Raw genomic sequence first — 144,179 nt, 5'->3', positions numbered from 1 at the left:
AATGGCCAATCATGTAAAAAAGGGGATGGGTGCCCATGGGATTTTAAGGCATGTATATAAAGTTCAAAAAGTGAATGAGAGCTCATTCTTTGGTGTGTGACAACAAGAGACTCTTCTTCTTCTCTTCTCTTTGCTTGCTTGTGTATGCTTGAGAGAGGGAGTGTGAGAGTGTGAGGGAGTGAGTGTGGGAGTGTGTGAGGGTGAGGGATCAAGGAGGTGAAGCCCTCCACCATCTCCTCTATTCTTCTTCTCTTCTCTTCTCTTCTCTTCTCTTCTATTCTCTTCTCTTGTCTCACATGTGGCTATGGAGGATGGAGCTTGGAGGTGAAGGCTTGAGGATGCTTGAGCTTGCATCAAGAATCATGGAGCTACTGGTGTGCTTTAGGGAGGAGGAAACTCATTCGAGCATCCAAGTAAGCTCACTATACCCCGGTAGGATCGAAGATGCATCGGCTAGGTGAGAGATATCCATACCTGCTCGCTTGAAATGCTTGAACGATAAGCGGTCCATGGGTCTTGGCGGTGGAGCGTGAGCTCCCTTCTACACCATAAAATGTAATAACCATTCTTGTCTCTCTTCCAACAATTGGATGATGGCTCAACAAGAGGATTAAACAAAGAGAGAGACCAAGAATTGAGTGCCTCTTATTGATTGATGAGGGTTGGGTGCTCCGATTTCAAAATTCCATAGCTCCCCTAGCTCACATAGACTCCCATGAAATCCATGGCTTCAATGCTTGAGCTTATCAATGAGTAATCCTTCAATTTGGAATGTAATCAATTTCCTTAAGGCTTTAGAAATAAGAAATTGTAAGGTTTCTATAATGAATTCTCCAAATCCAATCTTATAGTGTTCAAGAGACCTTCAATGCAACCATGCTTGCAAAATCTTCATAAATCCATACTATAGATAAGATTCTTGACCTCTAAAAGGCAAAAGCACTCTATCTTGAAGCACTTTTAGTGAAGAATTAATGGTCCTTAATATCCATGCATGACCATAGAGTATTAGAGCTCAAGAAGTAGAACATTTGATCAAATCTTGGTTTGAATGAAGAGAAGGAAGCTTGTAAATGATTCCTAGAGGCTATAAATTTGATTTAGAATCTTCATTCACTAACATTTAAGCGATTTCTTACTATTGTACATTGTCCACCATAGCTAGGGTTTGCAAGCTTCAAAAAAAAGAGGAATAATAGTCTTTAAGAATATGAATGACTTCCTTAGCATGTATCCAAGGTGCAAACTGACATAGAACAAGCATTGATGCCTTCAAATGCTCAAAATCTTGAGGAAGATGAAGACCTTTGTTGTTGCCTTGGTATTATAGCTCAATGGAGCAACCTCTTGCCACTCAAAGGAACCAAATTGTCATAGCCTAAAAATCGACGCAAATCACATTGAAGGGGCTAGAGTCCATATGGCTTCAGGCTAAGGATTTTAGCCTTTTGTAACTCTAATAATCCTACTTTACCCCAAAGTATCTCTATAATGGCAAAAACTTGACTATAGCTTGTTATTTTTGGCTATTGTTTGGCAAAATCTCTCCCAGATCTTTGTCAAAGCTCCAAGATTAGCCTATGCTTCATGTAAAAAGTCTACAAATACCTACCATGTGGCTTTTGTACTTGCTGCCTTAGATTATATGTGTGGAAATTTAGAAAATCAAATGGATCAAGAGCATATACTCTAATACCACTTGTAAAGAAGTGAGACAAGAGAGAGAAATATGAAAGATATGACTACAAAAGAGAGAGAAGATGAGTGCAGAGGAGAGAGAAAGTCTATTTGAGGAGAGAGAAAGATTGGAAATAGAGAGAATGAAGCCATGGAAGCTGAAAGAAAGGAGATTTAAGATGAAGAGACTTTTGTATTACCTAAATGGTGAAAAATAAAAGTCCCTTACATCTTATATACTAACCAATCTAGCTAGTATTTCCCCACATTATTATTTCTAGTCTCTTACAAAGTAGGTTAATGATGTACTTTTTTCCTAGCTCCTATTTTCTTCAACCTTGAATTTTGTTTTCAAATCAATAATATCCATTCAAAAATTGAGGAATAGTAGTTTAAATTAGCAAGCTTGAAATATGGGAGGATCTACCTTTGTGGGGTGTACTACATGTTCCTCCCCCATCGTTGCTTGCATGTAGTAGGGCAACTATTTGACCCATTGTGGGAAACCCAAGAGACAAGTAAGCTGCTCTACAAAGTTGGGAATTATGTCAATGTAGAGCCTACCTCATATAATATGAGCAAATAAAGCAACATGTTTATTATGTAAATGTTGTTTCCAAAGCTATGACATCTCATCTTCAAGAGATTAGCATTGTACAAATACAAATATAGGAAGTAAGTAGGTTCATGAAGCCAAGGTCTCACTCTCTATGGACTTTTTATGAAATTATGCCTTGATTATGCTACATCTAGCCTATTCATGGTTTTCATGGGAAAGTTATGATCAAAATATGAAATTTCAAGATGGGTTTCTAGCGCATTCTAAGATAGATGCTATCTGATATAATACCAATTCATTGAAAAAGGATATTGTCAAGTGTTCGTGGGTTGTACTAAGGAGAAAGAATGGATTGCTTGTACTTGGTGGGTCTTTGCAATAAGACATCCTTTAGAATCATGTCAAATTAATTAAACAATAAAATTATAAGAGAAAAGGGAGACTAAGAGAAACTAGTGTTATTATATTTGACCAAGTTTACATGTCAACAATAGTCGTAAGAGAATATTCCACCATAACAAAGTGGCTTCACTAATGCAAACCAATTTAAAGCCTTCAAAGATAACTACGATAATATTTCTTTTGAGAAGTTGGCAAGAAAAGGCTAAGCAGTTTTCAATGTATATGCTCCTCTACAAGGATTAGATCCTCATAGTTGATTCTCGAATGAAAAGATTGGAAATCATATCTTAGAATGTCGTGGGATTTGGAGTCAACCCCAATAAGTTTGCTATTTGTGATCTCATTAAAAAATGAAATTTCCAAGTCCTCACTTTATAAGAATTTAAATGTGGATAAGGGATTGTGAGGTATTCTTAGATTCATCTAAGGGGCTCAAAGGTACCACTCCCCTTTGTAAGTGGTACGTGAACCCTATTCTCATTGCATGTAGTAGTGATTGCAATAAGTTTATTGTCGTGAGGATTATCATTCAGGTTTTGATTTGGCCTTAATATCTAATTAAGCACAAAATCATTCCCAAGAAAGGAGGAAAGTGTGGGAGATCTTTTCTTAGCTTTGATGTTAGTCTTTCCCTTTGTCTTAAGTGATTGAAACATGATGGGAGCTTCTACTAATAGATCACATTGATCGAAAATCAAATCCTATGATGAGGTTCAAGTGTGGGAGAAGTTCCTTCTAATGCATGATCAAGCTAATGCTTTGGAATTAGGCCAAAGTGGATATCTAAAATAATTCTCCTAGAGAAGTAAGCATTCAAATTAGTCATGGAGGGTGTCAAGGCCTTATAGGATCTACTATTTGAGTGGTGCATGGTGGCTCAATCCATCTTCTTCTTTCAGCATATGTAGAGATATCTCTTTGTTTGATCATTTCCTAGTTTGGGCCTCTATAAGTATTGTGTTGCTTGATAATCAATGTAAATCTATGCCACCACCATACAAACTCACTACTTTGTTTCTAAAGAGTGGCAAGTTTAAGGAGCTTATTAGTGAAGTCTAGAGTAAGGATTATAGCAGTCTTAATTTTGTGGATAGATGGGATATTCGTATCAAAGAAACTATGGTTGTGGCTAAAGAGTTTGTTAGAAAAAATGTAGTTGCTAAATATCTAAGGATCCTTCTATCTTGGCTACTAGGGATAGCTTGTTCAACATTTTGTATGTGTTCCTTCATGATCAAATTACTCATGCTACTCCTACTTCAACTAAGATGTTCCTTTAAATATGAGAAGAAGTAAAGCTTGAAGGTGTTGAAGTTCAAGCTAGAGCTCGATGGCTCCAAGTCAAGGATCACCCATCTACTTTCTTCTTCAACTCTTTGAAGATTAAGAGGCTTTGAGACCTTATAGTGGAAATCATAGATCTTCTGATGACAAGAAAATTTTTGAGGTCTTCTATACCTAATTATCTAGTATTGTTGGTAGATGAGGGTTACTATGTAAGAGATGAGCACCAACTTGCCCCAATTCTTAAAATCATCTCTCCAAATAAAGCCTTGATTCTCACTCATTCTCATGAGGACAAAGAAGGTGCTCTCGAAATGAAGGAAGGCAAGCCACTTGATAGCAATAATTTGCCTATCAAGTATTTAAGGACCTTTTGGGAATAATATAAGCACAATTGATATACTTTACTTAATGAAGTCAACAAGGGAGGCTGTCTTTCCAATGAAGTGGAAAACTTGTAATGATTGGAGGCCTATTACACTTTTAAGTCCCTCCTATATGGTTTTTTCTATAAAAGTAACATTCATGAAGAAATTCTCAACTTGATCCTACCCTTGGATTATGCCTTTGGATGAGATAAAGATTTTGTGATGGTTAATCTTGATTTGAACAAGACCTATGACATAGTGAGATGGGATTTTATCATCTCACTTTGGAGAATATGAGATTTGAGGTTATTTTCTAGGGAATAGTGAAGGAACTTGGCACTTGCTATCTACAATGATTTTTCATGCCATTCTTCATAATCCACATATTTTGGTGGCCCCTAAAGGCATGAAATCTCTACCCCTACCTAATGATTCCTTCTTCCAAATATTTTCCTATAACAATGCAAGGATTATTGAGGGTTCTATTAGTGTTAAAGTCTTTGAATTCTATTATATATTTTCTAATGTCTTAGGGTTTAAAATTAGAAGAGATAAAACTGAGGTGTTGAGGCCATCAAATCAAGTCCTTGAAAAATTTGAATCAAGGGATATTGGGCTTGATAAGGTAATCAAATACCTTGGCTACCTTGTTGGGGTAGGGATCAACCTAAAAGTAGAGAGAGAGAGAGAGAGAGAGAGAGAGAGAGAGAGAGAGAGAGAGAGAGAGAGAGAGAGAGAGAGAGAGAGAGAGAGAGAGAGAGAGAGAGAGAGAGAAGGAGGAGGGAGAGGGAGAGGGAGAGGGAGAGAGAGAGGTTGCAATCCCAAGTTTCTAGCACAAGTAAAGTACTTATTATTAATGGAGTATCATGTTAAAATCCACTCTCCTTTCTAATAAAATTTTTTGTATTAAAGCATATTCTCCAATATTACATTGTTTTTTGGTGATGGTTTTTCCATTTCCAATTCCTCATGGAAACAAATTGAGAAAATGTTTAGAATATTTATCTCCCATAATGAGCCGCATCATAGTTGGCACTTTGTGTCATGGTCTCAAGTTCTTACTAAACAAAGCATTGGGTGGCTTGGGAATTAAATCTCTTTTGGAGAGAGCTTAGTTCATGGTTACAAAATTTGTAAAATTTGAGCTAGCCTTGGGATACATTGATGAGATTCTAGATGTTTTTGGCTTGATCAGAAAGAGAGTCTACCTTGGTTGGGATTGGTATCACAAGCTTCTCTTACTAATGAGAAAATTAGAATCATTGCATCAGGTTCAATCAAGGGTTGAGACCTAGAGGAAATTTCTGGTCCAGATTGTGTGGTAGTCTACTAATAAAGGAGATACCTCATTAAACATATATATTTGGTCTACGCTTTATTATAGTAGAGTTCCAAAAAGGCAATAAATCTTCACCTTGAGATCTTACATGTCTTGTATAATCAAATTCAATGTACCCCATGACTTCTATATCTTGGCCACCATAACATATGCACGCATCTACAATGCCCTTAAGGTACCCCATGATACCCTTCATAGCATCCCAATGTTGTACCATGTGTAGCTATATAGCATGCCACAATTCCCATTATAAATACTATGTCAAGTTTAGTGGCTATCATGGCATGAATCAAACTATCCATTGCAAATGCATAAGTGATCTTGGTCGTCTCATTCTTCTACCCATCAGATTGTGGATAAGCGACCTAACTAACCTTCACATGAGAAGTAAAGAACATCCAATACATCCTACATATGAAACTGATCAAGGACCTTTTGGATATCCTCCTTCTATGACAAGCAAAGGATCCCCTTCTTAGAGGGATCATGTGTGATGCACATCCCAAGAATATAAGAGGCATGTCCCATGTCCTTCATCTCAAAGCTCTTCTTTAGCTAACTTTTCAAGGTATCCAACTCATCATGAGTACTCCTAGAAGCAACTAGCATATCATCCACATAGAGTACCAAAATCATAAGGTTGGAATCACATGCTATCTTTGTGTATAAACACAAATCCATATCACTACGAATATATCCTTGTGACTACATAAAAGCATCAAACTTGTGGTACCATTCCCTAGGTGCATGCTTAAGGCCATAAAGTATCTTTCTCAACCTATACACCAAGTGTTCCTTGCCTTATTTCTCAAAGCCCTCAAGCTACTACATATAGATCTCATTGTGCAAGTCCCCATGTAAGAAAGCTAGCTTGATATCCATCTAATAGAGATCCATATCAAGTTGTGTAACCAAAGCCAAAACCAAGTATAGAGTAGTCATATTGACAATAGGAGAGAAAACTTCATTGAAGTCAATACCATGCTCCTACTTAAAACCCTTAGCAATCGATCTACCCTTATACATTGGCTTGGGGTATCCAAGGGTACTCTTCAACTAATACACCCACTTGCATAGTAAATCACATTTTCTACGAGTCAAAGGAATCAAATCTCACGTATGAATTTTCAGTAGTGAGTCGTACTCTAACTACATGGCCCTCTCCTAAGAGTGACTATCACCTCTACAAATGGCCTCATCATAGGTAAGGGGCTCACTAACATCTATCACCATAACATAATCCATAGAGGGTATAAACCAAACAAAATAGGCTATGGGACCTATACCTCCTGTCTAATATCATGGTCTTTGGCCACTAGAGCATCAATATCTATTGCAAGCTATCTAATTGGCTATACAATAACAAGAGGCTCCTCCTAAAATATCACTCCATGTACCTCAATGACTAGCTCAAAGCTACTTATACATTTTCTCCTCATGGAAAACAACATCATGGTTGCAAAGGACCTTCCGAGCAGCCTACAGATCCCATAGGCAATAGCCCATCTCATACGCATTCCCATAACTAGAAATATGCATTTCACGAACTTAGGATTCACCTTATTGCACTTATCCTTGGGAACATGGCAAAAATCCTTACTATCAAAGATAAGAAAATGAGCATATGTTGGAGGTTTTCTAGACCATGCCTCCTCTTCAATGTGATAGGTCAAGAGCAGTGAATGAGGATCGATTAATCAAATGTATGATAGTAGTAAGTACCTCAACCAAAATTATTGCAATAAGCTTGCCTAGCTCAGCATACTACAAACTCGCTCTTGAATCATCCTATTCATATGCTCAACGATACCATTCTAGGGTGGGATGTATGGGGCGATCAACTAATGCTCTCGAGGAGTCCACCTTATAGAACATATAAGACACCACATGAGTTCAAAAGAAATGGTATTATATTTAGTAAAATTTACAAGATTATATTTATAAAAATTATTTTTGAATTATGATTGTAAAAAATCCATAAGTTTAGTAAAGTAAAAGGGGTCATTTTAAGGCCTTATAACATGTTAAGAAATTGTATTTTTTAATATCCTTTAAATGCATGCTATATAGATAATTTATTATAGGTAGATCCCTTGAGCAATGATTAATACCCCTCTCATCACAAAACTATTCAAAGGCTTTAGATACATACTCAACCCCATTGTCAATTTGTAGGCATTTCAATCTAAGAAGAAGAAGAAGAAGAAGAAGAAGAAGAAGAAGAAGAAGAAGAAGATTTTATTTTATTTTATTTTATTTTATTTTATTTTATTTTATTTTATTTTATTTTATTTTATTTTATTTTATTTTATTTTATTTTATTTTATTTTATTTTATTTTATTTTATTTTATTTTATTTTATTTTATTTTATTTTATTTTATTTTATTTTATTTTATTTTATTTTATTTTATTTTATTTTATTTTATTTTATTTTATTTTATTTTATTTTATTTTATTTTATTTTAACCCAAATGATAGGATGTTGTAATAAGCTAGTGTCATATGTCAAAAGAAAGAACAAGAACAACCAACACTGAAGGTTATACACAACTACAGTGTCTCACTAACCATACATAGGTTAGGCATAAACATCATGCACATAGAAGGTTTCAGGGTAAAGAACACAGAGCTGACAAATCCATAACTCACTAAGCAAATATCAATACATAATCCAAGATCATATAACTATCACTAACAACACATTGGCAAACATAAGTACTAGGTCCAAAGTAAGTGATCAAATCAGTCCACTATAGGATAACTGCATCCAATCAAGAGAGCATCTACATGAAGTACATATTCCTCCATGGTCTCAGTATTGAATGCCAAATGAGCAATGCAAGCTCAAAACATCAAGTACATGACATTCGAGTATCCAAGATATATGAAGCATGAGTGAAGAGCATAAAACCCAATAGATTCTTCAACCACATACCTACATAAGCCACTAAAGTAACCAAGGTATATAACCACGACTAAGATCAATGCAAGAGAGCCCAAATATCAACTTAAAAGTGTACCATAGCATACCAAAAAGTGTAAATAACAACAAAAGTAGCAATACATCCACTAAGTATCCCATAAAGCATCAATAAGTCAAGAGCATAAAACCCAATAGATTCTTCAACCCTGTAACTACATAAGCCACTAAACTAACCAAGGTATATAATCACAACCAAGCTCAATGCAAGAGAGCCCATATCTCAACTTACAAGTATGCCATAGCATGTCAAAAAGTGTGCCTAACAATAGAAGTAGCGGGGCATCCACTGAGTATCCCATAAAGCATTAATAAGTTAAGAGCATAAAACCCAATAGATTCTTCAACCTCATAATTGCATAAGCCATAAAGTAACCAAGGTATATAACCACAACCAAGATCAATGCAAGAGAGCCCAAATCTCAACTCAAAAGTATGCCATAGCATATAAAAAATTGTACATAACAACAGAAGTAGCGGTATATCCACTGAGTATCCCATAAAGCATCAATGCGCATTAAGCATAAGCTTTTCACTGATAAATCCTTACTGCCTTTTATTATAATACTGAAATGATACTAAAATATGACCTATCTCAAGTTCAAATCCATCCCAAAAGCATAACCATACCATCTGAGCACCAAAATAGTATGCCCAAAGCATCAAACATGCAATATGGAATTTAGCATTTACTATCCAAACCAAAACTATTCTATTCTCTATGAAACAGAGAACAAAAAACTACACAAAATCAACTTTGTGAGTACCAAGATCTATAGCTCTTATCTGAAAATCCCATAATTGGTTGAAAAAGCAACTAGCTTTTTGCATGCCATCCTAATCTAGAAGCTTTTTCTAACTTTTTTAGATTTTTATAATAAACAATATCAAAAATATGCTAAAATTATCCAAAAATCTATTTTCGGATAATCCATGCAACTCACACTAGTCCTAATGGCTCAAATCACATTGACTCTCTAGATCAATAAAGAAGTTGAATGACGATGCATTCCATACTTTTTTACACTATGTCCTCATAACATCACGGCAATGTCCTGCCATTACCCATGGAGGATCAACCTGAAGGTTCCTAATTGACCTAACAGTCACCTATCAACAACTAGCTCACATCCGGAGGTGTCCTTCAACAGGCTTCTTGTCCAAAAGGAGCGGCTACCATTACCCTTGGTTCATGGAGTACAACACTTTTTTCTAATAGCAGACTCAGGATCTATGAAATCCCTCACAACGCTCTGGCACAGCCACCGTACCTTTCCCCTAAGATAATTCACAGTTTGGGCTTTAAGACCAAACCCTAGGTAAGTCAGCGAATTGGCCCTTCCTAGCGTTTGATTTTTGGGAAACCTCTCGGCTAACCGAAACCACCCTGCCGCCATAGGACTGGATTCATCGGGAATCCATCCACCCACTTCCCTCTATGGAAGTTTTAAGTTATCTAATTACCTACCACATTATGTGAAACATATAAAAACAACTTCATTAATTAAAATCCTTTCATGCACAATTGTTCGTTTATGTAATTTAGTCACGGATATATAATCAGAATAAAACAATTTCATTTATTCCATAATGTGTATTCTCTCGCCCATATAGGAGAAATTTACAATTTCATGTGTTACCTCATTTGACACATATGCATGTCACCAAGATCAAATCCACCTATAACTAGCGTTTATAGGTGTTTCAAGTAGAACTCGGGCCATACAAGCGACCAAGTAGTTCTTAGGTGCGAAAAAAGGATTTACTAGCTAGAGCCCCCCTAGCACCCTATCCACCTCCTACTTAATATGATCCCTGTTGGGAGACCTCTCACCATCAGAACTGGTCCATGCTTTCATGGCGGTAAAAACATCCTCTCTTGGTATGGAGATTCAACACCTATTCTTGGGGGAGGTATAGGGCTCCTCAATTCTTATATGTTCCAATTCTTAATTCAATCAAGATCTAATCTAGAAGATCACAAACAAGATTGATGCCCGCAAGCAATTATGACTTCAATCAATTAGGCAGCTTTCAAGTGATGCTTAATTCTAGTAGCAATCAATACTTGAGTTTCACATAATGAAATCTTCCCCTTGGAGTTTAACTAGGGGTATCTAGATTTTTGGGGTCTCTAACTTTCCAGTTCTTGTAACCAAGTTTCTTGCCCTTAAGTTAGTATTTCTTAAGAGACTTATCTTATTTCTATTGAATTTGGATAGAACTTTTTTAGAAAAACCAATGGTATCGCGGTTGGTAAAGGGTTGTTATCCGTGCCCATGACTCCATTAGTGACTCCCGTGCTCCCAACTCCAACTATTGCTTCCATGGTAGTAGGGTCATTCAGGATTTCTGCTTTTGAATTATTTTTATTCGGGGCCATGATGGAAATATGATTCATACAAGAAGAAGAAGAACGGCAGTAGTACAGGTTGGCAAGGGTGTAAGACTCTCTATGATGATGATGGATATTACGGGATTCAATGATGTAGGTCTCACAGATGATTCTTCTTGCCTCGTGGAGAGAAATACTTCACTCTCTAGTAGACGGAATAGAGTCGAGAGTAGAGGTATGATAGAATAGGATAGAGTTCTTCGGTGTCTTCTCTTCTTGGATGAGAGTAGAAGAGGATGAGAGACTTTGAGCATATCTCCTTCATTGGGTTGAACAGAATGATGTCTCTTCGTCTCATGGAATAGAGTCTTCTCCTTCTCGATTAGCGTCTTGTCCCATCAAGATTGCTCTTATCGCTCCCTCTAGTAATCCCCAAGCCCTCAATTTATAGTTTTGCAAGGGGGTAGAAGAGATGAGGTTGCTTTTTTAGTGATTTTGGATGATATCATTGATGACAAAGAGAGAACACTTTCTTTTAGCACTTAGCTTTAAAGCTTATGTTTTTTTTTTGTCACTATTTTCATTTTTTTTCTACCCTACAACTTGTTTGGATCATAATCTCATCGTATGAACTCCAAATATAGTTGTTCGGGTACTCAAAACAATCAAAACGCATTTAATCGACCAGCAAGCTTTAGTAGAATTATGAAAATCCATCAAAAATAGGTGAAAATGACAATTTTCGTAAATCTCATTACTTTTATCTTAGACAACTTATTTTTTTCAAAATAAGTCATAGTATATATTTGGATCCATCTAAAGTGGGAATTAAGTCATCTAAACATGATACTAGAGATTTCTAACTATTCTAGTAAACTAGTCCTACTACCTATAAATACTGTAGAGATTTTGCAATTTTTTCATATGTGGACGCACCTTAAAATAAACTAAGTAATGGGGACGTTACACTCGGAAAGGGCCTAGACCTTGGAATTTTGTTTTCTCCTTGTGCCCTCTATTGGAGTAGAGCAACACAAGGTCAGACTTTTCAAAATCTCGTTGTTTGATTTGTTTATCAAACCAAGCCATTCTTTATGTTTCTTTGTAGATAAGAGTGTGTGTCACTAGTAATGGGGTTTTATGACAATCGTTCTAATTATGTTATATGGTCCATCCAAGATTTCTTGCCTTCCTATCTCTCTTACACTACCACTCTCAAGCTTGGGACAAAGAATTTGATCGGCATAATTGCATTGATCCCATAAGTTGATGTAAAGGGGGTTTGGCAATATTCTAGGCTATGTGATAGACCCAAAGCACTACCAACAGCTTGTTGTCCCAATCACTTTGAGAGGTGGAGACGATTTTGGTTAGGACATTAAGTAAGACTTTGTTTGTAGCTTCAACTTGACCATTTTCTTGAGGGTAATATAAGGAGAATTTTCAATGTATAATCATGAATGTGGAAAAGAAGTGTAAAATCATTTCATTAATGAAGTGCGTACCTTGATCGCTCATGATCTCAATGGAGCAACCAAACCCTAAGATCACTTACTACATGGCCTAACCGATAGAATTGAGCTAATAGTGTTGTGTTTTAATTATGAGTTAGCAAAATCATGTCTTTTCAATTGGTCTCTCAGGTATTCCATTTTTCAACACCTCAATAATGTCGTTAGCGAAGTGGGGGATGAGTTAGCTTTAAAGAGATCTTATGTTTTAGATGCATTGAACAAATGTGCATTTGGCAGGTCATCTATGATGCCATTGTCTACTGGCTTTCCATTATGTATTCAAGATAAATGGTTAGCCATGTAATGCTACTTTCCCTTTTGCACCATGACTGAGAAGTCAAATTCAAGTAGAAGTAGCAACCATTAGGCTATGCGATTGCTAGCACATGGGTTATTAATAAGATACAGTAGAGTCTGGTTGTCTATGAAAAAGGTAAAGGGCATTGCTAGCAAATAATGCCAAAACTTCATTATGGAAAACACCATCGCTAATCCTTCTCTGTCAGTGGTGGTGGAGTGGTACATCTCGATGTTCGTGAGTTAGAGACTAGCAAAGCTCACTAGATAATCTATTTTCTGTTCCCCAAGTTGGTACAACACTACTCCCATGGCAAACTTTGAGGCATCAAAATGCACATGGAAGGTTATGTTACAATCTGTGGCCTATAAAATTGTTGCTATGGTTATAGACTTTTCAACATTTCATAGGCATGTTGGCACTCCTCAATCTAGTTGAAAACAATCAATAACTCATATAGAGGTGGAGCAATCAAGGTGTACTTTAGCACAAATCATTTGTAATACCTTGTGTAGCCAAGGAAGCATTGAACTCCCTTGTAGTTTGTCAGCGGTGGCAATTCGATAATGACATTTTCTTTTAAAAAGTTTGTTGCAATCATATTCCTTTGAGACCAGATGCCCTAGTATGCATCCATGTTTCACCCAGGATTAACACTTCAACGGGTTCAAAAAAAGATTGTATTTCCTACACTATTCAAATACAACTCGTAGTTTCTTGAGGTGATTTATCCAGTAGTTGTGCACACAGAAGTCATCTACAAACACTTTCAACCATTATGGAGAATGTCTTTGAAAATTATGCACATTAGTTATTGGAAAGTGGTTGGTGCATTGGTAAGGCCAAAGGGCATTACGATGTATGCAAACACACCCCATTTTGTAGAAAAGCTATTTTGTGCCTATCGTTTGGATGAACTTGTACCTAATTGTATCCTAAAAATCCATTCAGGAAGTTGTAGACTTCCTATCCTATAACTATTTTCAACATGTGCTCGTCGGAATAAGGCAATAGATAGTTGTCTGCTTTCATGGCTACATTGACTTTCTTGTGATTTATGCACACTATAATTTTTTGGTTCTTCTTCAACACAATGACAATGGGCAAAACCTAGTCTGTGTGCTCAATTTCATAGATAAACCTAGCATTTAGGAGCTTATCAATTTCCTCTTTTTAACATCATTGGTGTGCTTTGGGTTCATAATGTATAGGTGTTGCTTAATTGACAGTGCATCAAGCACCATGGAAATGTTATGGGTTACAATACTAGGATCTATTCCCTTGAGCTCCTCGAGTGACCAAGCTAACAAATCTTTGAACTCTTGGAAGAGATGCATAACATTAGTCTCCTCATCCTCAAGGAGGTCATTGGCAATGAAGACATGTCTAGATTTATCGTCCTTAGTGGCTAAGTTAATCTCTTTGACTCTCACCAAAACCCTTAATAAGTTTGCTAGCTTGTCCTTGATGTTTGCCTCCCATCAATACCATTATCCGATCTCCTTTTTAGTGAATCACTTAGGGAAGTCATGTAGCTTTTTATGTTTTTCAACATTTGTGTCTATTGTCTTTTTTCTCATATCCTTCTTTAACCTTTTGCATCATAGGTGGACTAGAAGATCCCTCTTGGCACGTCGGGTTTGAGGTAAAGAATGGATTTTTGGGTCATTATCTGAGCTAACCTCTAAATTGAAGTTAAAATCACGGCCTTTGCTAGATGAGGGTGTTTCCACCAATGAGATCACAACTCAAAAGTAGTTCCAACTTCATACAATCTTGCTGAATTGACTTGGTTAAGGCTTGCTTGTGCATAATCTGGTACTTCCAAGTATTCCAACCAAGTCTGGTTATAATCCATCTTGACTACTCTATCAACAAGTAGCACGTGCATTTCCCTAGGTTCGGAATGCACAATGATTTTCTCAATTGCATGCCCGTCAGTGTCATAGTCTATGGTTTTGAGTTCAATGAGTTCAATGGTAGAGGCCTCTTTTTTTAATTCACAATCTGTATCTATGTGCTTTTTGTCTTTTGCATTAGAGTACTTATCATCCATAAACTACTTCTTTTCACCAACCCTCATCTCTTTCGAGGAGAGCCCACTTATACAATAGATTCAAGACATGGACTTTGGTCCACTTCTAATGTTGAGCTTCCAAAAGCTCTTCGGAGAAGTTTTAGATTTGCCCCAAGTTCATCATGCAGCTTCTCTTTCAAGAAGTCAAGGATCTTCATTAAGTCCAACTTGCTTATGGGCACATGGTAGGACATGCCAAGAGCTGTCTTGGTATGTGGTGCCATCATGCAAATTGGAATTGAAGTTGGTGTTTGGCCTAAGTCATTCCTCTTTTCTCCTTGCTTATCCACACTGTTGGTTATATCAAGTTGTTTGATTGTAATCATCATTATTGTCTAAGGAGGGAAAATTGATGGTGGCAAGGATATACATCTAATCTCCCTCATCATCAGGATAGAGGATGTATTTTGTGAGTGAACCATAGTTTGGTGTGGATTGCCTTTAGTAAATAAGGTGGAGATGGTATCAAGGTTAATGGGTGAGGTCTTCTAAGTATCCATCTCAATCCTAATAGCTTCCATGCAATTTTTGAAGAACATTAAGATGTCACCCTAGTCCTTGATCACTCGAGTGCTTCTCATCCAGGGTCAACCTAGTAGAATGTCATAGTTGAATCCCTTCATGACAATAAAGTTCACTGATATTTTGATGCCTAAAATTTTTATAGGCTAGTCTTTCAACACACCAAATGTTCTAGCCTTTGTTCCATTGGCTAATGTAACAATAAATCGCATAGTTTCTATAGGTGGATTGTCCCAAGCTTACAATACCGCATGGCTAAGGATGCTAACCCCCATTCTTGTGTCTAAAATTCTCTTTTTGGTGGAGTCTCCCAATGCAACAAGAAGAAGTACTACATACATCTTATTCATTCCTAGAAGGAGTTTACTTGCAAGCTCCCTATTGTCATATTTAGAGTCAAACTAGGTACGTGTGTGTCACTGGTGTTACCTTGTGTGAGTGGTATTATCGATTGCTTTGATTCATCAATCCACTTTTTTAATGCATTCCAAAGTGAAGGGCTTTGCTTTAGTATCAATCCTAATGGTAGGAACACCAATGTTGAGGTTAAAGTAGCTAGCGAGCTAGCATCTGGTCTCTCATGCACGCATTTGTCAATGTCTTGTTGCCTATGGTCATTTTATGATTAAGGTTGAGATGTGGTCCTGCTTGCATGGAGAGGAGTTTGTGTTGGGGTTGTGATTTGTCTCTACTCATATGTAGGTAGGAGGAGCAGGTGGACTCATTATTGACAGGTCATCCAACCCTTCATCCTTGATGGGGGCTTAGCATCCTAGAGGCATGCTTGAGTCGCTTTTACCTAACTTCTCAATTTATCAATAGCATCCAATTATAGCTTGAGATCTGGGTATTGCCTCACTTTAGCATTCCCACTTGCATTCATTTTGGGAGCTAAAGTATTGGCTTCAATGTTAGGAACTTGTTCCCCTTTCATCAAGGTTGTGGGGCACTATTGATCTTAAGGGTTAGTTTTGCTTCGATTCTCTTTTTCCTTTTTCTTTCGATAATTTTTTGCATGTAAACAAGGCATTCAAGTTGCCAGACCTGGGATTGCAATGCCAACATGTTTAGATTGAGCTCTAGTCATGACATTTAATGGGATCGGTGTGGCCTCATCATCAAGTGCTCCGATACTGAAGATGTTAACCCTCAAACGAACAAAGGTGGAAAATCCCAAAAAGCTAAAGCAGAAGACAAAGACAAAGGCCAAGGAAAAGAGGAACGGAAGACAAAGACGCACAAGGAGAAGAGTCTTAAATAAGGGAGAAAGGCGCACAAGGAAAAACGCAAGTCAAAACTTTTGTAAAAGAGCGCAAGTGCATCATGGTTTAATTCAAGGAGCGCCGGGCTCTCACCCGTGCAATTTGTAAATGTAGATGGGCGGTGGAAAGGAAGCTAAGAAGATAGAAGGACAACGGGAAAAAGGGCCTAGGCTATGGTGGCCGACCATGTAAAAAAAGGGGAAAAGGGGATGACCACCCAAAAGGGATTTAGGGTTTTGTATATAAAGTTGAAAAGTGAATGAGAAGCTCATTCTTGTGTGTGGCCAAAAGTAGCTCTCCTCTTCTTCTTCTTCTTGCTTGCTTGAGCTTGTGCTTGAGAGAGGGAGTGTGAGAGTGTGAGGGAGTGAGTGTGTGAGGGTGAGGGACCGTGGGGTGGAGAAGCTCTCCATCTTCTCCTCTCTTCTTCTCTTCTCTTCTCTTCTCTTGTCTTGCTCACGGCAATGGAGCTTGGAGCGGGAGGATCGAGCTTGCTTGAAGCTTGCACTTGGATCGTGGAGCTATCGGAGTGCGCAGGAGAGGAGGTAACTCGAACGGCATGGAGGTAAGCTCACTACACCCGTAGATATGGATGGCGCGTCGGTTATGTGAGAGGTAGCCATTAGTGCTCGGCTTGGAACGCTTGAAACAATAAACGGTCCGTGGGTCTTAACGGTTGAGTAAAAGCTCCCACATTTTGGTTCCGTTGCTGGGACCAACGGATTCAAGCCTTGAGTGCTTGCGCGCTTCGAATCGAGCATCGAAGTAAGGGCTTTCCTTGAACCGGTTCTTGAGATAGGTAGGAAGGGGGAGGGTTGAAGATGGTATTCGATCTCCTTGTCAAGTAGGTTTTTTGCTTCCTTGAGATTTATGTTGTGGAATGAAGTAGTGTAGGTATTTACTTTGTGATTTGGGTGCATTAGGGTAGGAAAAAACAAAGAAAAATAAGAAAAACAAGCATCAGGGTTTCTGCTGTCATAACAAGGCATGAGGGTTTGATTCGTTTGCTGATTTGCATTTTGGAGTTTTTTGGCTATCCCAGGTATATAGATCTCTTCCCCATCACTCCAACATCATTCCTGTGGAATCTTGTAGCTTACAATAAGCAATATCTTAAGATTTTGGACGATTTCATGCTCAAAAGTGCGTTCGGGTTGGCGGAATCGGACACCCGATTCAGTGTATGAGTCTCAGAATCGGACGTTCGAACAACCGTCCGATCGGACCAACCCGTCCGATTTTGGGACTCGGACCAACCTGTCCGATCGGACGCCTCATCCGATCGAGGAAATCGGACCCACCCCTTTCCAAATCGTAGAATCAGACTTGACCAAAATTGGACCACTGGGCCGATCGGACCAACCCAAAATTGGACGTCCGATTCTGATAATCGAATTCCTGAAAATCGGACATATGAGAATCGGACAAAAAACTGTCAAAATCGGACAGGTATCTAGAACACACATTTTGATGCATCTAAACCCCGAAATTGACCCCAAAGGCTACGTAGAGCTAAAGGCACATCACAGATTCGTCACTGGGCTGAAACTTAGAGCAAGTGGTTCAAAATTTGGCTATAAATGGTCCTCCAAATTGCACATGGTGTTTACCGTAACGGCCCTGCGGGCCGGGGGGACTACCCCCCCCCCCCCCCCCGGACCCCCGCAGAGGGGGCTCTGCCCCCTCCACACCTCCCCCAAGTAGGTTGGAGAGAAAACGCGCACCGTGACAAGTCCTCCAAATTGGACCCTAGTGAAGTAATGGCTCTACATGAGCATGGATTCTCACTGGCAAAAGAGCAGCCAAAAGCCCATACCCGAACAGAGAGAAACAGAGACCCTAGAACATCAATGGGCCAATTTAGCCATCAAGGGCAAAAATGCCACACCACGAGAACACAAAGACATTGTGTTCATACCATGTCTAGTCAGAGCGAAATGCAACATCAGCAAGCTACAAATGCCAAGATGACTAGACATGACACTCTTGATGAGAGATGTGCCTTGAGCAACACTACACAAATGACCCAAGACATCGGTGGAGAATCCACGTCTCGTTATGCAAGTGGGGACTCAAGTTCATCTGTTAAAAGGCTTAAATTTACAAGCCAGGACCTGGAAGATGAAGACATAGTACCACCTGCTTATCTTAGGGTCAAACTCACCGCAAAAAGAGAGCATACTATTGATGCTTTGATTGATGAAGGAGCAGATTTTAACATCTTGACCTATGAATCATGGACCCTACTAGGCCAACCGGAGCTAACACCGACTAATACAACTCTTAGCCCTTATGGGGGACCTCCACAAGCACTCATAGGGAAGTGCAATGTCCTTGCAACAATTGAAACTGAAAGCTTGCCTATCCTATTTCATGTTCCTCCAAATAGTGCTAGCTGCGGGAAAGAAACCCTCCTAGGAAGACCCTTCAAAAGGGCGACCAAGTGTAAGGCAGACTATGTAGCACAGAGGATACACCTGACACTACCGGGTGTGAGGATAGTCACAACCTTTAGCAAGGGTGACCTCATCAAACCTCGAGGGAAAGGCAAGCAAGGTGCTGACATAACAGTCAAGCTTGCTGACGAGAGAAATGACTTTTTGGAAGAGTTAATACAAGCACAGGTCGAACAACGAGAACCAGTGAGTGAGGCCATGCCTGAAACAAGAAGGTCAAGAGACAATGCCAAGGACGGGCTTTGGACTTACAAATATCGTAGAAGACCCCAAAAGAAGCCCAAGCCTTATAGACACAGGCAACAATGGAGGGTCAGCACAATGTCGCGATGGATATCCAAAGCGTTGCTACGTGCTCAAGGGTACTACGCAGGTAACCGATGGATTTGGGTACCAAATCCCTTGCTAAACCGCCTCTATCAGTTGAAGGCCAGAGTGCATCAAAAGCAATGAAGCATAGGAGGAAATCTAAGAGAAACTCTAGGTCTCGAGGCAAGAAACCAAACATGATTGTTCGAAGGAAAGAGCCTCAGCCTAGCATGCTAAATAGACAGATGTCATATGTAGCCATCAAGCATGCACCAAAATCATTAGTGCCCAAAGAGCCTTTGATTTCCCAAGGGGAGAACAAGCATCATAGGCACAACATTGCTCAAGGCAAGGCCGATCGCTCAACAAAGCAAATGGCACAATCGTCTAATAGCCTCGAGCAAATCATTCAGCCAGTGCCAAGTCCACCTAAGAGTCCCAGATCTCCTACATCCTCTTTTTCCAAACGGACACAGGAAGCACAACACCGGTTGTCAAGGGAAACTACTCAATTCCAATCTCTATCTCCATCGAGGCTTCCAAATATCCAAGAGGGGGGACATGACACTAGCCACAGCCCTCGACCCAAGGATATGCTTGTGCAACCCAATGTGACCAGATCAACTCATGCTCGATCTACACAGATGAGTGCTCAAAGGGCAACAAAAAAACACGGCCACTTCCAATCGACCTAGGGACTTGGCACCGCAATCCATCAAGGATAGCCAGCCCACTAAACTAGCTATTACTACTTCCAATCAGGGATCACAGCAGTCGCAGCCCTTAGCTGTGACAATGCCCCTTGTGGAACGTGTCCTTAGTAGTTTACCTGTGGGGGAGGTGTCGCAACCAAATCCCTCGACAATTCCAGCACTTTCAAAGTGCCTAAAGCCTAGGCTGGAGGAGTTAAACACAAGGGAGTTGGCTGAAGAGCTAGACTCTCCGAAAAAGGAGGTAGTTGTGCTCTCACAACCTAGCGAGGCTATTCAGCAGGCCACGGCCATGTCCCATAAGGACACACTAGAGAAAGAGAATGCTGAGGCCCAACCAAGCACATCAACGGTTGATCTAGTCCAGGGTCCTGAGTCATTGAGCGATGCACCTTCACTGACCAGGAAAAAGAGGAAAAAACAACGAAGACAACAACAATCACAGGTGGTTGTGGACCCCAAGAGCATTGAGACCAAGAGCGATGGAGAGTTGGGGAATAAAGCATCAAGTCCATCTACCAATGAACCCATTGATGTCTCTCCTGATAGCAATGAAACCTCTGTCACATCTGTGTGCTCTGAAAAATCAAAACAGCCGTTGCCATCAACAGTTGCTTTCAACACTCAATCCACCGACAATAGAACTCACATCGATCAATCAAGAGTGGATACAATGTCGTCACAATAGGGTGACAAATCTATACCAGTCACATCCAAGAAGAACCATGACAAAATAGCAGCAAAACCTCAGGAAAAACGCACAATCCCTGAGAGCATAAGCAATCCTAGCGTTGACCAATCTTGCTCATCTAGGCCTTAACCCCCAGCTATGCTAAAGCCTAGACAAATTCCTAGAACCTTGCATGAGATGGCAACCGAGTAAGCCCTCGTTGAACATAGAAGTGTCGCAGAATTCTTAGCTGAGTTGGATGCTAAGCTCAAGGTGTTCACACAAGTCTACGTCCTTGCGGATGTGGGCACAATCCCCAAGGAGCAACTTGGAGATTACTTGCCCTTCCCTCTATCCTGGGAGGAGCAAGAACATCTTAACGAGCACTACGATAGGCTTCTGCATGAACGCATGCGACTCATCTCTGACGAGGAAGCCGATGAACTGCGCTTAACTGTCACATTCAATGAAGTGCTCTACAGCCCGAATCTTGTGGACATAGAGCAACTAAAGCGACTAACAAAGGGCCGAAGTCAATTTGAACAGCGTTGGTGTGAGAACCGCGTTGCAATGGCCGAACTAGGGGCTCGGATCATGACAGTCTCTGAGGAGCGATTGGCCAAATGGCGGTCTCAAAGAGACCCAACCTATGTAGCACCAACTTCCCTTCGAGTGCTAACTGGCATTTGGGGTACAGACTTAGCTGCAACTAGCCTAGAGAGCCCTTTGATTGATAAGGTTCTCACTGAGGAGGAGTTACACATTGCCAGTAGATTTGGACAAGGTTCCATGCTGCTCGATGTGGCAAAATATCTATCGGTATTAAGTAAGCTGCCACGAGTGCTAAATGCATGCACCACGCTCCAGTACAACCCCGAGTTCTACAATTGGTTCTTATCCTCATGAAGTGACATGGATTCATAAATATGTATATAAATAAACACTGATTTTTGTGTCACCATGTATAAACAATATCAACACACACAAGCAATGATAGTCAAGTGGCGCAGGGAGAAGAGTTGGGTCTGATAGGCTAAGCTTCTCAAGTCCTCCTCTCATCACGCATTTAAAAGCCGGGTGACCATCCCCACCTCCAAGTGAAGGGCATGCAACCCACATTACCGCCATAGGAAGCCTTGACCAACGACTCTGATGGTGTAGATAGGGTGTAGTCCCTTTCTATACACCTTCTTCCCTTTCTTGTCTATCCTTTCGAGGGGGAGCCCTGCCTAAATCCATGACCGCCAGCTGACGTAACTCAGCGTGAACCAAGATCTGCTAATGGCAGGAGGCTAAATATACATCACGGGGGCCATCCCTCCACAACAACGCTGCATGCCCCACCCCTCCCCTTCTCGTCCTATGCGCTTGATAACCTGCACTATAATCCCTTACATATGAAGGGACTTATCATGTGGCAAATCCTAATCCTTGATTCGCATCTTACAGGCCCCCTGCGAGGAAAACATGGAGAACCAAGGGCAGCTAGCTTGCAAGGACGCTCTCCGCAGCCACCAGGAACATGCAGCACACGCCCCTCCGTCGATGCGCTACGTGTCCACTCTTAAAAGGTACGCCAAGAAACACGGCCCCAAGCGACACCGCCCTGGACGAAGGCTGAAGAATCCGCGGGCCAAGGGAGCAGAAGCTCAAAGAGGCGCACACAATGTGGCAACACTAGTGGCACAAACCCCCAACGTACGCTCGAACACCAGATGCTCAGGGTAGCTCGGGATAGGGCAGAATTTAATGAATTGTTTAAAGACATTCTGGAAACAGTAGCGGCCCGGGACTACACCATTCATGTCCCGACCGACATGTTCCCTGCCCAGCCTCACGGGAGCCCCGCACTAGCACCACCCCGATCGCCTAGTCAACCGGACTCACCCCGCCTCGTACCTATCGACTAAATCCCTATGATGTACAAGTAGCTCAACAAGTCAGCATGCTAGAACATTTTGTTTTTTGATGAGTAAAGGGGCAAGGTCCCCACTTGTACACTTTCCCGTTACTTCTCGTTAATGCATGCGACCTTAACAAGCAATGAAATAGGCATCCTAATAGACATCATAGAATTCTGAGAAATTATGTCCTATCATGATTGCAATTGTTTGATGCCCTTAACACAAGCGAGCATATACTCTCACGAAGTGACAAGTGGATGCAGGATAATACAGGTCCTTGTGCAAAAGTGTTAAATGCCCGATCACCGCAAGACCATTGACCCCACAAAGAGCCGCGACAAAGCCACGCTGCCGAAAGCAAAAATCACCCTTGCCGACCACCCACATCGCATGGTCCAACACACATTCATGGGCCACGCTCCCTTTCTGGGTCAAGCTCTATAGTTGGCTCACGGCAATCGTTACCTCAATTGTGCCAACATCGCGTGTGTCGCAAGGAGGTTTGCAATATCTCAAGTGTATCTCCCAATCTCAACAACTGCTTCTCTAACAATGAGGCTAGGGCACAATCATCACTGTAATATCCATTTCTTGAGCCTTCGAGCTTGACATTTTCCAACCCACTGAAAGGCTGATAGCCTCAACATATTGCAATGGTTGTACTCAGGCAAGTCACAAAAAAAGGGGAAAAAAAAAAGAAAAGAAAAGAGGAGAAAGAAAGAAAGAAAGAAAAAAGCACAAGAAAAAGCAACAAAAATGAAAACAAAAAATAAAGAAAAAAAAGAGAGAAAAAAAGGAAAAAAAAACAAAGAAAAGAAACGAACGAAAAGAACCACCCACAATCACAGCACAACACCTAGGGGTCCTCAAATTAGGTACGTCCAGTGACCTTGATCGACTGGCTTCGTCCCTAGTCCCCTAGCCCTTTAGCATCACCCACAATTGTTCAGGGCACATCAAGGGCAGGACGTACCTAGGGAGCTTGTCTCGCCTATGGTTAGACTTGTCACCCTGACCCACTTGCACAATTCCCTCTTGCACTTTGACTTAATACCATTGCAATCAATTGTGGTAAGCACCGCACGATTGGCCATGAAATGTACACCGTCCTCATCAAGCAAGTCCAATAGCTTCCAGCTATCGAAAGTGCGGTGTCCCTGTATTCAATTATGCTCCGTCGTGCAGTCACAATGCAAAGGATGTCTCATATACCTTCACGTAAACTTCTTCTCAACATGGACAACTTTGCTACATCAACACATTGTTACGAGAAACTAGCCCGCGGTCTTCTAACTATGTAATATCTAAATATGCACGAGCACTCATATACTATCTGCACCGAAGTATATACACAGTTTGGGTCCTCAAGTGCAGGATAATACTCTCAGCTTGCTTAGAGTTTGACCTGTCTCCCAAACTAATCAAACTATGTCTTGTGCACAATAGAGAAGACTAGCACTACCCTTACGGAGAGACCACATGAGAGGTTTTCAATTGCAAGTGTTGAAGACTCCAACGAAAGTGTCGTTCGCTCTTCATCAACACCCAACTCTGAATGCTTACCCCTTACCATCCGACAAGCCCGCAAAGAATCGTCATGTGCAGAATCCCCAACAAACCAACACTTGTGCTGGCCATCAATGCAATCCCCAACCCAGAATAGCCCTACCACCAACTCCAACAACCTTCCATCAGCCACCTTGGCAACCAACAAGCCCCCAGGACCTTCTACCACACTACCACTAACACTCCTCCACGGACACCACAGGTGTCCTTGTCACCCACGTCTTCGGTGCATGCTACAGCCTACTACCTATGACGGTGAGTGCCATGGGACTGGCACTCGTCTAGGAGGGGGGTAATGTTAACCCTCAAACGAACAAAGGTGGAAAATCCCGAAAAGCTAAAGCAGAAGACAAAGACAAAGGCCAAGGAAAAGAGGAACGGAAGACAAAGACGCACAAGGAGAAGAGTCTTAAATAAGGGAGAAATGCGCACAAGGAAAAGCGCAAGTCAAAACTTTTGTAAAAGAGCGCAAGTGCATCATCGTTTAATTCAAGGAGCGCCGGGCTCTCACCCGTGCAATTTGTAAATGTAGATGGGCAGTGGAAAGGAAGCTAAGAAGATAGAAGGACAACGGGAAAAATGGCCTAGGCTATGGTGGCCGACCATATAAAAAAAGGGGAAAAGGGGATGACCGCCCAAAAGGGATTTAGGGTTTTGTATATAAAGTTGAAAAGTGAATGAGAAGCTCATTCTTGTGTGTGGCCAAAAGTAGCTCTCCTCTTCTTCTTCTTCTTCTTCTTCTTCTTCTTCTTGCTTGAGCTTGTGCTTGAGAGAGGGAGTGTGAGAGTATGAGGGAGTGAGTGTGTGAGAGTGAGGGACCGTGGGGTGGAGAAGCTCTCCATCTTCTCTTCTCTTCTTCTCTTCTCTTCTCTTCTCTTGTCTTGCTCGCGGCAATGGAGCTTGGAGCTTGGAGCGGGAGGATCGAGCTTGCTTGAAGCTTGCACTTGGATTGTGGAGCTATCGGAGTGCGCGGGAGAGGAGGTAACTTGAATGGCACGGAGGTAAGCTCACTACACCCGTAGATATGGATGGCGCGTCGATTATGTAAGAGGTAGCCATTAGTGCTCGGCTTGGAACGCTTGAAACAATAAGCGGTCGGTGGGTCTTGGCGGTTGAGTGAAAGCTCCCACAGAAGAGCTCAAGTGGCACAAATGGTATGATTGCCGAGCTAGTGGAGAGTTTCTACCTCAGGCAATCAATGTACATGTGTGTGGCAATGCACTTTGCACACCTCAAATCCACCTTCTCTTTGTTTGCATGTTCCTTTTTGGGCATCTAGATGATATGTGCCCGAGGTGGCCACCTGTCCACAATAAGTCAACAATTCTTGTTGTGGATTTCCTCCCATGCCTCACCCCCATCCCCTACCTAAGGCCATGATCAAAACTAGTCAAAAATCCACCAAGCTAGGATATCCTTCTTTGTCATAATACAGAGATTTACATATAGTTCCTCTTTGGTTGGTTCCTCCAAGAAGTGTACTGGTGCATCACTTGGTGGTGACTATGGGTCCAAATGGACTTGGTATTTTGGAACCCTAGGAACTATGGGCCATTGGTTGGTTGTTGGGTGTAGGGAGTGCAAGTGGTGCTCCCTCTTCCATAGTCAAACTACCTATTTGATGGGTAATATGGCAATGGATAAGGTTGAGGATATGGAAGTCTTCTTAATAAGTGACAATGCGAGGCCTCATGACCCATTCTTCTACAATTTGTGTAGGTACGTGACCGAGGACCCGCACACTTTGACTGAAGATGATTGTCACCATAGTGGATGCATTAGACATGCGGTCTTATGGATTGTCCCAAGACATCCTAAATTCTTGCCATCTCCAATTTAAGTCATGCTACTTCATTTGAGATATATGTGCTCTATCCTTTGTCTTGGATTTCTATGAGAGGTTTCTCACTACATATTGTGGATCTCTCACTATGGATAGTAAGGCTGACAGCAAGTTGCGTAGCTTTGGTACTCCTCTCTTTTAGAAAGTCATCCACATGATTTGCCTTTTTGAAAACCCTAGCCACTAGTGTGTCTCTTTACAAACACGAGTTGCTTACTAGTGCCTTGTAGAGTTATCCATCCTTTATCTAGTTGATGAATACAAGGGACATTACCTTTTGAGTGGGTCATTTCACTATGGAAATCCTTTTGTAGAGACACAGAAGATGAGTAATATAATCATGAATTTCCTCTTTGTCTTTTTGACTGACATTCATCGACTTAACAATTAGATTATCTACATATCCTACTTCAAAGAATCTCTTAATAAAGAGGACCTTCAGGATATCAAAATTATTGCATTTGGTGTCATTGAGACTGATGAACCAAGTACACCCTTTTTCTCCTGGGCATAACTCAAAGGCTAGAGCATGTTGGGGTGCATCCTAGACATTGTTGGCCTCATAAACTTGCTCAAATTTTTCCACAAATCTACGTGGGTCATCTCTTGCGTTGTATTTCTCAATTTGTTTTGTGAGGATTAGGATTTTAGTCTAGCTTCTAGTATTGGGTGCAATTTGTGATTCGGCTAGGATTGAGGTAGCTAGTATAGTGGTATTTTACTCATCGACTAAATTGTCTAGCAGTCTCTTGGTTAGGAGTGAGGTCTACTTTGAGTGCTCATTCTATGTCAACATTAACCCTTGGTTCTATGCACCCAGTGAATGCTAAGATGCATTGCATTTGGTTAAGCTCGACCTCTTTCCTTTTCCTATCAACTCGTAGCGCTTGCATGAGTCTTGTGACTTGTTGCAACAAGTCCCTCCCTATCCTTCTTTCTTCTTCTATTTTAGTCATGATTTCATGTGCTAGTCCACTTATGTGCACTACCCATGCCTTTTGCTGATATTGTGCTAGGAGCTATTGGATTTCGATTGAAAACTCTTGAGGTCAATCCCTAGGTCACTAGCATTCGATCATAATGCTAACATGGTCACTTTTGTTCTTATGAAACTAAGATTTTGATTATACTAAGGAGGTTCAGTAGAGCAACAAATAATTCTATGAAAAAAACACTTCATCTAGGTGCTTGTCCCCTGAGGATTCACTCGACTTATGTACTTCATGGGTTTGTTTTGTCACCTTTTTCCCCTTGGCTCAAATATTGTTGTGGTTCAATTCTCCTGTGAGCTTTGAGTTCTATTTTCTTGTTTGGTTTCTGGTGATTGGTTGATTCTCTCCCCCCCCCTTTGGATGACTTAACACATATACATGCTTCTTATCCCAATAGAGGCAATCTCCTTCTTGCCAAATGTAATTAACCATGGATAATGCACAAACATGCTTGCAATTCTTTCTCAAGCACAATGAATGAATTCAATACAATTTTTAATCATGTCATGGATTTTCAATAAATTTTTGTGCAACTGCATCGTTATTCAAAGCTTACCATAAGAACCACAACAAGACACTTTGAAACTAATGTTGATTTTACAAATTAAACTTTTTGAGTCTATTTTCAATCTTGAGGTTATGGTTTCCTTGAGGTTTGGATGCTAGTTTTGCACCCTCGATGATTGTCCTTATGGCTTGTCTCCCTTGACTATCAGTCCTAATTCTCACAGCTGTTCAACAATGATTGAGTATCTTTTTGGTCGAGTGGGCTTTCAAGAGTTTCCAAGTGGAGCATGGTCTACTCTCTTGGCTTATGTTTATGGGTTTCAACTACACTCTACAATCCCTCTTGCCCTTTCAATTGGGAAACGACTCCCTTAGTGTCCCAAAACTAGATAGTTAAAGGCATTGCAATATGGTTGAGAATAGTTTTAGGAATGTAGCTGTGACTAGGGTCTTGTGATGTATGGCAACTCATAAGCCTTTAAATTATGCCATCTATGATGCTCTAGTTCACCATGATTTAAGAATCCTTCTAGGCATCCTATGGTCCAATGTGAGGTAACTTTCTACAACCTAGGCTAGTGTCATACACTTAAACCTCCTATGCATTGTGAGAGTCCACACATAAATGCATCCTAAGAATTAGCTAGGTAATTTGAGGTGCTCCTATCGGTTGTGTCTATGGTTGTGCCTAGGTGTGTGTACTTAGAGTGGTGCTCATGCAAGTGTAATACAAGGACGAGGGAAATTGTGTGGTTAGTGCAACAACGTCTCACTAGAGTGATGGTGTAGTAATGCTAGCACATGTGATGGTGAAATCTAGGTTTAGTGGGGCGAATGTGAATGGAGGAGAGTGAGGCTTATGTTTAGTGCATGCACCTAATAAATGATCTCGAGAAGTTTAACCTAATGCTAGAGTTCCTTTGCATGATCTTAGGTTTAAATGAAAGCTACTGCAAGTGTGGGAGTCTATGCTTTTGAGTACAACTAAGTGAGGATGGTTGAACGATGTGAGCTTGCTTTGATCTCAAACAACACGGTTTCCTTCGCACAAGGAAACTTCTCCTACTAGCATTCAAAATTAGTTTCACTCTTCCCTAGGTGAAAATGATCTCCCTTGCATGATATCGAGATTCTACACATTTGCCAATAGGTGATTAGGTCTTTTAGAGTCTTAGTATGGTTCAATGAGTCATTTGGCAACTTGACATCAGGATTCAATCCTTGCATGCTTCTTGGGCTAAGGTATGTGTATATGTTTAGGATGTGGAGGGTTTTGTTAGTGCTTTTAAATGTTTACTAAGGGCGTGTTACCATGTGTGTGGAAGTGCTTGCTTTAGAACCTATATGAATTAACGCTAGTGTGTATGTGTGATGGAGTATTTTGATTCATATTGTGTCACCACAAGGTGGTTGGGTCCCTAAGTATCTAGTGACTCGTGCTATGCATGCATTATGATAGTGTTCTAAGCTCAACCATCCAACTGCAAAAACCTAAGTGATAAGGGTCCTAGAGTGCCTAAGTGATGTGAGTCTTAGACTAGGAGTGCTAGTTGCTAGAGTTGCGAATTGTGATGGCAATTGGGTGTAGCAAGTGCCTTAACTTTGGATGTGATTCTATGTGCAAGTGATTGCACGAGTAGGTATCAATTGTTTCCATGGTCTAACATGCAACCTAATGTTCTTGGTGGTTACAAAGTGTCAAGATAGGTGAATGTAGGTGAATGGCTATCCTACTAGTGACTATACGATTCCGTGTGGATGACGCTATGTGTAGATATTGTAGTGTGTGTGTGTGTGTGTGTGTGTGCGTGTGTGTTAGTGGTGGGGTGTTTTATAGTGCAAGATGTAGCATTCTACAAGGCATAGTGTGCATGTGTTATCATCAGTCCCCCCTAGGGTTTGTAGTGAAGCAAGGATGTGTGAGGTGGTGTGAAAGTGATACAATGCTCCACCTATGTGTAATGAGCTATGTGGGCATGTGAGATTGGGGTGTTACGAGGTATGCGAGGTGTTGTATATAGGGTATTCCTAGGTAAAGTGGACTAGTGCTTGTGTGCAAAGTGGTGAATCAATGCACCAAGATGTACTAGTGCACAAATGAAATGCAAACTAAGCTATGTGCAATTGCAATGCATGCTCTAGTGGGTGAAGTGTGCCAGGTGTAGATACAATGAGGTGAAAGTCCTCCGTGTGTGTGTGTGTGTGTGTGTGTGTGTGTGTGTGTGTGTGTGTGTGTGTGTGTGTGTGTGTGTGTGTGTGTGTGTGTGTGTGTGTGTGTGTGTGTGTGTGTGTGTGTGTGTGTGTGCGTGCGTGCGTGCGTGCGTGCGTGCGTGCATGCAAGCATGCGTGCACACGCACATGTTGGTTACCCCATATGCTAACATGCTCTAGTGCATGTGGGTAGTGAGAGCTTAACTTTTCGGGGGACTTTGTGAGGGGCTTGTGTTGACACACCATGAGCAAGGTGGTTGATAGGCTACTTGTATCAAGATTATCTTGATTTTGAGGCAGTACTTAGATGGACTCAAGGTGAGGTGCCTAGTGTATTTTGTCAAGTTAACAACCAGCAAGACAAGTGGGTTGGTTGGGTGGGGTGTGGCCTATATTCATGTCATTTTTCGAGTAAACTTTGGTTGTTTTCCTTTGTGGTGGTCCCAACTTAAGACTCTCGGGTCCTTTCAGGTCATGCAAGTCAAATAGCGTGTGTGAGGCATCCTTCTAGGTTTGTGAATGATGTGTACCTGGTAGGTGGGCGAGCATGGAGAGACCTTAATTAGGCCACAAACAGCCAGTGATTGGCATCGAGGGTTACTATGCCATGTTGCAGTTGAGTTGGCTAATGGAGGACTTAATAGGCCATGTAGGTTGATAGGATGCACAAAAGTTGAGTTGAGGTGTATGCTTAAGCTCGAGGCCTTAATAGGGCGTGTTCGAACAATGCCTTGGAGACTCACGATAGGCCATGTAGCATTTGGATAGTTGATTGTCGTAATTTGTTTTCACACAGCTAATTTGGCCAATGGCTTGCAAAAATGGCAGCTCAATGGTGGCATGCGAGATTCATGAATAAGGTCCACAAATTTGAGAGGCCTCATGGCCTATGGATTTGAGATAGGCATTTTCGGGTCTCAATCATCATCAACACGGGTGCCATTTGATTTTGGACTCAAGGTCTTTTTGGCCTATTTAACCACAACTCCATAATTGTCCAATAGATGTAAGGCCTATTGGCCAAGATGTGATAGTTGAGAGGGAAAACACTCTGACAAGACAAAGTCCTTGAATTCTCTTAGGTATTGGAATGTAAATACTTGGACAAGTGTGAAAAGAACACTTCAATTCATGGTTTTGCAACTTATACCTATGTTCAAGTCGAAAGGTAAGGCCTATCAATCTCTGTTCTTTTGACTCCTTTGCTCTCTTACTTTGGCAAGATTCTAGTTATGGCCTCTCCTTCTTCTTTTCTTTCAATTATGTTCCTTCTATTGCAATCCCTTTAGATACCTCTCAAGCACAAATGGCAAACACAAAAGTGTATGGCAAAAGCAAAAGCACCAAGCATGTATACAAATTTAAAAAACCTGAAAGGAATAACCAACTGTAGATTTCTCAAGTCCCCCTGCTTGGAACCCCCTTGCTTCTTGTTTTCTATGATGAGATAGAGACTAAGAGTTATGTATGTATGTATGTATGTATGTATGTATGTATGTATGTATGTATGTATGTATGTATGTATGTATGTATGTATGTATGTATGTATATATATATATATATATATATATATATATATATATATATATGAACCTTCATACCTTAGCTTCTATGGCTTCTACCTTCACATACAAATCTAAAGTTGCCTACAATCTATAACAAATCACTCATGCAACGGTGTTCACAAGTCTAATCTCACAAAAGCAAATCGATAGCCTCTTGACTTGCCATCATAGACTAGTCTGTGTAGCATTTCCGAGTATGGGCTCCTATTCCACCACTCAGCATAGAGCACACATGCCTAGTTACTCGAATCTGTTGGTTTCGGCAACAATTAAGCCAAAATGACGTCGCTCTCGTGAGCTAGACCATTGGGCTTAGAGATTGCTTATTGTTTCAAATGTTTTCGAGAAATGTGGCTATGGCTATCTCTCACCTAGTTATTGCAACTCTCCAAATGGATATAGCAAACTCATAAATTTATCTTCTTGTTGTAGTCTATCTATGGAAGACTTCTCAATGACTCTAGAATCCTTGTAACATGTTGCAAGCAAGCTCCACCTCCTTTGCCTCAATTGTTGCACAAACCCCATGAATAAGATGAAGAATGAGTAGTAGAAGAAGAAGGAGAAGAAGAAGAGGAAGCAATAGCTTCTCCAACGAGTCCCTCACTCTACCTCACACTCTCCCTCCCTCAAGCAAGAAGCAAGAATAGATCTCACAAGATTGCACACCACAAGAATGAGCTTATCTATTCACTTTCTAGTTTTTATACATGGCCTCAAATATTGGCCACCCTCCTTTTGCATTTGTCTAGATTGGCCTTGTCTCACTAGTATATACAATATACATTATCTGATCGGTTTGTCGACTAGTTTGACAAAGAGTAATTGATGCAATTTGCATGGTCAATGCTCTTATACAAAAATAATTCCAAGTAGTTTTCTAATTTCAAAAACTACAAGCTATTTTTCTGTTCCTCTTTTTTCCACTTTTCTTGCACTATTGTAATTTACCATTTTTTCTTATGTCTTCTCTTGCATGTTCCTTGGTTGCGCCTTCATAGATGGGATTAACATTCTACTTGTGCTTTCACTATTGCTCCATCTTTCATCAACTAGAAGATGGAAGACTTTGTAAAACCTTGCTTTGTTTTGCATAAATGAATGGAACATAGTGATTCTACCCATCAATGGAAGATATTGATTTAAGCTACCAAGATACAAGTGGTTGTTGTAGGGAGTGACATTTGGTAGCATTGATGAACAATCATAATGTCCACAAGAGACACATAATGAATGACTCGTCGTTGTCGCTATCATTTATCTTCCAAGTGGCAAGGTTTTAACACCAAAAATCAAGTTTGCACTCAACAACAAGTATCAATGTTAGCAATGTTTGTAGCATGTAAATCAATGTGTGAGGTTTTGTAGAGAGTTGAGTGTCAACATCCATAGTTTCAACACTTAGTGAAAGCAAACACTTGGGCACAATATTCTTGAATTTGTTGTTGGAGAAAAATGCTTTCAGCTTGAGAGAGAGAGAGAGAGAGAGAGAGAGAGAGAGAGAGAGAGAGAGAGAGAGAGAGAGAGAGAGAGAGGTGCGAATGCTGGTTAAAATCTTTTGGCACTGCATTTGTCATGTGGGTGACAAAGAGAGAAAGAGTGGTGCCTAGGGAATCGGCATGAACCCATTATTGCTACAAATGTTGATTTGCCCTTTATTACTTGTGCATGACTATGAGTTTTGACTAGGTACCTAGATCACAACTTCACTTTGGACTTACATGTGGCATGGCTTTTAGAAACTCTAAACTTCAATGCCTCTATATGTATTCTATATATTATTTAGAGCTTTGCCTTGGGGATCTCGAATTGACTAGAAGGCTCCTAAGCCTTTAAGGAGAAGAAGTTTGATATTTGAGAAATAAAGATGGCTTTTTCTTGAAGGGTGAATGGAGGTTATATTTATGTTCTCTCTCTCTCTCTCTCTCTCTCTCTCAATTCGACACACTTACACATTGCCTATCTTTTAATTGAACACATATACTCTCTTCATCTCTTTCACTTGTTTAATCGAGTATAGGATATGATCATGGAGGGGAAAATGCGAGTCTTTGAAAAATTATATGTGGCTCTCTCTCTCCCCTTTCCTAGAGAGCAATATATACATATATATTTTAAATTAGACATTTGAAATTATATGATATTTAGTGGTTGAACATCTCCATGAAATGTGTACATACTCTAAAAACATCTATAAATATACATACACTATAAAAAAAGAGTATAATTTCTTTTTGATTGAATATGTGGAATGAGATAGTAATTTAAATGGTTGAACATGTTCATGCAACTCTAAAACCATACATAAATGCACATAGACTATAAAAACACATGTACATACGTATACACATGTATGTGCACATATATATGTGTGTGTATGTGTAAATATATATACATACATGTACGCATATATACATACATGCTTATATAATTGTTAATATATATGAGAGCACACACACACATGTGTGTGTGTGTGTGTGTGTGTGTGTGTGTGTGTAGAGAGAGAGAGAGAGAGAGAGAGAGAGAGAGAGAGAGAGAGAGAGAGAGAGAGAGAGAGAGAGAGAGAGAGAGAGAGAGAGAGAGAGAGAGAGAGAGAGGAGGAGGAGGAGGAGGAGGATATTAACATCTACAAAAGGCCAAACCAGCCTATGAGACCAAAATGATATATCTAAAAAGTCAACATGGAAAATTTTGTCTCAAAATAGTTATTATCTAATGCTATGACTAACTAAACAGAAAACAATAAACAATACATAGCTAATGAGTACAAAATGATGTCTAAACCAAATACAATGTGAAACTACTCAAGAGACACTCTTATCCCAATATATCTCTCATGTGTCTATCTAGCATAGAGAGGTTGAAGTAGCAAGGTATGGTCCCTCAATGATGGTGTAGTATCCTTTGTATTTGTAGATGAAGCCTTCTACAAATACAAAGGATACTACACCATCATTGAGAGGTATGAAGCCTTTTACGAGGGCATGGTCCAATTGGGCGTAGGCAATGGGCTTTGCATTTAGAGCACAAAGGAGAGAGAATGGATACACACTTATTAAAATGCACTTACAAACATGCACACATGCATATCCACACATAAACAGAAACTTGCAATGTATACACACATGTATGTACACATACACGAATGAGTACACAACATGCATACATATGAGATAAATAAAGATGAGAGATGAGAAAAAAAAGAAAAAAAAAAAATGAGAGCAAGAGAGAGGACACATGTTTGCAAGACCCCATAAATAGACACACACATACATATGTACACATATACATATATGTATACACATATATATGCACGTGTGTACATGCGCACATATACACATACACAACACATAGGAAAAACAAGAAGAAGGTAAAAGAAAAATGAACACACACACACACACACACTCTCTCTCTCTCTCCCCTCCCTATATCATATTGTTATTCTAATTAAATATCATAATGTAAATTATATTTAAGCTATAATTAATATCCCTTGAGATATCGTATTGTTATTATAGTTGAATATTATTATGTTAATTATACTTGATCTATAATTAATCCATATATTAAGTATCGAATATAAATATAATCAATGTATTATTCATATTAGTTATAATTATAACATACATATTAATTATAGTTAATAAAATATTAATACAATTAATTACTTATTAATAATTAGTATTAAATATTATTATGATTATATATATATAATATTTAAATAATAATAATAATGATATCTATGATATAATTGTACACTAGTTTAATGATATACGTGTTATGCATTATGTATATTTGTTATATATAGCTATACTCTATAATATCAAATAATGAATTTTGATTTTAACTAATCATTATTATGTATAATTATCCTTTATATATTATTTATGTTAATGATAATTGTAATATGTGTATTATAATTATTAATACCTTAATATACTTGATTGCATATATAATAATTAATATGTATAATGATGCAGTGCTATAGTCGATTAAATATTTAATATTAATACATCAATTAATTATTAACAATAGAGGTATAATTGTATTTTCAGCTAAGATATTATATATTATTATGTATATGTTATTAATTATTATGAGAGAGAGAGAGAGAGAAGAAGAAGAAGAAGAAGAAGAAGAAAAAGGAGGAGAATAAAAAAATACGAATATAGTTTATGGGTTGTTAAATATATGTAATGTTATAGGCTCAATGTGCGAGGATAACATGCATGCCATGATAGACTCAATGCAAATAGAAATCGCCATATAATAATAAGTGCCACATCCTCATATATTTTATTTTCATGCATTTAAGAAATTGTGAAAGCTTTTAAAATTTGAATTATGTTGGCCACATCAAACTTCCCATGAACTCTCTTGCTCTGCCCAAGTGCAAAGGAGTAAGCGCGAAATACATACTTGCCATTATAAATATATGAAGCTCCAAGGACTCGTTTGTATGACGATTTTTCCTGGTCCTCGTTAGAGGGAGAGGGATGTTGATACAGCATCTGCCTCTTCTCGCCACCAAACGGATCGTGCTTGCATCCGCCTCCCCTCGCAGGTCCGAGCTGTTGCGTAGCCTTGTAAGTCTTCCTGCTCGTCCTCGTCCTCGTCCTCGTCCTCCTCCTTCGGCTCCTCTCTCCCTTCATCACCCGTCAATGCTATCATTTATCTTTTATCATTTATTTGAACTATGGAGCTTGCATTTTCCCGGGAATGTACGTCACCACAGGGTTCTAATCTGTCGTTCAGAAATTCTGTATTTTCAACCATCAGCTTACCGGATGATGGACTATATAAGCAAACTGTCCAGACGTACAGATGATGAACGAAGGATTTGTATGTGTTGCTGTGGTAGAAACTCTTGCGAAGCTTGTTGATTCTGGATTACGACACTGTCAGATGGATTGCGTAAGCAAATTCGTCCAGGCATTCCAGATGATGGATTATGTAAGCAAAAATGTCCAGACTTTCAGATGATGAAGGAAAGGTTTGAATTTGTTGTTGTGGTAGAAGCTCTGGTTAAGCCTGATAATTCTATATCACAACATCATCATACGTAAGCAAGAGGAGGAACAACGAGGATTAACAGGATAATGGATATGCAAGCAAAGCATCTGGTGAAGGGAATGACGACCATTAGAATGGATCCTTGAATGCTTGATTGATTGCCAATGGATGAACAATTGAATGATTGAATTCCAGCTCATGAGTTTTAAGTTTGGAACTTGAAGGACTTGAAAGCAAAGGGATGTACATTATATACCCAAATGGGTTGAAAACCCACCATGAAGTACCAAGGTAAAACCGTTACAGAATCGGGACCAAGGGTTACATATGGAAAGGGAAAATTCTACACCAACCCTTTTGACACTAAATGAAAGTGACATGGGCTTAGGTGGAAGGGTTAATGACCAGCTTGAGGTCCCATCGAGCAAATGGGGGACTATTTCGATGAATGGTATTGCTAGCAGTTGTTTTTTAAAAGAAGAAGAATGTCCATATTCAATGAACCCTAGGTAAAAGATACAATAAGAGCCATGTATAGGGCTTTAGAATAACATCTAAACGTTGAAGAAAGTCTAATACAAGGGCTGAATGAAGAGCTAGTTTGGCGGTTTAAAATGCCAAAGCACGTGTGACTTAAGGTGGAAGAATGTGCCGGAAACCCAATTACATAGAAAAGCATCTTTCCTCCTCATGCGCTCTAAATTACCCTATAGTCTCTCCTATCTCCCCCCCCTAAGAACGTGAGCTATCTTTATCCAGATCCTTGAGAGAGTCTTTGTAGTGGAGATAGCATGGTCGCATCTTGCAGTCTTGATGAACGTGCTCACATGCTGTGCAGAGATGAGGAATGATAGATTGCCTTGAATATCCTCATAATCATAGATTGGGGCTCAGTCAATGACCTGGGCCATTGAACTCCAACCGACTATCATTGACTTTGTTCTGTTGCGAAATGCTAACTTAAGAGCTCTCCTCCATACCTTTTGGGCTGTGTGGGGTAAAAAAAATGGTATGGCAAGCATAGAAAGCGCAAAGTGTACGACAACAAGTAGAACACCAATTGTGATAATATGGATGATACAATTAGGGGGACCTCGACCCTACATGTCTCAAGGACTAGGGCAAAGGTGACTGAGGATGATGTTGGAGCATGTCATACTTGTGACAGATGCTGAAATGCAGCAGCAGTCCACCAGTGGCTTTGACAGAGTTGGTGAATACGGCAGCAATAAGACACAAATCCAGCAGCAGATAATGCAGGTTGGGCTGTGTCAAAGATGATGTCAGCGCTTCAGGCAGTGCCAAGAGGTTGTATGACAGCAGGGCAGCCTGCAGATGCTGGAAACACAGCTGTAAAGATACCACTTGCTGTAAAACAGTATCCAAGCAGCAGAATGCAGGTGCGTCTCTGTTGATGATAGGTTGTGGGCCTGTGTGATTTTCTGGTCAGCAAAAATGCAGCCGAAAAAGTGCTCCCATACTGGCCAACTGCTCTGATGATGTCACCAAGCTGTTTGCAATCTCTAGAAGAGCTTGTAGCGGCTGGGATAGGTCATGGCAGCAGTACATTTATGTGGCAGCAGACAGACAGATACTCTAGTGATGGTGATGTCCTCCAGATGGGCAGCAGGCTGGGACCACCGACAGCTCCGGATGGTGTGTAGTGTGAGGGAAGAGGGCTGATTGTTAAAGAACGAGGGATGAAGGAAGCAATGAACAGCAGATTCTATTTATAGAGGGTTTTCGTGCATTTGTCCCACAATTAAAACATAATGCCATTTATTTTTGGTAACTAGCATTGAATGCATTTTAGGACTATTTTAAGGAGAATTACTTAGCGATTAATGCATACTAACTATGTATTCTTGCAAACTGTAATACTAGTGGCTCAACACCCCCCTCAAGCCCAAAAGCGATTGTGCCCAAGACAATGAGTAAGCCATGACTCACGTCTTCAACTTCTTCTATACCTGAAAGGTTCCACCCCAAAGAAACCAAGGTATCAGACCAAGGGTGCCTCGGTGGGCTGCCCAAAAGGCCTATCACGATCGTAGAGGTGATGGATATCTTCTTTCAAGCAGCCCAGTTTAATGGGTCCTAATGTTTTTTCTCCTTTTCCTTTTATGGCTCTAAATGAATAGTAAGACTTAAGATTTTTACATGCTCCATAAGAAGAATCATTGCAAGGTAAGGATGGGTTTACAAAGTGTAGAAGAAGTAATGATGAGGTAATGCTGCAGTAGTAAACATCATAGTGGATTGCCATAATGATGATGTGTTGTGCATGTGGTGGATGCAAGTCAATCACTCTGATGAGATGAAAGGGAGAGATGCTTACATAGTGCAAGGAGCATGGGTGGTAGTTTGCTTTCATAGGCTTTCCGCCCCATCCAAAGCGCTCCATTTCATGTTAATACAATTCCAATGCATGAGTGATGCAAGGGTAAATAAAAAATGTTATGCTCAAACAAATTGCTTTGCACATTGTAGTGTTACCACTTGAGCATTGCCTTGATAGGGGAAGTGCTCACTTGTCCAAGTGCCCTTTTACAAGTATGATAATCAAGACCCAAATGGAAAATGATATAGATGCATGAAGATATCAAGATCTTGTAAGCACCTAGAGAAGAATATTGGCTCCTCTCACCACCAAATAGTGAAAAGAGAGGTATCTCCTCTCTCCCCATCACGTGATATGAAAGAAGTATCTAATAAAGATGAGCAAAGTACATATCCGGCTAAAAACCCATAAAAAGAATGGCCTATAGGGTAGCCTTATGGAAAGTTGTAACTCAGCATGGAGGGGGAAGCCTCTATGCTATTGTGAAATTGTATACTCAACCAAAGAGGAGAAACGGATATAGGAGTATGATACTATTTAAGTCTTTGGAGTCCATTTCGATGAAAATGGTAGCTCTTTAGTTAGTTTCAAATTGGAACACAAGTAATAAGTACCACGTGAGACCATGTGTCATGGAGGCATGAAATTTTAATGTTGTGCTTGGTATTTTGTTTTAGATATTAATGAAATGCACATATGAGGTGCACATGTGATGTGAAAGTCAGTTAAGTTACAATGATGGGCTAAGGACCTCGAGATGTGTTGGGTATAAAGCCCCTTTGGGTGTAAACTCCCATTTAGCCTGTGTGTATAAACTTATGGGTGTGAACACACCCTTTATTTGTACCCTAACATATAAATATATTTTTTATTCTTTGTGTACCGTGCAGTACATTGGTACACTCTTACTCGATTCTCTCAGCTCTGAACTCTATCATTGCTCATTCTAGTCTAGCATTTTGTCAGCACTTCAGCTCAACAAACTGGTATCAGAGCTGTTGGTTATAGCGTTTGAGCTTCCCAAGAGTGTCATAGGTCGTGGGACAAGATCTAGTCGACAGACAACACTCGACACGTGTGGCAGATTAGGGTAGTGTGCAGCAGGTCGAGTTGAGGAAGAAGCGACCAGCACAGGTCGCACATGTTGAGCTGAAGAAGCGACCAGCACAGGTCGAGCTGAAGAAAAAGGCGACCTATGGGCAAGGGTACCACCAGGCATCAGGCGCACTAGTGGGTGACCAGGTTTGACACACGCGATATGGGTTGGCAGTCGATGGGGTTAGGTAGAGGCATTGACGTCACGTGTCAAGTCAACGTGAGCACATGGGTGATGACCAGCAGATAAATCTTTATTTTTGGTTGTGAAGTGGCTTATTTTAAGCCTTGGTTTGTGTGTGCAAGCACGGTCTTTAGACCAGTGCATCCTTATGCCTGAAAATTTGGGGGTTTTTCCAAATCTGATGCTGGTAATATATAACAAGATAATCTGATCAGAAATTTGCAGAAATTGCACATTGGTTCCAAAAATGTTGGGCCTTTTCTCATATCAATGAAATTTTGCTTAGCAGAGTCAAATTTGTTGACATTGGTGCAAAATTGACTTGAGATTTTTTGGGGCTTTTGCAAGATTTTGGCAAACTTTGCCAATTTTGCCCGTTTTATGGTCTCAGGTTTATGTATTAATGTAGATTTGTTAGTAAAATTTTGGGGCGCTGAAATTTGAGAATTTTAGTAAAAATGATGTCTGAAATGTACATTGGAAACATTGCTGATGCAATCTTGGTGCTGTAAGTAGTGAGATTCATCTCCCACTTGTGAAATATTGAAGAAATTGCAAAGAATCTTGGTTTCTTTTGAGTATCAGAAGTACTTGGTCACATATTTATGCAGTACATATGTTGGACAGCTCCCATTGAGGTGATGTATTGCTGAACAATCATTTTTGCAGCAGTCTTATTGATCATTTGCAGATCTGGGATCATTGCAGATGTACTCTTGTGATATTGTTGAAGTGGGAGTCACCTAGTAGTGATGTATGCTTTGAGTATGCGCTGAAATTTCAGTTATACTGCTGAAAGTCATCAGTTCTATTGCTGTACATGTACTTGGACTAAACCTTGCTCTCATTGACTGAAAATTTGGGCTGATATTAACTGAATATTCAGCTCATTGTTTATTATTATAAATTGCAGTATTGTTCTTTGGGTACACTGTTGAAAAATGATTGTAAATGCTTCAATCAGCAGTGACACTAAATCCCTTCTTGAAATCAAGAGATTTGATGGCATTGGTTTTGACTTGTGGAAGGATAGGATGCAAGGCATTTTGTTTCTCAAGGATTGTGATGATGCTCTTTTGGAAGTTAGGCCTGCAACTATGACAAATGAGGATTGGGCTAGACTCAACAAAAAGGCCATTGCATACATTAAGATGGTTGTATCTGATGATGTACTTACGGACATTAAGTGTCTTGATACAGCTCATGCCATATGAAAAAAGTTGATGGACACTTATGAAAATACAACTCCAGTAAATCAAGTGCATCTCATGTGCAAGCTTGTAAACATGGAGTTGGATGAGTTTAAGCTAGCATCGGAGCATTTGAGTGCTTTCACAGGGATTTTGAGCTAGTTGCAAAACTTTAGTCCTTCAATGATAAATTGAAGGTCATTTTCTTGTAGACGACTTTGCTTGATAGGTGGGAGTCTTTGGCTGTCTCGTTGAGCAATAACCGTGCTTTAACCTTTGATGGTGTTAGAGGCTCTATTCTCAATGAGGAGGTTAGAAGAAAGTTCAGTGGAGAAAGCAGTGGTTTAGCTTATCATCTTAGAGGTAGATCAGAAAAGAGGGGTAAAGCAAGAAATAAAGGCAAAAGTAGGAGTAAAAGCAAGGGCAAACAATAGGATGTCACCTGCTATCAATGTGGACGTAAAGGGCATAAAAAGCCCAATTGTCGCTACTACAAGAAAGAGCAAGAAAGAAAGAAACATCAAGGAAAGAAAAAGAAGGATGATAAGAAAGATGATGACAACTCTCCCTCAAAAGAAGTTGCAAAGGCACATGTTGCATCTAGTATGGTCATTGAAGAGCTCTTTGACACTGGAGAGATACTTGTTGCAACCTCATGTAATGATGCAGATATTATGGCAGCAGCAGGTGATATGCACATTACTAAAAAGGAGGTGATTGATGACTTACTTTCAGCTCATGATGGGCTGTCTCAATCATGGATAGTGGATAGCGGTGTCTCTTTTCATGTCACTCCCACTTTGGAGTCATTTTTTGAATACACTTCAAGTTGCCTTGGCAAGGTTTAGTTGGGCAACAATTATGCATGTGAAATAGGGGTGTTGGTACCATTCACTTGGCCCTTGAAAATGGCCAAGAGCTGATTTTGCATGATTTCAGATATGTATACGGCATAAAGAAAAGTCTACTATCAGTTGGACAACTTGATGCAAGAGGATATTTTACTACCTTTGGTGTTGGATATTGGAGAGTCCACAAGGGCTCTATGCTGAAGTTCATTTATAGATGGAACTTTGGCACAAAAGATTTGGTCATATGAGCCAGGAAGGTCTTTAGGTTCTCTCCTCTTCAAGGAGCTTTGATGTAAAAGGCTCTGGTCTTGACTTTTATAGTGATTGCATATATGGGAAAAATGTGAAGTCTCCTTATTACTCTGGTGTTGTTAAGAAGTCGAATGCTCTTGACTTAGTACATTCAAATATACGCACTATGCCTGATAATTCACATGGGGATAAATGGTACTTTGTCACTTTTATTGATGATTTCAATAGAAAGTCATGGGTGTATGTATTAAAGAGTAAAAAGGATGTGTTGGATGCTTTTAAAAAGTTTCACGCTTTTGTTACCACATAGAAAGGGCTTAAGTTAAAAGCTATAAGAACAAATAATGGGGGCGAGTATATTTCTAATGAGTTTAAAAGTTTTTGTGAGATGCATGGCATTAAGAGGGAGTTAATAGCCCCTTACAATTCCACTGTCGGAGGGGTTGTTGTCGAAGGTTGAATCCACCGGGGATTAGAGATAGAAGGAAGTAGAGATAGGAGATGGAAGAGAAGAAAGAGAATAGACAAGAGGTAAACACAACAAAGACAAAGCACAATGAATTGAATCAATATGTATTGAAAGAATTTGGAATCCTTGTACTACTCAGAAGCAATCTCCAGGCATTAGATCTCCTGGAGCTTCTTCGTAGAACAAAACGTGCATCAAAATTACAGCTCCTTCTCTGCTGCTCGGATTCCAAATTTGATGGCTCTGTTGGCTCCGAAAGGGGTTAAAACACTAGGACGCCTGGTCACGGATCTCCCAGATCACTCCTTTTTTCTCTTCCGGTTCAAACTGCAGTTTTCAGCCTGTTTACAGCCATCGCGACACGTGCGATTTCACCAATTTGTCTTTCTTATGAAAATCCCATAACTAGCTGAAAAAGCAACTTGCTTTTTGCATGCCATCCTAATTTAGAAGCTTTTTTAACTTTTTCGGATTTTTACCAATAAATAATATCAATAATAGGCTAAAATTATCCAAAAATCTAGTATTTTTGGATAATCCATGTAACTCACATTAATACTAATGACTCAGATCACATTGACTCTCTTGATTAATAAGAAGCCGGATGGTGATGCATTCCATGCTTTTTCACACTGTGTTCGTATAGCATCACGATCTGCTGCCCGCCCACTGTTGCACGCGTTGTCCGTTGGACTTGTCCGTCGGCTGCCTACTGTGGCGTGGTTGTCGCCTGGTTGCCTGGTGTTCGTTAGTGTTGCAGTCGCACGCTTGGTCCACGCTTGCTATAGTGGCCTGCTGTTGCAGTCGACTGTTGCTCCTGCTACCCACTTCATGCATGTTACGTTTGTTGGAGAAGCTCGTCAGCTGGTTGCCAGTCTGCCACTCTCTCCTCGCTAGAGCTTGGCCCCGTCGCTTGTGATTGGCAACACGATGCTTGCAACTCACGCGTGTGACTCTCTTGCTCGCCTTTGAGTTGTCTCGTCACCATGCTGGTCTTTTGCCTCAGCCTGATGATCGTCTGCAGCACCTTACACTCTGATATCAGTTTGTAGGGACCGATTAGGCATGGAGATCGAGACAGACTGTCCTATGCGCAGTGAGAGCCAGAGAGAGTGAGAGAGAGAGCAGAGTAGAGAGTGAACACATTTTCAGGTACAATGACGAGTGTGTACCTTTAGGTTTTTAGATAGATATATATGTGTAAGTACAAGTGCTAAGGGTGTGTTCACACGTGAGCACATTTAAAAGGCACTATGTCTTTATTCCCAACAGCTCTAATGCACTTTTCTTTATATCCAGTAAGTGCAAAGGAAACTAATTTAATAAACAATTAATATACAAAATAATAGAAAGGATACAAATTCTTTTTTGTTATGTTATGACAAGTTTGACCTATAAACATGGGTGTTGTTAATAAATATATGCTTGGTCATATTGGATGCATAAAAGGTTATGTGAGGTGTTGGATAGGTGGGTGGTATAAATAGATTAGCGGGTGGCTTGGTGCTACATGTGGCAATGAAGCGTGTGATGTGTTGACTCTAGGTGTTTGCTCCAAAACTTGTGTGGCACATGATCAGTGTGAGATGTATGTGTTGACTCTTGAGACAACAATAGCAAAAGGAAGAGACTCATGAGCATCAATGTGACTTGATCTTCCTTGAAGGTCAATCGTGCTATCTCAAGATCCAAAAGTAGCATTTGAAGCAATTTGGGATGTTTTCCCCTAAGGTAGCACCTCATAAGAAGAGACCTTTCCACATGATTAAGAAGTTAGTGATGTGACTTATGAGTTGAATCTATTTTCTAAGTGGGAAATGTATCCAAATTTTCACGTGAGTTATCTTGCGGAGTATCATGGGCCTATTCTTACTGCAGCCCCAAATTAGAAGGTGCCGAAGTTAATGGATGGTGACAGGCTTCATGAATTGTTGGTGCTAGAACAAGAGTTGCTTCATAAATAAAGAAGGGTGTGTGGTGGAAGGGGCTTCAATTATCTTGCTTAAGTTTAAAGGTTAAGTGATGCATGAGTGTAGTTGGATGAATCTCAAATTGTTGATGATTTTGACCTTTGTTTTGGATCTCCTAGGAGGCCACATGATTAGGGATAGCCACAGTTCTAAAAGGGCAGAATGTAATGCACTTGGATAGTGCATGTTCTGATGATCATGAGTAGGGCAGGATGACATGGTAGGAGAACCACATGGCTGGCAATTCCATGACAGGCTGCAGCAGCATGATAGTGTGAGCAACAAGATTGTGTGCAAGCTAGTCGTGATGTCAATGGTTTGTTGATATCAGGCTGTTTGTTTATGTTGTTTTAGTGGGGCATTTAGGTGATGGGGCAAGCTTAAAGTTGAAGTTAGTGTTAGAAAAAAGAAAAAAAGAAATATTAATGTGTTGGATTGCTCAATTGGAAAGCCTATTAATGGCAATTAGAAAATGGGCTGCAAGGCATCACGAGATTAAGATCAACAAAAAAAATATTCTCTAGTGATTGTGTGGAGCTACGAATCAGTGAAGAAAAGTCTACCTAGTGAGCAGAGTGTTTTTGATTGAAGCAAGTCTCTTGTAGGAATTATTTGATGAAAAAGATGAATGACTAGCATGGCTAGTTGTTGGTTTTGACCAATGTGCTTGTCCTTCACTTGATTCTCACCTTTTCCATGATCGTGGGTAGAAAGGCTTGTTCAATTACCATGGTAGCATTGCGGTTGGGACAAGTTTGTTCTTCCTGCAACAAAAGAGATACAAGTTAGCTGAAGGTACAGGTAACTTGGTTGCCCATAGTTACCAACTGCATAGTGGTAGCACAACCTTGATATGACTCGTGTAGGCCATTAAGAGTGATGGAAACAAGCTGATTTTTTGGGACCATTCCATCAATATTTAACAATTGCTTGATAAGATCTTTAAGACTCGTAAGATAAGCATTCGTATTTATGTCTTTTTCCATGTGAATGTCTTCTAGTTGCTTGCCTATGGGTATGAATCAGCAATAAATGATAATTTCCAAATTAAGAGAGAGGAAATAAATTGCAAAATATGGTGAATCACTGATTGAAGAGTCGTTAACCGCTTTAATGGAGTCAAATAAAATGAAATTAATAGTTTTCTCTTGCTGTTTTCTTGTTGAGAAGAGAGAAAAATATATGGAAAATAATACTTTTGTGAAATAAAATATTACCTGAACAAGGCAACGGTTAGCAATTAGAGATCAATGGTTGAGGATACTCTGGCATGTGAATAGCAATAGAAATAAATAATATTCACCCAATAAATGTACCCAAAATAATGCAATTTGTCTTCATTCTTGATGGAAATCAACATGAACAGTCCTATAAAGGATGTCTTCGATGCAAGCAACCGTAGAAGAAGATTTGAGGCAAAAGCCCCAAATTTTGGCAGCCCAAAAGTGAAGAAGCACAAAGACAATGTTAGGAGGGGTGGTTTGGATGTTGAGGAAGTGAAATTGGGGGAAAACCCCAGATTTTTTGACAAATTGAAGATGCAATTGCAGAAATTATGAAGAATTGGTACCCAAATGTTGCCCAATTAATGCCGAATGTCGTACTTGGAGCTAAATTGAACCTTGATTTTGATGAATTGGCCCGAATTTCAGAAAATCCCCAAATTTACCAACGAGATTTGGGTGGAATTGAGCTCAAACTGCGAAATGCCCCAAATTTTATTGGGAAATTGAAGAGGAAAATGGATAATTTTTGTGAAACTTTTACCCGGATGATGTTGAATGTCGTCAAAAGATGCCAAATGTTGCCCTTGAGGATGAATTGGTTTTGATGAAGAATGCTGAATTCTTGAAAAGCCCCAAAATTTTTGGGGAAATTTGGGTGAAATTTGTTCAATTTGATGAAAAGCCCCAAATTTGGGCGTGTTCAAGGTGAAATTCTGCAATTTTGAGAGAGTAGGAAGGATTCTTGAGAATTGCCAACTTTGTTGACAAATTCTAGGTTGAATTTGAAGGATTGATTGAAAAACCCCAAATTTTGACAAATTTGTGCTTGTCAAGGTGCGTGTAGGTGAACAAAGGTCTTGATAAGGGCTGAGAATTGAAACAAATAATTATATCCCTTTTTTAAAACGAAATTCAATGTGTTGGCAAACACAAGATATGGCACCAAGTTGAAAGGGTGTCAGCTAATGCGTTGGTTGTGGCAAGTGTGATGAGACAGTGTGTAAGCTGTTTGTGAAGACATAGTGACCAACTCATCAAGAACTTATAGGCCATGCTGGCGTGAAAGCGGCGATGAATGTGTGCAGGGCAGACAGATCAAGATGACAAGTCAAGGCAGTAGAAAGTGGCGGTTGGCACTTCATCAATGATGACAGGTGGTTGTAGCACACAATAGGTAGGATGCCTGACAGAGTCACATGGCATAGGGCAGGTGGGATGGTGTTTGGGCACACGAGGTGGATGATGTGTGCTGCTAACATGTTAGAGGGTGACATGACATAACTTGGCTGCAAGAAGCAAGGCAAGCTTGTGACAGGGCGCTCAAGTTAAGGCAGCAACAGGTTGTGGCTCTCCTTCAGAAATGTTGGCAGCTAGGAAGTGAGTGCTCAGCAGGGACAATGCAGTGTTTTTGTACAGGGCACTGATTTGAAATGCTAGAGTTGGAGCATGTTTGTGCACAGGTCGCATGTGGCATGTTAGTTGAGGCACGTTGCAGAATTCTTTTGAAACGATGGAATGGTGGCAACGGTGGTGGCATGGTGACATGTGATTGTAGACAGCCATTGGTTGGGGTGATGAAAGTTGGTGCGATGGCAATGGCTTTGTGTGGCAGCCAATTGAGGTGTGGTGCTCAATGGCAATAGCTATGAAGAAGATGATTGCGAGTGATGACGATGGAGGTAATACCATTGTTGGCCTAGGTGCGAATTAATTGTGCAATTAATTGATGGAGAATGAAAGATAATGCTTGAATTAATCGATGCACAATAACTCTATCACGAAATGAGAGGTGGTGTATTAATGAATAAGAAAGAGTACAATGCCCAAGGCGATCAAAATGAATAATGCCACACTTGTGTGCTAGTGATGCACTAAGTGCCTTTTCATAATAAAAGCTAACCCTAAATGGCTTAACCGTTGTAGGAAACCCTAATTGAAACCCCAATCCTAGTTTCACTTAGTGTGTAGGACACAAGGGGCAACACTTGCATTTAATGGTAGCTGAAATGCCTAGAGAGCCCGAATCATGGATCAAAGGGCATCAATGCGTAGCCTATGAGATGGCCTACATGTAGATGCAAATCAAGGTCGGAGTATTGAAAAGTAACAGTTGGATGATAAGATTGTTGGCTAGAATTTGGCTTTCAAGGCATCTTCCTAAGTCAAGAAGTGTAATTGAATTTGTTTTGCAAAAGTGTTTGCGGTCAATAGCTCTTAGAAAGGAGGAAAATTGCAGTGATATCACCTGAGATGCCCTTGATTAGAGGAGAGAAGTCCATATTAACTCTTATTTTGGTGTGATGTTTTTTTTTTTTGGGGGGGGGGGGGTAGTGTTCATTTGTTTTTAGATTTTCTATGAGTTATCTAGTTCCTTCTTTGCTAGATTTTATGGATCTTTGGTAATTATGGTTTTAGGCCACTATACTCTCAATACATGCTGCCTTTCTTTCTTGAGTTTAGTATGAGACTCAGTGCAGTCTGGACTGCTAGAGGTCACCCTTTTAGACATGGTTTTCTTTGTCTTGTTTTCATCTATCTCCACTTTTTGTAGTTTGTAATTTATTGTGATGTTTCCCTATATTGAAAATTGTGCTCTTTTAAAGGGGTCTGGAAATGCTTGATCAATTTAGTCTGTAGTACATACCTTGGTACAGCTATGGCCACAAAATCAAAACACCACAAAAGAGGGAACAAGCTCACTTGTACAATGAAAAAAGAAAGTACAGTGGTTTTGCGAAAAAGTGTTATGTACTGTGTGTATACTGGTATCAATTCTTGGTGCATGTTTGATTTTAGTAAATATGGCTGCAATGTATTCAAGGGGTGCTAAATCCTTTATGCTCTTGCAAGGGTACATGCCTTCATTGTTGTGAAGTGGGCTGTTAACCTTAAATTGACATTTTGCAGCGCTTTCTATAAAATCTGAATTGATCAGTTTTTTAATTTCTTTAACTTACATATCTTTGGGCAGGGACTGAATGTAGAAGTGATCCCATCGACATTTGATGAAAACCTTGAAAAGTCCTCCTTTCCATCAGCAGGGGGTAAGCAAATTGAATTTAGCTGCAGCAGTTCTTACAAAATATTTAGAACCTCCATTAACATGTCTAGCTGATTGTGCTCTCTTGTTCCCTTGTGCAGATTATGCTGCAGAAACTGCTTTGCATAAAGCGATTGAAGTCTCTCAGCAGATCCACAGGGTAAATAGAATAGTTGCTGCATCTACAGGATGGAAAGAAGAAAAAATCTACACTAGCTTATCTTCAATAGTAGCATGAAATTTGAGATATGAAAGTTCCATCAGGATAGGCTTTCACTGGAGATTGATAATCGGCCTTTCACTTCTAGTTTTTCAAGTCATTTTTGGAAGTAATCTGCAGCTCTTGGAATGGCTGTTTAGTAGTTGGCAGTTTTGCATGAAAGGTAGCTGGAACATATAGCTAGCAAATTCTGCGTGAATTATCCATATTAGCCTTTCAACTAAATAGATAGAAATGAGATTCATGAACTTTGAGAAACTGATAGGATGGTATCATTGCTGAAGGACAATGATAGTATATTGGAATGAAAACAGAAAAGCCCATGCCTGTCTGTGGCAGATGCACAAACATGAGTGTGCACAGAGTTTTTCAACATTGTTCATTGGTTCGTCAGTGTGCAAAGAAGATTGTCCTTACAGCATTGGTTATTCACAAAAATGTCAACATTGGTGGAAAAACACATCCACATGATAAATTTTTCACATCACGAACTTGGCAACTATCACACAGTGATTGTTGCAATGAGCATCTCAAGAAAGTGTTGGCATTACAAGGTTGGGTTCCAAGGATTGTGTGGTTCCCTTCTTTCAATATCGTCCAGAGCACCCATATATAGTCCAATTGATGATCTTGGATATTATTATGTGGGAAAAACCTTGAATGGAGTGAAAACCGACCATGAAGTACAAAGATTAAAGAAGTCCAAATGCATGTTACTTTTGATGGAAATTGAGATGCAAAGGAGTCAACATCATGAGAAAGATGAACATGATGAGAGAGAAGGTAGAAGTGAGAAAAGTGGAAGTGATACTGAATGCACTGTATAGGTGGAAGGCTTTAAAGAGGCTGAAAAATAGGAAATGGTCCTTCCTAGACGGCTTGTTGACTTGTGGAAAAGGAACTCAGGTCGGCCTTGCAACAGGAGACAGGACCAAGGCCAAAAATGTGCATGGATGTAAAGCTATAGAAAATCAAAGATCCTCTCAGCAGCATATTAAGGAACATGAACCAGAATGAGCTAGTAGGCTACGCACATGTACAAATGAATTAAGGGGGAAAAAGAAAAGGTTTGCTCTCAAGATAAAGGAAATCATGTTGGTTCAACTTGTATAGTAAATCCCAAAGGCCGCAAAGAGATAAAGCCCTGGTGAAAATGGACGCTACAATGTTTGAGTAAATATGCTCTTAATCCAAATGTTGCTACTTTGATCTGCTTACAAGGACTACGCTAATGGACCTTTGCTAAGCCAAAGCAATTGCACTTTGATTGTCAAAGTAGATGACCATGCCCTAATTGTTGAAGAAGTTGAAGCAGATACAAAGAGATCCAAAGTAGCATCATGGTAGCCTTTTATGTCCTTGACTTAGCGAATACCAATGATCTTGGGTTGATGGAAGTAGGGGCCTCCTGGATTTCTCAAGGAAGGCCTTGCTCATCATGTATGTCTTAATCGACAAGCAGATATTCACCATTGTTGAGGGCAAGAAGGGATGATTACAGCTGGTGAGTCGGGTTTCATTCATGTCTTTCAAAGGGTTCAAGTAGTAGGCAGGTAGCATGGTAGTTCGAAGTATGAGCTTGACCATGGCATACCTGTCTATTCCCACATTTATATCAAAAAACAAGGGGTGGAGTCCGCCTTTCTCAACTGCTTTCTTTTGACTCAGCAACAACATCAAGAGATTTAGATAGTTATAGATTGTCACAAAGGCTAGATTTGGGCAATTCTGAAACATGTCTATAAACTTCTTGAATGAAGGCACCAGGTGCCTCTCTTGAAACTTGAGATAGCCTCAGGTTGACTGGCTTTCAGGTTGAATATCAGGAGAAAGTGGTACCTTCCATGTGTGTTGGGGTTGTAGTCAACACTATGCCTTCGTGGGTATGATAAATGAATGGGATCTCCTCTTTCCTTAGGCAATGCTCCATAGAAGGCCATCCATGCCTCATTGCTCTCTTCCAAGATAATCTCTCTCCAAGCTGGCTGTGACTCGAAGCCAAGTACTAGTCTGTTGGGAACAAAGGTTCACTATGCCTTTTACAGTGTTGGAGTGTGAAGGCACCCTTACAGTCTTGTACTTTATATATTATCAAAACCTAAAAAGTGGTACACTCATCTTTGTATCGAACATCAAGTGTGTTGTGCTCACACTCCTCCCAACTGCTCCCTACTCTCTGTGCAATATCTAACGCACTCACCCTCAGCTCACTCAGTCCTGATTCATGTCAAAGCTAGTGACGGCGTCAGGCTGCGGGACAGGTGAGCATCTCCACACTGGCACATAGACTTGTGTTGTCGCACGAGTTGCAGGTGGGCAGGAGTTGTAGGTGTCGTAGGCGGGTAGGTGCTGCAGGAGTCACAGACGGGCTCGATGAGTAGCAGGTGGCAGTGTGCAAACGCCGCAGGGCACATGATAGGTCGACGGGAGGTCAGGTAGTTGACAACACATAGCTAGGTGGACGGGACCGGCACTGCCACCGGCGACTAGGACTAGTGCGCCACGAGACCTGCATGCGGTGACCAGTCCATGGTGGCCAGGCGATAGATGGGACAGCAGTCAAATTTTTTTTAATTCTGAAATTTCTGTTTTCTCTCCCTTCTCTACTAGTGTTCAACACAGAGGCACAAAGTGAAATTTTGCCCAAGAAAATTGGGGCTTTTCTCTGATTTGGGGATTTCAGTGCGGGACAAGAAAATCCGACTCAGAAATTGCACATTTGGTGCACATCTGCGTGAGAAATTTTGGGATTCTTACATTTTAGTGAAATTTCTTCAATTTCACTAAAATTTGTGCACTCTGAACCTAAAAAATTTGGGGCTTTTGCAAAATCCCTTCAATTTGTGCAACAAATGTTTGGTACATGCACTTGGGTACATCTATTGATGCAATCTGGACGGATTACCCTTTAAAATTTTGGGGCTTTTGATCAAAATTGTCAAATTTGTGCCTGGGAATGCCTTTAGAGTAGAAATTGTAGTGAAAATTTAGGGATTTCACATGTAACTGGTGGCTTGGTCCCTAAATGTGTCAGTAATTGCTTGAGAAGTACAGTCTTGTGGAAAAAATGTGGAGTGCCATCATTGTGGCAAAAAAGGGCACTACAGACGGGATTGTTTTCAATTGAAGAAAGAGAAGGGAAAAAACAAAAACACTGAAGCCAACAAGGACAGCTAGCTTGCAAAGAAGAGCAATGTGAAAATAGAAGAGGTTAATGTAGTCACTCATGATACTGATAGTGATGGTGATGTACTTCTTGCTTCTTCTTTGAGTGCACATGCATTGATTACAGATTTTGAGGATGATATGCACACTTGGATACTTGATTCAGGTGCGTCCTTTCACGTCACACCACATTATGAGTGGTTCTTTGATTACAATGTTGGTTTACGTGGTGTTGTCCACTTGGGATATAACTATGCATATAAAATTGCAGACATTGGCAGTGTGAAACTGGAATTTCAGCATGGCTCCGTGTTTGTTTTGCCTAATGTAAGACATGTATCTCAGCTTAAGAAGAGCTTGATAAGCACAAGGCAACTAGATGATGAAGGCTATCTCACCACCTTTAGGGATAGCAAATGGAAAATTTGTAAGGGCTCTTGTATTGTTGCCAAGGGGTCCAAAAGTGATACCTTGTATCCTTTGCATGTATCTAGTATGTGTGACCATGTAGTCGCCATAACTGAGTAGCCAAGTGTTTCTTTGTGGCATAGCCAGTTGGGATACATGAGTCAATCTGGAATGAAAGTGCTCTCTCATTTGGGTTATTTACCGTCTTTGAGGTATGCTGATTTTGAACAATGCGATCATTATATTTATGGTAAATATGCTCAAACGTCACACAAAAAATCTCTTTCTCTAAAGCCTTCACTCTTAGAGTTGGTACATTCAGATGTATGTCAAATGCCAGGATTATCTTTAGGAGGGAAGACGTATTTTATTACCTTTGTTGATGATGCTACACGCAAAGTATGGGTTTATCCAATCCGTCACAAAGACGAGGCCTTGGATAAATTTAAAAAATTCATGGCACTTGCTGAAAATTAGACCAACAAGACATTAAAATGCCTTCGCTGTGATAATGGTGGGGAATATGTATCCAAAGCCTTTTAGGACTTTTGTGACAGCAAAGGGATTAAAAGGGAGCTTATTGCCCCTCATAATCTATCCCAAAATGTTGTGCAGAGCGTATGAACAGGACCATTCAAGACAAGGTCCGTACAATGTTGTCACATGTTGCTTTACCCCATGGATTTTGGGCAGAGGTTGTTATGATAGCCGTACACTTGATTAATGGGTCACCAAACAGGTCTTTAGGGGAGGGGAGTTCCTCAAGAAGAGTGGTCGGGCAAGCCACCTTCGTATTCTTACTTGAGAGTGCTTAGCTGCGAGACATTTATGCACATTCGCAAGGAAGAACGCAAAAAACTTGAGCCAAAGTTCTGTAAACGTATTTTCCTAGGATATGGTGATGAAGGTGAGATGGGGTATCGATTATGGGATCCTGAGAAAAGAAAAATAGTATGTAACAATGATGTTATCTTTTGGGAAGATCGCGTGCACAAACAACCCGAAAGAAGAGATGAGGTCAAAAGGGTTGTATTCCGAGAGGATGTATCAATAGGTCAACAAAGAATGCCCTTTAGATAGCAGCAAATACCAGCTGTAAATGTCCTTGAAAATGCAGGGAATGATGCTGAAAATGATCAGCAGGATCTTGTCCATGATTTTCCACAAATTTAGCAAAAACATATACCATATACCTTTGGAACAATGTGAACCACCTGTACATCATGTTGAACCTGCAGAATAGCAAGCTGTTAATGGAGATTTGTAGGCTGAATAGCTAGTGTTGGGAATAAAGGCCCTCATGTCTTTTAAATGTGCTCGGGTGTGAACACACCCTTAGCACTTGTACTTTCATATATATATATATATATATATATATATATATATATATATATATATATATATATATATATATATATATATATATATATATCTAAAAACCTAAAGAGATACACTCGTCATTGTATCCACAAATCGTGTTCACTCTCATGACTTCTCTACACTCTCTCTCACTCTCTCTCTGCTGCTAGCAAGCACTGCGTGTCTCGATCTTCGCGCTTTCTGCCACTATAAACTGGTATCAGAGCGGCAAGGAGTGCACGCTTCTCGGGACGAAGCAGATGGCAGGTGTTGCAGGAGTCCCAAGTGGACTCAATGAGCAATAGTCGACAGGTGCAAGGGAGTCGTAGGTAGGTTGAGGCAGTCGACAGTCGATATGTACAAAGGGCAGTTGACTAGTTTAGGCGTGGACAGTCAACGATCAGTCGAGTAGGGGAGTAGGCGTGCAACAGCACGTAGCAAGGTGTTGACCAGCGTGGCGACTTCTTCATGGCTGCACTAACGAACGTCGACAGGAGTCACGCGTGACGGGGCTAGATACAAAAGTGCTACGTGACAGAGCAATGGTGCTGCGATTGATGGGCAACGAATGTTGACAACGACAGCCAAGCGTCAAACGGGCGCGCGACGGACAAGACCAGCAGGGCGTTGACAGTCATGATGGGTCAACGGACCCGTAATCCAAAAACGTTATTTTCTTCAAAATATTTTTTTTTGAAGCTCCTCCCTCTAACCAAGGTTCATGCGCGCAAGCACAAAAGGTTAGATTTGTGCAATCTTGGCCCAAAAATTTGGGGCTTCTTCAGACTAAGTGCTGTTCATGCAAAATTGAGGCATCTGCGTCAGAAATTGCAGACATTATGCACATTTGAATTGGGGATTTTGCCAAAATTATTGAAATTTTACCCATACGAGTGAAATTTCTCAACATTGGACCCATAAAGTTTGGGGCTTTTACGGTATCGGTGAAATTTTCTTTAGTTGAGTAAGATTGGCTGATATTGGTGCACATTTGGACATGAGAAATTTGGGGCTTTTGCAAAATTTTGCCCATTTTATGCTCTTCGAAACATGTATTAATGCAATCGGGATAGATCAGTCAGTGAAATTTGGGGGTTTTGCTGAAATTGCTCTATTTTGGCAAAATTGGCCTGTTCTATGTATGACAGAGACAATGCAGATGTGTGGTTGATGCTTTGAGCACAAAAATTTTGGGGCTTTTGACAGTGTGTGTCAAATTTTATGCTCGTGGGTACATGTACAACAGAAATTGCAGCTAAAATTTGGGATTTCTCATGTAATGTGATGTATTTGCCCTTGGAACAGCTGTAATTAATTGTGGAATGCTGTAGCACATGGTTTGGTGCTTTTGAAAATTTACTTACAGATCTGAAATTTCTACTTCTACGTGGTCATTTATTGCTGGTTGGTACGTGTTTGTACCTTGGTCACTTGTGTGACAGTTTGGGCCTGCATTCGCTCAATTTCTGGTCACATTTGGGCTGAAAGTCATGGCTGGGAGTAGTGACAGCAATAATCTTATGCACATAAAGAAGCTTGAAGGGGCACATAACTTTGCAGTCTTGCAAAAAGTGCTACAATATCTTGTTGCAGAAGAAGTAGGCAAAGCCGATTAAGACCATAGGGGCAAAGCCCGTAGATATGGAATAGGAAGATTGGGATGAGTTAAATGAGCTTGTACGCTCAACCATCGAGCTATCGATTTTTGATGCCTTGCTGTTTAACATTGAAGGTTTGGATTCTGCATATGCTATTTGGACTCAACTGGAAGAATTGTATGCACAAAAGAGTGCTGCAAGCAAAGTGTATTGGCTGAAAAAGCTTATGGATTTGTGTATGAAAGAGGGTACATCATGTCTACTCACTTGAGTGAGTTTAACTCCATTTTCAGCCAGCTGGTTGCCTTGAAGTTCTTGATTGATGAAGAATTTAAGGTTATGTTCTTGCTTTGCACTCTTTCAGAGAGTTGGGATACATTCAGGACTGCTATGAGCAATTATAATGCAATCCTTTTGTATGTTGATGTAGAGAGTGCTCTACTCATGGAACAAATGAATCGGCAAAACAATGCATCTAGTAAGTCTCCCAGTGCTTTGCATACTAGGGGCATATCACAGCAAAAAGGCAAATCTGATAGCAAGGGATGCAGTAAATCATGTGGCAAAGATGTTGAATGCCATCATTGTGGCAAGAAAGGTCACTCTAGACGTGACTGCTACAAATGGAAGAAAGAGAAAGGAAAGGGTAAGAAGACAGATGATTGCAAGGAAGAGAAGAAAGAGAGTCAGCCTAAGAAGAGCAGTGTCAAAATTGAAGAGGTGAATGTAGTCACTCATGACAGTGACAGTGGGAATGACGTACTCTTGGTCTCTTCACACTTTGGTGCACATGCTTTTCTTGGAGATACAGATGATGACATGCATACTTGGATTCTCGATTCAGGTGCTTGCTTTCATGTCACCCCTCATCGTGAGTGGTTCTCTGCCTATACAAGGGGTCAACATGGTGTTGTTCATCTTGGGGACAACTATGCATGTGACATTACAGGTATTAGCAGTGTGCAGTTGCAGTTTCAACAGGGTTTTGTCTTCACACTTTAGCATGTATGGCATGTACCTCAACTCAAGAAGAGCTTGATTAGCACAAGGTAGCTAGATGACGATGGATTTCATACCACCTTTGTTGATGGGAAGTGGAAGATCTATAAGGGATCTAGAGTGATTTCTAGAGGTTGTAAAAGTGATACCTTGTATCCTCTCCATGTATCTAGTGTGAGTGATCATGTTGTTGCCGAGACCGAGTAGCCAAGTGTTTCTTTGTGGCATGGCCGGTTGGGACATATAAGTCAAATTGGAATGAAAGTGCTCTCTCGTTTGGGTTACTTGCCTAGTCTTCATTATGTTGATTTTGAGCATTGTGATCATTGTGTTTATGCTAAACATGCACGAACGTCTCATAAAAAGTCTATTTTGCTGAAATCTTCTTCTCTAGAGTTAGTACATTCCCAATGTATGTCAGATGCTAGGATTATCTTTAGGGGAGAAGAAATATTTTGTCATCTTTGTCGATGATGTTACATGGAAGATATGGGTTTACCCTATTTGTAGCAATGATGAAGTGCTTGACAAGTTTAAAAAATTATTGACGTTGATTGAAAATCAGACTGATAAGACACTCAACTATCTTTGCTCTGACAATGGTGGGGAATATGTGTCCAAGGCCTTTCAGGCATTTTGTGACAGCAAAGGGATAAAAAGGAAGCTCATTGCCCCTCATAATCTACCCTAAAATGGTGTTGCAGAGTGTATGAATCGGACCATACAGGATAAGGTCCATACAATGCTGTCTCATGCTGCATTACCCCATGGTTTTCGGATAGAGGCTGTTATGACAGTCGTACACTTGATTAATCGGTCACTAAACAGGTCTTGGGGGGGGGGGGGAGAGAGAGAGAGAGAGTTCCCCAAGAAGCGTGGTTGGGCAAGCTACCTTTATATGCTCACCTGAAGGTGTGTGGCTGCGAGGCTTTTGTGCACATTCATAAAGAAAAACATAGCAAACTTGAGCCAAAGTCCTGTAAATGCATTTTCCTAGGATATGGTGATGAGGGTGAAATGGGTTATAGATTATGGGATCCTGAGAAAAGGAAAGTAGTACGCAGCAATGATGTTATTTTCCGGGAAGATCGCATGCATAAACAACTTGAAAAGACTGAGGAGGTCCGTAGGGTTGTATTCCGGAAGGAAATACCTTTTGGACAGCAAAATGTGCGGGCTATACAACAGCAAAAACGTGCTGTAAATGAACTTGTAATTACAGAAAATAATGTTGGAAATGATCAACTAGCTATTGCCCATGATAATGAGCCACTACATGTGCAGGAACAGCCAGGACAACAAGCTGTTAATGTTGATTTGCAGGCTGAAATGCCAGGAAAGCAAGCTGAAAATGCTCAATAGCCAGCAAACAATGATCATTGGGTTAGGAGATCGTCTAGGGCTACTGGACAACTTGATAGATTCATTCTTGGTGCAAACAATGTGGCTGATTATGTCATGTTGACAGACTGTGGTGAACCATCTCACTTTAAGGAAGCAATGTATAGACAAGACATCAAGAAATGGTATAAAGCCATGTTGTCAAAAATGGAATCTCTTGGATAAAATGGCACTTTGGACTTGGTACAGTTGCCTAAAGGATAGAAAACACTTCCATGCAAATGGGTTTACAAGATGGTCACTTTTGGTTCCTCACCAAAGTACAAAGCAAGAATGGTTGTGAACGGGTATAAGCAGAAACATGGAATTAAATTTGATAATCTCTCCTGTAGTCAAGATGACTACATTGAGAACCATTTTGGGCTTGGTTGCAGCTGAAGATATGGAGCTCTTACATATGGATATAAAGATTGCATTCTTACATGGTGATCTGCATGAAGACATATATATGCAGCAGCTTGAAGGGTTTGTGAAAAACGGGAAAGAGAAGATGGTATGAAAACTCAAAAGGAGTTTGTATGGGCTGAAACAAGTACCAAGAGAATGGTATCATAAGTTTGATTCATTTATGCAGTCTCTAGGTTTCCATAGAAGTCAAGTGGATCACTGCTTGTACACCAAGAAGGTAGCAGATGGCAGCTTGATTATCTTGGTTTTGTATGTTGATGACATGCTGATTGCTGACAGGGATACTCATGCCTTGGATTCATTGAAGCAAAGTCTTCATGGCAGCTTTGACATGAAGGATCTCGGTGATGCAAATCACATTCTTGGCATGCGAATACTCAGAGATAGATCAAAAGGCTTACTCTATCTATCTCAGTAGGAGTATATCTCTAAAGTTTTGCAGCGTTTCAATATGGAGGGGGGGGAAAACAATTGGGGTTCCATTGCCTCCATATGTGAAACTCAGTGCAGAGGACAACCCTACATCTAATGATGAGAAGGCTGAAATGGCCAAGATACCATATGCTTCAGCTGTTGGCAGTTTGATGTATGCTATGTTTGCTACACGTCCTGACATTGCCTTTGCAGTGGGAGTGGTTAGGAGATACATGGCAACCCCTGGCAAGAAGCATTGGGATGTAGTGAAAGGTATTATGAGATACCTCAAAGGCACAAACGAGTTGTGCATCTGCTTTGAAAAGCAGAAGGCATCTGTTGTTGGCTTTACGGATGCAGACTATGCTGGTTATGCGGAGTGCAAGAAGTCCACTTCTGGGTATGTGTTTACTTTAACAGGAGGAGCGGTCTCTTGGATCTCCAGGCTACAAAAGTGTGTTGCATTGTCTACTATAGAGGCAGAGTATGTGGCTGCCATTGAGGCATGCAAGGAGGCTTTATGGCTTTCACGTCTGGTGGGAGAGCTTGGAATTACAGTGCTACCTGTTTTCGATTGTGATAGTTAGAGTGCTATCATGCTAGCACAGAATCCTGTCTTTCATGCAAAGGCGAAGCAGATACATGTGAAGTACCACTTCATTAGAGATGTACTTGACAATAAGAGCATTGAACTTGTCAAAGTGCATACAGATGATAATCCTGCAGACCTTCTCACGAAGGGTCTTCGAGCAGAGCGGTTTACTCATTGCCAACAAATGATGGGAGTTGGATAGATATATGTATTTCAGCTTTGTACATACCTAGGTTTAGTTGATTCTTTTCTCCTCTTAAGGTACATTACCTTTAGGTGGGAGCTTTCTGTCCCCTGCTTGTTACTGAGGCTCCCAGATGGTTGTCTTCTACAACAAATTGTTATTCTTTGATTAGAAACCTAAAGAGATACACTCGTCATTGTACCCACTAATCGTGTTTACTCTCCTGATTCCTTTACACACTCTCTCTCTCACTTTCTCTTTGTTGCTAGCAAGCACCGTGTGTCTCGATCTTTACGCTTTTTGCCACTACAGCTAGCAAATCTTGACCATTGGGTTCGTAGGTCAACTAGAGTGCAAAAACAGCCAGATAGGTTTGTTCTTGTTGTAAACTATGTGGCTGATTATGTCATGTTAATAGATTGTGGTGAACTGTTATGCTTCCAAGAAGCAATGGATAGACAGGATAGTAAGAAATGGCACAAAGCAATGGTATCATAGATGGAATCCCTCATGAAGAATGACACTTGGGATTTGGTGCATTTGCCAAGAGGACAAAAAGTGCTACCTTGCAAATGGGTTTACAAAATGAAAGTCACTTCTGGTTCTTTGCCAAAGTACAAGGCATACTTGGTTGCTAAAGGGTACAATCAAAAACATGGAATTGATTTTGATGAAATTTTTTTCTTGTAGTCAAAATGACTACTTTGCGAACCACTTGGGATTAGTTGCATCTAAAGTCATGGAACTCATATAGATGGATGTAACAACCACTTTCTTACATGGTGATATGCATGAGGAGATCTATATGCAGCAACTTGAAGATTTTTTGTAGAGGGAAAAGAGCATATGCTATGTAAACTCAACAAGAGTTTGTATGGGCTGAAGCAGGCACCACGAGAATGGTATCACAAATTTGATACATTTATGTAATCTTAGGGATTTTATCATTCTCAAGTTGATCAATGCTTATACACCAAGAAGGCAGCAGATGGTAGCCTTAGCTCTTGGTTTTGTATGTGGATGATATGCTGTAGCAGGCAAGGATGTTCATGCCTTGGACTTCTTGAAGCAGAGTTTATACAATAGCTTTGATATGAAAGATCTTGGTGAGGCCAATCACATTCTTGGCATGTGTATACTTAGAGACAGATCAAAGGGTTTTCTTTATCTGTCACAACGCGGTATATTACTAAAGTTCTGCAGTGTTTCAATATGGAGGGGGGGAAAGCCATTAGTGTACCATTGCCTCCATATGTGAAACTTAGTCCAGATGACAACCCTACATCAAATGATGAAAAGGTTAAAATGACCAAGATACCCTATGCTTCAGCTGTTGGTAGCTTGATGTATGCTATGGTTGCTACACGTCTTGACATTGCATTTGCAATAGGAGTGGTTAGTAGATACATGGCATATCCTGGCCAAAAGCATTGGGAAGCAGTGAAGGATATCATGGGATACCTTAAGGGCACAAAGGATTTGTGTATATATTTTTGTAAGCAAAAGTCATCTGTTGTTGGGTTCACGGATGCAGACTATGCTGGCCATCTTGACTGCAGGAAGTCTAATTCAGGATATGTGTTTATGTTCATAGGTGGAGTAGTCTCTTGGATATCTAGGTTGCAAAAGTGTGTTGCATTGTCTACTATAGAGGCAAAGTATGTTGCTGCCACTAAGGCATGCAAAGAGGCTTTATGGCTTTCACATATGGTAAGAGAGCTTGGTATTACAGAGACTCCCATCCTCCAATGTGACAGTCAGAGTGCTATCATGCTAGCACGGAATCCTGTCTTTCATGCAAAGACAAAGCAGATATAGGCATAGTTGTTTTCAGACGCGTCTGAAATGAATTTCAGACGTCTGTAAACGTCTGAAAAACAGACGTCTGAAAACTCCATATCAGACTTGACGTTTTTTTAAATTAAAAAATATTGACGACTTTACACAAAAGCACACAGAATGTGGTCGCCTTTATCTGCCGACTCTTTCCTTGGATCCAGGTAGTCTGAAACACACACTCTTGAGGAATCGTGACTGAAAACGACTGAACTCAGCCTGAGGAACTCCACAAACTGTGGGAAACACAGCTCTCTACTTGGAAATACTGCTGCCCCAAACTTTTTGATCATCAAGTAAGATCTCTCTCTCTCTCTCTCTCTCTCTCTCAGGCTTCAACCTGTGAGCACTGAGCAGTGCAGACTGCAGTGAGTCTTCAGAGTCCAGACTCTTCACTGTTCACAACTTCACAGTCTACAGACCTGAAGGCTGAATATTGAGATTCGAGGTTACAGACCTGGAGGGTGGAGCCTGGGACTACAGTGCATAGTGCACACTGCTCACTGCAGTGACTGGTCAATGCACAGTGGCTGAAAATTAAGTTCTGAAATTTGAAAGCTGAAGCCTGAAGTTTGGACTCTAGACTCTAAAGTTTGAACTCTGGAGTCTGAAGTCTGAAGTTTGAACTTTGAACCTTTGGAATATGAAGTTTGAAGACTGAAGTTGTTGTCACTGGCCAGTTGGAACATTGAAGTCTGAAGATTCAAGAGAAGATTACAGGCCTCTCTCTCAGTTTGTAAGTTCTGTGTAGTGTGAGGTTATCTGAGCCTCTGAGGCTCTAAGCTGAGAGCTCTCTCTCTCTCTCTGTTTCTCTCTCTCTCAGCCTTCAGGCTTCAGCCTTCAAAGTTTAAACTTCAAGTTCAAAGACTGCATAGTGCAGACTCCAGAGTTCAGACTCCAGAGCACTGCAAAATTCAGATTGGTGATTGGTCAGTGGGTCACAGCAAAATTACTATTATGTCATGACTTATGACTCGTGTCTTCATTAAATTTGTATCAGATTTTAACTTTTGAAGATGGGAAGAAAGCAGAAAGCTGAATGGGATCATGTCAAAATAATTGGAAAAGGGCAGGATACATGTAAATGCAAATATTGTGGACACACTTGGGATGGTGGCCCACTACGCATAAGGGCACATATTTTGGGATTGTCAGGGCTTGGTGTGGAAAAATGTACTGCTGCACCACAAAGTGCAAAGGATATATGTCGTAGATTGCATGTGGATGTTGGAGGGCAAGGGTCCACAACAAACATTGATGCAGCTGCATCTGATTTGGGAGATGCTTCTCATGTTAGTGGGCGTGGCTCTGGCAATGTAGATGTAAGTGTTACTGTTGGGCAGCCTGGACAATCAAGCTCTCAAGAGCATGTGAGCAAAAAAAAGAAAGTGGCCAAATCACAGGGTGCTTTAGCAAAAGCATGGGATTTGCAAGCAAGAAAGGAGGCAGATATTGCTGTTCGTCGCTTCTTCTATGCAGAGGATATTCCATTTTGAAAAGCAAAGAGCCCATATTTTCTTGGCGTGCTAAAGGCAGTTGGGCAAGTGGGTCAGAGCTACAAACCACCTTCGTATAACAGTCTACGCACGGACCTTGTGGAGGAGGTCAAATGCATTGACCATGAATTGCTTGACATTAGGGAGAAGTGGAAGAGATATGGATGTAGCATTGTCTGTGATGGATGGTCAGATGCAAGGCGTAGGCCTATTATAAATGTTATGGCTACATCTATTTATGGTTCTGTGTTTTTAAAAGCTGTTGATACTAGCGGTGAATACAAGTTTGGGGAGTTTATCTTTGGCATCTTGAAAGATGTGATCCTTGATATTGGCCCAGATTATGTGGTGTAGGTATGTATGGACAATGCAGCTAACTGCGTGAGAGCAGGTGATTTGATTGAGCAGGAGTGGCCTAATATTTTTTTTACTAGATGTACATGCCATTGCTTGGATCTTCTGTTAGAAGATATTAGGAAGCTTGCTTGGATTGCCCCTGTGTTGGCTAAAGCAAATAAAGTTGTCACATTTGTTATACGCAAGCATACAATATTGGCATTGTATCACCAATTCAGTCAAGAAGAACTATTGAAGCCATCGACCACACGGTTTGCTTACATGTTTATCATGTTAGTGAACTTGTTGGATGAGAGATGCTACAATGGTTTACGGCGTATGGTTGTTAGTGATGCCTAGGTAAGGAAGAAAGCTTCACGTACAGTAAAGGGAATGGAAGTAGCTGAGATTGTTTTGGGTGCATGTTTTTGGAACGATGTCAAGATGATCGTTAAGATTTGTGCACACATTCTTAAAATCCTCCGTCTTGCTGATAGAGAAGGGGCCATGATGGGGCTTTTGTATGAGATGACAGATCGGATGATAGAGAAAATGGATTCCTTGGAAGGAGTGACTGAGTCTAAGGTGCAAGAAATCAAAGGCCTTTGTGTTGATAGATGGGATATGATGCACTCACCCTTACATGCTGCAACCTTTGTTTTGCATCCTGTTTGGAGAGCCAAGAATCCTGATAGCGATAAGGAGGTGCATGAAGGATGGATGACAGTGATAGAGAGATACACAAAATATGATGTGGATATGCAGGGTGTTCTATGTGATGAGCTTGACATGTACAAGTCGGAATCAGGTGCATTTTCTTGGCCACTTGCAAGAGATGAGAAAAGAATGCATCAGGGTGTGAAATGGTGGGAGACATTTGGCCCATGCGTACCTAGATTGCAGCAATTGGCTTTAAGAATACTCTCACAAGGATCTTGTGCCTCTCCTTGTGAGAGAAATTGGAGCACATTTTCACTGATTCAAACAAAGAGAAGGAATAAATTGCTTCCAAAACGTACTGAGCAGCTTGTATATATTCATACAAACCTTCGTCTTATCAATAAAATTAAGGAATCAGGCTATGAAAAGATTGAGGTTACATTGGACATGCTTAACAAGGAGAAGGATGATGATAGATTGCTTGCATTGCAGCAGATACGAGAGGAAGAGGACATCGTAGCCTCATTGCCAGTGCCACAGAGGGAGGCAAGCACTAGTGATGCTCCTAGCTCGAGTTCTCTTGGTCCACATCAGAGGGAAGAGGATGATGATGATGAGGAGGAGGAGGAGGAGGACGACGACTGCACTCTTGAGGATGATGAAGATGATGAGTAGATTAGTTGATGACAGATGAATCATGAATCATGATATATGATGTGACTCTATTATGCAGTTTTCAGTTTTGCTTTTGGTTGTTCCCTTTCAAATTTTAGTCTACTATGCAGTTGGCATTGGGCAACTTGGCTTGAATCTTGATGACAGATGTATCATGTATCATGTCAATTCCTTGAAAGTTGAATGATGAATCATGAATCCTTCTATATTGACTCAAACTCTCGAGTCTCAGTCTTCAAAGTTCAAGAGTTGTGCATTGTTCTTTTATTTTGAAATTAGCACATGTTTATCATGTTTATCAGATCTTAAAGTTGTGTATTTTTTTGATATTTTGTTAAGAATATGTTAAAAAATCAGGGTCACGTATGATTCAGGTCTAGGGTTTGAATCATACTCGTTTCATACTTTCATACGCGTTTGCGTTTGACGTTTGATTCACGTATGGAAAAACTATGGATATAGGTGAAGTATCACTTTATCAGGGATGTACTTGACAGCAAGGGCATTGAGCTTGTCAAGGTATATATAGATAATAGCCTTGTAGACCTTCTCACGAAGGGTCTTCCAATCAAACGGTTTGCTCATTGCCACTAGATGATGGGGGTTGGATAGTATATGTGTCTTTCAGCTCTGTACATACATAGACTTAGCTGATTCTTTTCTCTACCTTTAGGAACGCTGCCTATAGGTGGGAGGTTGTTGGGAATAAAGGCTCACTGTGCCTTTTACAGTGTTTAGGTGCGAATGCACCCTTACACTCTTGTACTTTATATATTATCTAAACCTAAAAAGTGGTACACTCCTCTTTGTACCGAACATCAAGTGTGTCGTGCTCACATTCCTCTCTACTACTCTCTACTCTCTGTGTAATATTTGATGCGCTCACCCTCAACTCACTAGTCCAGATCTGTCAGGCTCCAACACAGTCTAGGCTTTTCAAACATCTTATTCTGGTAGTACCTTGTCTCCTCTCCTCAGCATGAGTCAAGATCTTGTAGTTTTTTATCTCCTGCCTAACATTGCCCTAATCTCAATCACCTACTTCATGATGCTTAGTGGGAGTATCTGCTTGAGCTTTGTTATTTTGTTGAAAACAAAGGTAATTGGGTGGAATGGCAGGCTGCCTATATGTAGGCAAAAGTGGCAAAACCCTAAATATGGTCGGGCCCCTAAAATTAGCCAAAAGTGCCCAAAAAGAATGCACTAATGTGCCCTCCATCTTAGTGTCTAAAATACATAAAATGATAGACAAATACAATGTTAGAGCTGGTAATGTACTTGACTGAAGCTCACAGGTAGGAGATGACCACACAAGACACACATGATTGCTTACAACTCCTCCATGTCTTTTCTCCCTTGTACCCCCAAATTGCCTTGAGAGGCTTGTATATATGCTTGTTTTGAGACTTTGAGTCATGATTATTGAGCACATGTGCTTTGTTGTAAATTTCTTTGAAGGGATCAAATTAGCCAAACTTTTTATTGCAAAAAAAAAAAAAACCCCAAAAGGAAGGTAGTCTCGCTAGCCTAAGGATGCTAAGGGTAATCTAGGAATTCTAAGAATCTAGCCTTAAGGAGGATGAGAGTTGAACCAATTAGATAAGCCATAATGCGTGAGCAAGGGGGAGGTCTAGAAGTGATAGTAGTAATGGCAAGCTATTGATGTGTCGAGCCACCAAAATCAAGGCTTGCATTAATATTTCATTATCATGCATTAATACATAAATTCTCCTTGAGAACAGCCCCAAAAAGATTTCATGTTAAAAGACTTAATTTGCACACAATAGGACAAATACCCAAAAATATCCTATAAAATGTGGCCCAGTATACATTGTGTTTATTGTGGAGGCAATCACTTGCTGGCTGAAAGTCCTGAACCCTGAAATGTAAGAGTCATTTATTAGTTGCGTGGTTGTTTGTACATTGTGCATTTTCTTGACAACCCTAGTGTAATAGGCTATGGACAATGATGTTTGTCTGTTTTCAAATGGGCGGAGTGGCACTTGGTGTCTCTCTCTTTGCAAATGGACAGAGTGACACCTAGTAATCTATTCATGATGCATTGTAGATGTAGCGGAGTGGGCAAAAGGTAATGAGTTTGTTGGCCTAGATTTTATTGCAGGATGGTGACCAACTAATAGGGGAACAGGTCAAATTGTGCGAGGGATGTATCAACAAATTCTTGTACCCTATTATGTGGTCCATTTCTTGAATTGACATTGGAAAACTCTCATGGGCCAAGTTAATTGATAGCCACACAAATCTTATTTTCACTTTTGTGCATAGTAATTAGTTTGTGAGGGATAATTTAACTAACTCTTAAGAAGTCAAACAAGCATCTTGTAAATTGCTTTGATAAGTGGTTTGCTCATATATTCTGATGTTGGGATTTTTGAAGGAATGTAATGGGGTCTTTGTTCTTACTTTTTGGGAAGTTTTTGTAGTATTGATGGCATGTTTGAGACTTGTGTTATGCACCTACGTATTATGAAAAGGTCTAAGTTGCATATTTATTTTTAGGGCAATGGTCAAGGGCATGATAAAAAGGTACAAAATGATGTAGAGTCATCTTGGATAGAGATGTGTTGGATTAGCTGCAATGCTTAGATACTAGGGATCAACTTGTAGAGTACTAGTCAATTTGGGGTGGGTATGACTGTCCAGATGCAAAGGAGGACTTTGAATTGGGGAAGCTATATAGTGGGAGGACTCAGATCAAATGGGAATGAGCTACGAAAGTAGTTTATTACAGTCCCTACTAGACTAGGGACACTTCTTGTTTGGAGCAATTTTTGGAAGCTCGATGATATTGCATCAAAGAACATGACTTGGTTTGGCATAGATATGGCAAATAACTTGGTGTTTGCTAGTAGCAATTTTCATATGCTTGGTGAGAGTTGTTGCAAAAATCCTTTTGTAGAGTTGGAGGAATAGTAGGAGGATGAGGCCACGGACTAGATGCTATTGAGTCTTGGTATTTGACATATATTACAGCTGATGTTGTAAAGATACTCTGTCTTGAAGTTCGACTCTAGTTATTTTTGGTAATTCTTAGGTGTTTTTACATTTTGGAGCTCTTGTGGAGTTGTTATTTATCAACTATGCATGTGTCTAGTCTACCAAAGTTCTGTTAATGTTAGAATGTTTATTGTAAATCGTTAGAAAGATGTTAAGAGTGATGTTGGTTTTGTATCAGGATGATGCCAAAGTGGACATTGTCATAGGAGCTGATACCGTGGTTGAACTCGATGTAAGTTTTGGAGTCAGCTGTAATTTGAACTGCTCATATGCATGTTTTAACTTATACTCTCCTTTGTACCATGACCGTTTCTCTGGAATACACGATCTATGTTATTCACTTGCAGGGAATTGTGTTAGAGAAGCCAAAAGATGAAGAGGATGCCTTTCAGATGCTTTCATCTTTAAATGGTTCGTTTACCTTGAGGATTTCATGTAACGTCTTGTGGGGATGCTTGTGGTTTAATTATACATGACAAAAAATGTTTGTGGAAGCGTGCATATTCAAAAGCTTCACTACTGGCAGCTTATAGTTAATCTTAATTGAATAGGCCTAAAATCTTATGAATCACTGTACTCTTGGTGATATTGTGTAAGACCTCCCCAAAGGCAAAGTGGTAAAGCAATGTGTCAAAGATTGCCAAATTTTGAGGGAGACCAAACAAGCACTCCATCCACCAGATGAAAACAAATCCACAATGATCAAGAGATATTTAAAGTCATGGGCTATAAGTCCTACACCCTTAGTAACATCATAAAGCTATGGGCCTGTGTGGATACGGGGGGATCAAATCCTTTTTTTTTTTGGGTGAAAAAAAGTGCGGTGAATTATAGTACTCAGAAGAAAAATACATCGAAGTACAAGTGCTCAACAGTCCTAGCTGGAGCTGAATATGAACTCCATGACATATACATAAGACCTGCCACAGTGGTCTAGGTGGGGGGGGGGGGGGGGAGGGGTGGGAGGCAAGAAGCCATGGTGGAGTGTAACACCACTGGGGTTTGCCATCCTGCAGCATAAAGAACAAGCTATGACAACCCCAAGTGTGAAGGTGATGCTACCAAAGTTCCCGTCGATGTTAAGAGTCCCCTTGCAGCTGCTCCTAGCGTCCTCTAAGGAAATGAATGATAGATGACCAAAGCTCCGCCAAAGTGGCATAAACTGAGAGGTTCTCACCACTGAAAATCAACTGGCAATGGGCCTTCCTGTAATCGTCTGCCTATTGTGCTGAGCCCACTTTGTAGCCTCAAAGAAAGTGAAGATGTTATCCAGATGCTCTGATCTTGGAGGGACTTGTGTGAGTGTCATGAATGATGTCTGAAAGGAGGGTGAAGTTCGCTACTAATCATCTTTGCAAAAGCCTTATCCGCCACTAACAACTGGGTGATTATGTATCAATGACCATTGAATATGCTCCAGCCTGCTGTCCCCCCTTTTGGGAAGGAGAGAGACTAGACTGCAGACAAAGTACCCGGCATCTGCCTAGACTTAGCAATCTCCTGAAAGGCGTGCAGCAAAGGGTCTTTCACCTCCTCCCTGCAAGTGAAGAATGTCTTGGGAGTGCTGGGCACTTCTGCCCATCTTGTGAAAGGTTCGGAGCAGCTCTTGGTCCATGAAGGGCTTAAGGAGGGAAGACCCTATCTCATCCTTCACCAGAAATGAGATACAATCACACACCTGCTCTTTGTAGAAAAATGCATGAATTGATACTGTTTTTGTTGAGGGAGAGGCATGTGAACCCACTATATCCAAGGATGGATAAGGGTAGACGAGTGTGAATGGACTGAAGGGCAGGGGAAACCCTAAACCTAGCCATTCTGAGCTATTTAAACAGCCCTAAGGGTCACCCTCAAAGTGTGGGAGTGTACCACAATTGTACTTGTGAGCAACTTACTAACCAAGATTTTGTTCTTGTACTTTGAGCTCTCTTCTCCCTCTTGCGCACACTTTCCCATGTTGCCACTCTAATATTCTAACATGGTATCAAAGCCATCTTTGGTCCAACAAGCTTCCTCCAACTCCATCTCACACTAAGTGCACATGAGTGTGTCATTTCTTCATCATACTTCTTAATCTCCATTGCTGTCTGCCATACCCACCTTTGTTGGAGGACTTGGGGAGAGCAAAAGAGAGCATATCAGGTCTTGCTTTCTTTTGGAGACCTCTTCCTCTGCTCAGGGTGTAGCAGCATGGAACAACAAAGCATAACATTATGCTTGCAGGAGGCCAGCATAGATGAAATTTCAGAATTTGGCATAGATTTTACAGCATGGAGTTTGGATCAATGGTGTGATCTGCAGAAGGTACAATCAGGGCAGCCAACATAAGGCATTTGTGGTCCCCCCAAGTGGGCTATCTCTACCTTAGAGGGTTTCCTGAAATTCCATCTCTGTTGCTCAGATAGAGCAAAACCCTGGCTGTGTGTTTGGAGGTAGCCATAGCCAAAGCTTCAAAGCTTGGTCCTTTTTGAGTTTTCTCCTCACTGAAGTTACTAACAGTGATTTTAATCACTGATTAATCCTCTATGAAGTTCATTGTAGATCAAAAGGCTCCAACTTTAGAGCATTTTCAATTGAAGGTGACTCTTGAAGCTAATATGCAAGTGGTTAATGTCAAAATGCTTCAACTATGCTTAACAATGAGTGCTTCTTAGCACCAATACTGAATTTGCTGATCACTGATCGCTGGTTACTTTCAGAACTCTGAAAGTTTTTTGACCTTAAACATGTTCATTAGGTGCTTAAATATCATCATCCCATTTTGACCAATTGTAAGGTTGTGTTGTTAGCTATAAACACAGACCGTTTTCATAATCTCTTATCTCATCTTGTTCAATATCACGTTTGAGCCTATTACTTATTAATGAATACATCATTTGATTTGCTTCTGCACTTCTTGGCTGTTGTGTAAAGGATTAGACATTGCCATTGCCTAGAGCAATTAGTAAGACCTTCCTATTATGGTCATGGCATCCATGGTAGGTATTAGTAAAATACAAAATGATGAAGTAGGGTTATTGACCCTTCATCATAGGGGCCAAAGTTATTGACCCATCCAACCCTATTGATGTAGAAGATGATGAAAGAGCTGGATGAATCTTTGATTCATCACATTGACCAGCTCTCCACTGCCAAGGAGAAATGGGATGAGCTTGAAGAGCTTTATGGGGCTAGAGGAAAGAACTCTAAAATTTTCCTCAAGATCGAATTTTTTAGCTTGGAGTATAAGCAAGGATAAGACTTGGGTAAGTTTCTCTCTCATATGATGGGGCTCATGGCATAGCTATCCTAGTTCAAGCTCCAATTCATGATGAAGATGCCATTGTCATTCTCTTGAAAGCTATAAAAAAGGTGTTCCTAACCCTTGTAACTAGTCTTACGAATATCCCTAATCCGACCTTGGAAAGCATAATCCAATTTTGTTTGGATGAGGAGAAAAGAAATTAGAAAGAAGGCAACAATAGTCAAGTGTCTACTTCCAATAAAAAGAGACATTATGTAAGTCATTGTTGGAAAAATATATTGACAAAATAAACTGCAACAAGTGTTAGAAGACAAAGCGTATCACCAATAAATGCCCTACCACCCTTGAAGTGCCAAAAGAATTGGAGGCCAACTATGTCTCTATAGCACCCGGTGATCGACTCTTCTAAATTTATAAATCCTCTACCTATAAGCACTCTTGTAGTCTGATTTATAAAGGCATCCCATGTGATTCAGGGGGGGGGGGGGGGGGGAGAACATTAACATGTCTTGTAATCCAATGTCACTCTGGCATTTAGGGGGGGTGTTGAGAGATAGGCATGTGAACCCACTGTATCCAAGGGTGGATAAGGATAGATGAGTGTGAATGGATTGGGGGGTAGGGGAAACCCTAACCCTAGCCATCCAAAGGCTATTTAAACAGCCCTGAGGGTTACTCTCAATGCGTGAGAGAGTACCCCAATTGTACTTGTGAGCAACTTACTAAGCAAGATTTTGTTCTTGTGATTTGAGCTGTCTTCTCCCTCTTATGCACACTTTCCCATGTTGCCACGTTGATATTCTAACAAATTTCTGCTTAAAAAAATGACTTTAGAAGTTTGCAGTCAGCCCCATCACCTCCTCAAGGTAACGCCACACACACACACACACACACACACACACACACACACACACACATCTCAATGGATGCAAATTTGATCCCCCAAAGTGATGCATCAATGCACTTGGAAGAACTCTTGGCACATAGTGTTGCCTTTCCATGCCCAAAAAGAGCTGAAGTGCCTAAAGAAAACTTTGTCCTCCTGTCCTCTAGGCTTACTAAGGTGGTTTGCGTGTGCAGATCCTAGGTCTAGAGGGTATGATCTCTGAGGGAGTCCTGTAGCAACCTCTGAATGGCTGCCAGGTTATATTCCAAGGCCCTCTCCTCCTCCCAATCCTGCTGCCTTGCATGGAGAGCCTCCTCCTAGCATGTCCTGCTGGACTCTCTTAGGGCCTGTGTCACCTTGCAATCCCTCTCCATCTTGCACCTAATCCCCACCTGGAATCTAACATGAGTGTGTTCAAGGGCTGAGGCATGCTGGGTCTCTCTAGATATTTCCGGTGCTCACTGCAAAAAGTAATACTTTCCAGGCTTTCTGCTCATCATCTGCAATGCCCTAGAGATCCTTGCCTCCGCCCTGCTGGTCATCTAGGTCCCTAGATTGTTGAAGTCACCTCCAACAATCCATGACTCCACCTCAGGCAACCATGGCTGTCCAGAGAGCAGCCTGTGCTCTGAGCTCTGTCGGTGCATAGATGGACTCAAATGCAGGAACCCCCAATATCTAGCCTAACCTATAAGGTGCATTAAGCCATATCAATATCAGGTGACAGGTTCATGTGTTTGTGCACATGCATGGGCATGCACATGCCACTTACCATCTAGGCATGTGACAAACTTCATGTTGAAAATTTTGCAGTACAAGAACATATGAAATCAAGTTAGAGTATCTGCAAGTTGCTGGTTTAATTTGATCTATTTTGTGGTTTTCAGGGAGGCAGCATACTGTTTTCACTGGTGTCTCCTTTGTTCTACCTTTAGTTTGTGGTTAGTATGATTATCCTAAGACAATTTATAGAACTTTCATGATGTTCAAAAAGTTTGTCATGGCCTCTGGAATGTTACTGTGCATGCCAGATCCGTCCGTTGGTAAACCACCTCTTGTGTACACATTTTGGGAGCAGACAAAGGTATAGTACTTGTTGATGAAGATCTAAACAATGATTTATATAGTGTAGGGATGTACATCTTGAAGAACTTATCATACCAGGTTGAGTTTGCCCAACTGGAGGAGGAGGCAATAACTGCTTACATAAAATCAAGAGAGCCAATGGATAAGGCTGGTGCTTATGGTATACAGGTTGTTGACATGTCATGGGTTGCACAGCTAAATTATATATTTTTTCAACTGTTGCTTGAAATTTTCAGGGCCTAAAAATTAAAATTATGCAACTGTCATCCTGCATACTCCACAGGGCATCGGGGGTTCTTTTGTAAAAGCTGTAACTGGATGCTTTTACAATGTAGTTGGCTTTCCTATTCATCGGTATTTACCCATTCCTTGTAAGCTAGTTTTCCATGTGCTTTTTTCTTTTTGTTTTGAACTTTTAATGAAAGTGTGAGGTGCATTAAAAACAGAGTGGAACAATCATGTGCAGAAATCTACCTTACTCACTAACAGAGAAGATTTGCAACCAACCAGAATGCTGAAACAACTTATATACAGCTCTTAAATTCTGAAAGAAAGGAATCCTAAGCATTAAACAATGAGTGCTCTACTCATGGAAGAGATGAATCGGCAGAACAATGCATCTAGTAAGTCTTCTAGTGCTTTGCATACTAGGGGCAGATCACAACAGAAAGGCAAATGTGGTAGCAAGGGACGCAGTACATTACGTGACAAAGATGTTGAATGCCATCATTGTGGCAAGAAGGGTCACTTTAAACGTGACTGCTACAAATGGAAGAAAGGGAAAGGAAAGCGCAAGAAGACAGACGATAGCAAGGAAGAGAAAAATGATAGACAGCCTAAGAAGAGCAGTGTAAAAATTAAATAGGTGAATGTAGTCACTCATGACAGTGATAGTGGGAGTGACGTATTCTTTGTCTCTTCACACTTTGGTGCACATGCTTTACTTGTAGATACAGATGATGACATGCATACCTAGATTCTCGATTCAGGTGCTTCCTTTTATGTCACCCCTTATCGTGAGTGGTTCTCTGTCTATACAGGGGGTAGACATGGTGTTATCCATCTTTGGAACAACTATACATGTGAGATTGCAGGTATTGGTAGTGTGCAGTCACAGTTTCAGCATAGCTTTGTCTTTACACTTCAGCATGTATGGCATGTATCTTAGCTCAAGAGGAGCTTGATTAGCACAGGGCAACTAGATGATGATGGTTTTTATACCACATTTGGTGATGGAAAATGAAAGATCTGTAAGGGATTTAGAGTGATTGCCAAAGGTTGCAAGAGTGATACTTTGTATCCACTTCATGTATCTAGTGTGCGTGACCATGATGTTGCCGTGACTGAGCAGCCAAGTGCTTCTTTGTGGCATGGCCGGTTGGGACACTGATATAGACATCTCAAACAACTTGTATTTAGGTCCAAGGCCATTCACGATCATTGCAATCAAATCCTCATCCTCTACGTCAGTTTTGATAGTTGCTAAAACTGATTGGCAATGATTTGTATCTTTGTTACACACTCTTGAATGGAGCATCCTTTCCTTTCTATAGTATTGAGCTTTTGTTTCAGATGTATTTTTCTTGCACTAGTAGTGTACCATAATATCTCATCAGGATAGTCCATGCAAATTTTGGTGTTTTGCAGTTCATAATTTGCATTACCATAGCATCTGAGAGATACACAATGAGAGCTAATGCAATACTTTATGAGCTCTTTTTAGCCAAGCACGATGTGCTCTCAATTGTTTAGTAGTTAGACTTTTTTCTAGAAGCTTGGGTTCTGCTTCAAAACCTATAACAAGATCCTAATACCCTTTGCCAAAATAAAAAAAAATTCCATGTAGAATTTCTATATATTGCATAGTTATTATTGTCTAGCTTCTCACCCACTATCTATATAATATTGTCATATTGGGCTTGGTTGCAGTTGCAGATATGGAACTCATACATATGGATGTAAAGATTGTATTTTTACATAGTGATCTGCATGAAGATATATATATGCAGTAGCCTGAAGGGTTTGTGGAAAAAGGGACAGAAAATATGATATGTAAACTCAAAAGGAGTTATGGGCTGAAACAAGCACCAAGAGAATGGTATTATAAGTTTGATACATTTATGCAGTCTCAAGGTTTCCATAGAAGTCAGGTGGATCACTGCTTGTACACCAAGAAGGCAGCAGATGGCAGTCTGATTATCTTGGTTTTGTATGTTGATGACATGCTGATTGCTGGCAGGGATACTCATGCCTTGGACTCACTGAAGCAAAGTCTTCATGGCAACTTTGATATGAAGGATCTTGGTGATGCAAATCACATTCTTGGCATGCGAATACTCAAAGATAGGTCAAAAGAATCACTCTATCTATCTCAGCAGGAGTATATCTTCAAGGTTTTGCAGCGTTTCAATATGGAGGGGGAGAAAACAATCGAGGTTCCATTGCCTCCATATGTGAAACTCAGTGCAGAAGACAACCCTACATTTGATGATGAGAAGGTTGAAATGGCCAAGATACCATATGCTTCAGCTGTTGGCAATTTGATGTATGCTATGGTTGCTACATGTCCTGACATTGCCTTTGCAGTGGGAGTGGTTAGCAGATACATGGCAACCCCTGGCAAGAAGCATTGGGATGTAGTGAAAGGTATTATGAGATACCTTAGTGGCACAAAGGAGTTATGCATCTGCTTTGGGAAGAAGAAGACATTTGTTGTTGGCTTTACGGATGCAGACCATGCTGGTCATGCGGATTGCAGGAAGTTTACTTCTAGGTATGTGTTTACTGTCACAGGAGGAGCAGTCTCTTGGATCTCTAGACTACAAAAGTGTGTTGCATTGTCTACTACAGGGGTAGAGTATGTGGGTGCCATTGAGGCATGCAAGGAGGCTTTATGACTTTCACGTCTGGTGGGAGAGCTTGGTATCACAAAATTACATGTTCTCCATTGTGATAGTCAGAGTGCTATCATGCTAGCACAGAATCTTATCTTTCATGCAAAGACAAAGCACATACAGGTGAAGTACCACTTCATTAGAGATGTACTTGATAGCAAGAGCATTGAGCTTATCAAAAGTGCATACAGATGATAATCCTACAGACCTTCTCACGAAGGGTGTTCCAGCGGAGCGGTTTGCTCATTGCCGACAGATGATGGGAGTTGGATAGATATATGTATTTCAGCTTTGTACATACCTAGACTTAGCTGATTCTTTTCTCCTCTTAAGGCACATTGTCTTTAGGTGGGAGGTTTTTTGGGAATAAAGGCCTCGTGCCTTTAAATGTGCTCGGGTGTGAACACATCCTTAGCACTTGTACTTATACATATATATCTGTCTAAAAACCTGAAGGTACACACTCGTCATTGTACCTACAAACGTGCTCACTCTCTACTTTGCTGTCTCTCACTCTCTTTGATTCTCGCTACGCGTAACGACTGATTGCCTCGATCTTCATGCCTAACTCGTCTCTACACATTGCAGCCTTTGTATGATTCCTTGTACGGGAAACCTCCATGTCTGCTTCCCTTGCACACCCCCAAATAGACAGAAGAGTAGCAGGAGCTAGCTCCAACAGACCAAGGCACCCACATCACAGAAACATAGATGGAGCTAGCATATCACCCGAGATTGCAGCCGGTCCTTCATCATCTCCAAGGAGTGCAGCCCAATGCACGCATATACTTGGCTGATGCCTTTTTGCTGATCCACTTTGCTCCAAGTACAGAGCTAGCACTTAGCGATAGAGTGGTAGCTCTAGAAGCGTCATCTTTGGCCTATAGAATGGTTGGAGATTGCTTGCTTGTCCATAGTCTTCATGACTCCAGATAGTTAGCTTTTATCGGCACCCCAACTAGGATCATGTGAATATTGCCCTTGGGAAATGGGTTCTTCAGTGCAGATGGAGGCAATGCTTGCTACCAGCCCGCTTGATGTGAGGACCTTTGTGGGTTTGAGACTACTCATCGGTTGTGTGGGAGTGCACAGCGGAATAGGAACACACACACACAATTATATTAATGTCTAGAAAAGGCCAAATCGGCCTATGAGACTAGAAAGTTACATCTAAAAAGTCAAAGAATTTTCCAAGTCCCAAAATAGCTGTCATCTAATGCTATGACTAATCAAATGGAAAATAAACAACAAACAATACATATCCGATGAGTACAAAATGATGTCTAGGCCAGATACAATGTGGAATCGCTTAGGAGGTACTCTCATCCTAAGATATCTCTCATGGGTCTATTTAACGTAGAGAAGCTGAAATGGTAGGGTATGGTCCCTTGATGATGTAGTATCCTCTGTATATGTAGATGATGCTTCTTGCAGGGGTGTGGATTAGTTGGGCATGGACGACGAGCTTTGCATCTCTTTGTGGCTGTCTAGGGTGGTCCCTTGTGGAGGGCCATGAGTAGGTTTGATGAGGGCTTTGTAGGGGAGGCAATAGTTGATGCTTTGTAGAACTCTGTGAGTGTATGTTGGTATGCAACTCCTTGTCTCTACTCTTGGGTCCATAAGAGGTGCTCCCTACGATGATGTAGTTCCAGTAAGAAGAGGCCGGGACATCTTTGATTTGAGAAATCCATCACCTTGGATAGTGGCCCACATCCCGCTTTAAACAGCCAATGGAAGTGCGCTTTGATCTCATAATACACTTGACATCTACATAAGTAGTGCTCCTTTGTCTTTGGCTCGATCTAACAGAGTTGGCAAGTCTTGTCCTTTGGGGGGAGGGAGTTTGTGCCGTACTTACCTGTTTGGATCTGTAGTTGGTTCGAGGATGTAGGGAGCTGTCCATTGGCGCATTGTACCCCATGAGACAGGCATGCATCCATGTATCTTGGGTGGATAACAAAGCCATCAGGAGATATGTGCCGAAGATGCTTTTAGTACAAAGCCATAATCGTCCCCGGATCCTTAGTAGGTGTTACCCATGTCTTGGCTGTGTGTATCCAAATGATGTCCACCCTGATGATGCGGTTCAGCTCCTCTCGATTGAGCTCCAAATGAGGGCAATCCTAGCTGTCCTATGCTAGTGGGAGGTGATCCATGTGTAATCCATGTAGTCGTAACCATGCCTTTGTTCGAGCATACCAGCACTTAGTATCCCCCTATAAGAGAGAGAGAGATGAAGGAAAAAATTAGCATTGACTGAAGAAGAATGCTGAATACAAAGGGGAGGACTGACAGTCCCTGCACACAGCCCACAGCATTGGTGAGGGCATCAGATCAGACTGCAAATGGTGACAGCACCGTCCATGCTAATGGTGACGGAGAGAATGCAGCCTGCTGTACATGTTGGAGATGGAGAAGATTGCAGCCATCTGACAGAACACACACAAGGCAAAAGAGACGTGATTTGCCGCAGCCAATGCAGCCTGCTGTCCACGCTGGAGATGGAGAAGATTGCAGGTACCTAATGGAGCACTTGTAAGGCAAAAGAGAAGTGATTTGCCCCAGCCACAAACATCAGCTATAAATAGCTGAAAATCATCAAATCCAGCCGACCAGCAAACTAGGGCCATGAAAAATCTGGCCGACCTGTAATAAATGCAGTTGGCAGCTGCTGAACACTATGCAAATGCTGACGTGGCAGTGATCAAGCTGACATGGCATTCTTGGGGTGGTCACAAGGTGGTAGGGGTTGGAAACTGACTGATAAAACCTAATACAAACACAGTCTCCTATGTCTCTAGAGTGTGATAGAGGTCAGAACCAAGAGATGATTGACTAGCAGACAAAAATAAGCAAGGCTAACACCCCCTCTTAGATCCTCTGAGAGTTTGGAGACCCAACAATCATATGCGATGAAGCATGGAAGCCTTGGGCAAAGGCTTCATGATCCGCTACATTGTCTACCATATGACAGTAGATGGCTGCTAACTCGGAATCCATGATCTGCTCCCGTATATTATGATAGTGAACCTTGATGTGCTTCATGCAAGTATGAAACTCGGGGTTCTTGGCGAGAGCTAAGGCACTTTGGTTGTCCACACACAGTTGACTAGGATTTGTTTACAGAACGCTAATCTCCGCCAACATCTGACAAAGCCAAATTGCCTCCGTAGTTGTGGAACAAAGGATAGGATACTCAACCTTTGTAGAAGAAAGTGCCATAGTAGGTTGCTTCTTACTACACGAGATAGCTTCCGATCCAAGGGAGAAAGTAGAACATGTAGTGGATTGTCTCGAACCCATGTCTCTTGTCCAATTTGAGTCACTCCATCCATAAAGAGTGGCCCTCTCTCCATACATGATCCTGTAGGATTGAGTCCCTTGTAAATAGTGTAGAATGCACAAGGTAGATCTCTAGTGAGCTTGAGTAGGAGTCTTCATAAAAGAAGACAACAATACCACCACGAAAAAATATCCGGCCAAGTGTGAATAAGTTAGATTAATGAGCCAACAAGACACTTGTATTCGGTAGCATCTGCAAAGGGATCATCAGTTGCCAACATCTTGGACCCTGGGTCCATGGGGCAAGAAATAGGCCAAGACTCGGCCATATCAAACTCCGAAAGTGACTCCAATATGTACTAGTGTTGGGATATAAAGGTGCCCTGTGCAATTTGATAAATCTCTAAATGAAGGAAGAAGTGCAAGATTCCAAGATCTATCATATCAAACTCCTACCACAATATCGCCGAGTTTGATCAACCTTATGTGAGTTACTTTCAATGATAATAAGATCATCAACATACAATATGACCGAGACATACCTGTCACCCTCAACCTACAGTAAAGGTTGGTGTCATGATTTGATTGATGGAAGCCACTTTGTAAGAAGAATCAATCAATCCTTTGATACCAAGCGCAAGGACCTTGCTTCAGGCCATAGAGGGCCTTTCACAACTTATAAGCTTGGTTCTCCTTCCCCTGCACAAGAAAGCTAGGAGATTGTGAGGCATAAATCTCCTCCTTCAAGACACCATTCAAAAAGTGTGGCTTCATGTCCATTTGATAGACATGCCAATGATGGTGAGCTACAAGAGCCAAGATAGCTCAGATAGTGCACATTTGAGTTGTAGGTATGGAGTCTCAAAGTAATCCTATTGTGCCCATTGAGAAAAGCTCTTGGCAACAAGTCTAGCCTTATGCTTGTCCAAGGACCCATATGTAAGATACTTGGTCTAATAGACCCACTTGACACCAATTACCTTCTACTTCTTTGGACGTGGGACTAACTTCCAAGCCTGGTTTTGCTCAATAGAATCAAGCTCAACTTGCATAGCACTTGCCAAACCTCTTGTGCAAGAGCCTCACCAACTATAGTAGACTCATGGTCTTGAAGAATCTATGACATAAGGGAAAATTTCACAGAGTGAAGCTATCCTATTGGGCCTGAATCCTAGTTGATCTTTGTGGGCCAAGATGTGACTAAGGGAAATGAGTAGTCCTTGACTCTTGCATGAGCCTCTGATACCACCCAGGAATGATGATAGGTTCATCTTGTTGCGAAGGAGACCGAGTAGTCTTTGTTTGCAAAGAACCTGTCCGGGATAGGGACTCTCCCTCACTAGGTGAAGGTAGATCTCCCTCATCCGAAGAGAAAAGCTTCCCCATTGATGGCACAATACCCCCTGAAGGTCTGAGGGTAAGGGTGTGGAGTAAACATACTCAAAGATGAAGAAGAAGTCGGAGCCATCAAGGGCAGGGGAGGAGAGGGAGATGGTGTAGAAGAGGAAGGAGGAGGTGGAGTCGCAGACAAAGAAGGGGTGCTAAGAGGCAACCTTGAAGGAAGAGGAGGGACTAATGGTCGGGGGGCAGAGAGGGGGGGCTAGTCGATGATGAAGAACCACATGCAATAGAAGAATCATTAATTGGATCTTTGGAGGCCACAACCTCATCGAAGATCACATTCCTGCTCACCTTGATCTTTCTTTTTGTCAAGTCATAGAGGCGATAGTTCTTCGTAGTGATATTGTAGCTCACGAAGATAAGCTTCTTCAACTTTGGGGCCAAGCTTGCTTCCTCTCTTCTTCTTGTCCACATGGACATAGGCATTGCATCCAATGATGTGAAAGTGAGATACAAAGGTTTCCGTCCAAAAAAAGCATGATAGGGAGTCATGTCCTTTAAGGCTGAAGTAGGGGACTGGTTATGGATGTCAATCCATCTTTGTTTATTTGTTTGAGGTTGACACCACTCTTGATTCCTCCATCGGGGAGAAGCCTTGGCTCATGGATAGTGGAGTCTCTTCCCACATGACTTACTGGAAAAATTGGCTACAAGACATGGGATCTAGAGGGGGATCCTTCACCATTGGTGACAACTCTTCCATATCCATTCGTGGACTAGGGACCATTTCCTTATTGCCAGAACAACAAACTTATTTGGCCAAAGTCCTTTATGTACCAAATTTGGGCTTTAGTCTCTTGTCTATTTATGATCATACATAGCTAGATATCCAAGTCATTTTCACTAAGGATGTAGTCACTGTGGAAGATGCATCTACTGAAGCTACTCTTTGGACAGGTACACATGAGAGTGAACATTACACACTCATAGCCCTTGTTGTGCGGTCTTCACACAAGCTTGGACTACTTAGGCTTGTTCTAGGCATTTAAATTTTGATGCTATTTGGCGGGCTTCATGGAAGAAAATGGTGGAGGAACTCCAAGATTTCTCTTCTGTTCACTCTCTTTGCCCTAGTTGCCTTCAGGCAAGCAACATTGGCAACCGCATCCATAGGTTGCCATACAAAGGGCTACTACTCCACTTGAGTTGGTGTATACTCACCTTCGTGGACCGAAGGGCACTACCTCCCTTGGGAAGCCCAAGTACCTTATGTTGATCATTGATGTTGATGATTTCAACTGCTATGTGAGTAAGAGCGAGGCGTACTCCAACTTCTGCAAGTGGAAAGAGTTTGCAAAGATGCAAATGACCTTTAAAGTTCAAGGCATACACGCAGATCACGGCAATGAGTGTTTTTTTAACATCTTCTCTCAGTTTTGAAGAGATCACAATATTCGGATGGAGTACTCCCATCCAAACATACCATCCAAGAATGGTGTAGTGGAGTGTACGAATCGGACCATCCTTTAGATGTCCCAATCCATGTTGGAGCATCAAGGTCTTCATCATTTCTTTTGGGGTAAGGTGGTAGCACTGGTTTGTCATGGCGGGGGAGGCTTTCAAGTTTCTCCTTCGAGCTCTCGTGGGTATCATCAGATATGGATTAGACCGGAAGATGTGCCTAAGATATCTTGTTGAATATCTTTTGGGCTATATGAGTTCCTTGTCATGCCTTTTGGACTTACAAATGCTCTTGCCACTCTCAATTGGATGATACATTGCATTTTCGGGCCACATAGAAGATTTGTGGACACTTTCTTAATAGCATGATTGTATATTCAAAGAATGAGGCAGAGTATAGAAGACACTTGGACATCGTATTTAATGAATTACATGAGCATGGACTGGTTATCAATGATAAGAAAAGTGAATTCTTCGTGCATGAAATCCACTTTTTGGGGCATATTGTATCAACTGATGGTATTCGTATGGACCCTACAAAAGTTGAGGCAATATGATCATGGCCACCTTTGAGAAATGTGCATGAGATCCACAACTTCTTGGGTTTATGTTCTTACTACTACAGGAAGTATGTACGCGGATTTGCTGAAATTGTATCTCCATTGCATGCTTTGCGGAAGAAGGACGTGCCATTTAGATGGACAACAGTGGAAATTTCAACATTTGAAAAGTTGAAGCAAAAGATGACTTTAGATCATGTACTGTTGTTGCTCGATGGAAGGAAGTCATTCATAGTTCAATGTGATGCATGTGGTAACAGCAGTGGGGTTGTTCTTATGTAGGACGGTGGAGTTGTTGTAGAGTCCGAGAAGCATGAAGATCGAGATAGTTGGTGTTCGTTACGCACAGAGAGACAGAGAGAGTGAGAGAGAGTAGAGTAGAGAGTGTACACGATTTGTGGGTACAACGACGAGTGTCTCTCTTTAGGTTTTTAGATAGATATATATGTGTAAGTACAAGTGCTAAGGGTAAGTTCACACCCAAGCACATTAAAAGGCATGAGGGCCTTTATTCCCAACAACCTTCCACCTAAAGGCAATGTGCCTTAAGAGGAGAAAAGAATCAACTAAGTCTAGGTATGTACAAAGTTGAAATACATATATCTATCCAACTCCCATCATCTATCGGCAATGAGCAAACCACTCTGCTGGAAGACCCTTTGTGAGAAGGTCTGCAGGATTATCATCTGTATGCACTTTGACAAGCTCAATGCTCTTGCTGGCAAGTACATCTCTAATGAAGTGGTACTTCACTTGTATGTGCTTCGTCTTTGCATGAAAGACATGATTCCGTGCTAACATGATAGCATTCTGACTATCGCAATGGAGAACAGGTAACTCTGTGATGCCTAGCTCTCCCACTAGAAGTGAAAGCCATAAAGCCTTCTTACATGCCTCAGTGGCAGCCACATACTCTGTCTCTGTAGTAGACAATGCAACACACTTTTGTAGTCTGGAGATCCAAGAGTTTGCTCCTTCTATGAAAGTAAACACATACCCAAAAGTAGACTTTTTGCAATCTGCATGACCAATATAGTCTGCATCCGTAAAGCCAACAATAGATGCCTTTTGCTTTCCAAAGCAGATGCACAACTCCTTTGTGCCTTTGAGGTATCTCATAATACCTTTCACTGCTTCCCAATGTTTTTTGCCAGGGTTTTCTATGTATCTGCTAACCACTCCCACTGCAAAGGCAATGTCAGGACGTGAAGCAACCATAGCATACATTAAACTGCCAACAGTTGAAGCATATGGTATCTTGGCCATTTCAGCCTTCTCATCATCAGATGTAGGGCTGTCTTCTGCTGAGTTTCACATATGGAGGCAATGGAACCCCAATTGTTTTCCCCCCCTCCATATTGAAACGTAGCAAAACCTCGGAGATATACTCGTGTTGAGATAGATAGAGCAATCCTTTTGATCTATCTCTGAGTATTCACATACCAAGAATGCGATTTGCATCACCAAGATCCTTCGTGTCAAAGCTGCCATGAAGACTTTGCTTCAGTGAGTCCAAGGCATGAGTATACTTGTCAACAATCAGCATGTCATCAACATACATAACCAAGATAATCAGGCTGCCATCCGCTGCCTTCTTAATGTATAAGCAGTGATCCACTTGACTTCTATGGAAACCTTGAGACTACATGAATGTATCAAACTTATGATACCATTCTCTTGGTGCTTGTTTCAACCCATACAAACTCCTTTTGAGTTTACATACCATCTTCTCTTTCCCTTTTTCCACAAACCCTTCAGGTTGCTGTATATATATGTCTTCATGCAGATCACCATGTAAAAATGCAGTCTTTATATCCATTTTTATGAGCTCCGTGTCTTCAGCTGCAACCAAGCCCAAAATGGTTCTCAAGGTAGTCATCTTGACTACAGGACAGAAGATCTCATCAAAGTCAATTCCATGTTCCTGTTTGTACCCCTTCGCAACCAATTTTGCTTTGTACTTTGGTGAGGAACCAGAAGTGACCTTCATTTTGTAAGCCCATTTGCATGGAAGGGTTTTTTGCCCTTTTGGCAACTGCACCAAGTTCCAAGTGCCATTTTTCTCAAGAGATTCCATTTTTGACAACATGGCTTTATATAATTTCTCGCTGTCTTATCTGTCCATTGCTTCCTTGAAGCAAGATGGTTCACCACAGTCTGTCAACATGACATAATCAGCCACATTGTTTGCACCAGGAACAAATCTATAAGGTGGTCTAGTAGCCCTAGACGATCTCCTAACCCAATGATCATTGTTTGCTAGTTGTTGAGCATTTTTAGCTTGCTGTCCTGGCATTTCAGCCTGCAAATCAGCATTAACAGCTTGCTGTCTTGGCTGTTCCTGCACACGTAGTGGCTCATTATCATGGGCAATAGCTGGCTGATCATTTCCATCATGATTTTCTGCATTTACAGGTTCATTTATAGTAGGTATTTGCTGCTGTACAGTGGGCACATTTTGCTGTCCAAAAGGTATTTCTTCCCAAAATACAACCCTACGGACCTCAGTCTTTTCGGGCTTTTTATGCATACAATCTTCCCGAAAGATAACATCATTGCTGCGTACTACTTTCTTTTCTTGGGATCCCATAATTTGTATTCCATTTCACCCTCCTCACCATATCCTAGGAAAATGCATTTACAGAACTTTGGCTCAAGTTTGCTCTATTTTTCTTTACGAATGTGCATAAAAGCCTCGTAGCCAAACACTTTCAGGTGAGCATATGAAGGTGGCTTGCCCGACCATGCTTCTTAGGGAACTCCCCCCTCCCCAAAGAGTTGTTTGGTGACCGATTAATTAAGTGTACAACTGTCATAATGGCGTCTGCCCAAAAACCGTGGGGTAATGCAGCATGAGACAGCATTGTACGGACCTTATCCTCTATGGTCCGATTCATATGCTTTGCAACTCCACTTTGGGGTGGATTATGAGGGGCAGTGAGCTCCCTTTTTATCCCTTTGCTGTCACAAAATGCCTGAAAGGCCTTGGACACATATTTCCCACCATTGTCAGAGCAAAGACACTTGAGTGTCTTATCAGTTTGATTTTCAGCCAATGCCAAGAAATTTTTAAACTTGTTAAGCACTTCATCCTTGCTACGAATAGGATAAACCGATACCTTTCGTGTAGCATCATCGAAAAAGGTGACAAAAAATTTCTTTCCCCCTAGGAGAAGATTTCAGCGAAAGAGACTTTTTATGAGACGTCTGTGTATGTTTACTATAAATACAATGATCACAATGCTTAAAATTAGCATAACGAAGACAAGGCAAGTAACCCAAACGAGAGAGCATTTTCATTCCTGTTTGACTCGTGTCCCAACTGGCCATGCCACAAAGAAGCACTTGGGTGCTCGGTCATGGCAGCAACATGATCACTCACACTAGAAACATGGAGAGGATACAAAGTATCACTTTTACAGCCTCTCGCAATTACTCTAGAGCCCTTACAGATCTTCCATTTTCCATCACCAAAGGTGGTATGAAAACCATCATCATCTAGCTACCCTGTGCTAATCAAGCTCTTCTTGAGCTGAGGTACATGCCATACATGCTGAAGTGTGAAGACAGAGCCATGCTGAAACTACAACTGCACACTGCCAATACCTGCAATGTCACATGCATAGTTGTCCCCAAGATGGATAACACCATGTTGGCCCCTTGTATAGGTAGAGAGCCACTCATGATGAGGGGTGATATGAAAGGAAGCACCTGAATCGAGAATCCAGGTATGCATGTCATCATTTGTATTTGTAAGTAAAGCATGTGTACCAAAGTGTGAAGAGACCAAAAGGACGTCATTCCCACTGTCACTGTTATAAGTGACTACATTCAACTCTTCAATTTTGACACTGCTCTTCTTGGGTTGACCCTCTTTCTTCTCTTCCTTGCTATCATGTGTCTTCTTGCCCTTTCCTTTCTCTTTCTTCCATTTGTAGACCCTCTTTTTTCTCTTCCTTGCTATCATGTGTCTTCTTGCCCTTTCCTTTCTCTTTCTTCCATTTGTAGCAATCACGTTTAAAGTGACCCTTCTTACCACGATGGTGGCATTCAACATCTTTGCCACGTGGTTTACTTCGTTCCTTGCTATCAGATTTGCCTTTCTGTTGTGATCTGTCCCTAGTATGCAAAGCACTGGAAGACTTACTGGATGCATCGTTTTGCCGATTCATTTCTTCCATGAGTAGAGCACTCTCTACATCAGCATATAAAAGAATTGCATTAGAATTGCTCATAGCAATCTTGAATGTATCCCAACTCTCTAGAAGAGTGCAAAGCAAGAACGTAGCCTTAAATTCTTCTTCAATCAAGAACTTCAAGGCAACCAACTGGCTGAAAGTGGAGTTAAACTCACTTAAGTGAGTAGACATTGTCGTATCCTCTTTCATACGCAAATCCATAAGCTTTTTCAGCCAATACACTTTGCTTGCAGCATGCTTCTGTGCATACAGTTTTTCCAAATGAGTCCATATAGCATATGCATAATCTAAACCTTCAATGTTAAATAGCAAGGCATCAGAAATCGATAGCTCGATGGTTGAGCATGCAAGCTCATTTAACTCATATCCCAATCTTCTTATTCCATGTCTACGGGCTTTGCCCCTTTGGTTTTAATCGGCTTCGCTTGCTTCTTTTGCAACAGGATATTGTAGCACTGTTTTTGCCAAATTGCAAAGTTATGTGCTTCTTCAAGCTTCTTTATGTGCATGAGATTATTGCTATCATTGCTGCTAGGCATGATTTTCAGCCCAAATGTGACTAAAAAATGCAGCAAATGCAGGCCCAAACTGTCACACAAATGACCAAGGTACAAACAAGTACCAACCAGCAATAAGTGACCACGTAGAAGTAGAGATTTCAGATCTGTAATTAAATTTTCAGAAGCACGAAACCATGTGCTATAGCATTCCACAATTGATTACAGCTGTTCGAAGGGCATATACATCACATTACATGAGAAATCCCAAATTTTAGCTGCAATTTTTGTTGTGCATGTACCCACGGGCATAAAATTTGACACGCACGGTCAAAAGCCCCAAATTTTTTGTGCTCAAAGCATCAACCACACATCTGCATTTTCTCTGTTATGCATAGAACAGGCCAATTTTGCCAAAATAGATCAATTTCAGAAAACCCCCAAAAATTTTCAAGTGTTGATGTCCAAATTGCATGGAATTGAAACTGCATGTACATAAAATGACCAAATGGTGCACAAATTTTGCCCAAACTGCAAAAGCCCCAAATTGCACGGTGTCCAATGTGCATCAATGTAGAGAAGTTGGGTAAATTTCAGCCCAATTTGTGCATGTACATGAAAAGCCCCAAATGTCGGAGACAAGATGTCACAAAATTTCTACAATTTCTGAGACAAATTGTCTTGTCTTGCATCACAATCCCCAAATCCGAGAAAAGGCCCAAATTTTCGGGCCAAGATTGCATAAATTTCAGTGAAATTGACTCATCCAAGAAAAAATCTCACTTGCATTTGACAATCACCAAAGAATTTATGAGGCTTGCACATTCAATGTCTGCAATTTTTGGTCTAGAGAACATTGCAATATATGTCGGGCACAAATTTGGGGGAACCCCCAAATTTCAAGACACAGATTTGCACTACGTGCTTGTAGGTGTAAACACCTGGCAAAGGGGGTAAAAAAAACAAGTAAATAAAAATATAGGCCATTGACCTTAGCCAGACTCTCGTCACATGGAAGATCTGCAGTCCTGTCGCGCAGAAGAACCCGTTGTTTGTTAGCTGTTGCAATCGATTGCCGTCTGGTTGTTTGTAGATCGCCCCATCTGCCTTGTGCTGCAACCGACTGCCGTTTGTCGTCAGTTTGTAAATAGTCCAGTCACCAGCTTGGTTGCTTCTGTCACGTACCTGAAAACTGTTGCCTGGTTTTGCTTGGTCCACGTCTGCTTGCTAGGTTAGAAAAACGACCTGTTTTTTGTCTAGAAATGATGTTTTTACCCTATACCTGCACCTTGGAAGTGTCGCCTGAAAACGTGATCTGTTGACCTGCACGAACTCCGAGAAGTGCAAACGCCTTGACCGCAGCTCTGATTCTAGTTTGTAGAGTCTAGGAGGCATGAAGATTGAGACAGTCGGTGTTCGTTACGCATAGAGAGACAGAGGGTGTGTTCACACATGAGCACATTAAAAGGCACGAGGGCCTTTATTCCCAACACTTGTGGCTTATGAGAGCCAAATTATCACGATGCAGAAAATAATTTGCAGGTCTACGAGAAAGAGCTTTTGGTTGTAATTCATGCATTGTTTACGTGGAAACATTATTTATTGGGGGCTGATTTTGTGGTGTTGAGGGTAAAGGCGCCTTTGCCTGGCCGCTCATGTATTACTACACTGACAGTGCCCGCCACTGCACACTGCAGGTGGTGGGTGCCCCTCACTGTCACTTTATTCTTTATTCTTTTAGTGACAGTTTGAATAAAGGAAGGCCTGGTCACACATTGTGATTGTTGGAGTTCCCATTTCTTGTCTCTCTCTTTCTTGCTCTTACTCTCCCGCCATAGCTCTCCAAGTGCAAGCTTCCATCCTTCTCACCTTTCAATTGGTATCAGAGCATGGTTGCTTGAGCATTCCGACTTGGTTCGTGACTCCTTCAGCTTTCTATTGATTATCTACACTCATTGGGTTCCGGTAGCCATAGCCGACTCTCTCGAGCTCTCGTCACTCTTGGCTTCCCGAGCACCTTTCTGGTCTCCCTTGGGCATCCTCAGGGCATTCCAACAAAGGTATTCATTCACTTCCTTCAGGGTTTCATTGAAGTTCACAGGTACAACAGGGTTTGCAAGATCAGAGGCAGCCATAGCTCCCACCATTGGAGCTTGTTCACACCATATCTTGCTTGAAGCCTTTGTAGGCTATCTTGGGCTTGCACTAGGCCTTCATTGACTCATGATTGAGCCCCCTTCCACCTTGGATAGCCTCAGTAGAAGCAACAGAAGCCACCAGCAACTCAACGTGATTTGTGTCAGTTCCTAGCAGCCCCTGGACAGCTCATCCTCTACTTGCTGATGATCATGCTTGGACTCTTGGGCATTGTGGCACTACTTGGACTGATCCTTGGCATGCTTTGAGCCTTGTAGAGGCTTTGGGGCATTGATATTCAGCTCCAATTTGACTGTATGAACAGCAGACCTGTTGTCCATGTCTGCAATTGACATTTACATCTATATTGGAGCTCTCTACATACACTACTTCATGCCCATATGCTATGCCATTGATGCCTATGCTTGGTAGATGTTGTGCACATGCTTTGCCATGACCTTGGACTGATTTTTGGGCTGAAAAATCTCAATTTTGAACAGTAAATCACTATTGTACAATAGCGGGCTGAAGCCTATTACTTCATGTTTGCCTATGTCTCTTGGAATCGGGACATGCTTTGGAGATGTACTTTGATGTATTGATCATCGGGGATCGACTTTGAGCTTGATATTACTTCGGATCATTGGTTGGGCTTGAGCTCCGCTTTGTAGCACTTGAATCTCCGTTTTTTGATGTACTTATGGCATGTACTTTGCTTATGTCTGACCAGTCTTGACATGCTTGGCCTATGCTACTACTACATGCCCGTTACATTGTCTAGAGTTGGATGCTACTAAGCTTGGCCAAAAGGCTTGGCATTTGATTGTTTGGAGCTTACATTGGCTATTTCTTAGCTTGCCAGAGTTACAGTTTGGATGCACTTGATGTCTATGGATGCTATGTACGGATGCTACACGACCTATATACTCATGAGGTCTTATTGATGCTTGATCTTGGATCTTCTGGCACTGGTGCTATCAAATGCCCTTGTCGAGCTTCTTTGCTTGATATCTATGGCTTTTGTGCCAGTGGGAGCGTTTTTGGATGCTTGACAGACATTTGAGACTGGGATCTTCACTTGGATGTTGCATGGTTGATATGCCATGGTCCTCACAGATATACTTGGGCTGATTTGGGCTTTGCGCTCTCTGAGCATACACCTATTTGTGTTAGGTCTTGCCAGTGTTGTGTACACTTTGCCCTATTACACAGGGGGTGTATCGGCTTACTGACGGATTCATTTGACATGCTTGGGTGTTTGCTCAATGTTCGTATGGCTGTTATATGTTGATTTATGCCCGCTTGATGTTGGTTATGCTCTGGCAGTCAGTGGTTGACTTGGTGCATTCATTTTGCGTACAATTTGCTCTCATTGTACTTGGCTATAATTTATTAGAGCAAGCAGTTATGCATGGACTATGATGTATTTTTCATGTTGAATTATCTTGATTTTATGTACTTTTGATGGTATTTGGTGGGCAACATCATTAGCTATCAGCTCTTGGTTATTTTGTCTTGGTTTTGGTGGTATTTTGGTTGTTTATAGCAGTTTACAGCAAGCAGTTTTGAACTATCTGCACCGTTTTGGACTGCAATATGGCATCTTCTTCCACCGACAGTGCTATCTTCAACATCATTAAGCTTGATGGTACGAATTATGCTCTATTGGAAGAGCCAAGTTTGACAGGTATTGGTGTAGAAATCGCAGATAAAACCACTAAGGTTGCATGGAGAGCAGCTTGAAACCATGATTGATGACAAATGGATGGAGCTTGATGAGTCATGCAAGTCCACCCTCATCTTGTCTCTCACTGAACATGTGCATTACAATGTGGTTGAGGAAGCACAGAGTGCTTGGCAACTTTGGGATAAGATTAAGAGTCTCTATGACAGGAAAAGTCCAACAAGTCAGATGTATTGGCTGAAGCAACTTATAGACCTGTGTATAAAGGAGAATATGACGATGTCTGCTCATTTGAGCTAGCTCCATACGTTTCTTAAGAACTTAACTTCGCAGGGCATTACCTTCAATGATGAGGTTACTTCATTGTTTTTGCTTGAAACTCTGAGTGAGTCATGGGATGTATTTTGCACTCCCTTATGTGCTCTTGCTACTACTTTGAACTTGCTTGATGTAGAGAGTACTCTTTTGTAAGAAGAGATTAACCATAAGAACTTTGATGTCTCTCGTGTGTCTCATGCTTTGACAATTAGAGGCAGAGATGGTAATGGAGAGAATGATCGTGGGAATGACCGTGGCAGAGAATCGCAAAAGTCTAGGTCTAAGTTGCGTTGTAAGTTGCGCAACAAGTCTCGCGGGAGAAATGCTAATGTGACATGTCATCATTGTGGCAAGAAGGGTCATATACGCCCAAAGTGTCATGAGTTGCGCAATGAGAAGTGCAAAGAGAAGGGAAAATACAAAGTATAGGAAAAGTCCTCTGATCGTAGTATGATACTTGTAAAATCTAGTGTGAAAATCGAGGAAATACATGCCATGCAGACTGAGGACTCCGATGGGGAGTACATACTTGCAGCTAGTTCTTGTGATGCTACGCCATTGACCGAGGTTCACTCTATGTATGTGCAGTGCTGGCTTTTGGATTCTGGTGCTTCCTTTCATGTTACACCATGCCGTGAGTGGTTTCACTTCTACCGCACTGTCTCTGGTTCAATTCTCTTGGGTGATGACAGGTTACTTGCCATTGTTGGCATTGGGAATGCACAGCTACAGTTCTCTACTGGCAGTACTTTCCTGTTACAGGATGTATGCCATGTACTTGCGCTTACATAGTCTTATGTCTGCAGAGCAGCTTGATGATGCTGGGTTTCATGTCTCTTTTGGGGATTCCACCTGGAAGATTACACGTGGCAGACTTGTGCTTGCTAGAGGTGCCAAGACTGGCAGCCTCTATCCTCTTGTAGTTGATGGATCCCATGTTGATCATGTTTTCTCTATGGGTTTCATCCCATATGTATCTCTTTGGCATGCTTGTTTGGGTCGTATGTCCTTGAAGAAAATAAAAATGCTCTCTGGTTTATACTACTTACCGCCCCTTAACTATGTATGTTTTGATTCATGTGAGCATTGTCTTTATGGCAAACAGACTAGGAATACGTATAAGAAGTCTAGTGGGACACGTATGAGTGAGCCCTTGGCATTGATACATTTGAATGTCTGTGGGCTCATGCTCTGTTAGTCTATGAGTGGTGCAAAGTATTTTGTGACATTTATTGACGATTTTTCGCATAAAGTCTGGGCTTATCCCATTAAGCTTAAGTCAGATGTCTTGGCTGTGTTTCAGAGATGGCTTGCATTGGTTGAGAACCAAACTGAGTATAGGATGAAATGCCTTAGGACTGATGATGGGGGAGAATATGTGTCACGTGCCTTTGAGCAGTTATGTGACGAGAGGAGTATTAAGAGTCCCCAGAATGGTTTGGCTGAGCGGATGAATAGAACCATCCATTAGCGTGTACGCAGTATGCTTAGCCATGCAAGTCTACCATTGAGCTTTTGGACTGAGGTAGTTAGTACAACTGGGCATATCATAAATAGATCACCTTCCAGTGGTTTGGATTTCCTGGTTGCAGAGAAGGTATGAATTGGGAAATCTTCCTCTTATGCGTACCTACATGTCTTTGGATGTGAGGCATTTTGTCATGTGCCCAAGGACAAGTGTAGTTAGCTGGATTCTAAGAGTGTCAAATGCATTTTCCTTGGCTATGGAGATGTAGGTGAGATGCGTTATTGCCTTTGGGATCCTTAGGTGTGGAAAGTCATATGCAGCCATGATATAGTCTTCCATGAAGATAAGATGCATCGGCAGCCTGAGAAGGTGTTAGAGATACGCAGGGCCATATTCCAGGAGGAGCCACGTGCTCCTGCACTGCTAGTTGGACAACCTGTAGTATCAGTTGGTACACATGACCAGGGTGTTGGATAGGATGCTGGACATGCAGTAGAGCCTGCAGTGCGACGGTCTACTAAAGCTAGATATCCGCCTGACAGATTTGAGCCCTTGATGCATTATGTCTTGGTTACAGATGCAAGAGAGCCTCTCACCTATGATGAGGCTATGCGCAGGGGTGATAGTCACTCTTGGGAGAGAGCTATGCAGTGTGAGATGGATTCCTTGCATAAGAATATGACTTGGGATTTGGTTGCATTGTCTACGGGCAAGACGGCTTTGCCGTGCAAATAGGTGTACAAGTTGAAAAATACCCCTGGAAACCCCAAGCCGGCTTATAAGGCAAGACTTATTGCTAAGGGTTTTAAACAAGAGCATGGAGTTGATTTTGATGAAGTCTTTTCTCTTGTGGTCAAGATGACTACCCTACGCTTGGTTTTGACCTTAGTTGTGCAGCTTGACTTGGACATGTATTAGATGGATGTCAAGATTGCCTTCTTGCATGGGGATTTGTATAATGAGATTTACATGGAGTAGCCTAATGGCTTTGCAAAACTTGGCAGGGAGTACCTAGTGTGCATGTTGAAGAAAAGTCTTTATGGCTTGAAGCAGGCACCTAGGGAGTGGTATCATAAGTTTGATGCCTTTATGCAGTCACAGGGCTACAGGAAGAGTGCTATGAATCCTTGTCTTTACACAAAGATAGTCCGTGATGGCTCATTGGTTATTTTGGTACTTTATGTGGATGATACGTGATAGCAGGGAAAGCTCATGATGAGCTGGATGCTCTTAAATCTCAGCTGAAAAATAGCTTTGAGATGAAGGATTAGGGACATGCCTCTCACATTCTTAGTATGCGCATTAAGCGCGACATGCATCAGGAACTACTCTACCTCTTCTAGAGGGAGTACATTTATAAAGTCCTTGAGCGTTTCTACATGCAGGACGTGAAGCCTATTGACTGTCCATTATCTTCTTATGTGAAGGTCATCCAGGCCGATTATCCGCAAACAGATGAGCAGAGGGCCGAGATGGCCAAGATCCCTGATGCATCAGATGTGGATAGTTTGATGTATGCCAGAATAGTCACTCGTCTAGATATTGCCTTTGCAGTTGGTGTTGTGGCATGCTATATGGCTTCACCTGGCAAGAAGCATTGGGATGCCGTGAAGGGTATCATGAGATATCTGAAGGGCACATCAAATATGTGTATTTGCTATGGCAGCTAGGGTACAGGAGTTGTGGGCTATACAGACTCTGATTATGCAGGACATGCAAATTGTAGGAAGTCCACTACTGGCTATGTATTCACCTATGTTGAAGCTGTTGTCTCTTGGATGTCCAGGGTTCAGAAGTGTACGGCTCTCTCTACCACTAAGACCGAGTATGTTGTAACCACTGAGGCTTGTAGGGAGGCCATATGGTTGGGCCGTTTGATTCATGACCTTGAATTGATTCTATACCTATGCTGCATTCGGATTCTATGAGTGCTATTCAGCTAGCCAAGAATTCAGTCTTCCATGTGAAGACGAAACACATTGAGGTGAGGTATCAGTTTATTCGTGGGGTCGTGGAGGATAAGTATTCGTGGGGTCGTGGAGGATAAGTTTGTTGACCTTGTCAAGATCTCCACAGACGAAAATCCTGCAGATTTGCTCACGAAAAGTCTAATTACTGAGCGCTTTGCCTTTCTCAGGAGATTGATAGGCATTGGATGAGATTATGTTTTTTCTCATCTTGTTGTATATGTATACATTGCACCGTCTTTTCCTTTTCCTTTTTACTCCTCACTAGGGCAGATTCGCCTTTAAGTGGGAGGTTGTTGGGGGTAAAGGTGCCTCTGCCTAGCCTCCCGCGTATTACTATACTGACAGTACTTGCCACTGCACACTGCAAGTAACAGGCGTCCATCACCGTCACTTTATTCTTTATTCTTTTAGTGACAGTTTGAATAAAGGAAGGCCCGGTCACACATTGTGACTGTTGGAGTTCCCATTTCTTGTCTCTCTCTTTCTTGCTCTTGCTCTCCTGCCATAGCTCTCCAAGTGCAAGCTTCGATCCTTCTCACCTTTCATGTGGTGCAGATAGATCATCAAACTTCGAGGTACTTTTTGACGCAGACAAAGTTATTAGAAGCATATGAGATGGGTAAATTTTCTCTCTGTTTTATTTTTCAGATTGTACATATTGATAGTAAAAAGAATGTTGTAGTTGATGCACTGTCACGTAAGCCACAAATTTCAACTGTCAGCATGGTTTATCACATTGAGTTGAATGCCATGAAAGAGCAATATATTACTAATTCGGACATTGCTAATGTTTATGATTAGCTTTGCAATGGCCCAAGGCATGAACACTTTGTGCTAAGAGATGAATTTTTGATGATGAATGGATAATTGTGTGTCACAAAGCAATTAAGGCCTAGAGTTGTCATTGAAAATCATACTCCTCCGTATGCAGGACACAGAGGTATTGATGCCACGGTCAAGGCAATGGAGCATTTTTTTTATTGGAGAGCTTTGTGGAATTGTATAGAACAGTTTGTTAAGACATGCATCGTATGCCAAAAGGTAAAGCATGATAGGCAAAAGATGCCGGTTTTGTTGCAGCCCTTGCCTATTCTAGATAGACCTTGGCAAAGCATTGCAGTGAACTTTATTTTTGAGCTTCGTAAGATACCTATAGGGAATGATGGGATATGGACTATCATTTGCAGGTTTAGCAAACAAGCCCATTTTATTCCGGTAAGGAAGAAAATAAAGGTTGATCATATGGCATGATTATTTTTGTAGCATATCTTTAAGTATGATGGTATACCAAAGTCGATCATTAGTGATCAAGACCCTCGGATGATCAGTTTATTTTGAAAGGGATTGTTGGAGAAGATTAACGATGTGGCATATTGACTGAAATTATCTCCACATTGGCAGATACACAATGCCTTTCATGTCAGTTTGTTGAGATTTTTTCATGGTGATATGTGAGAGGATATGTCTATTGAAATTCAGCTTGAGATTGAGGAGCTGGATGAGATTTTGGCACATAAGGAAAGAAAGATCAAAGTTGAAGTTTTTTAGAGATACTTGGTGAAATTTCAGAATTATTCACCAATGGATGCCAAATGGATGGAAGAGAATGACTTGGTAGACTATTCTCAGTTGTTGCAGCTTTATCTAGATGCCTTTCAATTAGAGTTGATCGGGCTTCGTTAGGTTTAGCAGAGCAAGGGTCTTGTCACGAGGACGTGAAAATTTGATGCTTTGCTTATGTTTAATTGACATTTGATTAAAGGATTAATCAAATGTGCAATTAAAAGGTGCACATGCGTTGCACATGTGAGGTGCAAGCTACTTTCTCACAATTGAAGACCGAAGGACCCTGTGAAAAAGATGGGTGTCAAAGGCAAAAGTTGTAACAAGTTACACTTGTTAGATTCTAGGTGAATTTTGGTATCAGTTTGCTCCTAGGACCATTAATTGGCCATTAAGTATCAGTGGTGACACTAGGGACTAGGCATTAATTAATGGATTAATGCTTGTCCAAGGGTCAATTAATGCATGGGACCACTTTGGGTTGCAAATGGGCTAGCCAATTAATTTTTGGATGGGCAAGGTCAATTTTCTGGGCATGGATTAAGGGCTGAATTAATTTTCAGAATTAATTAATTCTGAAAATTAATTAAATGGCTGGAAATTGCTGAAAATGGATTAGGAAAGCTGTCACTTGGCAAAACTTTCCCATGCAAGTGGGGGAAAGGCTAAATGGGGCTGAAGGGAGAGGGAAATCTCGTTTTTTCATTTTGAAGCTATTGGAAAGAGGTGTTGGACTGTTGCTGCCAGCTTTTGGGGCCAATTCCCAGCCATTGGAGACCATTTTGGTGATGGAGATCGCATATTCTTGACCTTGGGAAGCTGACAATTGCTGCTGATGCACTTTCTCCTGAAGATCACAGTCTCTGATGCTCCTGTTATTGTTGGTGCATCCATTTGGGGCTGGTACAGCAGGGTAGCAACTGATTTTGATCAGTTCTTCGCGACAAATCTCAAAATTTTCTCTCTACAGCATTCTCTCATCTCCTTCAGTCTATGCCCAACCATTCTCAGCAATTCTCAGCCATTTGGAGGAGATCTCAGCCATTTTTGGTGGGCTGATCTGTAATTTCTGCAGTAAACCCTAATTCACAGCAGAAATTAGGGTTTAGCAGCCACCTTGGGATCCTTGCCAGAGATTGAAGGCTCAAGGGATTGAAATCAGTAGCTGATAATTGAAGATTATCAAGGGATTTCAGGAGCCAGCCCAACCCGAATTGAATTGGGGCAGCATTTGGCCAGCCAAGGGTCAAATTGGAGAAGAAGTCCTGGGTGAAACAAGGGGCAAATGACCCAAAAGGCTTACTGGACATTTATGACAGCAAGAGCAATTGGTTAGCAGGAGGAGATTGAAGAATCTCAAGTTGTACTCCTTCCAATTGAATGAAAGCTAAAGAAATACCTCAAGGGGCGCTAATTTTGGGGCCAACAGGGTGCCTACTGTCCAAGAATGTTATGGTAAAGTGTGTATTTCATTTTATGTGCATTTATTTATTGCTGTAATTAACTCTTAAATTAGGTTATCACCACTCATTCTAAGAAGGAAGGCTGGTTTCAGGTCCGGAGTATTGCCTTATGCTCAAGGGGAAGGTAGCACTTCCACTCCTTTAGTTATGGACAACTCTCGTATGTAGTGGATCTCGGATGTATTCAGCATGTATCCAAGGTACTGCACTGACAATATGTTTGCAATGAGGTCACTATCTTGTGTACTAGTCACTGTGAGATGTATGAAAATGAGTATGAGTTTCACCTGGGCACTGTAACTATACTTTTGGATCATCTTATGATCAATTTGGCATGAATTTTACCTCAATTTTGGGACAAAAAAAAACTGATCAGTTTTAGCTCGTTTTTAAGAAAAACTTGAGAATTGTTTATGGTCACTTTTGGGATTAGTTTTGCATTAGTTTTTGGACTGATTATTGGTCAGTTTTTGCAATGAGTTTGTGATCAATTTGGGGTCACATTTGTATCAATTTGTGATCAATTCTCAGATTAGCGAGTGATTAGTTTATGATCAGATAATGCTTAGTTTTCAATGGTTTACATCTGGTTTCATGGACAACAATATATGTTATGATGCCATTGATGTTTTAGCCATGGTTTATGCTTGGTTATGCTATACTATGGTTTGGTTTTGCCAGACGAGTTGAGCTCATGAGAAATAGACATGTCACATGATAATCTGGTAATGTTTTTGAGATTCTTTGTGAGTCTTATGTTATGTTATGACTGACTGGTAATTTTGAGCATGTGTTGGGCACATGGAATGGTTGAGCAGCAGTGCGCAATGTTGTATTAACTATGATGCCTTGTGGGAATTTAAATCCACTATTTTGATTTTGATGCATTTGGCAGCGCAATTCACTATTTTACTTTTGATGCATTTGGTAGTGTAATTGAGGACAATTGTAAGGATTTTAAGAGGGAAGGCTGTCATGAGGATATGTATCTTTGAAACCTCACTTAACATGTGGATTAATTTTTAACCACATGGTTAAGTAAATATTGCACATGTGAGGTGTAACTAGGGTTAAGGTAAATTTATGATGCCAGGACTTGAGGAAATCATGGAATGTTAAAGGGAAAAGTTGTTGTAAGTTATACCACACATATACTTGGTGGTATCTGGCGCCAGTTGTTGGCCTAGGTCATTCATTTGGCCATAAGTATCCGTTTGGTGATACTAGAAAAGTGGTGTTCAATGGTATCTAACACTAATTTAATGGTCAAAGATGATACAAAGACACTCGGGAATGGAAGTTGCCCAGCAATTTAATTATTGGCCAGTCAGATTATTTTTCAAGGCACCAAAATAATTATTAGATTAATTTTTACTATTTAAAGATTGAAAATTAATATTTAACTATGGATAATGCTAGAAAAACCATTTGGGAAGGTTGTCACTTGTTAAAAATGCCCATGTAAGACCGAAAAACGTCTTTAGAGACTGGAGAGAGGCATTTGAGTGGATTCAACCTGTAAGAGAGAGGGAGGAGATGTTGCTGGTCTGATTTGTAGCCATTGGAGAACCTTTTGAGGCAACCAATGGCAGGAGAAGACCAATGAACAGCAGGTGACAGCATCTACAAGCTGTTGAGATCGGGAAACAGCAGTAAATGATTGATTTTCTTTGGTTCTTTATATCTACAAGCTGTTGAGATAGTGCAACAACATTAAATGATAGATTTTCTTCAGTTCTTCTCGAAGAAAGTTTGAATTTTCTCTCTCATCATTCTCTCTCATCTCCTAGCCTTTCTACAGCCTTGCTCCAAAGATTATAGCATTGAGATCACCAGAGGCTGAGAAATTTCAGATTTCTTTGCTGCAAACCCTAATCTGTAGCAACGGAAATTAGGGATTAGTAGCAACCTCGGGAAGTGTGCCATAAATTTTTCTGATCAGTTTTTTGCATTCAATCTATGATTAGTTTGGGATCAGTTTTTAGATCAGCATATGATTAGTTTATGCTTAGTTCTCAATGGTTTTCAACTGGTTTTATGGACAATAGAATGTTTAAGGAATGCCATTGACAATTCAGCCATGGTTTATGCTAAGTTTATGCTTTACTATGGTTCTTTAGCTAGAATAGTTGAGAAACATAACAAATGCCGATGAGTTTCTAGCAATAGTTCTAGACTATTTTTTCAGTTTTATGTTATGTTTGTGCTGTCTTGGAATTTTCAGTAAGTATTGGGCATGTGGCACGGTTGAACAGTAGTGGCTAATGTTGTGTTGATTGTGATGCTTTATGGAAATTCCATTGCAGTATACTTTTGCTTTGGCACAATGGAGTGCAATCATGGACGATTGCATGGGTTTCAAGGGGAAGGCTTGTCACGGGGATGTAAATTTTTGAGACACTTTGCTCTTGCTAGTAACATTTGTTTAACTTAATAATCAAATGTGCAATGTTGTAACTCTTTGCTCTTGCTAGTAACATTTGTTTAACTTAATAATCAAATGTGCAATGTTGTAAGACGCATGAGATGCACATGGTAGTTATTTCATGGTTAGAGGCCAAGGACCCAAAGGAAGCGGTGGGTGTTAAAGGCAAAAGTCGTGACAAGTTATGCCAGTAGGGTTTTGGGTGTTAGTTAGTGTGAGTTTGATCCTAGGACAATTAATTGGTCAATAAGTGTTAGTGGTAACACTAGGGATTAGGCACTAATTAATTAATTTGTACTTGCCCAAGGGTCGAGTAAGGTAGGGGACTACTTGGGGTTGCAAATGGCCAAGCCAATCAAATTGTGGATGGGCACATCTAGTTTTGGGCAGGATCAAAAGGGCTGAAATTAATTTTCAAAATTGATCAATTCTAAAAATTAATTAATTGACTGAAAATTGTTGGAAAATGAGATTAGAAGGTTGCCACTTGGCAAAAATGTGCATGCAATGGGGGAGAAGGCTATTTGGGGGTTATAGAGCTCCATTCAGTTGATCCAAGCTATATGAGAGAGAGAGAGAGAGAGAGAGAGAGAGAGAGAGAGAGGGTTTTACGAAAAAAAAAGAGAGAGAGAGAGGGTGTGTTGGTCTATTTTTGGAGCAGAAAAGAGCCATTTGCAGCAGGCGACAACAATCTGAGTGCTCAAGAAGGCAAGCAACAACGGGTTTGTGCTTCCTAGGGGCTAGTAACAACAAATTGAAGACTAGCGACTGCATTTATGAGGCTCCAAGTAGCAGGCAATTGTATTAATCGTTGATTAGGATAGGCAATAAGCAGTTTGAAGTTTTTTTCCACTTGGAAACTCTAAAATTTCTCTCCTCTCAGCAATCTCTAGACTTTCATCTTCTCCAGTCCATTCTTTGATTATCTTTGCAAATCTCAACCATTCTCAATAGTTCTTAGTCAAATTTGGTGGATAGCAAAGGAGTATCTACTATAAGCCCTAATTCTCAGCAGAAATTAGGGTTTAGCAACTACCTTGGGACCCATGCCAACAGTTGGAGGTATCGTATATTGAAATCAATAGTTGGAATTTAGGGAATTGCCAGGGATTTCAAATGCCAGTCCATCTCATTTGGCTTGGGGTAGGCTTGGGATAGCATTTGGCCAATTAGGGGTCCAATTTGTGTAAGTCCTGGGTGAAGATCAAGGGGCCAATTGCTTGAAAGACTTGTTGATTGGTTGTGACAGCAAGGGGCTTTTGGATTAGTAGAGGAGATTAAGAAATCTCCGTTGTACTCCATCCAATAGCAATACAAATTAGAGAAATACCGCACAAGGGGTGCGAGTTTTGGGGCCAATAGGGTATCTAATGACCAAGAATGTTATGGTAAAGTGTTACTTGCTGTAATTAAGTGCTTAATTAGGTTTTACCACCCTCTTCGAGAAGGAAGGATGGTTTTAGATAGGAGAAAGAGAAGGCAAGGGAAAGGGAGAGGAAGAGAGAGAGTGGGGTGATTGAAGAAGCTAATGGCTTGAAAGTTGAGCTCAAGAGAGGGAGATTGATGAAGATGGAGGCTGATTTGTGTGGTGAGATGGGGGGAGGGGGTTAGCCTTTGAGGTGAGGTAGAGAAGAGGAGTGAGTATGATAGAGGGAGGGTTGTGGAAGAAGAGAAGTTTGAATGTGTAACATCCCAGAAAAAATGGTAAAATTTCAAAAAATGCATTGACAGACATTTTAAATGGTCATTTTTTTGGTACAATTTCAACACACGCAAACTATATAGTGTTGTACGAAATGAACATACAATACGGTATTGTATGAAATGTACTATACGCATACGGAATGCAACCGTGCATTAGGCACATCAAGGCAATTATCAATATCCTTACCACTAACACGAGCAATATGATCCTTCACTCATGTGACACTGGCTGTACGTATGACATGGCAGTAGTTGCATTCCCACTGCTTTGAGCCACCACTAGCTCCATAGTTGCTAATGATGTGTGTGTGGCTCCAAAATGTTTCCTCCACCATGGCTGTTCCATGCTGGAAATAGAGGAAACTAGCAATGAAATTAGGTAAAACCAGCTCAAACCAATGTGGATAGCAAAGGGCAAAGAGGGAAGAGGGATTGCTCCTTGGAAACACTACAAAACAGCTCTAAAACTGAGAGAAAAGTGTTGCAAATAGTGTGGAGAGGAAAGAAAAAGTATTGGGTAGTTGAGGGATGAGGGATATGGGATTTCAAGGCTGCAGACAACTGTAGATATGAAAGGGTGGGGAAGGTAGGGAGAGTGAGCAGCTGAGAAAGAGAGTAGAGAGCAGGTAAAACAGGGGAAAATCTTTGTGCAGCAAGGCAAAATGAGCAGCCCAAAACTAGTGAGTTTATCCTGCCTGTCCAAAACGGTTGTTTCGAAATATGTCTTAAGATTGACATATTTCGGTGCCAAAACATTTTCGTTTTGGAAAACTATGGTTAGAGGCCAACACCATTGATGTCAGTCATTATACGGCCCACTCAGATGGGATTTGTTCGAGAGCAAAACATCTTGGACAACATTTTCACCTTTTGGGAGGCCACAACTTTGGCAAGATCCAAGAGGGAATACCTTATTGTACTTCTCCTTGACTTCGAGAAGACATATTGAAACCAATCTTCCTTTTGTGGATGGGTGGTAATCCCTCGATTACAACTTAGTTACAACAACAACATTTATTACAAAATTGAGAAATGGAAATCAACTTATAATCTTGGATAATGGACATCCTAGTGGTCCCAAAATTGGCGCCCCTTTTGGTATTTCTTTAACTTAATTGAAGAAAAAGTTGATGTATAATGGGATTTTCCCAATCCCTTTCAATAATCCAACTATCCTTGTTGTCCAAAATGACCAACAAGTCTTTAATCTGATTTGCCTCTTGACTCGGGTAGTCAATTAGCCTTCACCCACTTTGATGGAGATGGAAGATGCCCCAAATTCATTGATTTGCTGGTCCCTCCACTTGAATCTGACTGAAAACAACTTTAGCTCTGTTGAATCCATGTCTTGAAGTTTCCAATTTTTGGCACGCTTCTTGAAGCTGCTGCTAAATTCTAATTTCTGCTTTGTAGGTTTACAATAGAGAAATCTGAAATTTCTTAGCCTTTGGGGATCTCAATGTTGTAATCTTCGAAGCAAGGCTATAGAAAGGCTAGCAGACAGCATGAGAGAGAAAATTCATGACTTTCTTCACGAAGAGCTGAAAAAAATCAGTCATTTACTACTGCTACCCTGTCTCGACAGCTTGTAGATGCTGTCACTTGCTGTTGACCGGTCTTCTCTTGTCCTTGACTGCCTCAAAAGCATAGTTGTCAGGTATGAAAGGTACGATATAATACGGTACGATAAAATATGGTACTAAATGGTATCTTAAGATCTTATAAGGTACGGTACGATATTAGTACAAAAAAAAAACTTGATTATTTTGGACTAAAGATAATAGAATAGATATTTCAAGTCTAAATATCAATGCTATTAGAGTATATAAGATGAGTACTTGAGGGTAACATGCCAAAACCTAATGCTGCATACACAACATGTGCTATTGCGACCTACAACTTATAACTACATAGATGGGAGTGGATATATCATACATACATGATCATACAAATAAGAGAAGTGTGAGCTTGAGAGAAATTCTTTGAATCTCAAATAACCTAATCTCATGGGAGAATCATATTAATATAAGGAGCATTTAGCTCGTTTCAAAGTGCAGTTCAAATGGGAAAGATGTATCCATTAAGTTGGTACCTTATGGTACTAATACATAAGATATTGTACCTAAAGTATGGTATAGTATCAAACCTTTCGTACGTGGTACTAGTGCAACTATGTTACGAGAGAGAGAGAGAGAGAGAGAGAGAGAGAGAGAGAGAGAGAGAGAGAGAGAGAGAGAGAGAGAGAGAGAGAGAGAGAGAGAGAGAGAGATGCTAGCGATGGAGATAGCGGATCAGATTAGCCCTGTTCTGCGGGCGCGCCTCCTTGCTCTGTGCGTAGCCTGAGTCCTTTCCTTGGGGCCGCGTAGGTTCGACCTGGCCTTGCGTACAGAAGGAACGTGAGAGAGAGAGAGAGAGAGAGAGAGAGAGAGAGAGAGAGAGAGAGAGAGAGAGAGAGAGAGAGAGAGAGAGAGAGAGAGCGTCTTCCTTGCTGGACGAACCTGGCCCTGTGTACAGAATGTACGTGAGAGAGAGAGCGCGAGAGAGAGCCGTTTTCCTTGCCCGACCCGTCGAATCTTGCCCTTGCCTTCCAGACGTCCTTTTTCTATCCTATGTGCACTCTGTCCCAGCACCCCCGGGTATCATCATCGACCTGATCTGCATCCTGACATTCCTCTGGCACACTGCCCTGTGTCTGACTCTGAGGGTCTGTCTGTGACGGCCTGCTCTAATCCCAGAAGGAGACAGATTGTGTTAAAGTCTGTACAAACAGTACTGCAGAATATAGATTTATGCAGAGGACCTAAGGTACAACAACCTGCCCAGAGAGAGAGCGCCCTGTGAATAGCTTCAGATCTCGAGTTAAAGTGATGATATAATATGGCTGGCCTGGACTTAGTCTTTATCCACCAAACGGTGGCAGTCCTTCATGCGGATTCTGAAACGGAGGAATCAGAGGATATGGTTCCTTGCACAGAGGAGATGCCACCTGGTCCTGACTTCCAGCCTACGGGCAAACGCACCAAGCATACTTCGGAAGACACAATGGATCATCAGGAACGTTCTTATGCTCAGGTTGCTTCTGATTCTGTGGATTCTCAGGATGTTGACTGGGAGCATTTGTTGGAGTTTGCCAACACTCTGCTTGGTGATTATGTTCAACATAATCATGAAGCGTTTTCTGGCTCTGAAACTGAAGATGTTCTAGAAGCCACGGTGGATCCTAAAAATGTGTTGCGCTCATTCGCAGTGTTTTATGAACGTGCGGTTATACTCTTCTTCACTGGTAGGATCCCAGTGCTTTCCTATATTCGCTAGTGGCTCCAAAGTCTACTACAAGGGGAGTGCGTTGAAGAGATTTTTATTGGGCCTCGAGGCTTTTATGAGGTGATGTTGAAATCCGAGCAGCATCGTGCCGATCTGCTGACTAAACTGTCATTGTTCTTTGATCGCTGTTTGGTTCATGTTGTGCCATAGCGCCCAATGGCAGATTTTCAGCGTTTGCTACAACGCGAATGCCCGGTGTGGATTGAAGTGGAAAACTGTCCGGTTGTCTACTAGCCACTGTTAAAGGATGCCATGGCCGTTGTGGGCACTGTTTTGGTTCCTCCGAGCCTAAGGGCCATGAATTGTAACCGTTTGTGTATGTTATGGGACACTGCTCGGAAAAGGCCTGCTTTGTTACGTCTTAATTGCTCTGGCATGCATCCTTTGCACTTTCGTTTGAAATGGGGTAACCTTGCAGGGCATTGTTTCTCGTGTGGAAAATTGGGGCATTTTATGGCCGAATGTCCAGCGAAGCAACCGACTTCAGATGCTGAGCATGTTTTGCCTCCCATGGAAGATATGGTGCTTGATGCTTCGTCGCAGGATGCGACCCAACCACCCAAAGTTTTGGATAAAGGCAAACAACATGTTTTGGGTTTGGATTCCCATGACAATGATTGGGTAGATGTACGTGCCAAGAAAGGTAAAAGGTTTGATGTTGGTATGGCGGATACTGTGCCTAGTGCTTCACAAGATTCCTTGCGTACTTATATGCGTAGGAAAGACATGTTGTCTTCAGAGCACACTGCTCATGCTATGGTCTCTTCTGTTCCTCGCAATCAGCCCACAAGGAAAGTATATATGGATGGTTCGAAGGACCCACCTGCTAAGTTGGCTTTTGATGCTAGAGGTAATGTGATTACCCCATGGGATTGTCGTTATCCCCGTTCCATTTCCAAGACAGTGGACACACCGTCTACCTCTAAATCTGCTCGTCGGAACTCTTTTGCCGTGTTAGCTGATTTTCTAGATGAGGGAGTTCTTGACATTTTAGCAGAAAAGGTTAAATTGAGGCAAGCTTTGCCTCGTTCTTGATTTTCTTTTTTGAATACACATGAAGATAGCTACGTGGAATGTGCGAGGTATTTGTTCTTGCAATAAGCAACATGCCATGTGGAGTTTATTGTATGAGAATCAGTGGGATGTCTTGTGCGCTGTTGAGCACAAGAGTCACGGTGAAGCAGGAAAAGTTGTGGATTGCCATGGGTTTCGCTTGTTTTATGCAGGGACACATGCCATGCATTATTCGGGTGTGCTTATGATTGTACATGAGAAATATCAGCGTGTTCTTATTAAAAATGATGTACATGGTCGTTTTGTGGTGATTGAAGTTTTATTTGAAGGAGAGATCTTATGGTTACTTGGGCTCTATGCTCCAAATGACCGCTTATCCCGCCGGGATCTTTGGAATACTTTGCAAACCTCCTTGTCACTTGGCAGACGAGGTTTTTTGATGGGGGATTTTAATATGTGTGTTGATTCTTCACAGTCCACATCAGAGCGTTCGGTGATGGACGCTCCGAAAAGCCGTGTGTGGAATGCGTTTGGTCTTGCTGTACTTAAACAAGATCTCTGGTCATGGCTACACCCTTCTTCTACAGGGTTTACTTTTCATTTTGCGTAGTATATAACTACATGGTCGCGGTTGGACCGCATGTACATCATGCAGGATGATGCTTTTCTTCCTGAGATGCTGGAAATGAAAGTGTTGCAGCAATATGCCTTGTCGGACCATTTTCCTCTACAGCTTGAGATGCTTGCACAACCCATTGCACCTTTTAAGCAATTTTTGGATAGACTCCCTTTGCTTTTCAACTCGTCTTATTTGAAACACTCAATCTTTCAGGGTTATATGCAGCAATTGATTGATAGATTTTTATTGGACTTTTCCTCTGAGGGCAATGTTTCTTTTGAACGATTGCTCTCTAATGTGCAGCGGGTTGTTTGCCAGTATGGGATTCATCATGCCTCTCTTTGTCGGCGGCGTCGACAAGCAGCGAGGAATTATTGGCTTTGGTTCGTTCTCTTCTGGTGGAGACTCCAGATAATGTATTTCTGCTGCCATTGGCTATGCGTTTGGCTGATCTTATTAAAGAGTTTCAGTTAAAATTTTATCAGCTGGCCAAATTGTGAAATTTGACTGAGAATTTGCAGGATAGTGCTTGTCAAACTCATAAGTTCTTTCGAGCTCTCCATGCATCCCCTACTCGAGAGAATATGACGAGACTCCAGGATGCAGATGGTCAAATGGTCATTGATCCTCAGACTATTGTGAATATGTGCAGGAATTATTTTCTAGACCTTCTTGGTTCTACTTCTTCACCTTCTAACCAAATTACTCATGTCCGCTCAGTTTTCTATGATTTGGTCCAGAATCAGGTTCCACATGACATGCAAACTACATTGGAGACCGATATTCGTGAGGAGGAGGTTATGGATGTTTTATTACACTTGCCCAAGGATAGAAGTCCTAGTTGGGATGGTCTTACCAATGAATTCTTTGAGGTTTTTGCAACCCGACTAGTGAAACCATTGACAGCTATGTTTCAGTAGGTTTGGAAAACGGGTTTCATGCCCTCCTCATGGAGAGGACTTATCAAACTGCTTCCAAAAGTTCCTTCGCCGTCTATGTTGAAACATTGGCGTCCAATTTCTTTGATGGGTTCTATGTATAAAATCTTTTCCAAAGTGATGGCGAATCGGCTCCATAAGCATCTTCCTGCCATTGTGCATCCTCTTCAATATGGTTTCATCAAGGGCGGAAACATTTTGCATAATGTCTTAAATGTACAAATGGCTATTGACTATGCAAGGCACTCTAATCAGGAGGTGGTCTTGATCCAATTGGACCTGGAAAAGGCTTTTGATTATTTAGACTGGTCTTTCATTGTAGAACTTATGTCTACTATGGGCTTTGGTACTCGGATGTCTCGTTTGATCTACATCATTAGTGCTGCGGCTTCTTCGCAAGTTATGCTGAATGGTGGTGTTACCAAGCCATTTGTCCTTGCACACTCTGTGAGACAGGGTTGCCCTTTGAGTCCTCTCTTTTTTGCCATTGCGACGCATCCAGTTCCTTCGATGTTATCCCATATGGCAACTTCTAATCAATTGGCTGGATTGTCTCTTCCTTTTGGACAGCACTTTATTAGTCAATCATTGGCTGATGGCAGCTTTATGATTTTGCGTGCGGACAAGGATAATCTTCGCAAAGCATTAGATGTTTGGACTCTCTTTGGTCAGGCTTTTGGTCTTCATATCAATGCTTTGAAATCAGCCATTCTCAGTTGCACGGAGTCAGATTTGCAGTCTTTGGACTGGCAGGGAATGGTTGTTCCCCGTGGTTCCATTGTTAGGCATCTTGGGTACCCTTTGGGTGTTGATGTTCGGCCAAAGCAACTACTAGAGTGGATTTCACAGAAACTGGCAGCTAAGTTTCTGTATTGGAAGTCACAAGCGTGGCCCTTCCATATTCGCCTCAAAGTGGCTCATACAATTTTGTTGCGAATGCTCACATATTTCTTGTTGTTGCTGCCCTGGACTACTACTACATTGAATGCTCTTACTCAGTACATTCGTTTCATGTTATGGAAGAAGGATTCCTTGCATGCGGGCATTTCATGGATTTCTTGGTCGCATGCATGTTTCCCTAAACACATGGGTGGTGGGGCTATTTTGGATGCCGAAACTCATATGCTGGCACTCCGTTGGTCTCTTTTTCGTGCCATGTGCTTGGATCATCACCCGTGGGTCTTTATAGCCCGTTATTTTCTTGAGGATCACGGGCTTGTGCATGGTAATACCCACATTCGGAGCTCTTGGTGGCATGTTCTTAATGCAGATTCTCGGTTTTCTATCCCTTCATCATCCCTGCTTGCTCATCTGGTATGTTCCTAGAAATTGGTTCTCTAGAAGGCTCAGTGGCATCCTGTGGAGGACCGCTTGGCTACTAACTCTTTTCAACTGGAATTGTTGGCAGCCTCGCGATTACTTTCTTGAGAAGGCAAACATGAGCTCAGACCAAAATTTAACCGCATGGCACGCTTGGGCTTGACTTCAGTTGCAGATGCCACCCTTGCTAGTCGCAATGTGTTCATATCGTTTCGCACAGCCAGGAGGCTTTTCAGGATCCCTCGTGGATACCGTGATTTATGGGGACAGCTTTTGATGGTGCTCCAAAGCAGACAACCCTTTCTTGCCCTTGCTTCGGATCGTCCTTGGCAGGACTGGAATCTTGCAGGCCGGCTGAATTTGGAAAAGGCCTCAGCTAACCAGGTGTATCATCTTCTGATTAAAGATCATCAATGGCTGGCTACTAAAGCTAATACAGTATGGCGATTGCGTAAATCTCAGTCATGGTGGAAGCTAACTGTGATGGAGGGCTGGTTGAACAAGACACCGTTCAAATGCAAGGTCTTTTTTTGGAGGGTGATGATTGGTGGTCTTCCTCTTTCTTCATCCCTTTCCAAGCGTCGAATCTCCAACGGCAATTGTTTCTTTTGCACCACACGTGTGGAATCGGCCCGTCATCGATTTATTTCTTGCCCTCTCTCTAAGAAAATCTGGTCACTCTTGTCAGTGGTTTGGCGAGCAGTGGTTGGCTTCTCGCTAAGCCCTTTTGATTGGGTTTTTGTGCGGCCCAAATACCCCACACCGGCACAGTCGCATATGAAGATCTTGTTTCACTTTCTTCGATACTGGGGCTGTTGGCACAATTGGACCATTTGGAATGCTTTTCTTTTTGATTCAGTCTCTAATGTTCAAGGACATATTGCTAGGCTGTAAGGACTCTTGCATTGGCAGATAGATCTCATTCGTCGGCACTCTGACATACTCCCTCGGGAGGACTTACTTCAATGGCATATGGCAAATTCCTCTGTGTCTTTGCCATGACTTTTGTAACTCTTTTGTTATTTAGTACTTTATAAATATAACATCCATTACGAAGAGAGAGAGAGAGAGAGAGAGAGAGAGAGAGAGAGAGAGAGAGAGAGAGAGAGAGAGAGAGAGAGAGAGAGAGAGAGAGAGAGAGAACGGGATCTGCGCGTCGCTGCCGCCGCCTGCCATCGTCTGGACCTGCGCGTCTCTGCTATCGCCTAGACCTGCGTGCACCCTCCTGGAACGGACCTGCGACTCGTTGCGTTAGCCGCTTGTGCCGTTACTTCGCGCCACGTTGCAGACGCTCACCAGATTTGTCCAACCTGCTGGCCTGCGGTCCTTCTGATCGTGCTCCTCCTGATCTGCACAGGCGCTGCGAATCCTAATCTCGCTTGTTTTTTACAACGACAGAAAGCGTCATGTTATGGCCAGGTATTCTGCACCTGCTGTCCCTGGGTGCCACACTTGCACGCTGCTGTGCCGAGAAGTGAGAGAGAGGTGTAATTTGGCAGGGCGTGTCTGCGTCTCTGCACAGGTCAGAGTGCTCATTGCCTAGAGAGAGAGAGAGAGAGAGAGAGAGAGAGAGAGAGAGAGAGAGAGTGGTCCTGCGCGCCCTCTGCCCCACCACTCAGGCGGCTGCACTGCAGAATTCACCTCTTCTAGGTTTCTGGCATAACAGAAAGAATTCTGTGATACAGTAGAGGGTCGTCCTCTGCCGTGTGAGAAACCAGCTTACAGGGGTGCAGATTTCTAACTCAGCCGACAGCGATCTGCACTGTGCGTCAGTCCTCCTTCGAGATCAGATCGTGATACGCGATGGCTGGTTTGGATTTGGATTTCATAGACCAAACAGTGGCAGCACTTGGCCCGGATTCTGATGCTGAGGAACCTGAGGATATGGTTCCGTGCACCGAAGAGATGCCCCCGGGTCTTGACATCCAGCCTGCGGGTAAACGTACCAAGCATACCTCGGAAGAGATAGGTGTTCATCAGGATCGTTCCTATGCGCAGGTTGCTTCGGATTCTGTGGACTCTCAGGATGTTGACTGGGAGCATTTGCTGGAATTTGCCAACACTTTGCTTGGCGATTATGTTCAACATAATCAGGAAGTCTTTTCTGACTCTGTACCTGACGATGTTCTGGAAGCCACCGTGGACCCAAAAACTGTCCTACGCTCCTTTTCGGTGTTTTATGATCGCGCTGTGATACTCTTCTTCACTAGTCGAATCCCGCTGCTTTCCCGTATTCGCCAATGGCTGCAGAGTCTGCTACAAGGGGAATGCGTTGAAGAGATTTTTGTTGGGTCCCGAGGTTTTTTTGAGGTCCTGTTGAAATCTGAGACGCAACGTGCTGCTCTCCTGTCTAAACTGCCTTTGTTTTTTGATGGCCGGTTGGTTCATGTGGTTCCATGGCGCCCGATGGCAGATTTTCAGCGCCTGCTGCAACGTGAATGCCCTGTGTGGATAGAAGTGGAAAATTGTCCGGCTGTTTATTGGCCACTATTGAAGGATGCTATGGCCGCTGTGGGCACGGTTCTGGTCCCTCCCAGTCTCAGGGCTGTGAACCGCAACCGCTTGTGTATGTTATGGGACACTGCAAGGAAAAGGCCTGCCTGGTTACGCCTCAATTGCTCCAGCATGCATCCGTTACACTTTCGTTTGAAATGGGGCAATTTTGCAAGACATTGCTTTTCTTGTGGACAGTTGGGGCATTTTATGGCCGAATGCCCGGAGCAGCAACACACTTCAGATGTTGGCCATGTTGCGCCGCCCATGGAAGATATGGTGTGTGATGCTCCGTTGCTGGATACTATCCACCCGCCCCAAGTTCTGGCCAAAGGTAAACAACAGGTTTCGGGTCTGGATTCCCGTGCCACTGATTGGGTTGAAGTACGTGCAAAAAAAGGCAACAGGGTTGTTGCTGGCATGGAGAATACTGTGCCTACTACCTCACAAGATTCCATGCGTACATATATGCGTAGGAAGGAAATGTTGTCTTCCGAGCGCTCTGCTCCTGCTATGGTTTCCTCTGCCCCCCGTCCTCAGCCCGCCAGGAAAATGTATTTGGATCGTCCAAAGGGTCCACCTGCTAAGCTGGCTTTTGATACCAGAGGCAACGTCATTACCCCGTGGGACCGTCGTTATCCCCGTTCCAACCCCAAGCCAGCAGATATGCCGTCTACTTCCAAATCTGGTCCTCAAAACTCTTTTGCGGTGTTGGCAGATTTCTTGGACGAGGGAGTCTTGGACATTCTTGCCGACAAAGTCAAATCGAGGCAAGCTGTGCCTCGTACCTGATTTTGTTTTGAATACACATGAAAATAGCCACATGGAATGTGCGAGGAATTTGTTCTCGACACAAGCAACATGCCATGTGGACTGCATTGTAAGAGAATCAGTGGGATATCCTGTGCGCTGTTGAGCACAAGAGTCACGGTGAAGCCGGAAAAGTTGTGGATTGCCATGGCTTTCGTTTGTTCTATGGAGGAACACAGGCCATGCATTATTCGGGTGTGCTCATGATTGTGCATGACAAATATCAGCCTGTTCTTATTAAAAATGATGTTCATGGCCGCTTTTTGGTGATTGAAATTTTATTCGAAGGGGAAATCTTATGGTTACTTGGCCTCTATGCTCCGAATGATTCGTTATCTCGCCGGGAGCTTTGGCAGACTTTGCAGACCTCCTTGTCACTTGGCAGACGGGGCTTCTTCATGGGGGATTTCAATATGTGTGTTGATTCTTCCCAATCCACATCGGAGCATTCGGTAATGGATGCGCCGGAAAGTCGTATGTGGCATGAGTTGGCTCTTGCTGTTCTTAAGCAAGATCTCTGGTCCTGGCTACACCCGTCTTCTACAGGGTTTACTTTTCATTCTGCCCAGTATGCAACAACATGGTCGCGGTTGGACCGTATATATATCATGCAGAATGATGATTTTCTTTCTAAAATGCTCGAAATAAAAATGTTGCAGCAATATGCCTTGTCGGACCATTTCCCTCTGCAGCTCGAGTTGCTTGCACAACCGATTGCACCTTTCAAGCAATTTCTGGAGAGACTCCCTTTGCATTTCAACTCGTCTTACTTGAAGCATGCAATCTTTCAGGGCTATATGCAGCAATTGATTGACAGATTCTTCTTGGACTTTTCCTCTCAGGGCACCGCGTCATTTGAAAGATTGCTCTCTAATGTGCAGCGGGTTGCTCGGCAGTATGGGATCTATCATGCCTCTCTTTGTCGGCGGCGTCGATAGGCAGCGGAGGACCTGCTGGTTTTGGTTCGTTCTCTGTTGGTGGACACTCCGGATAATGCATTTCTGCTCGCACTGGCCATGCGGGTGGCTGATCTTATTAAAGAATTCCAGTTGAAATCATATCAGTAGGCCAAATTGCAACATCTGACAGAGACTTTGCAAGATAGTGCATGTCAGACCCATAAGTTCTTTCGAGCTCTCCACGCCTCTCCTGCTCGAGAGAATATGACCAGACTCGAGGATGCAGAAGGCCACCTTATCCTGGATCCACAGACTATTGTGCATATGTGCAGGAATTATTTCCGCGACCTTCTCGGTTCCACTTCTCCACCTTCAGCCCAAATTACTCAGGCCCGTTCGGTTTTTTATGACCTGGTCCGCAAACAGCTTCCGCAGGACATGCAAGCTACTATGGAGTCAGATATTTGTGAGGCAGAGGTTATGGACGTCTTGTTACACTTGCCCAAGGATAAAAGTCTGGGTTGGGATGGTCTCACCAATGAGTTCTTTGAAGCTTTTGCTACCCAACTGGCGAAACCATTGCAGGCTTTGTTTTAGCAGGTGTGGGAAACGGGGATCATGCCTTCCTCATGGAAAGAAGGACTTATTAAACTGCTTCCAAAAGTTCCTTCGCCATCTAAGTTGACACAGTGGCGTCCAATTTCTTTGATGGGTTCAATGTACAAAATCTTTTCCAAAGTAATGGCGAATCAGCTCCATAAGCATATCCTTGCCCTTGTGCACCCTCTTCAGTATGGTTTCATTAAGGGCCGAAATATTCTGCACAATGTATTGAATGCTCAAGTGGCAATTGATTATGCAAGGCATTCTAATCAAGAGGTAGTACTGATTCAACTGGGCCTGGAAAAGGCTTTTGACTATCTGGACTGGTCTTTCGTTGCTGAACTTATGTCTGCGATGGGCTTTGGTGCTCGGATGTCTCGTCTAATCTACACCATTAGCGCTGCGGCGTCTTCGCGAGTCATGCTGAACGGAGGTGTTACTGAGCCATTTGTCCTTGCCCATTCTGTTAGACAGGGGTGCCCTTTGAGCCCTCTATTCTTTGCCCTTGTGACACATCCAGTTCTTTCCATGTTATCTCATATGGCAGCCTCTTCTCAGTTGGCCGGACTGTCGCTTCCTACAGGACAGTACTTCATTAGCCAATCCCTGGCGGATGATACCTTTATGATTTTGCGTGCGGACAAGGATAACCTTCGAAAAGCATTGGATGTTTGGGGTCTCTTTGGCCAGGCGTCCGGCCTTCGTATCAATGCGCTCAAATGAGCCATTCTAAGCTGCACGGGGTCGGATTTGCAGTCCTTGGACTGGCAGGGTCTGGTTGTTCCTCGTGGCTCCATTGTCAGGCATCTTGGGTACCCTTTGGGTGTTGATGTTCCCCCAAAGCAGCTTCTGCAGTGGATTTCTCAGAAAATGGTGGCTAAGTTTATGTATTGGAAGTCTCAGGCCTGGCCCTTCCATGTTCGCCTCAAAGTAGCCCAGACAATTATGTTGCCAATGCTCACATATTTCTTGCCATTGTTGCCCTGGACTACTACGACTCTGAATGCTCTTACTCAGTCTATTCGCTTCATGCTATGGAAGGACTCATTGCATGCAGGTATTTCCTGGATCTCGTGGTCGCATGCGTGCACCCCCAAACGCATGGGTAGCGGAGCTATTTTAGATGCCCAAACTCACATGCAGGCACTCCGTTGGTCTCTTTTCCGCGCCATGTGCTCGGATCATCATCCGTGGGTCGATATAGCCCGTTATTTCCTTGAGGGCCATGGGCTTCTGCATGGCAATACCCAAATCCAGAGTTCTTGGTGGCATGTTCTTAATGCTGATTCGCGGTTCTCCAGTTCTTCTTCATCGCTGGTTACTCATTTGGTATGTTTCTGGAAACACGTCCTCCAGAAGGCTCAGTGGCATCCAACGGAGGATCGCTTAGCTACTAACTCTTTTCAATTGGAATTACTGGCAGTCTCGCGTTTACTTTCGTGGGAAGGTAAACATGAGCTTAGACCACAATTCAACCGGATGGCACGTTTGGGCTTGTCTTCGGTTGCGGATGCTACCCTTGCCAGTCGCAATGTGCTTATATCGTTTCGTACAGCTAGGAGGCTTTTTAGGATCCCTCGTGGATATAGGCCTTTATGGGAACATCTTTTGAGGGTGCTCCAGAGCTGACAACCCTTTCCTGCCCTTGCTTCGGATCTCCCTGGCAGGATTGGGACCTACAAGGCCGTCTGAATTTAAGCAAAGCTTCTGCTAACCAAGTGTATCATCTTCTGATTAAAGATCATCAATGGCTAGTTACTAAAGCAAATGCTTTATGGGGATTGCGTAAATCCTAGTCATGGTGGAGGGCAACTGTGATGGAGGGCTGGTTGAACAAGACACCTTTTAAATATAAAGTCTTTCTTTGGAGAGTGATGATTGGTGGTCTTCCGCTTGCTTCAGCTCTTTCCAAGCGACGAATCTCCAATGGCACCTGTTTCTTTTGCACCACTACTGTGAAATCCGCCCGCCACCGATTTATTTCTTGCCCCATCGCTAAGAAAGTCTGGTTATTTTTGTCGGCTGTTTGGCAAGGGGTGGTTGGTTTCACCCTGCGCCCCTTTGATTGGGTTTTTGGCCAGCCCAAATACCCCACTCTGGCACAGCCACATATGAAGCTCATGTATCACTTTCTTCGATATTGGGGCTATTGGCATAACTGGACCATTCGGAATGCTTTTCTTTTTCACTCCGCCTATAATGTTCAGCGGCATATTGCGAGGCTTAAGGGCCTCTTGTATTGGCAGTTAGCTCTTCTCCACCATTCTGATTTGCTCTCTAGGGAGGACTTACGTCCCTGGCATATGGCAATTTCCTCCGCGTCTTTGCCATGACATTGTAACTTGTAGTACTTAGAACCTCTTCACATGATGGCTTAGATTGTCGTCATGTATCTTGTAATCAAGTAATCTTGTATTTTTTTTTCGTAATTAATACAATTACCTTTTACGAAAAAAAAGAGAGAGAGAGAGAGAGAGGCTTGGGGGAGAAATTAAAAAAAGAGGAAAAAAAAAAGAAATGAGAAAGAAAAAAAGAAAGTTGTAGACTTAAAGGAGAGTGGTAAAAAAGTACCCATTTTTTCATACTAAATTGTACGGATACATAGCGTACGAATCATACCGTATGGATCAATCCGTACTACGTACAAAGACAATCTTGCTCAAAAGGTCCTCCAAATGGCTGCAGATCAAACTAGCAAAATCTCCTTTCTCTCTCTTGCATGTTGAATGCACAAAAAATGCCTCTCTCTAAACTCTAAAGACGTCTTCTTACATGGGCATTTTTGACGAGTGGCAGCCTTCTCAAATGGTTTTTTCAGCTTTATCCATAATTAAATATTAATTTTCAGTTTTTAAATAATAAAATATAATCTTATAATTATTTTGATGCCAAAAAAATAATACGAGTGGCTAATAATTAAATTGGCTAGGCAACTTCCATTCTCGAGTGTCTCTGCGTTATCTTTGACCATCCGTTTTGCATTAGGTACCATTAAACGCCACTCACCAACAATTGACACTTATGGCCAAATAAATGACCTAGGCCAATAATTAGCACCAAATACCACCAAGTACTTGTGCAGCATAACTTATAGCAACTTTTGCCTTAGACATCCTATGATTTCTTTGGGTCCTAGGCTCGTAAATTTACTCTAATCCCAGCTATACCTCACATGTGCAACATTTACTTAACTATGTTGTTAAAAATTAATCCACATGTTAAGTGAGATTTTAAAAATACATGTCCTCATGACACATGATTGCATGGATTGGATGTTTTTGGAGGGCATAGTACTAAGGTTGGGCTTTGCAGAGTAGCGGGTTAGGGACTAGTAGCTTTATATTCTTCAGCATAGCCCTAGTGAAGGAAGATTCAACATATATAGATTAGTTAGATAGGGATGTCCATTAGCTCCTTTCTTTTTTTTATTTGTAGCTAAGGCTACAAGTTCCTTTTTGGGAGAAAGATCTACATGTATTAGAGGCATTAGGCTATCCCTCCTTGACTTTGAGGAGCTTCTTGATGTGGAGTTTGCTGATAATGCAAGAGTCTACCTGGATGGGGATGAGGGTAACTTTAAAGCCTTTGTAATGGCCATGGATTCATGTAGTAGAGTACATGAGTCCTAATTAATTGGCATAAATTCGATGGATTTTGGGTTTGCGACACTAGATTGCCTGAGCAGTGATCACGGGAGGATTTCACGTGGCTTCACCATGGGACCATTGTGGGATATCTCGGATGTAATGTGAGGATTGACATTACCTTAAAGTAGTAGTTGGCACCTTCCCTTGTGAGCATTAGACTGAAGCTTCTATATTGGGGCTCGGTGAGACTCTCATTAGCACAAAGAGTATTGGTCACTATGTTCTTTTGGGGGCCATACGGTACGTCACTTCTTGTTGGGCATTCTCTGGGTCATGCATTAGTAGGTGAAATGCCTCATTAGGAACTTTATTTGTTTAGGAGGAGATGGGAGTTTTGGCCAAAGCGAAGGTGGCTTGGGATGTCATCGTATAGCCTAGATCCAAAGGAGGGCTAGGGATCATAGACCCAAATAGCTAGAGCAAAGCTCATTGTTAGAGGTTTACTTCCAAGTGAGAAGCCATGCAAGGAACTCTTGATAGGGAGACTAGAGGATATAACATCCGCGCATGGAGGACCACGACAACTGGACATTCATTGGATCTTTTAAGAGATTAGCATCTGAGATTTAGGGAGGAGCTTTGAGGTCAGATTTGCGGTTGCCATTATTAGAGTATGGAGATTTGTATCTTCAGGGCTTCATCAGTTGCCCTTGACTACTATTAAAGAGAAGAGGAGGCAGCCTCTTCTTTTCAATCATTATTTGAGATCAGAGTTAGGCTATAGTATTGGACAATAGACATACTTGTCATGGGGGAGATTCTCTACACAGGTCAACCAGGGATTGGTTTGCATTTCAAGAGTTACCACAAGAGATTGAGACTACAAGGTCCTAGGGGTGCAAGAGCTATGATTCCACCAAATTGGTAGATAGATATAGCTACCTCCGAGACTTGGATTGGTCTCTTCTCTAGAGGAGACATCCTTCTAGTAGTTATATGAATACTGAAAGCTAGGAGGCAGCTTAAGCTCACGGTTTACTTGACTAGGGGGAGCTACTTTTGAGAAAGAAGCACTAGGGCAAAATTTTGAAGCACAAGGGCTGCTTGAAGCAGAGGCTTTACCCATGATAGAGATGGAGAAGAGAAAGAGAAGATTGCTTATGCCCTTCCATGATTGAGAATAGAGCTTAAGCTCACCAAGACAAATGATTAGGACGAGAGAACTTTCTTGTTGTATTGGTTGCTCTAGGTAGAGGATCAAAGTAGTAGCACACTTTGAGTGGAAGTGACACATAAGCCTAGACCCAACCGCTTCTCTTGTAGATGGATGGAGCTACTAGGCATACCAAAGGAGGCCTCTACAGAGACTACAGTGGGATCCGGGAGAGTGAGTATGGAGGAATCCTTTCCTTGACAAACCATGCGATCTACCCTTTTTTGGTTACACTACTAGGTTGGGGAGGAGGATATAGATGAGAGAGATCAGAGCACAACCATCAACCACTCCCCATTGCCACGAGAGGGAATTTTAGATGAGTTCCTATATGATTTTTGGAGGAGGCTACATGGACAGCTTCAAGCTAAGGAAGATATTTCTCTTTTTATGGCTTGTAGCCCATAGGATTTTAGTTTGGCGCTTGGCTTAGATATGATAGGGACCCAGTGGCATGTGTGCAATGCGGTGAGCCAGAAGAGGCACAAAGACATTGCCTATGGGATTGCCCTAGGGTCTAGGAGGTTTGGAGGAGAGCTCTGAGGATAGTACTCCAAGGCACAGAGGAGTCCATGGCATTGCCAGATGTAGCTAGGTCATTGATCTTCAAGATGTATCCATTGGAGAGTCCTTATCCATTAGAGGAAATATGAACTGAAAAAGGACCTCGTAAGGAATGGATTAGGGGAGGATCACTTTTTCTAATCTCGGAAGACAAGTGGGCCTGGGTGTCGTGATGAAAGGATAGGATATTTTGAGCCAAATTGGGGATGGTTTTTGTAGAAAAAGGAAAGTGGAAGCTCAAATATTGAGTTATTATGCTTATTTTCATTGGTGCTTAGGCTAGTGGTAGGGTTAGGGCCTATAAAGTAGGGGTGTGGGTTTAAAATCCCACACAAGCAGCACCAAAAAGAATTTCTTTTAAATTGAAAAGTGGTTAAAGAGGCTGCATATGGCAGCACATTTTTCGACGTTCGTCTCCTCAAGGTGGAACAGGCTAAACATGTGGCATGCAGGCAGAAACCCATGCAATTCGGGCAACTAAATTTTCACATTTTCAAATGTAAAAATATTCATTTTGAATTCGAATTTCCAAGACCACAAGGTTACTTTTTGGAATTTTAAATTGCAAAACCATCTAGCTTGTGGGGAAAACCACATTTTGGGCCAAAGGCAGAAAAGAAAGTGGATAAAATGTGCACACCAGCCCCTCTCCCTCAGTCCACGTTAAATCTCTTGCAATTAGGAAAGTCATTAACCCCTATAAGAAAGGGCCCTTTTTGTGTCCATATATCCCCTTATGGAAGATTTGGACAAAGATAGTCCACATTCTCTGTGGGAGATGGGAGAAGATGAGGAAGAAAAGAGAGGCTTTCCTACAGATTTTGGATTCGGACACCTTTCATACCACCCCTCAAATGGTCTGGCATTATAGCCCACCAAATTAGTTGTTCACACAACCATTGTATTTTTGATGCACTTAGTTGCTCTTCACAGAGTTCCTTGTACTTTGTATCCACTTCAGGGGTTAATAGAATTCTCTTTTTCTGGAAAAGAAAAGTCTTGTTGAGTGCATTGCTTGGTTGGAAACCTATGTTTGTGGTGTTTTTGGGAGTTTGGGTGCCCACTTGAACACTTACTTGGTCCTCTTCAATGCTAGTCACTGAGGAGGGTCCCAATGTGACCAATCTCCTTGTGCAGCTATCCTATCTGGGCATAGAAAAATGCCGATATGGCTGTTTTCCTGCTGTCTCAGCTAATAGGTGAGGTGTGCACCTTCAGCATTTGGTTGTCTTATTTTGTGCAAAGAACCTTAAAATTCCAAGCTTAAAGTGAACTGAGCAGCCAATGTCCCAACTGTAGTATCACTTTCTGAAGCATTCACATGAGCAATCATTCATGCACCACAGAGCAGTCAACTTGTTGACTAGACAAGGAATGCAAGGCAAGGGACTGCCTCTACTGCTGCAACCATTCATGAGGACCAAACTGCATAAAGATCTATGCAACTGAATGATGAGCTGATAATGCAACCACACTCACATTAATGTTTTGAGGTTGCCCGAAGACTGAAAGTGTGGACTTGGGCAGTAGGTAAACTTGCAAGTTGCAATAAGGACAGCCATTAACTAGTTGAGTTGGAGACTAAACTTGCAGCAAGCAGGCTGGAAGACAAAGTACAAGAAGCAGCAATCAGAACAGCAACAAAGTTGTTGAGCTCGAGACAAACTTGCAGCAAGCAGGCTGAAAGACAAAATACAACAAACAGAGACCTTGGACAGGTCTCACACAACATTCAATGCATTGAACATACTGCTTTATGGATGCAGAAATCAGATGGGACTCCCACATTCCACCCAAAGCACTAACTAAAAGTAGGGCTTTACATAAAGCAGAGAAATCACATCTGCAGCCAAAAGGTGATGCTTACAGAAACATGATGCGTTACACTACTGCACTACAAAATCAGAGTTATGGGAATAACAACATGCAAACTCATGATCTTATTCACTTATAAAGGCTGCCACGTATGCCTGAAAACATAACCGACCAGCTATTCTCATGTTTGCACACTCACACTACCAAGCAGCACTCCTCCATGCTTAACACAATACTCAACTTGGGTGGCTAGACCAGGGATTGCGAGGATCCTACTTGCCTGGTTTGGGGTCTGAACTGTAATAGAGACTAAAACCTTGGGTACTTCACAGAGATGATTTTGACTGAAAAACAAGGCTTTAAACAAAACATTGCTGTAAGGTTTAAATTCCTGACCTCTCTATCATCCAAGTGGTTCCAATTGTGATACTGACTTTTCATTGTGCTGAATGTGGCCTACCCAAGGTGCACTGCAACTAGCAGTAATCCACTGAAGTGCCTAACCCAGTGACTGTCGCATTTTCTATTGGAGAGTCATGGTTCTGTTGTAACCCAAGTGCCATTTGGTGCAACACGACATGGAACACTAACAACTAAGGACCAGTCATAATGAGGGTCCGCTCAAATTGTCAGGTGATGTGTGTGACAAACCTTGGAGTCTATATGACAAACTCTGAGATAACATGGGCTTAAAACTTGTCTGGAGAGAGTTTGACTGAAGATGGAATTGATCTGAATCAAAGCACAGAGGCTTCCTTCTTGAGTGCTTACATGCTTCTGTATAGACATTGAACTCAATTCCATGTGTATGTGTGCTTTGCAATCCTTGATGCGTGTGTATGCCATTCGCGTTTTCTGGTCTTTTGGCAATTACCTATACTTTGGACTTTCATTGATGATGATGATGGTAAATGAAAATAATACATATTCCACAATGTGTAGTTAACAGCATATAGGATGAGTCATTTATCTTCCACCCTGGCTGCTGTGGTCTTGTTGACAAATGCTAGATTACTATTGTTAATGCAATCTTATACTGTTATGATGTCAATATTGAAAAATTATCTCATCATGTTTTATCAAGGGGGCTTTTATCTATTCTAATGCATTGTGGGACTGTATCAGTTTTTCTGCAGAGTTAGATACTTTGATAAAGAAGGGATTACTCAGCTGAAGTATGAGCATGGAGACCTTCTAGTTGAGTGTGCGATCGCTAGTTTAGAGCCAGTTCTTATCGTACATCAGGGTTATTCTGTTGATACTAATTGCCATGCAAGTTGACTTCGTAACAAACAGATGAACACTTTCTTTTATCACAGTCCTTTTTGTATCAGTTTACAAATTTCTTTGGAAGATACAATGTAATTGCACAATTGTCTTTCCCATTTTTCCTTGAGAAATCAAGTTCTCTCTCTCTCTCTCTCTCTCTCTCTCACACACACACACACACACACACACACACACACACACACACACACACACACATCTGTGTAAATGTTGTAGAAACATATAATTAAATATAGCTTGCAAAGGCTATACTTTTGGATGCCCTATCCTTCATACAAGCATCCTTTCTAGGAACGGTCTATGGCAAGTCCTTTGAAATTTTGCCCATTCAATATGCAAATGAAGCCCATAATTGCTTAGCCACAAAGTGAGATGAAAAAGATGAGACTTGATAAGGGATCTTGGACTTCCTTAAGTGAAGTAATAGATCTTGTGATTTGATGTATCACCATAGCATGCTTATAGTCACCGCACCTAATAATCTTCTTATATCAAAAAATATAATTTCATAGAGTTGATGCATGCTTAGTATTATCAACCTTGAGTAGGTGTTATGGCATAATTATATGTGTAAAGTTTATAAGGGTTGTGCCAATCCAAATGCCATAACTTGAATAACAAATTTGTCTTTCTTGTCATGATTTTCATTTAACTTGGCTATTGTCATCTAATATTGAAAATGTTCTCGATTAGGAAGCCACACTGTCTTGAAAGTATTCCTAAAAAAAAAAGAAAATTTAGTCTCGTCAAATTGAGGGTTCTAACATTACTTCATAACATTAGTTTGAATCAATGTTGGCAAATTTGTGCCTATAGACTACAATGATCCACATCAATAATGCTTGACTATCAACGTCAAGTTTGTGGATTTTCAAAACAAATTAGCATAAACATTGTCTGATAAATTCAAAGTTGTGTGGATTGTCAAGGCTCTATATCTAACATAGACCCAATGTGAGGTCAGTTTCCCATTTGTTACACATAATCTAACTTTATCTCTTGAACTATCAATTTTATCTCACTTTTTCTAGCTTTAACATAAGAAGTTAAAAAGAAACAAATTTTCATGTTCTAGGAATGCAACTTCCTTTATAGTAGTTAATTCAATTTTTCTTAAGCTACTTATCAGGTGCAATAAATTTTCCATTATCATTGGTGTAATCAAAATTGTGAGGTGGATTTTTTGCGAATAAAAATTGTATACGCACAATGGAAGTTATAATGATAAACTCAATATGTAACATCCATGAACAAGGTCATTATAAATTTTCTTACAAACCCCTACAATATGAAGTGAATAAATTGTTGTTAAATTATGGTAAATTGCTATTAGAGCTTGTCAAACACATTTAGGATCTGGAGAGTTGACTAGATATAATTGAGAAGGGATGATTTTAGTGGCTAGCATTTCCTTACTAGCTTTTTTACTCAAAATATCAAAATGGAGATCCAAAAATTAAGTTAGGATGAGTAATATATTTCTTGATGAGGATACGCCACACATTGAAACCTTTTGGGGAAACTTACATAGGAGTCACCATAAATTCCAAGAGTATTTCATATTTATAGTTTGTTTGAGGGTATATTTGCAAGGATATATGAGGTGACTCCTACATCATTTGCTAGATTTAGTAAGAATTTGCCACAATATTTATGAGTCTAAACATGTGAATTTCTTAAAGTCGTCCCTACAATTGAATCAACCTATAGTTAATGGAAAGATGTGTCATTTGGTACAATGGTCAAATTCATGAAAAGAATGTTTAAACATTTTGTAACGAGTGAAAATGCCAGTAGTGTAATACATAGATGGGGTGAAAAAGAACCACACATGTAGTAGTAGCCATATAAATAGCACGTCTACCAAACAATAATAGAAACAACAATGCAAGCATGAATGCATAGAAACAAATGAGAGCAGTGTAAATGTATCCACTAGTTTTAAAAATCAAATACAATAGCTATTACCATAGCAAGGAGGAAGTAAGATAAAGCAGCTTCTCTCCACTCAAAAGCAAGCCTCTCATGCCTAATGACATATGTGATAAGATGTAAAACATAAAAATGATTTTAAAAAGATTCAAGGGCACATACAAGCATACAACTCAAGTGAGTGATCTACAAGAGAAACACAAGATAGCCAAATGAGTGGTTGCCCAAGTGGAGATACATGAGACACTAAAATTACCCCTAACACTCTTTGATTAGCTCGATTCCAATTCAGTTGGTAGCAGAGTTGTCATCTTATCAAGTGTGCACCACATTTTATATTAAAGTTGTGAGAAAATTCTAAATAGACTTTTGGGTTGGTGACAAAGTGGTTACTTAGAGTACTGGAATAGAGTTTAAAGGAAAATGTTCATAATGATCTTGTTTTTGGGTGAGTTCCAAAGTGGTTACATAAGGTAGTGTAATCCTTATATGTTGAACCAATTTGAGCCTTGACTTCTAATAATATGTTGTTGACAGGCAACATATGATACATTCCTTCTTTAACCATTAGCTAAACTTTCAATTTTAATGTTTTCATGCACAAATATAAATGAGAAAATAAAATAGAATTCTTATTTAAACTAATACACTTTGGCCAATTAGTTTATTGAAAGGTTATATTTCATTCTCAAATAAAAAATCAAACATAAATGAATAGATTTATGTTAAGCTCCTAAAGTTGCTTTCTTTAAACCTTTATTGTTATCATATTAACAATAAATATAAGCAATATCCCTAGCTAAAGCTTTGTAATCCACATAGCAATATCTTTAGTTAGAATTACTTTTCCATTCTTTTTCCAAAGTGTTCACAATTTAGGTTAACATGTACATGTCGAGCCCTTTTTCCACGTAAGCAAAGAAATTTTATAGCTAATATTCCTTTTGGCTATGCGAAATCTTTTTCCATTGTATTTTATTGTGTTCTTTTTTCTCAATAATTTCATTTAAATTATAATTTAATAAAAAAATCATAAACTCGTTATTAAAGGCTTTATTCCCTAGTGTAATTTTTGAATGGAAAAACAAGTCATTATTGTCAAACAAGACAAGTCCAGTGCTTTTCATTAATGTTACTAGAAAACAAATAGTTTCACTATTGGCTGAGAATATGCTAGATTTTTTCCGTTTGGATGCTTTAGTTGTGATTGTGATATAAATTAAATGATAAAAGGAAACTTGATTTTTTTTTCCTTTGGATACTTTTGTCGTGACTTTGGTGCGAATAAAATGATGAAATGTCAAAACCCTTTCTAAGATCTAGAATGATGAATCATATTGTCTTATCTAATATCATACTTAAAATAGAGCATGTTATCATCAATTGGCCTTAATCATATTGTCGAGCATTTCTTCAAAAATTGTTAACACTCGATAAATTTTGTTACATCTTTTCAAATAATGAAACACTAATAGTCCTAAGAATTTCCCTTTAGTACATATTAGTGTTTTGATATTTGATTGAGCATAAACATCATAACATACACTTTCACCTTTTCTTTGCTTGAAATTCGATCCCCCATATGGCTTGAATTCATTCCTATATGACATGTGTAGGAACTTGAAGATGAAGAGCACTTTTAATTCAAGAGTGGGTAAGAAACAACAATTTTGGATTCATGAGTGGAGACCTAGCCAACTTATTTTCTGCCAGTAACCTTATTTGCTTACTTCGAGTAACTGTTACTTCAACTTTTTGAGCACACTTAGGACGTATTTTGTTATCTAAACATATAGAGAGCACACTTCTTGCTAATCAAGGATTTATACGTTAAGAAAAATCACCAATACTTTTCATTTTTTTCTATTTAAAACACCAAAATTTTCAACTACAATACAAGGGCAAAGATGAGCTTTCATCAAGAGTAAATTATTGTCTTTTTGGTGCAATCAAGGAAAATTTTGCATATGCTTCAATGCTGGGTTTGATTTTAACAACTCAAGATAAATAATGGCCTTTCAAAATATGTTATTGTGCACTACATGCACTCACTAGTATGCACCTTAAAAATAGCACAATATTTGAGGAAAATACTCATATTTGTTGAAGAAAAACAAAGTTAAAGGCTTTTATATATTAGTTGGAAAATAGAGATGTAAAGTGCTACCTTAAATTAGGCATCCCTACCTTTGGTAAGAGAGAAAAAAAAACATTTCTCTATAAAATTAAATCAAAACTCATATCTTCATGTTTACAAACCAACCTAAGAACATTGTCAACCAACTAGGTTTATGCCTCATTTACACTTTTATTTGTGTCCCATTTATGCTTTTATTTTCCATATAGGTTTTTTGAGCATTTCACCATGCATTGAAATGAAACGAGATGGTGTAAAAAGGAATATGATTTTGCTTGTGCAAAAATAAAAATAAATGTCATTTTCCACCAAAATAACCCATTTCATGCACATGGGGCTATGCACGCATATTGTGAAATTTTTTTAACAACACTTAGTACCTTGCATTTTTGGGCCATTCTACAAGAGTGTTGTGTCTAGTCACTATACTAGCTATGTCTTCATACTTTAGCAAAATAACTCTAGCAATACTAGCTCCTATTTACTTTGCACCATTTGCTATCTTCCAAGATAGGTGTAATAGGTGTATGCATCTTTAGTCATCATTCATTTATTGAAAGTAAATATATTGCTTATATGATTTGGGACACTTTTTTTCTAAATCTTGAGAAATTGAGAAATTATATAGTCAATATGCTATCAATTGAGCATAAGTTTGATGGCACAAAGTATAAATTATAGTCCTATATGATAGACATGTTAGTTGCTAAAGGGAATCAAAATGTCACTATAAGTGTTCAGAAGTGTCCGAAGTCACCGATAAACTACAATCACTACCTCCAAAAGGACAATGGATGATGGGGGAGGTCCTCATATTGGCAAAGTTCCATGTGCAAATGTTCATGATGTATCACTTGCTTAACAAGAGCATCAATGGGATGCTAAGGATGCACTTAGTCTATTTATGAAAAGAGCGATAATATCTCTCACTAACTCATACAAAACCACCTAGTAGGAACATATGTCATATCTTTGTATAGAATCACATGATCACTCTCAAGGGGATTCTGTAGCCTATATTATGATAGTGATATGTAATTGCACTTGGGGTCAGTGAAATTTTTTCCCTCATGTTTTTTCTATAGCCTTACTTCACATTCATCTTTACTATTTTACATTTGTCAAATTGGCTAGTTTTATTGAGGAATTGGGGTATTGCTTTGCAAATCAAATTTAGAACCTTAGCCTAAGCATGAATATCCACTAGTCCTTTAGTTATGCATTTCTAATTACAAAACTAATAATGTGTGAAAAATGAAACTTCTCAACTTACATGCCTAAAGGAATTGAAGAAAGCCACAACTCACACTTTGATGAATGGTTCACATTTTTAAAAAAATCATAGAAATATTAATAAAGGATTGGAACCTCTATATATGGTATTAGAACCAACACTTTACCAATTGAAAATAGTCTATAGAAGTGTAGCTCTTGTTTAATGAGAATACACATTTAAAAATGTAACTGGGTACAAGGCAAGAAAGAAAAGTAGATACATGATAACAAGTCAACAAAGTTACACTTATCATGTGAGTGTTGGGTAAGTCTAAAAATCATGTCGATGTATTATGATTCACATAGAACAATTTGTGAACTTTTAAGGGTCAAAGAAAAGCTACAAATAATATGATATATCATGTAGCCTCTTCATATCTCAAATTACTTATGAAATATGGCAGTCACATATCAAATCAAGAATAGGGGGCAAGTCAAATGGATTAAAAACTACTATTTTGTAAAGAATCAACTTAGAACTAAACTTGTGTTCATTAAACATACACAAAAAAAAGTGAAATGATAATGTTTGGCAATACACATGATTTCTAAACAAACAGATGGAAAGTCTGAATGCCATGCAACACTCTTGCTCCATCGGCTTGATAATGGATATGTATAGGAAAAAGAAACAAGGAATTGGTGAGTAGCACTTGCTCCAAATTCAAACAAGGAGCACCAAACCTTTTGTTCTCAAATTTATTATTCTAATGAAAATAATTATTTGTGTAAAAATAGTGGAGTCTTCTCTATATTTGTAGCACAAAACTACCTAGACTTTTTACCATTATAGCATTCATAGTAAATATAGTGGGATCTTCTTTATACTTGCAACACAAAACTACCTAGATTTTTTACTATTATAGCATTCATAGTAGATGGAGGAGCATACACTTCAATATTTTTGTTCTAAGTCTAACTTCAATTTTATCCCATTTAATCATGACATAGCTATTCAATTTGTATCTACGTGTATATATGCTTGGGCCATCCATTCTTAGTACACTGTGTTGGAGACAAAAAAGTCAAGTTTTTTCAGTAGCTAAACGTAGCTATATTTGTCCAATTTTGATCAAATTGAATGCGTTTGCCAAAATCTAATTTTGTAGAATCATGAATTTTAGTTGAAATTTACTTGAAATGTTTTAGACTCAATCATCTTCAAATGTTTGATTGGTAAAAGTGCACCATGTGTGAAATTTTGACATCTACATACTTGTGACTTTAAAAATAGTCAAATATACTTAAACATAGCTCAAGTCACTTTTGTGGCTCCTAATCACCTTTTGTAGGTAATTACAAGAATATTGTTAAGGCTTTTAGCGAAATGATCTAAACAAAATGGGTGCAATAGACTTTCACCTCATGTGAGAAATGTGCAAATTTCTTGTGCCAATAAGCATAACAAACCTCAAAAGAGACTAGTCTACACGGATGGGTGTGGATATAGTAATGTGATTGCATATATTCACTCATTGCATGATCTTGCATGATTAACACATTGATATAGAAACAATTTAGTTTCCACATCATTATTGTCTAATAATTAGGATCAATGTTAAAAGCAATGTAATATGCCTCTACTACACATATTTGCATACGTTAGCTCAACATTAAAGTGCTTTCATCTAAAGAACCATCATTTGCACACATGCATCTATATACACATACCTATGTGTGTGCATGTGTGTGTGTGTGTGTGTGTGTGTGTGTGTGTGTGTGTGTGTGTGTGTGTGTGTGTGTGTGTGTGTGTGTGTGTGTGTGTGTGTGTGTGTGTGTGTGTGTGTGTGTGTGTGTGTGTGTGTGTGTGTGTGTGTGTGTGTGTGTGTGTGTGTGTGTGTGTGTGTGTGTGTGTGTGTGTGTGTGTGTGTGTGTGTGTGTGTGTGTGTGTGTGTGTGTGTGTGTGTGTGTGTGTGTGTGTGTGTGTGTGTGTGTGTGTGTGTGTGTGTATGATTGCTAGACATGTAGATACTTATAATTCACCTTTTAATATGAAGCGCCATAATTGTAAATTCTACCTTTGAAATTTGCTTGTCATCAATTTGACCTTATCTTTAATTATAAAGCTCCAAAGCACCTCATTGTGCCATTGATCCATGTCTAGACTATTTCAAAACTGATTTAGTGATGGTCAATGTATTGCATGCAAAGATGTTTTTGCTATTCAATTGAGGTATATTATGTTGAATCTAGGAATTATTAAGATAATGTGGAATTTGAATATTGTGATAATTCATGAGCTATGCTTCCAAAGATGTATTCATCACAATACCTCCATATCATAACTAATATATGATGCAAATATTTGTTAGGTATGAGTTTCCTTCAATGGTCCAAAGCCTTGAATGACAAACCATTTTCTACATTTTGGGATAAATATATTAGATTTTTCAATCAAACTTGGGCAAGGGATGCCACAACCGTATCTTCCCTCTTTCTTATTGGCATCTCCATCACTCTTATTCTCTCTTAATCTCAATTATGGCCCCATTATCACCATTTTTAATGCTTTCTCTTCTTTTGAATGATCACCATTTTAGACAAACAAAAATATGTTTGCCTATATCACACAAAATGGGTCGAGTGAAAGTTTGTGTAACTTATTTTGTGCGACTGCTAGCTTCAACATTACTATACATGTAAACCTTTGTTCCACCACTCTTTAAAAATCACTATACTAGATATTGTATATATTCCATGTTATGACTGTGTTATCCATTTTAAGAAATGAGTTCCTTGATATCTTCAAGGCAACAATAATTTATCAAATCATTTTCTTTTCCATATCCAAAAGCTCAAGGCTAGATGACTATAATGAAAATGGAACACCATCATTAAGTGAAAATGAGAGTAGATTTTATTAGGCTACTAGACATGGTGAAAGATCATTATGATAAGATAAGTAGCACAAACATACTGAAGGATGGCTAGTTTTCCACCATATTATGCAAGAAATTTGTGAGACTCTCATTTTCAAGCAACCAATTCTTTGCTACCTTGTTCTAATATGTGAATTTGCAACAAATTCTTTACAACCTTATTCTAGTATGACAAAATTAATTGCAAAGTTCAATCAAACACATAACAAAACACATTTTCATTCCCACCAATCATTTCATAGTTTTTGTCTCTTTCTTTCACATAATATGAATCTTTTTGAGTGGACAATTGACTTAAAACATGCATGAGGCAAACTGTGGGAGCCATATTAAGCTAATTCCCAATAGATTTTCTATATGTCCACAAATAAGGATTTGTGGTAAATCTTACATGGGCAGAAAGCTTAAAAGGAGGAAGTAAGATTTCTAGAGACTACATATGTATAATGGGATTAACTATATAGTTTATTGTGCACAAATATGGTTCTAGGTTACTTCCTCTTCCTCTTTCTGTCAACAAAAGTTTGTATATCCTCAATTGCAATTAAGAGATATGTTAGTAAAAGGACACCATCCATAATGACTACAACTAATAGGAGCATAGCTTATTTCCTAGCATGAGTTTGCACAAATTACATTAGGACGTTTGGTAGAGGTCTCCTTCAATTTTCTGTTAGTTTCCACAATTTTTTTGAGGACGCTCATAGTCCTATGAGCTTCTTCTTTTAGAATGCTAGCTTCATTATCAACCTACAAGTACAAATATAAAGGATAAGTGCACAAGGACAAAACAATAAACTTTGTTGTTAAGAGATTATATCTTTAACCATAACATGTGTAGCTTGGTAGCAACTATTCACAGTTTTACAAGCTCCATGAGTTTTATTTATCAAAAAGTAAAGAAGTGACCAACCTTTTTGCCAATGCGATTGCTTGTTGTAATTGTAGGAAGACTAGATCTCGAAACATTAGCTTCATAATCTACAAGCACACCAAAATTTTCATGTATACATTTTCTATGTAAATTACAGAGTGGAATGCCTTCAATCACTCATAGTGTCATGAGTTCTATGCATCTCTCTCCATCATGGGGAGTTTGGATGTGTGTTACAAAACTTACCTTGCTTATAAAATGAAGGTGACATAGTGTTAATATCTCAAAAATAGCTATGAAACTTCACTAGCTTATTGTAAACATGATGCAAAGCTAGTGAATACTCAATGCATGAAGCCAACCTGCCAAATATTGAACTAAACAACTCTAGTGAATAACACAAAGCTAGTGAATACTCAATGCATGAAGCTAGCCTACAAAATATTGAACTAAACTTTTGATTAGCACATGGACACAATTACCTAAGCTCAGATGATTCCGCATTGCATGAGAGGATTGGAAAAGTAGGAGGAAAACAAGGAAAACACTAAAGAAATGATCCATAAGTAAGCTAAATGAGAAACGAGGGGTTTTGAAGATGAAAGAGAGACAATTTACACTAGAAGCCAAGTGAATAGGTTGTCTAAGGAGCAAAAGTGACAAGCAATGTCAAAGGCAAACCATCTTGAAGTATATATATAAGGGAGTGCACATTAAAAAAGAACAGCTTGTGCCAACCCAGTGGCGGTGGCTCCAACTTATGAGTGGGAGGTGGGGAAATGAAAGGAAATGGTTTCATGAGAAGTTCCTCCTTATGATGTCATATGGTATACGATTGAAAAGGACATAAGATTAAGGTTTTCTTTCTAATTGTCAAACCAATCCTAACCTTTACAAATTATGATTTTTGAAGTTTTCTCTACTTGATGAATTTTTGTTTAAAAAACGTCATTTTTATGTTAAGCACGCTTAACTTAGACATGATGGCTCCACACTTACAAGTGGGGGGTGGGGGAATGGGGGGACATGTTTTTGTGATGTTACAGACTATGATATGATTGAGAATGAAAAAATACTATTGTTTTGTTCCTACTTCTGAATCAAATATTAAACTTGACAACGTACGATGTGTGCAATTTGCTCTTACATGATTGATTCTACTAACAAAAATCCTTTGCATGTTAATACAAACATAGTTTTTTGGAAATGTAAAAGTAACATAGAAGTTGTCAATCATGATGTAGCTCATCACAGACCGAATTCAAATCAATTGAGACGCCCAAAGATTTTCAAAAAGCTAGAGGGATTCTTATATCTCCCATATTCCTATATCTCCCATAGTTTAGGGAATCAAGGCAATCCATTCAAGCCCATCATTTGCTTCAATTTATACAAACAACGATGGTGATAAGTCCTAGGGGAACTCTAATCAGTTTGTTTTAGTTGTATTCCAAATAGGATCTCCAAAACACAATCTTTTTGTCATCACAAAAGTTTGCACAAATTATTAAAATGTTAAGTGTGAGGCTGAGAATCAAGACAAGAAGAGGTAGATGTGGGTTGTCCACACACATAAAAGTAATGTGACATTTATAGTTTAAATATTCCCACTAGATTTGGTCCATAAAAAAGACCATACATTAGTGGCCACTAAATTGAGCGCTTTTATTAACATTGCTTTTGGGTTTTCTAAGATTGACTAAATACACCAAATTGTGCTCAAATAAAAATCTACATATAAATGTAATTGTGGTGAAAGTGATTTTTGTACCCAAGTTGAGATGAAGTTATCCTTACCCACAACTAGATACCTTAAGAAAAGACCACTTTTGTTCCTCTTTTCCATATAATAGCATGTCTACTTCAATACACTACCATTTTAGTATTGATATGTCACCCATCTTGACAACTGTGTCCACTTTACGCTCAAAAGTACCCATATGTTTGTTTACATTAGACATGACATGATTAAATGTTATTGATTTTTTAAATTCACATGTGTGAATTCCAATGGCATATTGATCATGATGATCCTATGATGACATTTTGCATTCCCTTAGTATGAATATTTGTAGACACCATACAAACCAACTTGTGGAATGGTAAAACTACACAACTTTTCCTGACTCAATAACTTGTGTAAAACAACTCACACTAGGCTATATAGCTTTAGATACAACACCTTATGACTAATTTCACGGTAGTATAATTGTTTCTTTGTTGATATGTGCCACATTTTAAAGAGAAATGGAATGTATGCGACTCATAAAGAAGTGATGTTCCTTTCTTACCTCTTCTTGCATGCATAATGGCATGGTTTTTCTTGCATAACGATGTTCCTTTCTTGCATGTTTTTTCAAATAGTGCATTTTCATCATAGAGAATGTTGCTTTTACATATAGGCAAATCTATAAAGGTTTGATGTTTAGTAACATATGAAACATGCGTAAAGGCAAATAGTGTCTACCTTCATTTTTATATGGCATTATTTTCTTGATTGTTTGGGCATGTTAAAAGATTTTGTCTATTGAAACCCCACATTATTTTGAGTGCGCAAATTAGTATCAAAATTTTTATTTTTCTCTACATGTAGAGACCATAATGGCATGATATCAAAGCTATATTGGAAAGTTTCACTTGAGTATCAACTTGCAAACAAATTCTTTTGCTTATATGGAAGTTGTAACAAGTAAGTATATTTTGGTACCAATTACTAAAGCTAGTTGTACTCTTTTGAAAACACTCTATCAATATAAAGGTTGGGCTCTGATGGAAAATGACATTTAAGGACTTAGTCATTTGTCTAAATATGGGCTTTTCATAGTACTATGTTCTTAGGACATTGATCACACAAACCCGAACTTCTTTAGTATTTTTATATAAAAACTATATGATTATACATGCTAATTTTGGTTTTTATGAAATATATTAAAAAAAATAACATCTTGTCTCTATAATAATCACAAATTGGTGACTTGATTCCATGCTATAGAGTGAGTTTTTAGTGCCGTTGTGACTCTATTTGAAGTGTATAAAGTGATTATTGTTTTCTCACAACCTTTTTTTGTTAAAAGGGAAAATTAGAGCAACATAAATAATTCATGAAGACATTATATGATTAATTGCAACCAACCCTCTAAAGAAAGATAACTAGACTACTTTTCAAATTTTTGTTTAATCTAGAATCCCAATAAGCCAAATCATTGCTTCAAACTACAACCAAGATACCTAAACATGTGCCCTCTCTTGATGAACTTGAAGCTTGGCTTTGGGATCCACTTAGGAACGAATTCCCATCCAAAACTTTTAGTTTTTACCTTGTTTATGATAAAACTTGAGACAAAGCTTGAGCATTCCAAATACATCTTTATGAGGAGGCTAAGATTCCTTATTAGATATAGAAGAAGGTTAGGACTAGTCAAAGTTATATGGGGTGATCTAGTTGTGCCTCTTAAGCATGTGAAGATAGATTTCATATTCCCTTTGACTATGTTCAAGTGATAAGCTCAATGAAAAACTATAGAAAAAGCTTGGAAAACCAAGTCTTCATTGACAACCATTTTGGAAGCTCATGATAGAGATAAGATTAGGATTGAGTTTAGTCATGTGGAATCTAGTCATGGCTTGTCTTTTATTTAAAAGATTTGAAATAAATACATGAGAACAAGGAAATGATTTAATGTACTCAATGAATCTATGTCCATCTCTTACACTTATGAAGGCTATTACTAAAAATAGTCATCGCATGCTTGATTACTCATTTTGGTACATAATCAACCTTCTTAGCTTCACATTAACAACTACTTAAGTTTCTTGTCTATGAACGTGAGCATGAATCTGGAGAAATAACTTTTTAAAACTCCATCTTGCATTGAAATTCTCCCAAAAGTCTCAATACCCAAAACAATACTAGATTGTGAACCAAACCAACATGCGTACTTATGAAATTTGTCAATGTATCAATGACAACATTTAACCATATTTTGTTTGCAATCAAACTCTCGGTCCCAAAGCAATATATTTGCATGTTTTGAGTGGACGATTGTTGAAGTCTCATGTGTGGAAACTCCATATTTGTACATTGTGAGCATATTATATCTACATTCTTGTGTGTGGCTATTCCATTTATGGGTATTGGAAAGATATTTGATAATCAACAACATCCTCAAAGATAAAGGAAATTCATGAATATTTAACTCTGATTTTCCAACCTTCAAAAGTGATTGAGCTATGCAATATGTTGAAAATGCAAAAGTAAAGTGAGTTCAGAATGATTAGGGATGTTTTTTAATGAGATGGGTAGTTGGTATGCATCTAGTGGTGATGCGAGATCATGATAGTTATGTGTAGAAAGAAAAGCATGAATCTTGGAGCCTTAGTGGACCAGAAACATCATCTTGTACTACATCTATAATTAGCCCTTAGTTTGGGATACTAAGGAGCAGCCCCACATCTTTAGGTGTATCTACTAGTATTACATGTAAAGACAAAGGGAAGAAGAAAGTATCAAATGGTAATGATGCATCTACTAGTCAATTAGGGTTTGATAGAGATTCCAGTGGTTCAGATAGTTTGGATGATTGGCTTGGTATTCCTTCAGTCAGGACACTAGGTATATAGAGAGCACATGGTAATGCAAAGTGTTGAGGTCACTTGCTTTGAGGATGTTCTTGGTCATATTCATTGGGATGCAACAATGGATGAGAAGATGGCTGCATTAGAAGCTAATAAGACTTGGGCTCTAGTGCCATTGCCTAAAGGTAAGAAAGCTATTAGTTATAAGTGGACCTACAAAATTAAGTATAATGCATATGGTTCTATTAGCAATTATAAGGATATGCTCAAACACATGGCATAGATTATAAAGAGATATACAGTCCAATTACTAGGATGGCAACTATTAGATGTGTTATTCCTTTAGCAACAACTAAGGTTGGAGTTTATAGCAAATGGATGTCAAGAATGCCTTTTTGCGTGATGAATTACAAAAAGAGGTGTAAATCGAGCAACTAGCAGGTTATGAGGATTTAGGGCATCCCACATATGTGTGTAGGTTAAAGAATGCACTCTATGAGCTAAAGCAAGCACGTAGAGCATGGTCCAACAAGATCAAAGAGTATCTTGTCGACATTGGATTTTATGATTTTGATGTTGATCACTCACTTTATGTGAGAAAGGGATATGCAAGCTTGGTTATCATAGTCATCTATATGGATGACTTGATTATTACAAGTGACAGTGACAATGGGATTGCTTAAGTCAAGGATCTTTTGAAGAAGAAGTTTGAGATGAAGGATTTGGGTGAGCTAAGGTACTTTCTTGGTATTGAGGCAATTAAATATGATGATGGTATATGGCTATCCCAAAGGTAGTATGGCTTAGATATGTTTTCCAAGTATGGTACGACAATGTATAAGCCTTTTTCAATGCCATTGGAACAAAATCTGAAGTTGAGTGTTGATGTTGGGAATGAGATAGAAGACCCTACTATGTTCATGAGGATAGTAGGAAGTTTGATTTACATGGCTATCACAAGGCCAGACTTGAGCTATGTTGTTGGCCTTGTCAATCAATTTATGTAGATGCCTAAAAATCCTCATTTGAACGTAGTTAGATGCATATTGAGGTACAAAAAATTGATTGCTAGGATGCGTGGACTTCTCTTTTATTCACATGCCTAGCATGAGAGTAGACTTGTTGCCTTCTCATTTGAATATTTAAAGTGTGCATGATATACGCCAATGAAATAAGCATGAAGAGACGGATGAGAGGTTAAGAGGGACATAGTTGTTGTAGAAATCTAATCCTATAATTAAATCAAGAATGCTCCTAAGGAAATAAATTGACTTTGGATATGTTTCATTCATTCAAAATAAGCATGAAAGTTGGACCTAGAGAAATAGTTGCAAAGTAATATGTGTATATGAGATCCTAAAGCAAGTATTTGTAAGTCAATCTACATTAGTTTAAGCATTCTTTCTAATTCATCTTTGTGTTAAATGTTGCTATTTGTAGCACGAGGGTGGATGCCTTGGTGGCTTTTTGATCCAACTACACAAAATGTTAGATTCTCATTCATTGCAAGTTTAAGTATTATGTGTGCATCTTCACCTCTATTTGCATTAAAATTTTTGCACACTCTTTTGCTCACTCAATGCATTATATGTGGAATACTTAGTTAGCAATGATGCATAACACATGTTTTCCCATGATCGAGTGGGCGAGGGTGTCCTAGTTGTTGGGTTAATACACCACATTTTCGTTGGAAACTGAGGTAAGGATGTGTTGAGTATAATTTTCTGGTGTTATATGTGCTTAGACAGTGCATAGCCTCAAGTGTGCTCTAGATTATGTGAGAGCCTTTTTTAGGCTCATTTTAGATCCATGATTTTAAAAATGGGATGTATGTGATTTATAAAGAGACCTTAACATGAGCTTCAAGTTAAAGTTATTGGCTCCATGAGTAATGGTGCAAGGAGGCGAACTCCGTTGATGATTGCACATGGGTATGGCTACATGGATCCAACTCTCTTAAAGATGTAGATGCACCCCTCTATTTATTACACCTCCTTTAGAGGATAGATTCCTAATGAGAGTGAAAATCTCAACCAATTACATGAGTGAATGGATCATTGGATGATCTTGTGTGAGTCTCCTAAAGACAAGGTTCTAACAAACCCAATATGTTTTTATTAACCCTTCTTGACCTCTTGATACTTGCATTTCACCAAGCTATTGATTCAACCTATTTTGCTTGTTATCACCAACACGTCCCTTTCTAAACTTGCAAAATGCTTGGATGTGTTCATCACTTCTTTCACATGATTCACCTTGCATATTGATCTCTTCAGTAATCATAAGAGAGATCAACTCATAAAAAATTGGAAATGGCTTTTGTATATATACAGAAGTGACAAATGATTTCCAAGCCTTCTCATTATTGAGGCCACCCAAAATAGATGAAACCAAATCATAATCGTCAAGCATTGCATCAATAATTACTAAGACATTTGCAATGCTTTTTCAAAACATACTCATTTATAGACATCTCTTTTTTCAAAGTATTCAAATCTTGCTTGATTTTAATCTTCCACGTCTTTGAATTTATTGAAAGCATATTCTCAAAGATTATCTAAGTTGCACGTAAAGAATTTACATTTCTGGTATGTCCCAATATAGTGTTGTCATGACTGTAGATAGCCAATACATCACCTTTTTGTCTTTTGCATTCCATTCTTTCCACACCTTTAATTATTCTACAATCGTAATATTACTCAGCTTTGGCTTATTTTCTTCATCTAAAACAAAATCATAAAGACCTTTTTCAATAAGAAAGTTTGTCACACCAAACTTCCACATGGATAATTGTTCTTGTCCAGCTTCTCAATGATGGGGTTTTCACTCTTCTCTACCATTTTCACAAAATTGATACAAAATAACGAGCAAGTCTTCTATAATCTTTTACAACAAGTGTATAAAATAATACACTACATAGTCTCTTTCACAGACTGCTTAATCTGTAATCCCTTTGCATATAAAGCTTGTAGCAATACACTAAATAGTCTCTTTCATTGAGATTGCTCACAACATTACATGTAATCTGCAATCCATTTGCACATAAAACTTATACTTGCTTCTTGAAAAACACATAAGAACTTACATATTTGAAATCTGTAACATGTGCACTCATTTTTGGTCGACACAAAAGAAATCGTAGTATACCCAAAACTATTGTCTTCAACCTTACGGGCCTAAAATGAGACCCAAAATGGCCTCAAATGGCTCATATACCAAATCTCAAAGGAATATGAGATGGTTGCTTTGCCTTACTTCTAGTGCCTCCACAGGGAAAGAGTGGAAAAATGGGAGAGCTTCTTACCCATTGCTTGCTTGCTTGAATCCTTGCTTCTTCTCCTTCACTTCAACCTTCAAAATTAGCCTCTCTTAGTGGCACCAATTTAGTACTATGCCATGAAACATGTGGTGGGGAGACTTGCTTGAGCTACTATGCCAAAAAACACATACCATAGACATAAGAGGAAGCTCACTCAACAACACAAAAAGTGAGATGGAGGATAATGTTTTCTTACTAGTTTCTTCTTTTTCTTTAATACTTAATACAATGTACACAAAGTATAGATAAGATACAACATAAAGAAAAATAACTTATTAAGTCAAACAATGCATAATTGACTATACTAGTTGGTTGATGTTATAATTATGCTAGTTGTAGATAGGTACAACAAACTAAATATAATAAGTGATAAGTTAGTGGCCATGTGAGAATCATAATGAACATCAATATGCTAAGTGTAGACCTGTAGACCCATCTAACCAAGTGATCCATCATCAATGGCTACACATGTTGAACTTGTAATCTCAATAGGTTTCACATGAAGCTCTAAGTATCTATAGAGGTGTTCTATAGTTTTGGATTAGACATAAAGGTTATGGTTGGTGTTGAGGCTTAAGGTTTAGTATCTTGAAAATGGGAGAAAGTGTATCATTATTGGTGTTAACCTCAGCATAAGAAGAAAGCGGAAAAAGTGGAAAAGTGCAAGTTGGGTCACCTAAAAGAGGTGGCCCAAGAGAAAATCAAACACAACAAAAGAAGCAAGAAGGAAAACGACTGAAAGTGCAAGTGTAGCCTCAAAATCTAAGTCAAAGGCAGAATTTAAAATGTAAAGGCGCCACCAAAATTTTTAAAATGTAAAGGCATCACCAAAATTTTGTAAAAGAGCACCACACTTCCTCATGTGCAAATTGTAAAGGGCAGAAGGGCATGGGTAAAGAGAAAGAGCAACTAGAAGGGAATGGGAAAAGAGGATATTGCCATGATGGCTGGTTATGTAAAAAAGGGGATGGGTGCCCAAAGGGATGAGGGATTTGTATATAAACTCAAAAAGTGAATGAGAAGCTCATTCTTTGGTGTATGACAAAGTGGACTCTTCTTCTTCTCTCCTTCTCTTCTCTTCTCTTGCTTTCTTATGAGTGCTTGAGGAAGGGAGTGTGAGTGAGTAAGGGAGTGAGTGTGTGAGGGTGAGGGATCTTGAAGGTGAAGTCCTCCACCATCTCCTTTCTTCTTTGGGCTTTAATCCATGCTACAAGTAAATATTTTTGGTTTTTGATGATTGGTTGAGTGGGAGAAATCATTTCAGTACTTTACTTTTGATTTTTGTTGCATTTAGAGTAGGTTAGGATCGAGAAATCACAGTGGAAAGCTTAGGGTTTGCTGTTGTAAAACATGCCCAACCAGGGCATAAACAGGGAAGCAATGGAGAAAATGAGCACTTAGATGTGTTGGAATTGCAAAGGGAGTGATCAAGAAGATTAAGGTTGTGCCCTGCAAGGGTTTAAGACCTTGGAAGGCAAGGAAAAGCCTCATTTGTAGTCTTAGCTTTGAGAGAGAGAGAGAGAGAGAGAGAGAGAGAGAGAGAGAGAGAGAGAGAGAGAGAGAGAGAGAGAGAGAGAGAGAGAGAGAGAGAGAGAGAGAGAGAGAGAGAGAGAGAGAGAGAGAGAGAGAGAGAGAGAGAGAGAGAGAGAGAGAGCTTGCAGGCCAAGAGCTCATAGTGCATCGATTGAAGCATGTCGAATTTTCTTATGAGATTTATGTATACGAGACCCTTGCCCTACACCTGTAGTTGATTTCTGGAAGGTCTTACAAAAAGTGATCGTTGCCTGAGTTGGGAGATTTTCATCAAACCATGGTCGAATGTGTGTTTCGGTTGGTAGAATCGAACAGGCGTACCAGTACCCGATTCCCAGAATTGGATATGTGACTCTGTTGAATCGGACGCTCAGACAAAAGACCTTGATTGATTTGAAAAATTGGACCATAAAAATCGGACCTTGCCACATCATCAATCGGACCACCTTGTCTTGTCCGATTTCGAGAATCGAACAAGTTAGGATCAGAATCACTACCCGTCTGTTTCACCCGTTTGATTCTCAAAATTGGACACATCCAAATCAGATGAGCCACCCTATCTGATGGGATGCACCCCGTCCGATTTTGACAATCGGACACACCAAAATTCGACCAGATCGAATCAAATCACTAGTAAATCGGACGTACGATTTCTAAAATCGAACCCTGCACAATTAGACATACGTAGACAACCACACTTGGAGAATTTGACACATCCCGAACAACATGGAGTGCAATCTGTACCAAGAGAATCCATCAAATGCGGTACAGGCAGTCCCAGACCTAGAAATTGTAATCGAACGGTCGGGAACAATGTTGATGCACTTAGTAGTAACTTCAATGTGCTTAGAATTGTAGGCTACTGACCAACAGACCCCAAACTGACCCGAAGAAAGTGAACAATATGGTAGAGACCCTAGCAAGTAGTAAGAGAGGCCAAGAATCGAGCTTAGAGCCCTATCAGGCCATGAACACAAGCAGGAGTGCAGAAGCTGAATAGTCACCTTGTCTTTGCACTCGTATTGTTTTCCAGCACTTGAAGTACACTTAATAAAATCTGAAATCCTGATTGTGCATAGTGCATAGAAAAGAGTACACACACACAGAGTGACTGTAAATAAATTGAGAATTACCTGTAATTAACAATGAATACACTTAGACACAATAACCTGAATGAATCTACTAGTAGGAGACTTGGCTGGGTGATTGAAACCCCAAGCGTAGGACTAAGGGCTCCAAGAGCCAGTCTAAAATCTCGATAGTCATGAAGCAGCTAGACAAATACTAGCTCAATAATGACCCTTATAGCTTTGTGAAGTAGTTCGAATAGGTCTGTGAAGCTTGTTAAATATGCGAGATCTAGGGCGTGGCAGATGTGGAAGCTATGGAGGTTGAAATAGGAAGGATAAACTCATGAAGACATTGACCCTAACAAGACAATTGTCATAAACACAATCTTGTGTGTGGATAGTGACACATACACTTTACTGAAAAGAAAAGAGTACTATCATTGCATTAGAAAAGAGTGCAAGTACAATGCTTTATAGGAAACTGAATGGTAGCACTTCTTCTATTGTGCAAATGGGATATTGGTCCTAAACCCTCATTGCTCCCTACAAAGAGATTGAAGTAGGTATGATTGCAAATACCTCAACACCCCTCCTCAATCACAACCAGAAGTACAAAGTGTGTAGAGGCTTTAGTGAGAGCAACCCTTGCAAAGTGTGGGCACACCATAAACATGGCAAAACTTCAGAGGCTGTCGCAGAAAGGCTAAGTGTGGGTACCGCAAACATGATGGACATCCAAAGGTTATAGCAGGGGCCTCACAAAGTGTACAGAGGTTGTAGTACAAGGCTACATGAGGAGTTTATAAGTTTATGTTCGAAGCAAGGCCAAAAAAGTCTATTTGAATAGAAGGGCTAATGAGGTTTCCTCTTGGTGGTCTTCTTCTTCTCCTCCTCCTCCTTTTGCTCCATTTTCTTCTTCTTCTTTAGTTGCAACTAGATAGGCCTTTTGGAACCTCTTTCTGGCGTGGCAGAACTTCTCGGTGTGTCCAGTCCTTTTGTAGGTCACAGAAAAGCTGGTCCCTCTTGCCTTTGTACCTGTTGCCAACATAAAATGCATGCTCATCTCTAGAGGTGCTTGGTTCTTCCTTATTTTTTAGCTTCTTTTCCTTCTCTAATAGTGACGCCTGGATATCAACAAGTTCAGGGTTTGGCATATTGATTAAGGTTGTTGATACATTATTATATTTAGGAGCCAAACTTTTAAGTAAAACAATGATGCAAACATCTTCTTACATTTTAATGTTGATTCCTGCAAGCTGGATTAGAAGTCCTTTCATGTAATTTAGATGTGTGGCAAGTGATGTGATAGACTTCATTTCGAGTCTAAAAAATTCAATCAAGAGACCATACTTTGATGACTTAGATTGTGCACCAAACAAGGTGTCAAGTCTCTTCCATGTATCTTGTGAAGTGTCACAATTATCCACATGGTAGATATAGCTGTCGTTTAGCTCCAGTTTGATAATGGACTGAGCCTTATCATCATTCTTTTGCCAAGTGACTAGAAGATTTGCATCACGAGGCTTCTTTTCTTTTCCAGTGGTAATGGCCTAGAGGCCCTTCTTCATCAGGATGATTTTGATGCGGGTTTGCTAGGTGTGAAACCCGACTCCTTTGAAGCGAGCAGTTGGAGAATCTTTGCCCATGTCAGATGACTGGAGCAGCATCAAATCAACTTCAGAGTTCTTATATTTTATCAGTGAAAGAGTAGATTATAGCATGTTAAGAGACACAAGTAAGATAGTGTAAAAAACACACTATGTAAATGCTATGTTTGAGTTGAAGTCAAACTTGAATCTTCTTAGTTCGAGGTCGTCGATCAACTTCAATCTTTCTAGGTTCTTCTCCTTCTTGATTTGATGATGGGATAGTAGATCGGAGTGGCAATGGGTTGTTCCACGTGGCAGGAGAGATAAAATGATGAGATTTTTTAGCTTTAGTGAAGTTTGGCTATGGCTTCTTGGATTACGGTTTTGACTCAGCCTTGGTTGTTTGCTGATTGTGGAAGCTACAACGGATCATTTTAAAAATTTTTAAATGGAAATGAAGCTCTCTTCATTCTCTATCAAAGCCCCATGATGATTAAGATTGTTGGCGGATTCAAGTGCGTAGGGCAGACGATGGCAACAGGTGCAATCTTTGACAGATTTTGACATTTTTTATAATGTTG

The 144,179-nt window shown here is 40.5% G+C and overlaps 1 protein-coding gene, 1 long non-coding RNA gene and 1 pseudogene across 16 annotated transcripts; 2 read left to right on the top strand and 1 right to left on the bottom strand.

Annotated features, from left to right (window-relative positions):
* The first annotated feature begins 35,741 nt into the window (after positions 1-35,741).
* Positions 35,742-122,546, top strand: LOC148030108 (uncharacterized). Of its 15 annotated transcripts, none has more exons than XR_015692133.1 (12): positions 35,796-35,934; positions 36,128-36,301; positions 48,911-48,983; positions 49,081-49,139; positions 67,927-67,980; positions 68,096-68,159; positions 72,766-72,819; positions 72,910-72,962; positions 73,043-73,132; positions 73,248-73,335; positions 97,893-98,000; positions 122,254-122,388. XR_015692133.1 is itself a non-coding variant. In XM_087686368.1 (12 exons), exons 2-12 carry the CDS (start codon positions 36,173-36,175, stop codon positions 122,300-122,302), a joined length of 774 nt encoding a protein of 257 aa, XP_087542494.1. In that variant the 5' UTR covers positions 35,796-35,934; positions 36,128-36,172; the 3' UTR covers positions 122,303-122,546. The 15 variants fall into 15 exon arrangements, 12 of the variants coding, with proteins under 12 accessions (XP_087542500.1, XP_087542494.1, XP_087542498.1 ...); XM_087686368.1 differs by lacking the exon at positions 97,893-98,000 and adding an exon at positions 100,107-100,184 and having other exon boundaries at positions 73,248-73,318; positions 122,254-122,546; XM_087686372.1 differs by lacking the exon at positions 97,893-98,000 and adding an exon at positions 100,107-100,184 and having other exon boundaries at positions 122,254-122,546.
* LOC148030109 (uncharacterized) lies at positions 62,580-64,739 on the top strand (annotated as a pseudogene).
* Positions 122,547-130,860: 8,314 nt separating the features above from the next.
* On the bottom strand, positions 130,861-132,203 carry LOC148030107 (uncharacterized). Its single transcript, XR_015692261.1, has 3 exons — positions 131,995-132,203; positions 131,552-131,619; positions 130,861-131,388 (listed from the first exon to the last, which is right to left on the bottom strand). It is a non-coding gene; the product is annotated as an uncharacterized LOC148030107 (long non-coding RNA).
* Between the last annotated feature and the right edge of the window lie 11,976 nt (positions 132,204-144,179).

Source organism: Lygodium microphyllum, chromosome 10 (assembly GCF_053477565.2).
Source record: "Lygodium microphyllum isolate KBCC chromosome 10, Lygodium_microphyllum_v1.1.10, whole genome shotgun sequence".
NCBI lineage: Eukaryota > Viridiplantae > Streptophyta > Polypodiopsida > Schizaeales > Lygodiaceae > Lygodium > Lygodium microphyllum.
Note: the sequence above shows the minus strand (reverse complement) of the source record. Positions and strands in the feature narration are given on the sequence as shown.

Excerpts from the sequence above, each read along its gene's own strand:
- LOC148030108 (XM_087686368.1), top strand. The coding sequence starts at position 36,173 with ATGATGAACGAAGGATTTGTATGTGTTGCTGTGGTAGAAACTCTTGCG. Across the intron at positions 36,302-48,910 it reads CATTCCAGATGATGGATTAT|GGACTGAATGTAGAAGTGAT; the intron begins GTAAGCAAAAAT and ends ATCTTTGGGCAG. Across the intron at positions 73,133-73,247 it reads CTGGTGCTTATGGTATACAG|GGCATCGGGGGTTCTTTTGT; the intron begins GTTGTTGACATG and ends CATACTCCACAG.